This window comes from Microtus pennsylvanicus, chromosome 14, assembly GCF_037038515.1.
Source record: "Microtus pennsylvanicus isolate mMicPen1 chromosome 14, mMicPen1.hap1, whole genome shotgun sequence".
Taxonomy (NCBI): Eukaryota; Metazoa; Chordata; class Mammalia; order Rodentia; family Cricetidae; genus Microtus; species Microtus pennsylvanicus.
Window position 1 is genome coordinate 28,452,283 of NC_134592.1, and position 103,111 is coordinate 28,555,393.

General features: G+C 43.7%; 2 protein-coding genes across 3 annotated transcripts in view; both read left to right on the top strand.

The window, feature by feature from the left end:
• Positions 1 to 11,602: 11,602 nt before the first annotated feature.
• On the top strand, positions 11,603 to 86,519 carry Sptlc2 (serine palmitoyltransferase long chain base subunit 2). Its single transcript, XM_075947244.1, has 12 exons — positions 11,603 to 11,840; positions 30,286 to 30,480; positions 38,546 to 38,700; positions 40,798 to 40,946; positions 46,556 to 46,680; positions 51,672 to 51,765; positions 56,349 to 56,454; positions 57,583 to 57,802; positions 61,892 to 62,018; positions 75,680 to 75,815; positions 76,969 to 77,098; positions 81,664 to 86,519. Exons 1-12 carry the CDS (start codon positions 11,715 to 11,717, stop codon positions 81,781 to 81,783), a joined length of 1,683 nt encoding a protein of 560 aa, XP_075803359.1. The 5' UTR covers positions 11,603 to 11,714; the 3' UTR covers positions 81,784 to 86,519.
• A 6,036-nt stretch (positions 86,520 to 92,555) lies between these two features.
• The window catches only part of Ism2 (isthmin 2), a 17,841-nt gene continuing 7,285 nt past the window's right edge, over positions 92,556 to 103,111 (top strand). Inside the window, exons 1-3 of one of the 2 annotated variants that reach the window (XM_075947562.1) lie at positions 92,556 to 92,727; positions 100,014 to 100,256; positions 101,632 to 101,992. In XM_075947562.1, the coding sequence (XP_075803677.1) occupies positions 92,596 to 92,727; positions 100,014 to 100,256; positions 101,632 to 101,992 (736 nt within the window). In that variant the 5' untranslated portion in view covers positions 92,556 to 92,595. The remainder of the gene's footprint in view (positions 92,728 to 100,013; positions 100,257 to 101,631; positions 101,993 to 103,111) is intronic. The other variant, XM_075947561.1, reaches the window with a different exon arrangement.

The following is a 103,111-nucleotide window of genomic DNA, read 5'->3' on the forward strand; positions in this document are numbered from 1 at the left end:
TCCAATCCCAGCATCCTCTCCACCTATCCTGGTGTTATTTCCTCCTTATTGAAACAGTCCCCATTGGAGACAGGCAGGAGACTTTCTAGAAGGTAGTAAAACTTACAAAGCTAAGAGAATTGAGAAATTTTTACCAGAGTCACAAGGCCCCTCCCAAAAGGTTATACCAGCCGTGGGTTGCTGGTGAGGGAGGACGCTGTCCCATGGTACTGCCTGCCAGGTGTGTGGGGGTAACTTCCCTGAGTTACCCATGCTGGACTGGGCTGGGCTTTCTGTGATTCAGCTGCCTTGAGTCACTTTATGCTTCTGCATGTCACCTCAGTAAACTCACTGTTCGCTAAGTTAGTCTTGACAGTATTTGCTCACTTGGCTGGTGCTTGGTGTCCTGTCTAGGGAATAGGCTCTCATTTACCGCTTTCCTGGAAATATCACACAATAGCTGTCGGACCCACTTCCTGGTGTTGGCTTTCCCAGGTGGTTTTCCTGTGGTAGCCAAATGGCTGCGGTCCATGTGAGCCTCACATTTAACCTGCCACACCTCTCAGAGCGAACAGGTTTCTTTCCCCGAGCCATGAGTGAGTCAACCATACCCCTGCTCTGTACCTGAGCCATCCTCAACTCATCTTTACTTCCTGACTCCCAACCAGAGCAGCAAGAATGAGACATACTAGGGGGAAACCGTACGCGCAGAGTGGTCAGTGTGGGAAAGGTTGGCTGAGAGAAATAAAACGGGTCTTCTTGAACACAATGCTTAAGCTTTAGGAGCTGTTAAGATGTAAGAGTGTACCATACTGGAAATATGAGAAGCTCAAGGGCTTTTAAGAGTATGTGTGTGTGCGCACGCGCGCGCATGTGCCATGGAGTATTTGTAGAGGCCAGAGACAACTTGTGGGAGTCAGTTCTCTCTACCCATGTGCATCCTGGGAACTGAACTCAGAGCTGGCAGTAAATGCCTAACCCTGCTGAACCACCTCATGCTGTGGAATATTAGCTGAAGATGTGTTTCATTTGTTTATGCTGTGCAATATTTGTTTAATGCTGCAAAGATGTCTTGTGTGCTTTTATGTTACTTTTGTTTAACTCTGTGAAGCAGTCTTACTTTGCCTGTCTAAAACACCTGATTGGTCTAATAAAGAGCTGAATGGCCAATAGGTAGGCAGGAGCAAGGATAGGTGGGACTGCCAGGAAGAGAGAATGAATAGAACAGAGAGGAAGGGAGGAGCGAGAAAAGGAGGAGAGAAGGATGCCAGGGGCCAACTACACAGCCACACACCAAGCCAGGAGTAAGAAGAAAAGAAAGGCATATACAGAAAAAGATAAAAGCCCAAAGGTAGAAGGTAGACAGGATAATTTAAGTTTAAAAAAAGTTTGCTAATTGGGCAGTGGTAGCACACACCTTTAATTCCAGCACTAGAGAGGCAGAGGCAGGCAGGTGTCTGGTGTCTGTGAGTTTGAGACCAGCCTGGTCTACAAGCAAGTTCAGGACAGGCTCCAAAGTAACAGAGAAACCCTGTCTTGGAAAGAAAGAAAGAAAGAAAGAAAGAAAGAAAGAAAGAAAGAAAGAAAGAAAGAAAGAAAGAAAGAAGGGAGGGAGGGAGGGAGGGAGGGAGGGAGGGAGGGAGGGAGGGAGGGAGGGAGGGAGGGAGGGAGGGAAAAGCTGGCTATAAGCAAGCCAAGCTAAGGCTGGGCATTCATAAGTAAGAATAAGTCTCTATGTGTTTATTTGGGAGCTGGTTGGTGGGCCCCCAAAGAGTAAAACAAACAAACAAAAAACAACTATAAACTAGCCCATGATCAAGGTCTTGAAACAGATACAAGGAAGTTTCTTTCTTTGTTAGTCCTTTTGAACTCCCCTGTTGCCCCCTCTCTCCCTCATCTAATTCCTGCTGTTTTAGAAAAGCAACTGAGGAAACCATTGCTGAGGGTTTGACGCATCCTAGCAGCATAGAGAGAGAATAACAGTCTTCAGAACAGGTCAGCATGGCTCCTCCAAACACTAGAGGCCAGAAGTGATCGGGTATGGCTACAATACAAGAAGAAGAGGAAAAGGGGGAGTGTTTCGAGGGAGGGAGAAAAATCCCAACAAGATCATTTCAAAGGTAGTTAGATTATCTTGTCCAGATGTGCTGTTACCAAGTGTAAAATTCCACCGGTTCCATCCTGCGCTCTACTCGCTACGTGCTACGGGAACTAGGCTGAAGATTTAAAAACATACACACACACAGAGACGGGGCCACGGGGACATCCTTGAGACAAAAATGTCCTCTTTATTGTGTTCATGGGCAGCTTATATAGGGTTCTGGCCACACCCCTGTTCTTAGGATCTCTCAGCTGCAGACTCATCAGAACACACTCTCCTGCCATCAGGGTCTTGGTCTCATGCTCAGAGCAGCTGCAAGCTGCTCAGAGCAGAGGAAAACAAGTTGTTTACAAGAAATTCAGGGTCTGGTGGTCCGCAGTCCCCAACAACCAAGTAAGCCTAGAGTTTGAGGGAGAGGAGGGGAAATCTTTGAAAGGTTCTATAATACTAAGTGAAAGGGGCTGGGCAGTGGTGGTGCACATCTTTAATCCCAGCACTCAGGAGGCAGAGAGAGGCAAGTTAAGTTTGAGGCCAAGCCTGGTCTATAGAGCGAGTTCCAGAACAGACTCCAAAGCTACAGAGAAACCACATCTTGAAAAAAAATAAGTGAAGAGAAACAGCACCTTGGCCTTTAAACTACTGTTCATGGCCATTTTTATTGCTCTACTTATTCAGTTTTTGAGTCAGAACCTTGTGTTGCTTAGACAGACCCTGAGGATTCCTCAAAGTACTGAGGGATCTGCCTCCACCTCCCTATTCCTGAGATCACAGGCCTGGCTAGCTATGTGTCTCTCACAGGAAAATTCCATCATCCCAGGAAATACACAGAGCACATTACCTAAAAAGAACATTCTTTCCTTGTGACTTTCCTTTTTTTCCAAGGGAGGAAAGATTTGTTTTGTCTCATTGTGAGTATAGTCTATATTGTCAGTGTGGTAGCTCATGGCTCAGGGATGGGGACAGAAGCACAGGAAGTCAGCTCACGTCTCTGTGGACCTGGAAGCAGAGAGAAGCTATGGCTTCTTGTTGCTTTTAATCTTAAAGCAGTTTTTGGGATACCCTATTGACATTTATTTCACATATATAAGATATAAATATATTACAATGTATGTACATTTTAGTTTATTTTTTGAGACAGGGTTTCTCTGTGTTGCTTTGGAGCCAGTCCTGGAACTAGCTCTTGTAGACCAGGCTGGCCTCGAACTCACAGAGATCCGCCTGCCTCTGCCTCCCGAGTGCTGGGATTAAAGGCGTGCACCACCACTGCTTGGCTACATTTTAGTTTAAAAAGTTTTTCTATGATGGCAAATGAATCCAGGGCCTTTTGTATGCTAAATTCCTGAGCTACATGCCCACCTCTCTGGCACTTTAAATTGATGGCATATGATATTCTTAGAACAAGTATGGTTGTATATGAGTCCTCTGTCACTATTAATGCTAATTTAAAAGATGTGTTTATTTTTATAGGTATGCCTGTGTGCATGTATATATGTAGCACAAGCATTGGTTGTTCCCTTGTGGGTCAGAAGAGGGAGGAGAATCCTCTGGGACTGAAGTTGCAGATAGTTGTGAGCTGTCCTGTAGGCACTGGGAACTGAATCCAGGTCCTCTGCAAGAGTAACAAGTTCTCCTAACAGATCCATCTCTTCAGCTCCTATCAGTACCTTTTTCACAGAATGATTTCTCAGTGTATCCTATCGGTATTTCCGTCCCTCATACAGTCACACCCACAGCAGACGTCTACTGATTGCTTTAGGATAGTGATTTGTTAAAGATGATGGTATCAGCTACTTTAGCAAATTAAATAAATGCAGATAGTTACCATACAGCGAACTTAGAGGGTATTTTTAAGATTTGGACAAGAAACAGTCTATAACTAGTGCTGTCTGTAACAGCAATAAAAAATTGCTGAGCATCTCCTAGGCATCCCTAGTGCCTGCCTCTTACTATACGCCTATCTCCAACACGGTCAATATAATGGCTAGCTGTTGTTCGCACCAACACAGCATCCATGGTCAATATAATGGCTACCTGTTGTTCGCACCGATACAGCATCCATGGTCAATATAATGGCTACCTTTTGTTTGCACCGATACAGCATCCATGGTCAATATAATGGCTACCTGTTGTTCGCACCGATACAGCATCCATGGTCAATATAATGACTAGCTGTTGTTTGCACCAACACAACATTCTTTTTTGTGACATTGCCCCTGACTCATCTCTTTCAATTTGGAAACCACTGGCCTCAAATCGTGGTATAGATATAGGCACAAAACTCAGATGGATGCTGAGAACATTCTGTTCCAGAAACATAGGTGGGCATGTTGTGTCTTTCCACAAGGGCAAAATTTATTGAATAATAATAAACTCATAAGCTACAATGGTTTCATTGGCTTCCATCAACCACATGGTCTTAATTTCTCTTGATAGTTGGGTGTTAGCAGACACAAGTTCTTCTATTCCAATCTTTTTAAAAATTCATTTATTTTTGTTTTATGTGCATTGGTGTTTTGCCTGCATGCATGTTAGTGTGACCGTGTGTCACAGATCTTGGAGTTACATACAGTGGTTATGTAGATGCTGGGAATTGAACTCAGGTCCTCTGGAAGAACAGTCTGGAAGAACAATCTACTTGTATGCCTTCAGGCCAGAAGAGGGCACCAGACCTCATTACAGATGGTTGTGAGCCACCATGTGGTTGCTGGGAATTGAACTCAGGACCTCTGGAAGAACAGGCAATGCTCTTAACCACTGAGCCATCTCTCCAGCCCTCTATTCCAATCTTAATTACTAATATTGGTGCTCAGATCAAATATTGAATGGTAACCACACACACATACACAGGCTACAGAATGACTGTAATAGAGTTAAATAGGCCTTGATGGATTTCAAGGAGTTCAAAGAGGTAGAGGGAAAGATGCCAAGAGACTCACTGCAGTGGTCAAAAAAGATGCTGAGGTCTTGGCAGTAAAGCTGTTGGAGGTGCCCAGTGTTGCTGTACCACCATTGGGTTAAGCCTGGACAGGGCTTAGGGAATCAAGGTGCGGGACCAGCTCCAGATACACAGATGGATGAATGACCGCAGGTCAAGTAAGCCTCATCAAGCAGAGGGAAGTGCAGAGAGTAGAGGCCCTGAGGATAGTCAGGAACTCACCAGCGTTCTTCCGAGTGCTGGTGCCCTGCCTGTCCAGGTCCAGTCTTAGCACAGAAAGGAAAGTAGTTTGTTTTGCTTTGCTTCTGATGCTGGGTTGGAACCCAGAGTCTCCACATGCTAGACAAGCGCACTCACACTGAGCTAGAAATGGCAACCCTTGGTAGGTTTCGAGGCGGTTCTAAGGAAAGCCGCCTTTCCAGGGGCCATGCCATTATAAGGCGAAAACCAAACCAAAACAACTGGAAGGGAGCCTGTGTTCATTAATCTTTGCCAACTTCACACAAACTAGAGTCACCTGGGAAGTCAACTGAGGTGCTCCATCAGACATCAGGCATGCCTCGTGGGACATTTTCTCGATAAGGATTGATGAGGAAATGCCAGCCTACTGTGGGGTGTGCCCCTCCAGTGCAAACACTCCGGGGCTATGAGAGAGAGCAAGCCCAGCCAGCCACGGAGAGCAAGTCAGTATGTACTGTTCTTACAGGGCTCGGTTTCAGTTCCTGCCTACAGCGCTTTTCTGCCGTGATTTCCTCTCCTGGCTTCCCTCAGAAATGGACTGTTACCTAAAAGTGTGAAGATGAAATAAACCCTTCCCTCCTCAAGTTGGTTTTGGTCAGTTTTTTTCTTTTTTTTTTTTAACTATAGCAAGAGAAAGTACCTAAATCAGATGCCAAGCCAAGGGTAGGAATGTATTCCCAGGGCCATTCTAAGGGCACCTGGATCCAGTCTGGTGAGATGAGCCAATAATGAATCTCTCCTATGCTTAATCCAATTTGAATCCAGTTTCAAAAGTCAGTACTCTGAATCTCTGGAGCCAGAAGCAAAAGTCCACTTCCTGAAGCTGATCTCAGATGGTTGCAACATTTAGCTGGCTGAGTGCCCACAGGAAGCCCAGGGTGGCAGCAAGCTTGGGGTGTGGTGGTTGGATAGGAAGCTCTGAGGTGCATCAACAGCAAAGAAACACAAGAGCAGAGACCTGCCACTGAGACCAGCTCTGGGTCATTCCCAGATCACATCTCTAACCTCAGAATTCCTACCGTCAATGCACAGACTAAAATCGCTCTCCTGCATGCTCAGTGGGCACCCTCTAGGTGTGTGATCCCTCCTAAAGTCTCATATTTACATGCAGTCATTTCTTTACATAGCCCAGTCCTGATAATGGAGCACATATGGAGACCGGAAGAAGGCCAATGATGCTTGTCCTGCTTCGGGAGATGTAAATGTGGTACTGAGAGTGGAGTCTGAGATCTAGGGAGGACAGTAGTCTCTTTCCTTGGCTTATTATATTAGTGTAGGGATAATGGAAAGGGAAAAGGCCAGCCCATCCCTTCCAAATCAAGTCTGAAGATAGGCACGGTGTTGTATCCCTGTAATCTCAGCAGTTGGGGAGGCAGAAGGGTCAGGAGTTCAAGGTCATCTTTGACTCTAAAGATCTAGGGTTATCAAGTGAATTCAAGGCCTGATTGGGCTGCATAACACAGCATTTAAAACAAATAAATAAATAAATATAAAAGGCTACGGTGATGTCTCAGTCTATTAGCAAGTGTGGCAAACCGAGTTCTTTCTTCAGAATTCTCTCAGCTTTCCAGCACAGTGCTGAGTTCTTGTAATGCCAGCACTGGGAAGCCAGACACAGGAGGACTCACGAGGTTCAGTAGCCAGCCTGCCTAGCCTGATTGATGACCTCCAGTCCCCTGTCTTGCTGTGCACACGCTTTAATTCTACCATTCGGGAGGCAGAGGCAAGCAGATCTCCATGAGTTCGAGGCCAGCCTCATCTACAGAGTTCCAGGACAGTCAGGGCTACAGAGAAAAACCCGGTCTTAAGCAAAGCAAAACAAACAAAAAAAGAAAGACCCTATCTTAAAGGAGAAGGACAGTGTTCCTGAGGATGAGACCCAAAGTTACCCTCTGACCTCCATACACACATACACCAGCGCACACATGAACACATACACACACAAAAACACCCTGAAAGTTTCCTGAGAATAGAGACCTTGCTGTTCCTGCCTATCACTGTGACACCGAACATGATAGCTAACAAAACAGTATTTATTGATGAATGAATGACCAAATGGAGAAATGAATGAACAAAGCATGGAGTGATGGGGGAGAGTCTCCTGTTTTGTGTTAATTTCATTGGTTAAATAAAGAGACTGCCTTGGCCCTTTAATAGGACATAAAATTAGGTAGGCGGAGTAAACAGAACAGAATGCTGGGAGAAAGAAGCTGAGTCAAGGAGTTGCCATGATTCTCCTACCGGATACAGACGCAGATTAAGATCTTCCCTGGTAAGACACCTCGTGGTGTTACAGGGATATTAGAAATGGGTTAGATCAATATGTAGGAGCTAGCCAATAAGAGGCTGGAACTAATGGGCCAGGCAGTGTTTAAAAGAATACAGTTTCCGTGCAATTATTTCGGGGCATAAGCTAGCCATGCGGGTGGCCGGGTGCCGGGGATGCAGCCTCGCCGCTCATACTACAACAATGGAGGACTTGGGAAGGAAGTGCTATATACGCGCTCTTAACGTCAAGATGGCCTCCCAGCTCTGAACTTCCCGTCTTTGTGTTTTTATTTTGTTTTATACAGAAGAGCTGACTTCAAAAAGGCTCCTTTCTGTCCTGTGAGTCTTTTGCGGTCTCACTGATGAGGCAGGATAGAAAGACAGGGAAAACTAAGGGGCATGAGGAAGGGGAAAAAAGATCCTTGCTCTGGAACCTAATTGGTTCTTGTTGATGGACAGTCAAGATAGAATTGCCTGTAGAGATGATGCAGATTTTCCTAAAGCCACCTCAAGGTATTAAAAACAGCAAAGAGCTCTGTTCTGAATCTTCATAACCCCGAATCTGCCTGTATTAGCACTCTCCTTACCCCTAAACTTAGACAGTATACCTCATTAGACCACCAAATAAAATTCTTTTTTAAATTTTATTTTTATCGTGGTGTGCATGTGTGTGTGTGCATGTGTATGCTTGCGGGTGTGCAAGTGTGTTCTCACACTATGCACACGCAGGTGCCTGTGGAAGTAAAAGAAGGCGCTGAATCCCTGGGCCTGGAGTCAGTCCCCAGCTCCGTGAAGTCCGCGTGTTCCACTTCATACACCTAGGAACTGAGTCACCGAGAGTCAGACTGCTAAGTCACAAGGTTTGTGAATGCTGGAGCTGGGTCTTCAGTCCTCCTGGATTTGACAACGGAGTTCTTGTTTGCGATCACGCACTCTCTGAGAATTCCAAAGCCATGTGACGCAGGCCATCTGATCTTATATGGACGATGCGCTTCAAGAAAAGCTTCACAGCTGAAGTGATTCGAGCCATCTTGGAAGACAAGGAGAGCTGAGTTCTGGTACCGAGCATGAGACTTTGCATATAAGTTCTGTGAAATGAGGAGCAGGAGGTAGCTTGTGGATCTGGAAGGTTTTGTGGAGTCCCGGGTGTTTCCCACTGAAGAGTCCTTTTGGGGATTTAGCAATGGCCTATTGAGTAATCACATCCTTTGTGTATTATATCATGTACACACAACAGTCTAGCAAGAGACGAAGTGCAGGAATTAACCTCAGATGGCAAGTGAGGCAATCAGGGCTGTGTGTGACTGCTTTAAGGCCACAAGTGGTGAGTAAGTGGCAGAACAACATAAGAAGCTGGTGGTGTCCTGTCCTCAGGAGGAAGGGACAGGCTCTTCCCAGGATGTAGGCTCTGTTCTGCCCAGCTTGGCACATGTGCTACCGTGGGTCCTTCCCTCCGGAACAAACTCCCCTGTACATTCAGAACCGGTTTTATATCCCACCCACCCTTCAAGGTCCAGCTAATTGCACACCTTTTGTCCAAGCCTTTTCCACATTCTCTCAGCCCCCCTATCTAAGTGTCAATCAAATAGCTTAGCTCTTTTTTCAACCAGATTTCTGCCCTGAATACCTCCACCGTCTGTGGTAGTTTGATTGTTGCTGTCATCCAATGTCCCATTTTGAAATTCCTATTGCCTATTTCTTCTTCTCCTTCTTCAAAAGCTTTTCCTTTTATTTTAATTTCATCTTAAAAATTTTCCTTTATATGGGTATATACTTTGAAAACAAATTTTAAATTTTTGTTTATTTATTTATTTTGAGACAGAGTTGCTCTGTGTAACAGCCCTGGAACTCATTCTATAGACCAGGCTGACTTTGAACTCACAGAGATCTGCCTGTCTCTGCCTCCTGAGTGCTGAGATTAAAGGTGTGCACCACCACCACCACCCAGCAAAGAATTATTTTTTTTTATTTTATATGTCTGAGTGTTTTGCCTGCATGCATGTCTTTGCAGGGCATCAGACCACCTATACAGATGCTTATGATCAGTTAGTGGGTTCAGGCACTCAAATCCACATCTCCTGGAAGAGCAGCCAGTGCTCTTCAGTACCGAGCCATCTCTCCAGCCCCATATCTTGTTTCTCAGTGGCGTGTAAGCTTCACGAGGCAGACACTTCTTTGTGGGTGGGTGTGTGACATGACAGTCAGATGTCAACGTTCGGGTTTCTTCCTCACTCATTCTCCACCTTATTTTCGAGACAGAGTCTTTGACTGAACTTGGAGCTCACCAATTCAGTTAGACTGGCTGCCAGATACCTCTAGGAATCCTCCTGGCTCTGTGTCCTGAGCACTCGGAGTTTAACGAGATGCTCAGAATCCGAGCTTAACTTCTCACGTTTTCCTGGCAGTCTTCCATTGATTGAGTCATCCCCACCCCCTCATATTTAAGGCAGGGACTCATATATCCCAGGCTGACCTGGAACTGGTTTATAGCCAAAGGTTGTCTTGAACTCCTGATACTCCTACCTCCACCTCATGAGTGTTGGCATCATATCCATGCATTTCCACGTTTGACTTAAAGGCATACAGAGCTTTAAAAGAAAAACAAAAAAAAACTTTTAAAAAATGTATTATTCTATGTGTCTGAGTGTTTTGCCTGCACGTATGTATGTGGCCCAAGTTCATGCCTGTTGCCCTCAGAAATCAATGTAAGACTTTGGATCCTCTGACACTCTGAGCCACTATATGGGTGCTGGGAATCAAATCCAGGTTCTCTGTATAAGCATTAAGTGTGCTTAAGTGCTGAGTCCTCTCTCCAGGCCCCATATAGTTCTTTCTGATTACCGTATTCACTTTGGGATCAGAATGCTCGTAACTCAAAAGTAGTTCTGTGCTCTCTCCACTTTCTGTTAGACTGGTCCTCTCCTAATTCGAGCAAAACAAATACCTTGCCAACTCATTTCTAAAAGCTCCAGGGGAGTAGGGGTTGTATGATGTTGGGGTTCACATAGCGCGTTCAGCAATTAATAATAACCAGTACTTAATGAACACTTACTAATTGCTAGGTCCTGCACAAAATACATCACATACATTAACTCATTAGATTCTCTTATGGCAACTATTATTATCCCCCAGAGCAGAGGAAGACACATGGAGGTCACTCAGCTAGTAGGTGAGGCAGCAAGAATTCAAACCAAGACTGAGTCATCCTCTTAATCATGACACTAAAAATTTATGGGTAACTAAAGTTCTCTGTAATGCTGTAATGTAGAACGATTTCCTTTCTTTTACTACTGGTCTGGATTAGGTATTTTGATAGGTGCACAACGCTCTACTAATGTAATTCTTGCAAATGAATCTATGAAGCAGGAAGAATTTTAAAAAGAAGTTGATTCATAAAGTAGTTAACTCTCAAATCTCAGTTTCGGTTATCAGAAGATCTGAAAATAGATCAGGTCTCCTGACTTTCAAGGAAAGTCTTCAGAGGAAACTGTACAGGGCAAACCCGGAGAGAAACAAGCGGTGCGCACTCGAGACGTCTGCGTAGCGCACGGTGAGGAACGGTGAGAGACAGTCAAAAGGGCTATTCTATTAACACCCACAGAGGAATTTGCTAATGAAGTAAGGGAGCTGCCTGTCTTGAGCTTGGATTCAATCCGAGAACCTCTAGGGAGAAAGGGCACAGAGGGCAACCACCACCTGTGCAGGAGAACCGGGAACCGGCTCTGGAGATGGGCTCAGCCCCCTGTCTCTTCCTCCACACGCTAATTGGCTACTTCTTTCCGGGCTCCGCCTCCTCCTCAGTCTGGACCATTAGGCAGCAAAGCTCCACCTACGACCTGTCTAGGGCTCCAATCAAGCGCCCAGCTCTCGAGTTCCTCCGAAGAAGCCCCCTTGACGCTAGCAAGCCGCTTTTCTCTCGCCCTTGATTGGCCAGAAGCAGCATGAGGTCCGCCTTCCTAGCCTTTGGATTGGTCAGACTCCATCAGGCTCCGCCCCGTGGTCCCTCCGGCAGCCCGGCTTCGGCGAGCCAAGTCCTCTCCGCTGGCCCCGCCCTCGCGTGACGGCCGGACCGGGAATTGGCAGCGGCGCTGCAGCCATTTCCGGTTTCGGGGAGGTGGGTGCGGTGTGGAGCGGGAGTTGGCGCCGCAGCCGCCTCCAGAGCCTGCCGTGCTACCGGGTGCTGCCGGGACGATGCGGCCGGAGCCTGGCGGCTGCTGCTGCCGCCGCCCGCCACGGACGAACGGCTGCGTGAAGAACGGGGAGGTGAGGAACGGGTACGTGAAGAGCAGCACCACCACTGCCGCGGCTGCCGGCCAGGTACGACGGGACCGAGAAGCCGGGCGGGGCCGGGGCGATGGGCCGGGACCCCGCGAGCCGAAGCCCGGGCCAGGCCGGGGCGGATGGGCAGCCGCGCGGGCGGCTCTCAGCGGCCGGCTGGGCGCGGCTCAGGTGCGCTGGCGCCCGGGACCCGGCATTGACTGGGCCTCCACCTGAACGCGAGGGAGACTCAAGGGCAGAGCGGGACTCAACCGTGTGGGGCTCCCCAGTTATGCCGCTTCTCCAGTTATTCGAGCCTCCCCGTTTCTACCTGGCTACCCAAGCCCTGCGGGCCTCCGCCTCCCCAGCGATGAGGTGCTTTCAACCATGCAGGACTCCCCAGGTCTACCTGGCTTCTTAGATGTGCGGGGTTCCCGAGTTCTGCCCGACTCTCCAGTCTCGACTGGGCTCCCCAACACGCGGGACTCCCTAAGTCTGCCCTGCTCCTCAGCTGTGTGAAGCTCCCCAGCATTTGCTGTTCTGAAGGGCCCTCCGGGTCCCTGGAAGCAGGGCTTCCTCTCCTAGTCCCGATCCTGCAAGCAGTGCAGGCCTCTCCCACAGGGAAGCAGAGGAACGCCCTCCGGAGCCCGGCTGTACTTTCTCTAGGGTTCCTTCTCAGGTCCCCTCAAGTACATGCTTCCTGTAGAGTCTTGCAGCCCCGACAGGAAGAGTTAGGAAAGTTAGGCAGTACGGTTGTGGAAGTTCACCCAGGCAGCCTCTTCCTACCCCATTCTGAACTTCCTTTACCAGGAAAATCTTGACTGTGGACTTGACAGGGACCCCACCCCCCACCCCCTCCCCGGGTGTCTTGAAAGTTGTCCTGTTGTGCGATTGGTGAGACCCCATCCCACCATCCAGATTAGGTGGCCCCTTTCACCAAGCAACAGAGCTATCGAAGAGGGCATTGCTTAATCCAGTGGTAAGTTGTCATGAGTCCTTGTACTAATTAACAGAAGTTGAATCATCAACCGTATTCATGCAGTTCTAAAATACCTTACAGAGTTCCTGACAGCATTTTGTATGTGTGTGTTTGTTTTGAGATATGGTTTCTCTGTGTAACAGCTATGACTGGCCTGCGTTGTAGACCAGGCTGGCCTCAAACTCACAGAGATTCTCCAGCCTCTGCCTCCCAAGTGCTGGGATTAATGCCGTGTGCCAACAGGCCTGGTTTTCCTGACAGTGTTTTTTTTTTTTTAAACTAGCCTTTCATTTATGTCTGCTAACTCCTCTAGTGAAATCGTTTCTAAGATGAGCTTCTTCAAGAGATTCAAGATGTAACATTGCTGGAAGAGAATGCTGAGATGATTTTGACTTTAACATTTTTAAGTCTTGTGCAAATACCAGGAAGAAGAGTTTTAAACCCCTTAGCTGGAGTGTGACTATTGCAGTTTTGATGGGATGATGACCTTGCTTTGGCATTAACATAGATACTAACCTGTCCCCTGAATCAGAGTCGGTGACAGGCCTGTTAACCCTGTGTCGTGGAAGGGTTTTCTCCAAGTCAAGATGAGTTATTGAGACTGTGGGGAAGAGCGGAGGCTTAGGATGGGAGTACATAGGAAAGACTTGACCTCCCTTGAATGTATAAGGTGTTAAGATTCAAAAGATTGGTTTCCAAAAACTGACTGTGGGAGAGAGGGTGTGATAAAAGTCCCATTTGTGGTCCAGGCTTGGTGTCGCTGGCTTTTCAACCCAACACTCAGGAAGCAGAAGCCGGTGGATCGTTGTGAGTTCAAGCCAAGCCTGGTCTGCATAGTGAGTTTGAGGACAGTTGTGAGCCATGGAAGAATTCTCTGTTTTCACTAGCAGTGTAAGGTGGCTAATGAGACAACACTGTAGTGATATAGATGTATCAGGGAAATTGAACCTTGGAGCTAGAAGATAATGGGTGAACTGGTGAGGAAAAAGGAAGTCCAGACCAAGCCGGCCACGTCTTAGAGATGCTTTCTGTCTGAATGTTCCTTTCAGTCACTAGATATTCTGACTATATAGGAAATCAAGTTCAGACCTCCCGGAATCCCAACAATTTAGCATTTGTAGGCATGGTATTTCTTCAGAGACTGCCAACTATTAAGATGGAGAAATACCAAGTTACTAAAATGAAATATAAAAATCTGTGACTGTAGCTGGGTGTGGTGGCAAACACCTGTAATCCTGGTGCTTGGGAAGGAAGCTGGGGCTGGAAGGAGGAGTGTTCAAAGCCAGTCTGGATTTATATACAGTTAACCTCAGGGTCCCCCCTATCCCCAAAGAAGTTCGTGCTTGTAACATATGGCTGGCTCTTTTTTTGTTTGTTTGTTTTTAATTCATTTTATGTGCATTGGTGTGAAGGTGTCAGATCCCCAGAAATTGGAGTTACACACAGTTGTGAGCTGCCATGTGGGTGCTGGGAATTGAACCGGGGTCCTCTGGAAGAACAGCCAGTGCTCTTAACCACTGAGCCATTTCTCCTGCCCCAATTACTGGCTTTTTTAACCTACTTTATCGAACATTTTCACTCAAGGCACAATGGCATTTGGAAGAATGTTCTAATGGAATGTTCTAAGGGGTGCAATATCCTTTCTAGAAAACTATTTTTCACAAATAATTCTAAAGCTGGTATTTCATTTGTGAGGAATAAGAGCTCTAAGTTTATGAGAAGAGAATGTCCTAAAATAATTTTGAAGTTGGTTGTGTTAAGTTAAATGTATGGGCTCTAACTCCCTACCTATCTTTCCTTGTATCCTGGGAGTGGAAAGGGTATTGGGAAATAGTGCCAATTCTGTCTGAAAAGACACAGTAAGATACTAGGTATATAAGGGTCATGCTTTCACTAAAATACTAAATATCACATGGCTGAAATGTAAATTGTTTCCTTGCCTGTCTTAATGTTGCTTTTTAATGGACTGGAGAGAAATAGAAACTTCTGCAAGTTTGCACAAGGGAAGCGGCTACTTCTGATGTTTGTATACACTCAACCGGGTTTGAAAAGATTCATGCCTGTGTTAACAGTGACTCCTGACTGGGGCTGAGTTTGATAAGTAGATAATGTGGTAAGGAAGTATTACGAAACAGAGGTTACTACTGTTCAGTGATGATGGCAGAGGAGAGTTACAGTTGAACAATAAGCAATTAGTTTCCTCTCTGCCATTAAAGAAGTGGGAGGAGTGTCAGCCTTTATTGAAGGTGTGGAGGGTGGTTTGTGGCCTGAGAACTATCTGGCTGCATTAGAATTGGGAAGAACCTTCAGGATGTCTTTGTAATTTAGTGTTTTCTCTTTGCACGGTTTTCTTAAAACCAGTTTCTGTGTTTTTGGGTTCTTTGTTTGTTTTGAGGTAGCAGTTGATTAATAAGCAAATGATGGTTGTGCATGTCATCACATTTAAAAAAAGACCTGTTCTTTATAAAAGTTTAGATTTGGACTCAGATTTTGGTTTTGTTTTATTTTTCAAGATAGGGCTTCTCTGTGTATCTTTGGAGCCTGTCCTGGAACTCACTCTGTGGACCAGGCCAGCCTCTAACTCATAGAGATCCCCATGCCTCTGCCTCCCTAGTGCTGGGATTAAAGGTGTGCACCACAAGGCCTGTCAGATTCTGTTTTTTTTTTTAACCAATATGAACCAGTATGAAAGAAGAGAAAGGATACTGTCATTGAGACAGCTTTGAATCTAACTTTCTTCCATTTGGGAGTAGTTTTGATGAGAAATTAAGAAGGATAAATGACTTCTAATTGCCAGAATCAGTAAAATTCAACCACAAGGGAGCATTAGAGCCTAAGTTATATTAAATAAAAGTCAAGCATAGTAGAAACAAGTGTGATGTCAGAAAGAGATCCACAGATAACTAAGGAAGAGTGATTTACACCTAGCTTTTGTTTCCACTGAAGGGAAACAGTGATTGGGGATTGGTTATGAGATAGTAGAAGCCAGAATAGTAGTCATAGTAACCATTATACATTCTGGATTTGGCAGGATAGACACCTTAGGCTCTAGGCATTGCAGAAATAATGTGGTAACTGCACATACCTTGAGATAAGTTTTTGTTTCAAATGCTTTTTGCCCCGAGGAAGAACATTTGATTTTTGTTAGCTGGATCCAATCATTTGTGGGACTCATCTTTTTAATAAGAATTTTTAGGCTGGGCTCTGGTAGTTTACACGTTTAATTCCAGAACTGAGGGGCGTGGGGAGGCAGAGACAGGCTATCTCTGTGAGTTTGAGGCCAGCCTGGTCTACACAGTGAGTTCTAGAACAACCAGGACTACACAGAGAAACCCTGTTTTGAAAAACAAAACAAACAACCAAAAAAGAATTCTTTTTTTTTTTTTTTTTGGTTTTTCGAGACAGGGTTTCTCTGTGGCTTTGGAGCCTGTCCTGGAACTAGCTCTGTAGACCAGGCTGGTCTCGAACTCACAGAGATCCGCCTGCCTCTGCCTCCCGAGTGCTGGGATTAAAGGCGTGCGCCACCATCGCCCGGCCCAAAAAAGAATTCTTAAGAAATCATAAACCATTTGGTTCCTAAGATAGTATTTAAAATGGGTGTTGAAGGAGGACAGACTTGCCAATTTGTTAGGTGGGCTCAGGTACACTAGAAGCTTGTCACCCTCTAAGCAAGAGAGCTAAGTTGGCTGATTCAGTTATTGAAAGAAGCAGTGTTTATTGGCAGAATGGGCAGTTGAGAGGGACGGGTAGAGGCAGTGTTTGCATGCAGAATGGTTGTTCCTTACTTGATTGAGTAGATGGTTTGTGCCACAAATCACTTGCCTCCTGAGTAGTTTCTAAGAAGCTTCTAGAATTTGTGATTTGTGAATATTAGGAAAGCCCTTTGCTCTTGATCTGCTTAATCTCAGACATTTTATTTTACATTTCTTATCTTTAATACTATTTTCAATACCCTTAATGAAGTTAAGGCTATTTTTCTTTTTTAAAAAATTCTTACTCTTGGTTGTAGAAATGGTGCACATTCACTGTAGAGCTTAAAGCATTGAAACAATTGTTTTCTGTCCAGGTTCTTAAAAGTCATTTGATAGAAAAATGAAAAAATTGTATCTATGTAATTGGTGTAGGAGGTCCTTCTGTATTTCTGTTGCTTTCATTGGTTAAAGAAGCTGCCTTGGCCTTTTGATAGGGCAAAACTTAGGTAGGCGGGGAGACAGAATTGAATGCTGGGAGGAAGAAAGCAGGGTCAGAGAGAGCCGCCACGGAGCCAGCCGCCAGGTCAGACATGCTAAATCTTTCCCGGTAAGCTGCCTCGTGGTGACATACAGATTATTAGAAATGGGTTGAATCAAGATGTGAGAGTTAGCCAATAGAAGGCTAGAGGTAATGGGCCAGGCAGTGTTTAAATGAATACAGTTTCTGTGTAATTATTTCGGGGGTTAAGCTAGCCGGGTGGCGGGATGCAGCCCGCCACTCCACAAAACAGCATGTAATGTTCTGATAAATATATACATATGTACATTGTGTAGTGTTTAAGCCATGGTTAAACATGCCTATCTCTTGAATCTTTTTTTTGGGGGGGGGGCTTTTTGAGACCGGGTTTCTCTGTAGTTTTGAAGCCTGTCCTGAAACTAGCTCTTGTAGACCAGGCTGGCCTCAAAACTCACAGAGATCCGCCTGCCTCTGCCTCCTGAGTGCTGGGATAAAAGGTGTTTGCCACTACTGCCCAGCTTCCTCCTGTTTCTAAATGCTGGAATCACATATAGCACCATTATACTGGGACTCTAACCTGGGGCTTCATGCATTTTAGTCAAGTACCCTACCAAATGAGCCATGCCCCTAGCCCAAATGTGATGATTTTGAATCAGCTTAAATAAGCCTTCCCTACTCTCCCCCCCCCCAATTTGAAAACCCTAAAGCAAACATTTGAGATTTTACTGTTTATATTATATGCCTGTATGTAGTTAGAATTCAGGAGATGTTATTTGAAGGGATGGGTAGTCTTTGAAGCTATGGCACTGACAAAGTAGATAGAAGATGAGAAGATGTCCTTAAGCTAGAATAGGAGATACCAAGGTTGTTAAACTTAAGAATCATAATGCTTCTTAGAAAAGATGCACACAGGGTTGAAGAGCAGGCCTGCGAAACACAGTTGGGAGGAAGTGGTTCGAGAAAAAACCGGGTGCATGGTGGGTGTTTCATTAAGAAGGGTAAGCAATGTTTTCAGACAGTGAAAAAGTCTGAATACTAGTAGTAGCAGAGAGGACTGGGGTGTGCTGCAGTTATAGAGTGCTCGCTTAGCACGCACAAAGCCCTGGGCTCTATCACTAGAACTGCAGGAGTGGGGGCAAAAGGCCAAAGAAGTTTAAGGTTCATAGTGAGTTTGAGCGTGGACTACATAAGACCCCAACACAAGAAAAAAGAAAACTGCACCATTTACAGAGTACCTACTGGAGGACCAATAGGAGAAATGTGTAATGCTGTCTTTGTGGTGTAGCACTGACCTTACAAACATGATCTCACAGCATCTGCAACAGCCTGCACTGGGCCTGCACAAGCCAGTCATGATGGATAGGGAGGGGTTCAGGGGGCCGTCATCTTTCTATGGAACTCTTGGCTTTTGATGGATTCTGAGGAAGGGATAGCTGTTGCCTTCAACTGTGTGCAAAACACACAGGCTAAACCTGTGACCACACAACTATCCTGGTTAAAATTCAAAGTGTTACAGAAGACATAATGGGAAAAGGACCTGTAGGGAGAAGTGGAAAACAGGTGGGAGGAAAGAGAAGCTGGAAGGTGAGATTAAATAGAGAGAATGTACTATATAAATGTATGAAACTGTCAAAGAATAAACTTGGTTTAGTTAAAAAAAATGAAGAGTCTTTCTAGGTAAATAGTATCCCCATTTTGCAGATAAGAAGACTAAAGTCCAGACATTTAAGTTACTGAGTTTGGAAGAGTCTTGGCTGTATTTAGTTTGTCTGACTCTACCATAGCATTGAATTCAGAATTCATTAGTAGGAGCTAGAAAGATGGCTTAGCTGTGAAAGAGTACTGGCTACCCTTCCAGAGGATCTCGGGTTCAATTCTCAGTACCCACATAACAGTTCAGAATCCATTCATAGTCTTGGGGGCATTAAATTGGATAATTAAGGATGATAATGATTTCATCTCATGAGAATTGGTTAAAAGGGAATAGGTGGTAGTTGAAGCCATGGAGTTGGTCAAGTGTGTACAAGAGGGCATTCAGGTAGAAGAGGAGAGATCAAAGATAACAATTCTAGAGAGCCATAGTGCCTCTCAGATGACACATCCATGCATCACACACGGAGTTTTGAATGTGCAAGAACACAGTTGGGAGGAAGCGGTATGAGCCCATGGAAACGGAGGCTGGCCTTTTCTTGGAATTTGACAGAAGTGCACTAGCCTCTCCTACTGCATGCCAGGCATAGTAGAGAGAATAGTGTGAGCCTTTGTGTGAACACACAGCTGTGCCAAAGCTGGCCATGTTTTTATCAGCAGGAAACATTTGCAAAATTGTGACCATATTTCCCTTTATCAGATAAAATCCCTAATATTTGGCAGTATCTTAACTATCATGTGAAATGGATTGAGATTAGCTTCCAGGGCTTACTGGAAAACATCATTTGACATGATTTTTATTTATTCTACTGTAAACCCACAACAGAAGCCTTCAGCTTTTCATGGATGGAAGGTGTCCATTGAGAGGCATCCTGGGTGAGTCTGCATAGGTTAATGCTGTGACAAGATTCCTGACAGAGCAGTTTTAGGGGCCCAGTCCATGGCGGGTGAAAGCATACAGAGCAGTTCACGCAGGCAGGAGTGCCTGGTACGACCGTGCTGACCTTGTCAGCTCAAGGTCAGGCTCTGCTATAACCTTCAAGGCCTGCTCCCACGAGTGATTGCAGCCAGCTTGGGACCACGAATTCAACCATAGTATGATTTTTTTTTTAAGCTATACATTTTTCTTCACTCCCTTCCCTTCCTCTACTCTTCCCCTCTACTCTCTCCTGTGACCCCCACGCTCCCAATTTACTCAGGAGATCATGTCTTTTTCTCCTTCCTATGTAGATCCATGTATGTCTCAACAGTATGATCTTGTGGGGACTGTCCTGACTTCCTCTGTAGCAGTTTCCGCTTCAGTCAGGCTTGAGCACTACAGGCTCAGGCAGGAGGCTGAACAAAGGCAACCCTGCCACATATATTGCTCTCTATCTCAGCTGTACACATCCCTAACATGTGCTGATCCCGTCATGCCACCCTCTTTGCTCAGCCCTTCCCTTGGCACAGGCTAGTTGACTATAGCTGCATGTGCCCATTTTTCTTGTTTAGAACACTTTTTGATATGTGGGGTGGACTCCTAAGGCCACATCTGTGAGTTGACCATAAGGAATCCAACTACCCTCTCACCGAGTTAGAGTTTCTGATGGGAGTCTGAAAGGTGACTGACTGCTCCTGAGGCCGGGGAGCTTGCTGTGTTCGCCTTTCAGAGTTGTTTATCCTCCTCGTTGTCACCACTATCCTTTCAATAGGTCGCCTTTTCATGTAGTTTAGCTGGAACTGTCTTTGCTCCTCAACTGAAATGTGACAAGTACAATTTCCCTATAAGTTCAATTACAATTTTCTGAACTGTTGTTTGGTATATATTGGAGTAGTGTAACCTTTAATCACTTTAGGGCTTCAAGGTGTATGCGAGCATGTGTGTTAGGTTTAGTTTTTGTCAACTTGACCCAAAACTAGAGTTACCTGGGAGGAGGGAACCTCAGTTGAGAAAACGCCTCCATCAGATTGACCTGTAGGCTTCTAAGTGTGGCATTTTCTTGACTGTTGATGGACGTGGGAGGACCCAGTTCACTGTGGGTGATGCCATTACTGGGCAGGTGGTCCTAGGAGGAATAAGAAAGGTGAGCCTGAAAGCAAGCAAGTAAGCAGGGTTTTTTGTGGTTTCTCTCTCTGCTTCTGTAATTAACACATATAAGTCAAATAAACAGTTTTCTTTCCAGTTTGTTTTTGGTCAGTATTTTACCACAGCAATAGCAAAATAATTAGAATACATACTATATTTGAGGACATCAGACTTTACTCACCTGATATAGCTACCAGTTTGCTGCTTTGTTCATAACGTATGTAAAGATAGATATCCTCAAAACTCCATAAGACCACAAATCAAAATTCTGTAACTGCCTACTGTTTGCCAAATTATGGGGAACAAATTTAAACCCCCCCTAAGCAAGGCTAACTTTTCTATGATAAAGAAAGTCACAAAACAAAAAAGAAGCAATAGATTATTTAATACAGACTTTCAGGAAAATTGACTGTTTGAGGACAAAGAAGTCCAGTTCGGACTTTTCTCGATGCCGTGTTGTGGCAGGACTACTCACTGCTCTACTATGCATTCTCCCTCTTTTCATGTTAGTCATCAGATCGCAGGTTCTCGGTGTCACATGGCAACCCAGACCCGTCCTGCAGTTAGGGGACGCCCACGTGTTAACCTCTGGCCAGCAGGAAGCGGTCAAAGTGAAGTGCACATATCCTCCTTTATCTTCTCTCTGCCACTCTGTGGACAGTTTGCAGGTAATTGCAGAAGAAGACAGCCTGTTAAAAAAGGCATGAGGACAGGTTTTATGGTTGCTGGAATTAGAACTAGACTTTTATGATTGCAAAGCAAACATTTTAAAACCAAGGTACATTGCAGTCCTTTGTGCTTATTTATTTTTTTAACTTTCTCAAAGCTGCAAAAGTCCTTTGTCCCCCACCCCCATCCCTCAGACAGGGTTTCTCTGTGTAGCCTTGGAGCCTGTTCTGGCACTCACCCAATAAACCAGGCTGACCTTGAACTCAGATCCACCTTCTGAGTGCTGGGATTAAAGGCTGCACCACTACTGCCCGGCCCAAGTACTGATATTAAAGGAATACGTCACCCATCTGGGCCTGAGCCTCTGCCCAAGAACATGTCTGGGTCAGTGGACTACCATAGCTACTATAGCTGGGGTCTGTGTTGATGTCTGTGGCTTATGGTACCATCAAAGCCACACAGATGCCCAGGGTCTAGGCCACAACTTGTAGCCATGTTGGTGTCTGGGGCCATGGTGTCATCTGGGCCCTTCTGCTGCCTAGGACTATTTCTCGGTCAGTGTTCCTGTAGCAGCCAGGGTCTGAATCGATGTCTATATCTCCTGTTACCACCGAGGGCTGTGCAGATGCCCAGGATCTAATCTGCCACAGGGCCATGGTGACTTCTGGACCCAAGCTGCCACAGATGGTTATGTCTGGGTTTGTGTTCCTGCTGTAGTTAGGGTCTGTGTTGATGTCATGACCTGTGTTACCATAGGAACTATGTGTGTTCAAATCTGAAGGCTGTGCTGAGCCTGCCTGTCCCTTACTGGCCCTAGGATAGTTGGTTCTGCTGCTCTGTAGCAGGAAAGTTTGCCCTGCCCCTCATGGGAGAGCTGCGGGGTGGGGGGGGGCATGGCCTGGAAGAACTGGTTCTGCCCCTCATCTGAGCACCTGAGGGGGTGGTCCCAATGGCCCAGGCTGACCAGCTGAGTAGCTCAGTTAACACCCAGACCCACATCCTGGGCCTTAGGTTGACCCACCCTAACATCTACTCTATATATGACTTGCTGGAGCTTGTAAAGGGACTGGTCCTGTGGAATCCGGGGCAACGGTAGGATATCCTAGAGGAGTTCCGGAGAGGGTCCAGTGATGATGGTCTGCCAGAGGCCTTTACCAGACCAGTGGCTCATTGCAATGAACATTTTTCGAATGGGGCTGATTGGACAAAGGGTATACTGTATAAGATAAAGAATAACTGAGGAAGACACCTGATATCACCCTCTATCTGCACATCCATGCACATGCCCCAGTGCACATGCATGCACTAGTCACACACACATACATGTGCAGAGAAAATTTTAACCTTTACTTAGTAGCTTGTGCTTTGATTTTAGGGAAATTATTATATACTCCAATATCATAAAATTTTTTTAACATGCTACAATTTAATTTTTGTATTTACATTTGGATAATTAATAATCTAGGATTGATTTTATAGTATGTTATTAGGTAGGTATCTATTTTTTTAATTTAATTAATTTATTTGTTTTGAGACGTAGTCTCTATGTAGTTCTGGCTATCCTGAAACTTACTATGTAGACTAGACTGGACTCAAACACAGAGATCCTCCTGTGTCTGTCTCCTAAGTGGTAGGATAAAAGGTGTGAGCCTCCATTCCTTGACCAGGGGGTCTACTTTTTATTTATTTGCACATACTAAACTATTTCAATTCATAGAAAAGCAATTCATTCTTCAGTAATTTGAAATGCCACCTCTATCACTGATCCAATTTTGTATTCACAGTGCTCTTTTACGGAGTTCTCTGTTCTGTTCTATTTCCCCATTGTTTAATTAAAATCCTATGCTCACATACTGTAGATCTTCAATCACTATTATCTGTCTGACGTGATTCCACCTATTCCTTTATCTTCAAAATCACCTCTGTCTTCTTGGTGATTTGCTTCCTGACATTTTATAGTCAATTTGTTTAGAAAGATTGGGGTTTTCAGTAGAACAGTCATGTCAGATAGTCTGTTTGACAAAAGTTTGGGGAGCACTTTTCAGTCTGTTGCCCTTACTGTTTTGCTGCTGTGAAGAGACACCACAATGAAGGCAACTCAAGCATTTAATTGGAGGGTTTCTTTCAGAGTAGTCCATTGTCATGGTGGGAAGCAGACAGGGATGGTTGCTAAAGCCAGAGTTTTTTATCCTGATATACAGGCAGCAGGCAGAGACAGACACTGAGTCTGGCATGGGCTTCTGAAACCTCAGAGCCCACCTGCAGTGGCACACCTTCTCCAACAAGGCCACACCTTCTAGTCCTTCCAAGCAGTTCATCAGCTGGGGACTAAACATGCAAATAATGTGAACCTGTGGGGTTCATTCTCGTCCAAACCACACACAACACAAAGTCAGACGTTACAGACTTATTCTAATTACAGGAAAATCAAGGGCCTATCTAATTTTCATAATTTCTCTGCCTATCAAAGGGACTGTTGTGGAAACACGCTCAGAGCATGGCATATACCTTGTATGATTTGCATGGAGCTCCTGGCTCCTTCATCTAATACATGTGTTGTGCAGTAGGGAGAGGGTAATCCCAAGGAAAAATCATTTCAGCAGTCCTGATTTTAAAGAACAATAGAAATGTGTGGAATTCCCTTACTGCAGAAGGCATGATAACAACAGTTCTTAGGTTGCTGAAGAGAAATGGGTGGCTCATATTGGACATTAGGTTTATCTATTTTACTTTGTTACATGTGGGAAGGTGTGTGTTTGTGCATGTGATGCAGAGCCAAGAGAATACCAGTTGTTGTTCCTCAGGAACCTTTTGCTTTATTATTTTATGTTATTATTACATGATATTTATTACCAACATCATTATTTGAGACAAGGTCATACTATGTATCCCTGACTAGCCTGCAGTTTACCAGATTAGAGTGGCCTCGAATCACAGAGGTCCTCCGCCTCTGCCTCCTGAGTGCTGGGATTAAAGGCATGCGCCACCACCGCCCGGCTCAATTTAAGTTTTTGAGAGAGGGTCTCCCGCTGGCCTGGAGCTTGCTTGCTAAGTAGGCTGTCCCGTGAACCACAGGGATCCACCTGTCTTCCTCCCTAGCACTGAGATCAGAAGTAATACGGCCCTCCTTGGCTCTTATGTGAGTGCTGGAGCTGGAACTGAAGTTCTCCCCCCAGCAACTGGACATAAAGACTTAAAAATAGTATAAAGCATCCACTAGGTGCTCAGACTCTGACCTCCTAGCATGCAACTGGCATGCATTCATTTGCTTGATGACAGTGTACTTACATGAGCTTGTATTCATAACAGAAATGTATGCCTTGATTTCCCCAATAATTATTTTGCTATTTGAGCAAAATATGGTTAACTCTGCATCCTTTCATGGGATTCTTGAAAACCTACTCAGAGTCATGAGTTTGTCTTTCTAAGTCATTTTACAGTATAATTAAATATTGCTTGTTTCTTCCTGAGACCAAAGACAGAATTCCATACTTCCAGGATTTTTTTTTTGTAAAGGACATCATAAGGATAGTTGGCAGAATTTTGATAATCTTGTAGACTAGATACTAGTACTATATCAATTATCTGATTTGTTATTATATAATACAATGTCCTTTTATTGTTGTTGTTGTTGTTGATTTGTTTTAAACAGGGTCTCTCTGAAGTAACCTTGGCTGTTCTGTATGCCAGACAAGCCTTCAACTCAGAGAGATCCTCTGCCTCCCACGTCCAGGAATTAAACATGTGCAACATCATACCGGCAGTTCTTGTTTTTAATAAATAATGCCCTCGGGGCTAGAGAGATGGTTCAGTGGTTAAGAGTACTGACTGCTCTTCCAGAGGACCCAGGTTCAACTCCCAGCACCCACATGGCAGCTCACAACTGTCTGTAACTCCAGTTGCAGGAAACCTGACACCTATGGCAAAACACCAATGTATATAAAATGAAAATAAATAAATTTAATAAATAAATAATGCTCTCAAATATTAAAAGCTAACAATAACTGTAGCTGATTCAGAGATGGCTCATAAAGAGAATTTTTTGTCTCCTTATCTCTGTTCTCCTCCCCTCCTCTCTCCACCCCTTATATTTCTCAAACGCTCTGCTCCTATGCTATATTCTCCAACTTTCTCTCCCTTTCCCTCCACTATTCTTCCTGTCTTTTTCTTTCCTTAAGGAACACACACGCACATTCACTATTTTTTTTTCTTGAGTCAATGAATCCCTTTACTTCAATTTCACGGCTCTAAGCATCTGAACTCCACAAGACTTGTGAAATACACTACAGCCTTCTCTCCTGACCGTCTTCATCTTCAGAAGCACTGGTTTTCCGTTTTCTCTTTTTGCCACGGTCTCTGGGGTTAATCTCATTTCTAAGTAATGTACTTAATTTACTATGTCTTGACTTTTCAGCAGTGGGCATTACTTGAGGAAGGGTTTCATTCTTGGAAGAGGGTTTTTTTTTTTTAAAAGACTGGCAAGAAGTTTTCTGTGACTGGCACAAAGAACTCAGGAGCTAGGAGGAAGAAATGTCAGCCACACAAGGCTACAGACTTAGTTGGGTGCCATGATGGTGACTTGAGACTTATAAAGACACTGACACTTGAGCAAGGGAGTGTTGTGATTGCATTTGTTTGGGCATGGTTATTGGTCTATCGGGAGAGCCCATGGGATGTGGAGACCAGATAGCAAGAAGGATATTGTAATAGTAAAAAAAAGTTTTGAGGGGTAGAATATGCTAGTCTCTTGTACCAGGCTGTCAAATTTTCACTTCTGTGTGTTTGCATACTGTCCCTGTCAAGGTATGCAACGTTTTCAGCACCCCGCCCCTGCCAAATACTCTGATGCCAACGGCTGTGGTGGCACAGACCTGTGACCCTAGCTAGCACTTGGGATGTGGAGACAGGATCAGGACTTCAAGATAATCTTTGGCTATGTAGTGATTTCCAGACCTTCCTGGGCTGCATGAGACCCTGCACACTTCCTGGTGCCAAACAAGAAGGTCTGGAACCAACAACTCTGGGTGGAAGCCAAAAACTAAGGTGGAGCTAAAGATGACTGCAAACTTGGGAGACAGGGTCGACTGGGTGGTGATGCTGGTGACCAAAAGAGGTAATGTAACAGGGAGGATTGGGTTTGAGGAGGGAGGAGGGGCTGGGTGGGAAGGTACTCTCAGTGTTAGTTTTGTTGATGGAGGCAAATGGAAATGTAGAGTTGTGGGGAGTAAATTGGGATCGCAACGTAGATTTGTTTGCCCCAGCCTCTGAGGCCTATTGAGAACTAATAAGCCTCTTCTCCAGGATAGCAGCTACAAATGAATGTGTCCAACACAAAATGATGATAAACTTGCCTAAAATGTTGATTATTTCTGTTGTTTTGTTATAAGGTTGTTTGTTTTTGAGGCAGGATATCACTCTATATAGCTGGCTGGCCTGGAACTCACAGGGATCTGCCTGCCTTTTGACATATATCACATTCAGAGGTCATGTCGTTTGGTTTTTAAGTGTGACCTTTGTAGATCCAGCATTGTGTTGCAATATCAGTAGGTTGGAGATTCTGATGGCTAGTCAGATGGTCTGAGTTATGGTAGTCATAGGCAGCTTTTTTTTTTTTAAATCTAAATAGTGAGTAGAATCAGAAGCAAAATTCAAGTAAAAGCTCAGTAATAGTATTGACTAGAAAAAGAGACAAGAATCAAACTGGCTGAGTGAGGTGGTACATACCTGTAATCCCAGAGTTTAGGAGGTGGAGCAGGAAGGTTAGGGGTTTCAAGGCCTTCCTCAGTATATAGTGAGTGTGAGTCTAGCTGGGCTAATAAAGCTCTGTACAGACAAACTAACAAGAAACTAACAAGCCTCAGAATGGCTTAGAGGATGCTGTGGGGTTGTCCATTCTCTCTTCTACCTACTTTGTTTCCCTTTAAATTTTTATTTAATGTATATGGGTGTTTTGCCTGCATCTATAGTGTGTTTACCATGGTTTGTGCCTAGTGTCCTCAAAGGCCAGAAGAAAGCGTCAGATCCCCTGGGGCTGAACTGAACAGACAGTTTGAACCTCTGTGTGGGTGCTGGAAATGTGATAAACTCAGGTTTGCTAGAAGAGCTGACCAGTGCTCTTAACCACTGAGATAGTGACCTTACCAGCCTCACCACCCTGATTCCTTATGTCTCTTTCTAGTCAGTTTTAGCATATACATACATGCGTGTGTGCGTGTGTATCTTTTGAGTACATCTTTCCATTATTGCTTTGGTTTAAGGTACCTTTTCTTTTTCATTTTGTCTTTTAATTTTATGTGTATGGGTGTTTTGTCTGCATGTGTATCTGTGCACCTCTTGTTGGTCTGCTGCCTGCAGAGGCCAGAACAGGTCATTGGATCCCCTAGAATTGGAGCTACAGACAGTTGTGAACTGCCATGCGGGTGGTGAGAATCAAATCCACGTCCTCTGGAAGAGCAGCCATTGCTCTTAACACTGAGCCACCTCTCCAGCCTTTTCAGCCGCATCATGAATATGGTTGCTTGACAGCAAAAAGGCTACGGACAAAAGAGTGTGTTTGAATTTTTTTTTCCCCTTTGTCTTGCGGTGTGTTTTATGCTTGTGTGTTTGTAGTGTTGACTGGAGAGGAAAGTCTTCCTTTTTGTTTTGTTTTCTTTTGTATTTCCTTGATCAGTAACAGTCCTGTTGAAGCAAATGCACCTTGGTGTTCATTGGAATTTGGGAATCTTCTCTTGACTAGTACTATCAGCAGCACATTTTTGTGTGCTTATAATTGTGACTGGAGGGCATGAGATGCTAGAATTTCTGTTGTGTATACCTGCAGAGGCCAGGGTTGATGTTAGTGTCTTCCTTACTACTCACTTTTTTTTTATTTGTTTGCTTGTTTATGTGTGGTTTTTTGAGATGCGGTTTCTCTGTGTACCCTAGCTGTCCTGGCACTCTGTAGACCAGGCTGGCCTTGAACTCGGAGATCCACCTGCCTTGCCTCCCAAGTGCTGGGATTAATTCGTGTAAGTTCCTATTTGTTTTTACATTATACCTTTAATCAGGGATGCCTGGCAGAGCAAGAGAGGACCTTTTTGAATCCTTTGATACTTCTCTACTATAGTAATTCATATGACAGGAGTCCTGTACATTGCTTTTTTGATCATGTGCTCTTAGTAGTTTTGATTGATTGCCCTAACTGCAGTCTGATGTCATTAGTTCATTCTTCAGGGCTTTCTTCTGTAAAATATGATTTTTATTAAAATTAACCGAATAGTAAAATGTTTTAATCATTGAAATCAAAAGTATCTTTGTGTTTGTATATTAAAATCCAAGTGCTGCCAGGCATAGTGGCACATATATATATAATCCCAGCACTCAGAAGTTGAGGCAGAAGATTTGTAAGTTTGAAGCTGTCCTAGGTGACAAATTGCAACCCTGTCTCCATAAAAAAAACAACAGACATATCTGAAATGGTAAAATAGGGGTAATCTGTAGAAGTTTGGGAATGTATACTTAGATCAAAATAAAGGGAGCCAGGATCAATTCCTGACAGCTGTTGGTGTTCCTAATAGTTGGTCTTCCTAAATTAAGTATCACCTTCTTTGTTATCATTTACTTCTTCTCCCCTCCCCCCCGAGGGTTTGTTGGGTTTGTGTGTGTGTGTGTGTGTGTGTGTGTGTGTGTGTGTGTGTGTGTTTGTGCTTGCTCACGCACGCGCATGTGTCTGCACAAGCGCAGTCCTGAATGTCCTAGAACTAGCTCTGTATATCAGACTGGCAGTTCTGCCTCCCTAGTACTGGGATTAAAGGTGTATGCTACCACTGCCAGGCTTTATTCTTTAATTAATTAAAAGTGTGTGTGTGTTTAAGGGTCTTCTCTGGGAAGCCTTATCTACCTATCCAGAGTATCCATTGAAATCCCTTAAAAAATTTTTTTAGGATTATTTTACAGAGTTTTTGGTTTCTGCAAGGCTCTTCATAATCTTTAGTTTTGGTTGGTGTTCCTACCCTTTTCTTTCTCCATCCTCTTCTCATACCCTGTTTAAGGAACTCTTCTCTCCTGGCTGTATTACAGGTGTTACTGTGGGCACTGTGCTACATACATACAGCTCATGTGTGGGAGCTCAGCCTGTGGGTCCTAGGGAATGAACCGTTAGCTGCTGAGCTCTCTCCACAGCCTCCTTTTACTTTCATGTGTGTGTTATCACTGAGGAAAGTTAATAGGCACCTGCTGCAGCCTTGTGCCAAAAGTCATTTGATACTACAGCTGTGTGGCTTAAAAAAAAAAAAAAAAGAATGACTGGTATGGCCAGGCGGTGGTTGTACACACCTTTAATTCCAGCACTCGAGAGGCCGAGACGAGTGGATCTCTGAGTTTAAGGCCAGCCTGGTCTACAGAGCTAGTTCCAGCTCAGCCAAGGCTACATAGAAATCCTGTCTTGAAATACAAATCAAAAAACAAACAAACAAAAAGGATAGCTGGTAGTAAAAAATTTACTTTGTTTTGAGACAGGGTTTCTCTGTAGTTTTGGAGCCTGTCCTGGAACTAGCTCTTGTAGACCAGGCTGGCCTCAAACTCACAGCAATCCACCTGCCTCTGCGTCCCAAGTGCTAGGATTAAAGGTGTGTGCCACCACCGCTCGGCTAGCCTGTCTCTTTTTATATATTTTCATTTTCTTTATTAGAACAATGGTCCCTGAGATAATAGTGTTTGGAATCTGGGAAAAATCAATGATAAGATCAGTGTTGATTCTGATTTCCTACCTTTCATTGTTCATAAGTGATTTTTACATCATTTCTCTTGACAATAAGCACGGTCTTAGCATGTTCACTGGCCTGTTACTCAATTCTCAAGGTATATTGTTCTACAAATCTCTCAGGACTTGGATTTTAAGTAGAAATTTTTTTTCTTGCTGTGGTTTCAACAAACAATTTTAATTGCTCTCTTAGATTCATCATGTTACAGAAAATGGAGGACTTTATAAAAGACCGTTTAATGAAGTTTTTGAAGAAACACCCATGCTGGTTGCCGTGCTCACATATGTGGGGTATGGCGTGCTCACTCTCTTTGGATATCTTCGAGATTTCTTGAGGCATTGGAGAATTGAAAAATGCCACCATGCAACAGAAAGAGAAGAACAAAAGGTAATTGTCAGGGAGTCTTTGGTTCTGTTAAATAGAATCTGTTCATGGAAGTGTTGTCATTTTCACGGTTTCCCCTCCCCCAAGTGGAAATCTGTGCACATGGAGTTAAACATTGAGACAGGAGGATTGCTGTGACTTTGAGACCAGCCTAGGGTACAGAGTAAGACTCTGTCTCAAAACAAAGCAGACACCAAATAACAACTGTAAGAAACCTTTGTGAGAATACTCCACAAAGAAAGCTGAAGACAGTGTTGAAAGCCGGAGAGATGACTCGGAAGCTCAGAGCACTTGTTCTTGCAGAGAGCTGAATTCAGCTCCCAGCATCCCCATGGGAGCTCACAGCTGCACCTTCTGATCCACATACAAACATGCAGGCAAAATACTCATGTACATAAAGTAAACATCAAAGACCAAAACAGAGCAAACTATTTAACTTTTTTTTTTCCTTTTTGAGACAGGGTTTTTTTATACCAGGCCGGCCTCTAGAGATCCACCTGCCTGACTTCCTGAGTGCTGGAATTGAAGGCGCTACCACTCCCGTGCAACATTGAACTTTAACTTAACCACATTACTAGAGCTTAATGAAGCTGACAACAGTATCCCTAGTTCATAGGTTAGAAAGCTAACAATCACAAGTAGTGTGTCTAAAAATTGCCTAGTTTTATAGTGTATATGGTGCAGAAGGAATGTTCATCCTTCTTTCTGGATCCTGCATTGTCTTTATAATGTTTATAATGCAGAGACTGGATTCTCTTGGACACATTGGACATAGTTGTCCAGTTCACAGGTCAGTGCCTGTCCCCAAACAAATATGTCCCCAAGCTAATGTGGCAAACGCTCTTGTTTTAGTAAATAGAGGGGTAGACACTGTTTCCAAGAGGAAGATCAGATTCAGTTCAGGCCACTCTTAGAATATTCCTATACCTTCACAGCTTTATGCAGTGCACATGTGTTACCTATTCCTAATAAACACTCAGCATTGAAAGTTTTTTTTAAAAATTATTCTTTGAGAAGTCATCCAATGTGTTCTGATTGTATCCACCATGATCCCCAGATTTTTCCGTTCTAGTCATTCTCCCTGGGTCCCTCCCCACTTTATTTATTTTAAATACTCCACTCCATCCCATTAGTGCTGCGTGTGTGCCTCAGTGTGGGGCATCTGCTGGAGCATGGCAACCCGCTAGATGCTGACTGAGCTCTCCCTGGCCCCTGGCGTTGGCTTCTTATTCTTTACATTGTTCTTTGTGGACTTGGAGGGAGTCAGATACAGGGTGGTGAGATCATCTCTGAATGAGCAGCCAGTAAAGAAAGAGAGTACACTTCGAAAAAGCAGGAAAGAGAGGCATGGTGGCTCATGTCTATAATGCCAGCTCTTGGTAGGCCGAGGCAGGAGCATTGCTGTTGAGTTCAAAGACATCCTTGGCTAAATTGTTTCAGGCCAAACTTCATCTTAAGGTGAGTACTCTCAGTCCCGTCTTTATGCTGATAACTGGCCAATTTCTCTGTGACTGGACTAGGGTCCTCCGGAAGAACAGTGTACTTTCTTAACCGAGCCATCTCTCCAGCCCTGTTTCTGCTATTTGAGGTTCAATCTTAAAGTTATCTTCTCTAGTAGAAAAAATAGTGCCCAAATAAACATTGACAGTACAGAGTTTTTTGTGGTATCCTGTATTTGGAATGCGTTATTTTGTCGATTATTGTCATGTATTTTGAAATCTTTAGAGAACCGAGTACCTGCCAGCATCAAGATATTTATTATTTCATGTGTGGTCTTCAGGGCTAAGTAGATTAGGGTTCAGAAGTACTTCGGTTTTTTCCAAATGGGTAGCTGTTTTAGTACCTTCAGACAAAGTAGATTTTTGTTTGTTTTTGTATTTTAGACGGCTTCCTGTGTAGTCCTGTCCATCCTGGGACTCACTCTGTAGACCATGCTAGCCCCTGTCTCAGAGATGCACCTGCCTCTCTCCCAAGTACTGGTGTTAAAGGCATGTGCCACCACCACCAAACTAGAGAATTACAGTTATAGTTTACAGTTTTAGGATTAATTTTATTTGTATTTCTGTGTATCTCTGTGTATGTATGCTCTGTGTGTGTGTAGTGGCCCGAGACGGACGTAGGTTAAGATCTTTCCTGGTAAGCCACAGCCTCATGGTGCTACACACATTTAATGAAAATGGGTTAATCAAGATGTGAGAGCCAATATGAGGCTAGAAATAATGGGCCAGACAGTGTTTAAATGAATACAGTTTCCGTGTAATTATTTCGGGTGTAAAGCTAGCCGGGGGCTGGGCACGCAGCCCACTGTTCCTCTTACTACATGGCTATAGACCACGCTACCTCAGACTCAGTAATTTGCCTGTCTCTGCATGCTTTCAATAGATTTTTATCTTTTCCATTCTATTTCAAAGATTTAAATAAATATAAAAGCTATTTCATGATTCCAGTGGTTTTATGCATTTTTCTTTTATTTTCTTTACCAAAAGCCAAGGATAAATAAGACTCTAAATTGTCTTGATGTCAACCTGTTTCAGGGCATGTTCTATCAACATCAAAGCAGTGTTATTTTCCTCAAATGTTCATGTTTGAGAGAAATTTTGTTTTTTGATAAATTGAAATTTGTACCCTAGTGTGTCCTTCACTGTGATTAAAAGAACTTTAGACAGACAGCTTCAAAGGAAGAGCAGTTTATGGAGGCTCAGTGATCGAAGAGCTTTGTAGCTCTGTCGCTTATGAACCTTCGGTGAGGCATGATGGGGTGCCCAGGGTGGAGCAAAGGTGCCCACCTAATGGCAGCCAGAAAGCAGAGGAAGAACTGAGGCCAGAGTCTCACCATCCCAAGGGCACATCCCCATTACCCTAATGTCAGGTTCTATGTGCTGACGGTTCAGAACCTCCCAGTCAGGCTGTTATGGGCCTTTCAGAGACCTTTGGTCCAAACCATAATACCTGGACTCTAAAATTAAATGGAAACTGTTGAGTTAAAAGTGTCACTGAAGATTTTTCTTAGCCGGGCGATGGTGGCGCACGCCTTTAATCCCAGCACTCGGGAGGCAGAGGCAGGTGGATCTCTGTGAGTTCGAGACCAGCCTGATCTACAGAGCTAGTTCCAGGACAGGCTCCAAAGCCACGGAGAAACCCTGTCTCTGAAAAACCAAAAAAAAAAAAAAAAAAAAAAATTTCTTGGAGTAAGTGTAGCTTTACTACTAATGGCTGCTAGTTTGGAATGCTGCTAGGGTTTCCAGCTCAGCCCTATTACTTGGTGGGTGGTCAACAGCACATTATTTAAATTTTATTCTTTTTAATCTATAAATACAGACAACTTATTTATTAAATATTTTTAAGTAGTGATTATAGAGAATGTGTTGATATAGTTGAAAGTGCAGTGGAATTAGCCCCCATTACTGTAGGCCACTGAAGTAGAGGGGAACCAGATGTTTATAACATTCCAGAGCACTGGGTTGGGTGTCAGAGCCTCTTCCCCCAGCTAAGAAGCCACGCCAGATTTGGAAACTGCTCTTGCCACAAGTATCAGGCTGTGGAATGTGGAAGCTGACTGGTGTTGCCAGTGTGAGGGTCTGCTGTGGATTTGTGTGCAGGTGACCTGATGTAAAAAGAAAAGCAGTGGCTCAGCCTTACAGATCTTCCTTGTACGGATTGTCATATCACTTCCATAGCCAGGTCCCAGGAGTGTCTGGAATTCAGTGCCTGTGCCTGCCTGCCCACCTGTCTCACAGTGTGGCCTTGGGATCAGGGTCATAGTTTGGAATTAAAAAATCCACATCAGATTCTGGCTATGGCTCAAGCTGGTTCCTTAACAGAAAAAAAAATTCTAACTTTCTGAAGGTTGGAGAAACAACATCTTTTGTAAGAGGGTAAAGAGATACTCAGGTATGTAAAAAAGCATGTATATGTAAAGCAATTGTCAGGTACCCCAGTATATTATAAATAATAGATAGGAATGCTTGCTGCTCTTATGATTGTTTATCTTTCCACTTCATCATCATTTAACAATGTGTAGACCCCTTTGTTGGGACAGAATTGCACATTATGGACATGAATAGTTGGAAAGTGGTTGCGCCCATCTTTACCCCTGTGAGTATAAGGAAGGCCTGCATAGACACTCCACTAGGCGAGATCTCTGTTTTAAACAATGAAGCATGTTTTCTCAAAGACTCGCCTTAAATATACCACTGCAGGATATTTAGTGACTATTTGATAAGGTGACCTCAGATTACTTTTGGTAGTGTTTACGGTGACCCCTAGTTAGCAAGTCCATGAATCTGAGTTTTCCTCTTGAGTAAAGGAATCTCTTAACTGAAGAGCTGCAAGCCTAACATATAGGCAGGTCTCAAGAAGATACTGGTTCTTTCTATTTATTGTACTAGTGAGGAATTGTAGGCAGAACATCCATGAAGAATACATCCTTACAGGGTGCTTGGACTTGTCTATACTGATTAGATACTCTTCCCCATCCGTGGACCGGGATCCTTTCATAGTACGTACTTTGTCGTACCAGGTATCAGCTATGTTTTTGTACCTGTTTGCCGTGCAGAGACGTGCTCCCTTACCTTATCCCTCATGCCCAGTTCGTGCCTGGAAGGAGCTACTCTGTAAATGTTTGTTCAGTGATGGATCATCGTGACTGTAGGTCCACCCTGACTAAAGTCATTCTACAGAGACTGGGCTAAGAGGAGGGAAGGGCAGGGAAATGGTGATATGGGGTAGAAATGATAGGATTTCATTATTTGAAGAGAGATCAACCCACTTTGTTCTTTAATGTATCTTGAAAGTCTGTCAAAGAATTCAGCAACATGGTGAATAAATGAATGAAAAAAATAAGTCCTCATTTAAAATCTTTTAAATTACATCTATGTGTTATGGGGTGGTGTGCTCCGCATGTGTGTGGAGGTCAGAGAAAAACATGCAGGAGTCAGTTCTCCCCTTCCACGTAAGTTCTGAGGTAGTCAGGCTTCGCAACAGGTGCCTGCTAAGCCATCTTGCCGAACCAAGTCCCCTACTTTAACCGTAGTCCTAGAATATCAAAGGTACAAGATTTTTCAGACAATAGACACCCTGATTGTCTGGAATTGAGGTGTTCCATAGCAATTTCTCTTCTGGACCAAGCTTCATGAAATCTAGTTAGCTGCCCTTAGATCTGCTTCCGTATTTAACCGCCACTAAAGCTGCCACCTTAGAACTAGGTAGGGGGTCAAGAAAAACTAAATTTGGCCCAAGTCCCTCTGCTGCCATTGTGCCCACTGCTTTTGGACCTGGCATCGCTTGCTCTATCCATTGAAGCTCTGCCATGCTCTAGCCTGCAGCCCTTTTCCTGTCGTGGCTTTTGGTTACCCTTCTGGTATCTGAACCAGCCTCAGAGGGATTGTTTTGCCTTTTCCATGCTGATGTATTTAAAGCATACCTTTTTGTTTCTAATAAAAATTTGCCTGTGAGAAAACAGTTGCTTAAAATATTTAGAGTTCATCCTTGAACATTAATGTGCGATGTTTAGAAAACAGTTGAAAATAACTGTTTAAAATAGCTGATTAGCCAGGTGGTGGTGGCACACGCCTTTAATCCCAGCACTCAGGAGGCAGAGGCAGGTGGATCTCTGTGAGTTCGAGACCAGCCTGGTCTACAAGAGCTAGTTCCAGGACAGGTTCCAAAACCACAGAGAAACCCTGTCTCGAAAAAAACAAAAATAATAAATAAAATAGCTGATTAGAGTTAGAAAGGATCTTCAGATTTGCAAGACACAGTGCCCTCTTTACATTCAATGTTTTCATCGGACAAAAAAACGTGTAAATACATGTATCTATCAGGGCTGGTGAGATGGCTCAGTGTAGAAGGCACTTGTCTTGCAAGCCTAGTGACCTGAATTGGATCCAGAGAATTCATGTTAAGGTGTTTTGAGAGAACCAACTTCAAGAAGCTGTCTTCTGGCCTCCATACATGCTGTGGCGTGCATATCCACAATACATATATGAGCGCATGCATGTATACACACTAATAGCTAATAAGAGTGAGCCGAGATGATCAGTACTATGGTTTTACTAGCAGAGGCTAGGGACTGGCATGTACATAGCTCAGTTAATAATAGAGGGATTGCCTCCCACCACCACATGGGCATACTGTTATCTCAGCACTTCAGAGGGAGACGGCCAAAGTCATCCTTGGCTACATAATGAGTTTGAGACCTGTTTCCAAAATGACAAAACATGCTGTTAGTCTAGTCAGTGTGAAGATGAAGACTACTGCGTGTGTGTGTGTGTATGTGTGTGCACACACATGCACATGCTCGTATATCCTTGCACATGTACATGCTTTTGGAAATAAATACATGGTAAATAATAGTCAAAATAAAATAATTAGAATTTGAGTATCTCTGTCCCTACTTTTGCTTAGCTGGTATCCTTGATGGAAGGGGGGACTATGAAAGGGAACGGGTTTATTAAATGATTACCTTCCAGTTGTGACAGACACATTATTATTATTATTATATTTTTAAATATGTATGAGTCCTTTTCCTGCAAATGTCTTTGGCCCATGTTCAGAGGGCATTGGAGCTCCTAGAATTGGAGTTACAGACTCCAATTACTGTTAGAGTAACTGCTGGGAACTACCTCAGATCCTTGCAAAATCATCAAATGCTTTAAACTACTGAGCCATCTCTCCAGCCCCAGTATTCTTTATTTTCTTAGAACAGTGATAGAGATAGTAGGATGCGAGGTGGTTTGTTTTGCCCTAAGAAAAAGGTGAATATTAGAAGGAATTATGAGAGAGCTGGTCTGTTCTTTACGTTCAGAGAATTCTCCTGAGCTGCCTGAAGAGATGATATCTACTCAGGGGCTCAGCTAAGTCTTGGGCACTTTAGAGTCCAAGTCGATGAAAGATTATTTTAGAATTTATATAGAATCTTTTTAATGTGAAGCATATGGTTTTAAAAATGTTTTTGATAGGTTTACTTAACAGATTTGACAACAAGCCCAGACCCTATGGCTACAAGCTCAGTGATGAGCTGATTACAGTAAAGCACACTTCCGCTTTCTCTCTGTGTGGCTGACCCTTTAACTCAGTAGGTCTCGTGTGAACTGACACGGGAATAGCACTGTGCATTCATTTTGGCTCTATCGTAACTTAATTTTTTTCTTGTAACTTAACTTTTTACAGACTAACATTCTAGTTTACTCTTAAAGAAAAGGGAGACTAAAATCTGTGGGGTAGGAAGTCCATTTTCAGAATGTACTTGTTTGTGTTCAGATAGGGTCTCGTGTAGCTCTGGTTGTCCTGGAACTTGCTTTGCTCAAACTCAGAATCTACCTGCCACTGCCTCTAGAGGATTATTTGTTTGTTTCGATTTGAATTCTGTGTATATGTGTGCTATGTGTAAGTATATGCATGCCAGTACAGAGGCTTGGATCCCCTGAAGCTGGGGTTACAGGTGGTTGTGAGCTGCCTAATGTGGGTGCTGGAACAAGCCATCTCTCCAGACCAGAATGTACATTCTTAACTCCTGTCTAATAGGGAAAATCCAAGGCCAAAGACTTACTCTACTGAATATGTTAGTGGGTTTTTTTTTAATCTTTTGGTGTGGGTGGGTTTGATTTTGATCCTTGAGCATATGCAGAGGATTAAAAAATCTTAATCTTAGAAGTATTTTTGTGTTTTTCTCCTTTTCAACTGGGATTAAAACGTTTTTCTGGCATCTTCCCTGCTCTATTATGTGCAAAGCACATGGGAGGGCAGTTTTTTCCAGTTTGCTAGGAAGGGAAACTATTCAATGGCAGAATTATATGACTGGGTTTTATTTCTGTGGGTATAACTTGAAAGCAGTTAGTTCTACATTAATGTGCTTTAGTTATTTGAAATCATGAAATAATAGGTCAAACACCAACACTGAGTTTATTTCAAAAAGACTTGAAATAAACGTAGAATCAACGCCTTTCCAAATGTATTTTTGATATGTCAGTTAATTAAATATGTACTCCTGGGAAATGAAAAGAAAAATTGTGAGACTTTTCTTTAAGTAAATCAGTTAAATTTTTACTGTTTCCCTATTTGTTGGCAGGACTTTGTGTCATTGTATCAGGATTTTGAAAACTTCTATACAAGAAACCTCTACATGAGGATAAGAGACAACTGGAACCGACCTATTTGTAGTGTTCCTGGAGCCAGGGTGGACATCATGGAGAGACAGTCCCATGACTACAACTGGTCGTTCAAGTGAGTCGTTTTAGAAATCATTTCTTACCAACAGAGGAATTTGGGTATTCTCTCAAAGCAAAAGCAGCAGCTGAATATGATTAATACAATATGGTTACTTTCCTGGCAATACTGTCCTTGTTCTTGGAATACTTTTTGGAGGGAGTGCAGGGATGCTGGGCAAGTGCTGCACCAGTGAGCTACACACACCACAGCCCTCATTGGACTCAAGTGCTGCACCAGTGAGCTACACACACCACAGCCCTCACTGGACTCAAGTGCTGCACCAGTGAGCTACACACACCACAGCCCTCATTGGACTCAAGGGCTGCACCAGTGAGCTACACACACACAGCCCTCATTGGACTCAAGTGCTGCACCAGTGAGCTACACACACCACAGCCCTCATTGGACTCAAGGGCTGCACCAGTGAGCTACACACACCACAGCCCTCATTGGACTCAAGGGCTGCACCAGTGAGCTACACACACACAGCCCTCATTGGACTCAAGTGCTGCACCAGTGAGCTACACACACCACAGCCCTCATTGGACTCAAGTGCTGCACCAGTGAGCTACACACACCACAGCCCTCATTGGACTCAAGTGCTGCACCAGTGAGCTACACACACCACAGCCCTCATTGGACTCAAGTGCTGCACCAGTGAGCTACACACACCACAGCCCTCATTGGACTCAAGTGCTGCACCAGTGAGCTACACACACCACAGCCCTCACTGGACTCAAGTGCTGCACCAGTGAGCTACACACACCACAGCCCTCACTGGACTCAAGTGCTGCACCAGTGAGCTACACACACCACAGCCCTCACTGGACTCAAGTGCTGCACCAGTGAGCTACCCACACCACAGCCCTCATTGGACTCAAGGGCTGCACCAGTGAGCTACACACACACAGCCCTCATTGGACTCATGGGCTTTTTTCTCTTTCATTCGGTTCTTTTGTTTTTATTTTGTTGTTTGTTCTGTTTTGGTTTTTGTTTTTTTTGAGACAAGGTTTCTCCATATAGCCCTGGCTGTCCTGCAAATAGAATAAGTTGGCCTCAAACTCAGGCATTCATCTGTCCCTGCCTCCTAAGTGCCGCCACCACCACTGTCCAGCATGGTTTATTTTTTGAAACAGGATCTCATTATGTAGCTATGGCTGTCCTGAAACTCACTTTGTAGACCAGGTTGGTGTCAAACTCACTTTTTCTTTTAAGATTTATTTATTATGTATATAGTATTCTGCCTGCATGTAGTCCTGCAACCAGAAGAAGGCACCAGATCTCATTATAGATGTCTGTGAGCCACCATATGGTTGCTGAAAATTGAACTCAGGACCTCTGGAAGAGCAGCCAGTGCTCTTAAGCTCTGAGTCATCTCTCCAGCCCTCAAACTCACTTTTTAATACACAAAAATGGGATCATATGTTTTATATATATATATATTGCTAACATACTGGCAACATCTTGCCTATGTGTGTGTTCACTATAAGTTCATTGTTTGTAGTGGCTAATACCTACATAGCATTCCACAGTGCGGGTGTGCCTCCCTAGCCATCTTATGCTAGTCTGTCCCAGACCCCACTTAAAGGCTCAGCACTTTACTTCTACCGTCAGTCATCTGGACCATGACATGCTTACCGACTGAGCTTCCATCATAGGGGGACCATCACTGGTCCCTGGGCCTATGGGAGGACAATGGCTCCTAAAGGATCCTTGTGTGTGCGTGCTCACGTGTAGAATTGCTGAATCAAACATATATAATTTTCAGTGAATAAGTAGTACCAAATTGCCCTCCAGAAGAAAATATTGAGTGAAGGCTAGTTTTTAAGAATGTTCTAAGCCAACGTTGGCTGTCACACTTTATATATTTTTATCACTGTTAATAGATTAACATTTTTTAAAAATAGTTTTTATTCTTTGATGATTTCATGCTTGAGCTTGTTAGACTTTGTTGTACCTTTCTTCTCCCCTGTTAGTAATGAGTCTGTGCTCCTTTTCTACAGAGTGTCCTCTCTATTTCTCTGTATAGTGCTTTTGTCTTAGCAGTGTATGTCACCCTAAAGTATCAGGCATGCTGTGAGTATCATTAAGTTTTATACTATTGAAACACAGGTACACAGGGAATATAATTAAAGGTGTTATAAACATGGGTTCCTACAACTATCTCGGATTTGCGAGGAACACTGGATCATGTCAGGAAGCAGCTGCTGAAGTTCTCAAGGAGTATGGAGCTGGAGTGTGCAGCACTCGCCAAGAGATTGGTAAGTATGAGCTCAGGGTGAGTTAGGTCACACACACACTTTCTTTTCCTCAAGTGATGGATAATCTTAATATTTGCAACATATTTTGAGATGGATCCCAGTGTGTTGCATATACATAATGTCCATAGCAAAGTTTTGTATTTGTTTCATTTATGACTTTGTTGGATTTTATTGTTTCATAACTCTTAGAAGTGTCGCTTATTGCATAGGAACTCTCAAAACTAATGTGCTTTCATACTGGCAAGCTAGGGCTGATAATCCATAGATATGTTCCGAGAATTAAATAAGCTAATTCATGTAAAGCACTTGGAACAGAATTAGATACTCAGTAAATGTAAACTGTTGTTACAAATCTGTAAAATGTGAAAGATTAACCATCTTTTAAAATTTTTGATTTTTATGTGCATTGGTGTTTGGCCTGCACGTGTGTCTGCATGAGGGTATCAGATCCCTTGGAACTGTAGTTATAGACAGCTGTGAGCTGCCATGTTGGTGCTTGGACTTGAACCCAGGTCCTGGAAGAGTAGCCAGTGCTCTTTTTTGTTTTGTTTTAAGACGGGATTTCTGTAGCTTTGACTACCCTGGAATGTGTTCTATAGGCCACGTTGGCCTTGAACTCAGAGATCTGCCTGCATCTGCCTTCTGACTACAGGGATTAAAGGAGTGTACCGCCACCCCAATGTAATAACCCACTGAGTCTCCAGTGCTGGAGGAGCCTCAGAGTGTAGGGCAATTCTTATTGATATTAATAATAAAAACCCAGAGTCAGATATAAAGGTTAATGCTGAAGATCAGAGAAGCAGAGCGGCCAGCCACTAGAGCATTCTTACCTCTACCATTGCTCAGATGCATCCTCAGGCTTCACTGAGCCCGTCTCCTCCCACCTTATCTTCCTCTCTACCCAGTCATATCACTCCTGTCTCCACCTGACTCCCAAGTACTGGGATCACCTTTGTGTGAGCTCTTTTTCTCTTTGAGACTGGATCAATTTTGTGTAGCCCAGGGTTGCCCTGAACTAACAGAGATCTGGCTGTCCCCAAGTCCTGAGATTAGAGGTGTGTGCCACCGCTGCCTGGCTTCTAGGGGCTTAGCTCTGCACTCTGTTCTTCAGGCAAGCTTTATTTGTTAAAACACAGACAAAATAATCACTGCTGAGATTTGAGAAGCATGTTATTTTTACCGTAGTTCTCTGTGTAATCTGTCTCCTGCTTTAGTCTGAACTGATAGCTCTCAGGACTGTTTTACAATTACGTTCTGGTATTTCTTTTTTTTTTTATTGGATTTTCGAGGCAGGGTTTTTCTGTAGCTTTGGAGCCTGTCCTGGAACTAGCTCTTGTGGCATTCTGGTATTTCTTTATTTGGGGTGAGAGGAGCCATTTTAGAAATTTTGTTCCTATGTCTAATTTGGATTCCTTATTCCCTGTTCCTTCCTCTCAGTAACGGATCCCTCATTGGTAGAGCTCATTGTCTAGTGCCCTCCTGTGTGCAGGGAATTGAAATATGGTATCAGAAACCGTCTTTTATGTGATAATATTGCTCAGCTATTCTGGCACTACCACATGCAAGGTTGAAAATATCTTGTGAGGAGTGGGGCTGGTCAAGTATGATGCTATTATGGTTCATGGCGTTTTGTGTAATTCCTTCTCTCCAGATTTCTACCTAGAAAGACTTCATTGTTTGGAAACCTTTGGGGATAAATAATACATAAACATGGCTAGTAATTCCCAACGTACCCAAAGGCATGCAATGAAAAATCTACATGCTGCATGTGGTTCAGCCATGTAGTTCCCCTTCCTGCAGAAATGGATTCTGCTGTTGTTTTTCTGGGCCTTTGTTTGTCTTGCATATTCTTGGACACCTTAAAAAAATTTAATATTTTTAGTTAACATGCAAAAAAATGGATATCATTCTTATATACATACATGACACATGTACTTTTTACATTGTTCGTGTTTGTACCCCCAATAGCATCCTTGTTTTACCCCAACTCCTTCCATCCCCTCCTTCCCCTAAGCCCCTATTGTGCTTTCATATAATAGTTTGTTTAAATTTAGAGTCTACATATGATAAAATGGTTTTTCTTCCCTTTTTTTGAGATTTTTTTCCCCTAATTTTTAAGACCTCATTTCTTTTGAGTATATCAGGAAATTCCAGTTTTACCTTGTTATGAATCTCCCTCGCAAGCTGTGCTGTCTTGCTACTCTGTGGATCCTTATAAATTGAAGACTCATATTCTTTGATTTCGTGATAATCTCCTGAACATTTTCTTAGTTATTGCTTTTGAAAAATATGTGCAGACTCTTAGTATTTATCTCCTAATTGTTTTGCTTTCCTGTTTTCTGTCCTTTTGCTACTGAGAAATTGGGTGGGCAGATCTGTCTATAAACTTGCCCTTTCTCACCATTTACCTGGCAGTACGTATACTTCAGTATCAGAAGCTCAGAAGTTCTAAATGATGTTCTTTTACTGTGTGGGCGAAAGAAGGCAGAGTTACTGGGTTGTTTGTGCTAGGCTTAGAAGGGACAGTGTGTTACTTTCTATCTCTTGTCTTAAAAGCTTTATTAAGATATAATTTATATTGGCTGGGTGATGGTGGTGCACGCCTTTAATTCCAGCACTCAGAAGGCAGAGGCAGGCAGATCTTTTTGATTTCGAGGCCAGCCTGGTCTACAAGAACTAATTCCAGGACAGGCTGCAAAGCTATAGCAAAACTCTGTTTCAGAAAAAAAAAATACACAATTTATATGATGTATAATTTGTCCATTTGAAGAGTATACTTCTTTTAGGTTTGTTAGCAGAGATGACGGCTGTCGCTACAGTTTAAATTTTAGAATATTTTCATTCCCTCTATAGAGCTGCCTGACCCCCTAGCATTCACTGGCAGCCAGTGGTCTGCAGTCTCTTTTTTTTTTTTTTTTGCCTCCTTTGGACATTTCATATACATGGACTCATGTAACATTGTGGCCTTTCACGTGTGGCTTCTTTCACTTAGCGTACATTCACAAGATTGCCTGTGTGTGATATGCATTAGTACTTCATAGACTGCATCAGCATGCCATTCTACTTTGTGACTAAGTAACAACCCATTGTGTGTGTGTACCAACCACATCGTGTTTATCTCTGCTGGACATTTGGTTTATTTCTTTTTGGCTTTAAGAATATATTTGTGAAATAACATTTTCATTTCTCTTGCGTATATACTTAGGTGTGGTATTGCTAGATCACATGGTAATGATTAGCGTTTTGAGCTGCTTCCCAGAGCAGCGACACTATTGTATAGTCCCATCAGCGGTGGGAGTTCATGGTTTGAGGGGCTTGGTATTAAGAGGAAGAGGGTAAGGTATGCTTAGTTTTGCAGCTATATATCCCAGGCTTATCTTGAATTTGAGATCCTCCTACAAGTCCTGGGATTACAGATGTGTTCTGCCATTCCTGGCTTTGTGTGTTTTATATGTCATGGTTGTAGGCCAGCCTTAACCATTTCCTGCCTTGATTGTTGCTGCCTCTCACTTTAAGCCTCTCTGGAGTTTATGCAGTGAGTGTACTCCTCTCTCATCAACTCATCATCTACTTGGTAAGGACATAGATTTAACCTTGTCTCTCTCAAAGTTCCCAGCTCTGTTGACTTCCTAGGACTACTATAACAAAGAATGAGAAATAGGGAATTGTGGAGGCTAGAAGTATGAGGTCAAGGTGTTGGCAAGGCCAAGCTCACTCTGACAGCACTTTAGTGTTCCCTAGCCTGTGGTCTCATGGCTGTCTTTCTGTGTGTCAGACACTGTCATCTTCTGTGCCTCCTCTGTATATGTCTGTTTGTCAGGACCTTATTTTATCTTGATTATTTTTGTGAAGAATTTCCAAAGTGGCTGTATTCTGAGGGAAAGGAGTTGGAGTTGTCTTGTTTTGGTTCTGGAGTCTGGCTCTGGTCTTTGGACATGCTGTGCATCTGCCCCATCACAGAGCTGCCCCCTCAGCCCCTCAGGATATCTTTAGTGGAACACAGTTTACCCTTTACATTACCCATGCTTGTATTTCTCATGTTTCACTAATTGTGCTAAGGATTACAAGTATTCATAAATGGAGTTTCAGTTCTTGTCCTCCCAGTGTTTTGGGGTGTGTGTGTTAACTTTTCAACAGAAAATATCAATAGAATGTTTTTGTTTTTGTTTTGGTTTTTCAGGGCAGGGTTTCTCTATGTAGCTCTGGCTGTCCTGAAACTCAGTCTGTAAACCAGACTGGCCTCAAACTCAGAGATCTGCCTGCCTATCTTCTAACTGCTGGGATTAGAGGCATGTGCCATCACCACCTCACCAGTTCCACCTTTAAAGTAAGTTTTGTAGCTGAAGCTTGAGAAATCACAGGTCAGTGGTGTGAGCTAGAGAGCTACACACTGATCGGGTACAGTGAGCACTGTGTATCTTTATGGCACTGCGAATTTTGTAAAGTACCAGCATGTTATCTTGATCTTTATAACAACATCTTGAGATTGATAAGGGATTATTATTGGTGGTGCTCAGCCGATGAATACTTGTTAAAGTCTTAATGATACATAGCATTCAAGATCAACAATCTTTTTTCAGTCTTGATTCTTTGTGCAAATCATTCAGTCATTAGGGATTCGAAAGCCACTGTAGTTGCCATATTACAAACTTAACAGTCATTTGAAAGTGAGAATAGGTGTGCTCCTTGTGGTTTCAAGTGAGCCATTATCCCTGAGGATGGGTGGTATCATGGGCACAGCTGGTACCTCAGCTGGCCAGCAGTGCTGCTGATACTTCTGCTGTCTAGCTTCTTATCCTCTACAAATTCTCTCTTTGCAACAGGCCAGTTACACTGTTTTGCATGACTGGTGACTTCAAAAATGTAGACACAAACTTGTTAGATCTTAGACCTGAGACTAGAACATGAAAACATCGAGTTAGTAGTAGTCTTCCTTTTTCTCCAGAGCTGCTAAATCTGAATGTATCGCTGTTGTGTTTTTACAGCTGTTGCTGTTTATAGTGTCAGCCTCTTGATGAACTGATTTGGAAAATGTTACAACACATGGATTGATTTATTTTTATTTTATTTATTTGTTTATAGGTTTGTTTTTTTGTTTGTTTTTTATTGAGACAGGGTCTCTCTGGGTAACAGCTGTAGCTGTCCTGGAACTCACTTTGTAGACCAGGCTGACCTTGAACTTACAGAGATCTGCCTGCCTCTGGCGTGCACCACCATCACCCTGCTAAAAATACTTTGATTTTATTTGTGTGCGTGCATGCGTGTGTGTGGCATATACCTATGTATATATGGTATACATAGGTATACCATATATACCTATGTATATACCATATATACATACCATAGGTATACCATACATAGGTATACCATATATACAACTCTCAGGAGTTGGTTCTCCCATATACCATGTTTGTTCCAGGAATTGAGCTCAGGTGGTCAGGCTTGGTTCTCCCATATACCATGTTTGTTCCAGGAATTGAGCTCAGGTGGTCAGGCTTGGCAGCAAGTGTACACACTGATCCATCTTGCTGGTCCAGTTTTCTCTTAATAAATTAGTAATTTTAAAATTGAGTATGATACTGATTTCATTAATTGACTTCTTCATACAGGAAACCTGGACAAGCATGAAGAACTAGAGAAACTGGTAGCAAGGTTCTTGGGCGTGGAAGCTGCTATGACCTATGGCATGGGATTTGCCACAAATTCAATGAACATTCCTGCTCTTGTTGGCAAAGTAAGACGGCATCATTTGTGGCAGTTCTCTTATACATATGTTCTTTGTTTTGATAAACACATCCTGATCCAGTTGCCCTATTATTAACATTGGGCTAAGCACAGTTTACAATGATAGATACTCCATCACAGATTTTTTTTTGGCAAGTATATCTTGCAGAACCAGTACCAGTTGGAGTTTTCCTCCTAGAACCCGTGGTCCTTCCCTCTTCCTGTACAATTTTGAAAGAATTCCAATGAAAATAAATGCCAAAAGATTAAAATTATGGAAGAAAGGTTTAATTCAGAAACTTAATAGTTTTATCTAAGTATAAAAATAAGAAAATGTACCAGGCAGTGTGGCACATGCCTTTAATCCCAGCATTCAGAGGCAGAGGCAGGTGGATCTCTGTGAGTTCGAGGCCAGTCTGGTCCACAGAGTGAGTTCCAGGACAGGCTCCAAATCTACAGAGAAACCTTATCTTGAAAAAAAAAAAAAAACAGAAAACAAACAGAAAGAAAATGCATTTACCTTGATATATAGGTAAATTTTATATAAACGTAATGTGTGTGTCTGTATCTCTGCATGTCCATTCTGGAGTTGAACTTGTTACAGCTAAAGTAAGGAAAGGTAAAATGCTTTCTAAATGTCGCTACCCAGCACTGTCAGCTCAAAAAGAACCCCTGTTGTTTGTTTTATATCTTAGCATGAATGTTTAGGCATATTGATAGATGCAGTGGGTTGCCTCAGACTATTTTTTTAACCTTTTCTCTCTCAAAGTTCCCAGCTGAGAGGTTTTACTCATCTGTTGATTACACGGTCAAACTTATCCATGACTGTGAATGTGTCACATTGCTTTACTGGTCCTCAAGGTTTTCTTTGTAAACGGTTAGTGTGACTCCAATTCAGCTATAACTGATTCTCTAAGGAACAGGTGGAACAGTAAACAAATTGCAATGCAAGAGATTTAACCCAGTTGTATTGATATCACAATGTAACTGGTTTATTTGTACATTGAAGTAGAAGACAGACCTTCTCAGATGAGATCAAATTACTAAGTTTCCTAATATTCAGTGAACCTATTTGAAATGCAAAGATAGGAGCATTAAAAGTAAGAAGATGAAATGGCACAGTAGCATGTACCTACTGTCCTTCACTTCGGGGACTGAAGCAAGAAGTTCAGGGATTTGAGATCAACATAGAGTTCGGAAGCGGGGGCTGTGTCAGAAATAAATAATGTCAGCTTAGTGGTTGAATGCCTGCTTAGCATTTTTCATGGTCCTGGGTTTGATCTTTCACCTTCAAGGGAAAAAAAAAGATGAAAAAGTTGCACACTAATGAAAAATTTGAAGTTACTGTATTGATAAAAGCAGATTTCAGACCAAGGAATATTGTAAAGATGAAGAATATGCTATAATGCAAGAGAGATGATTAATCAGGATGTGTTAGGAACCTGAAGCAGAAGCTGATGAAACTCACTGGAGGGTAGAGAAATAGAGGTGCATTAGTCATTAGCAATGGGTACCAACAGAGAATGGTATCAACAAGAATCAGCATGGGTACAGAACACTGGCAAAACAGTTTCAGCTTGCTAACCTTCTAGACACCTACCAAACACTTCCCAACAACAGCAGAGTATTTACCAGAATAAGTACATTGTACTTTGGGGTTTAAATAAGTTTTAATGTTTGAAAATACAAAAACTATTAAAGTATGTTCTTTGGCCACAGTACAGTTTAATCAAATCATTCACACAGATTTTGGAAGTTAAATCAAAACTAAAAAATGTTGATGAAATGTAATATCACAAATCAATAAAGCACTATACATGTAGACATGTATAACACTAATGTACTTGGAGTGTATGTGCCTTCCTCCTGAGTTACATACTTAGTTTATTTTACATGCTGTTTCCAGGGAGAAAAAGAAAGAAAGAAAAGCTTTTCTATCTTAAGAAATCATAAAAAGAGGGATAGAGAGGGTTCCGTGGTTAAGAGTACTTGCTGGCTTCTGTTTGATTCCCAGCACTTATATACATGGTTTCCCATATCAACTCCTGACTCCAATTCCAGGGGCCTAATGTATTCAACTGACTGACTCCGCAGGCAGCAGGCATGCCTGTGGTGCATATAAATACATGTAGACCAAATTCTCATACACATAAAATCTAAAATGAAAATTTCAGAATAAGAGCAAATTATGCCCAATTAAGTAAACAGGAAATAGACGATAGCAACATCAGAATACAGATACAGAATCAGCGAATTTCAGGGAAAAGCAGTGAACTGAAGCTGGTTCTCAGAGAAATAAGTAAAATGGCAAATTCTAACTACACCCATCAGGATAAAAAGAGAGGAGGCAGAAATGAAAGAAAGAGCTTCTTTGTACATCCTGTGGACTTAAAGGATAAGAAGAAAGTCTTAGGATACAGCGTGTTCAGCAGCTCATACAGCATGGACAAGTTCTTTGACAGACGCAGTGTGTGTTTCTTTCCATTGGTAACACACACTGCCATCCTGTGTTTTGGCACCATAAACCTGAAATTCTGACCTGGATTGTCTTAGGGTTTTGACACTAGAAGTTTAAGTGACCTCACTTTGCATCTTCCCATATGCTCATGAATGCTAGACTTAGATTTCTTCTATACTAACATGAAAGGGGCTACCTTCCAGATTAGTCTTCCAAATTATAGTTGAAATGGTAGTAACTATTATTTGATCTCTTAAGAATGGTAGTTCTTTGAATTTGATCCTGAATCTCTCTAAGTTGCTTGATTGTTCATCTTAAAGGCTGGTAGGACACATGATCTAAAATGTGGAGCTTTGTATTGAGTCTCTTGTGCCCATGCTTAGATAAGAAAGATTTTCCTTTGTAAATTGAAGGTGATATAATACCTATTTCATGTGTTAAAACAATGCTGTAAAATCCCGTAACAAACTGCCTAAAGCATATGCACTTAGATGTCACCTCCTAATATTTCATATTCATTTTATTTTTGAACCAACTATATAATAGAACCTCACAGTAGACTACAAGAAAAAAAGCCAGATTGATAACCTAAAAATGTTGACTAAAGGGTCTGAAAAACAACCTTGCCAATTTTGCCTGAAAAATAAATTATCTGGAAAGAGAAGGAAGTTGGGAGAATGCTTTTAAAGTACACTAGACTAGAGCTTTGCATGCTAAGTCAGGCTTACAAAAGAGCAGTCCTCCTGCTCTTCTCCCAGTGATTTCAATTTAGATTTGAGAGGAGCTGCAGGGGGCATGGAGTCCCACCATGGCCTTCACCCAGCTTTCGTTTAGTAGCATCTTAGCAGTGCAGCATCTCCCAAAGCCCGGAGGTTAACTGTGACACAGTACACTGACGAATGCAAAGCCTAGTTCATGTCTGCGATTAATCGTTTCCAGTCTACCCTTGGCTTCCATGGAGGCACCATCTTCATTTAACTGTAGCCCCTAGTCTTTTCCAGTGTACTTCCTGACTCCCACATGCTGGCTGTCCCTTATTTTGTATAACGTCTCTCATCTTGAGCGGTCAACTGGTGGCATATGTTATGGAGAAGGACACTACAGAGGTGACACTGACCTCGGGCTGTTGCATAAGATACATGGTGCCAGTATATGTTACTAGCGATATAAATAAATGTGGCTACTTGGTTAAGATAACAAACAAGACTTTCTACTGTATCTTCTTACTATTCCTTTTGTAATTACCAATTACCATGATAGAGAAACTTAGGGACTGTGTAACTGGTATTTTTTATTAAACTCTCAAACACTAATTTTAGTGTGGCTATGCATTGCCAGTGACAGTCAATTGCTTTGGTATTCTTAGAGTGAATTTTCTCATTCCTTTATTTATTCGTGGAGTTTTGTGGAAGAGTTGTTGCTTCTCCTCTATATCAGTATGGACTCCTGAATATCTTATTATTTATTTAGTAATCCAACATTAGAACCTTTTTACGTTTTTACTTTTCTGGGTTTTTTGAGGCAGGATTTTTCTGTTTAGCCTTGACTCTTCTGGATCTTACTATGTAGACCAGGATGGCCTCAAACTCAGAGATAGGTCTGCCTCTGCCTCCTGAGTATTGGAATTAAAGGCATGCAGCATTATTCCCAGCTATGAATATAATTTTGTGGTTTTTTTTTTTTTTTTGGTTTTTTGAGACAGGGTTTCTCTGTGGTTTTGGAGCCTGTCCTGGAACTAGCTCTTGTAGACCAGGCTGGTTTCGAACTCACAAAGATCCGCCTGCCTCTGCCTCCCAAGTGCTGGGATTAAAGGCAGGCACCACCACCGCCCGGCGAATATAATTTTGTATTGCTTAAGTTGTTTTTGTTTGGGCCATTGGGGTATTTTGAGGTGATTTTCATATGGAAATTTGCTTATTTATTTACTCATTCATCTGTTTGTTTGTTATAGTGTCAAGGATCCAACCCAGGGCCTTGTACATGCCAGGCAAATGTTCTCTACCACTGAGCCTTATACTCCCAGCCCCTGTTGAGGCCAATTTTGAAAGACAAAAACTTGGGGTTTTTTTTGTTGTTTTGTTTTTATTTTAGCAGGATTCCATGAGAGATGGAAGGGTAAGAAATAAACCACCAAGAATGTCAGGCTTTTCTCTCTCCTTAACTTATGTGTTAAAGAATGTTTGGGAATTTTAAGAGGCTAAACCACAGCCTTCATACTATGTGATTCTGGGGTTTATAAATGGGTTCTTCCCTGAACTGAGATATGTTAATATTGAAGGGAAAAGAACTATATCTACAGCTGCCATTTCTCACAAAATGATAGATAGATCAAAATGCTCTCAAATCATAGATATCAGGACCCTTTACAGACTGCTAGATTTTAGGTGTATGTAAGAACATGTTGCTATGTATCGGGTATTTAAATTGACAGGATTACGAAACTATTGCATGTAGGCTGGATTCTGCATATGCTTCTAAAGCATCTTTGAAAACTGTTTTCAGCGAAATTAGTGTCTTACCTTCCTGTGCTTGTGACTTTGCAGGGTTGTCTGATTCTGAGTGATGAACTGAACCATGCATCACTGGTTCTAGGAGCCAGGCTGTCGGGAGCAACCATTCGAATCTTCAAACACAACAGTGAGTTATTCTGGGCTTTGCCATTGACTTTACTGTCTGGTGATGACAAAGTTACGGTAGTAGTAGGAAGTACAAGGCAGCTGAAGTAGAAGATTTAAAATGTTCTTCTGGTCCAGTCTTTTCAAAAGACACTTCCTTTTTTTTTTTCCTTTAATGAAATAAAAACAGAATATGGTGGCACGTGATTGTAAACCTAGCACTTGGGAGGAATTTTCATGAGGTCAGCTTGAATATGTGTGTGTATCTCTCTGTCTGTCTGTCCGTCTACGGATGAAGAGAACATGTGGTGATGGGATTCCTTTTTGCAGTTTATACTGCCTTCCCTTGATTTGATTCTTAGGTTTCCACCTCTCCTTTCCTTGTTAGTAAATCTCTGCTCAGATACATTTGTCATGACACTAGGAGTAAGATTAGTGAAGAGATGTGAATAAATACAATACAACGGCTGGGACCAGCAGGTGAGGAGTTAGCTACACAAGCTGTGTGATGTGAGTTCAGTCCTTGGAACCCATCCATGCAAAAGAGAACGGACTCCAAAAGTTGTTTTCTTGCACTACACTTGTGCTGTAGTGTGAGCCTTCCTCACCTCTCATCACACACAGGCACAAGACACACACTTAACAAAGTTTGGGGCTGGAAAGGCAGCTCAGTGGTTAAAGAATGTGCACAGCTTTTACAGAGGATCTGAGTTTGGTTCCCAGTACCCATTTAAGGCTGCACTCATTCTATAAGGTGTCTGCCACATGGGTGTGAAAACCCGAGTTCTGATCCCCAGCACTGATATAAAAAGATGGGCATGGCACCTCATGCCTATGATCTCAGCACTGGGAGATGGAGATAGCAAGATCTTTGGGGCTAGCCAGTCTAGCTCAATTGCTGAGCCAGAAGTTCAGGAGAGACCATGTCTTAAAAAATAAGGTAGAGTATGATTGAGGAAGACACTTGGCATCAACCTCTCGCCTCTGCAAATACCTATATTTGCATGTGTACCTGCACATGTGTGTTTATGCATAAGTTTATACACATATACCACCCACATACATACATACATATAAGACACATGTTCAAGAAAAAAAGAACAGACAAAAACTTGTTCCCTAAATGGAAATACCTTTGTGCAGTTTTTAAAATGCATAAATCATAGTTTTAAAAAATTAAAGTGCACAAATCATAATCTTAAAAATTATTTATATAAAAACTTATAAAAATCATATTTTTATAATTTAAAACACATATAGAGAGAAAGATTATCCAGCTGTATTTAAAATATCATCTCTTGCAAAAATGTATGTGTGCAGATGAAATTGTAGAATAATATATAAATATTAGGTCTGTATCTCTGGAAGGAGGGATTGGATGACAATAACTTATTTCTTTTTTTCTTTTTATCTTAAGTAAAATGTTCTACAGTGAGACTGAAAGTGTTTTGTATGTGATTGAGACCTTTTCATTGTTGCTGTGAAACTTTTAACCATAAATATTGCTACCTCTTTGTCCATGCCTGTGACTCTTCCCTATGCTTAAATGTGACGTGTCCAGATAGACCATAGCTCGTTGTCTCCTCTGTTTGTCCTTAAATCCTTTTTGAACTTTTTTTTTTCTTTTTTTCTTTTGGTTTTTCGAGACAGGGTTTCTCTGTAGCTTTGGAGCCTGTCCTGGAACTCCCTTTGTAGACCAGGCTGGACTTGAACTCACAGAGATCCGCCTGCCTCTGCCTCCTGAGTGCTGGGATTAAAGGCGTGTGCCACCACCGCCCGGCAAGGGTTGCTTTTTTTTTGTTTTTTCAAGAGAGGGTTTCTCTGTGTAGCTGTGGACCCTGTCCTGGAACTCACTCCATAGACCAGACTGGCCTCGAACTCACAGAGATCCACCTGCCTCTGTCTGCCTCCTGAATGCTGGGATTTGGATTAAAGACATGCACCACCACCACCCAGCAGGTATGTTTTTAATACCTTTTCAAATAACAAATGTGACATTGGACACTTGTATGCACTGGCCAACATGGTCTATTATGTATCATTTTAAATCTTTCTGAACCTAATAAGGGCACAGTTTGGGGGTTTTATTTATTTATTTTTTTAGGTATAGAGTGGGTTTTTTTATACAACTATTATATTTGTAGCTATTTCTTGATAATCCGTTTAATCTCAAGCTAATATCTTTTTATTGGTTTTAGGAGCTCTTTGTATTGTCCTTTTATGTCACGCTATTTTTATTTAAATGTCTTGTTATTTTGACTTATCAAAAATTTTTTTGGCTTTTAAGTTGTATTTAATGCTTCTTCAGTAAAGGGGGTCTGTTCTCTCACATTTTCCTTTAGGAGTTTTGTGGCATATTTAAACTTTAATTTACATGGTCTATGATGGAAGAAAGATGGAAATAGCTTCCCTAAGTATGTAATCTGTCCAAGTGTTCTTGCTATAGATAGTTCCCTTTGACTAAAGTTTGTAGAAGACCTTTCCCACTGTTATTGCTTGCTTGCTTTTTGAGACAGGGTCTTATTATGTAGCCCTGGCTAGTCTGGAACTTACCATCTATCCTAGATTGTCTTTGACTTTATAAGGATTCTCCTTTTCAACCTCCAGTTTGCTAGGATTGCAGCCATGCACTGCCACATTCAGTTTCTTTTTCCTGTGATCTTCCTTTTGTCTAAAGTGTTGAACCACTGCTTCCTTTCTGTCTCCTTTCTGTATATAAACATAGGAAACAGCTACAGTGAGCGCACTCACTTGTCTCCTGCTCTGGGCTGTCAAGCAGTACGCTGGTTGCTGTGCTGCAAATATTGAAAGGTGTGGCACAGTCATGACCTTTGCCCATCCTGCTGTGTGTTTTTATCACACTATTTCCTTTTCCTATCAAAGTTCAATTATAAGAAAGACAAAGTCATGCAATTTTGACCCTTTCTTTCAGTGATAAGCAGTAAAGAACACAGAATGAAAGTTTATAGTGTAGGGCCTCTCACTTGCATGACATATTCCTCACATTTAATGTTGCTTAGATTTAGGGTGAATTTTTTTAAAAAATGCCATTCAAAACAAATATTTTAAGTATAAAGTCTATAGAGATGGAGACGTTTGAGAGGAAAACTATGGTCCTTACTAATGATAGCCCCAAATATGCTTGCTGTCTTTCAGCAGCGCAGCTGACAGAGTGAAAGTGGGGCGATCTCAGCTGAGTGCTCTTGTAGGAGGCTGCCTGTTTGTTCCCGGCTGCCAGACCCGAAATAATCACTCAGAAACTATATTATTTAAATCACTGCTTGGTCAATCATTTAAGCATGCTAGCTAGCTCTTACATCTAGAATTAACCCATTTCCATTATTGTATATTTTATTATGAAGTTCGTGGCCTACCGGCAAGGTTCCACCTGGCAACTCAAGCCTTTCCCCTCTGCCTCCTCCTTCTTCCTCCCAGCATTCAGTTTATTTTTCTCTGTCTAGCTCTATTCTGTCCTGTGTAGGCCCAAAACAGCTTCTTTATTCATTAACCAGTAAAAGCAGCACATATAGAGAAGGACCTCCCACACCAGAGTGCCAAGCTGACTTAAGCTTAGACTCAGGCATGTCCCAGACTGGCATATTTTTAACCAGTTGTTTAATAAGCAGCTATTGAATGCATCCTGGGTAAAAGAAAACAGATCATGCACTTTGAAGTTTGTTCTCCATGTTTACTTTTTATTTTTAAAGATATATTTATTTTGTTTTATGTGTGAGTGTTTTGCCTGCATGTACGTGCTTGCTTGGTGCTCACAGAGGTCAGAAGAGGGCATTGGATCCCCTGGAGCTAGACGTATGGGTGGTTATGAATACCCTGTGGATACTAGGACTCAAACCTGGGTCCTCTCCAAGAGCAACAAGTGCTTTAGAACCTTGAGCAGTCTCTCTGGGTCCGTGCATGTTTGCTTTTTAGAAGGAACATATATTTGGGGTGATTTACAACTCTTGTTTTGTCTTTATACATTTATTTCTGAATGAATCACTTTTTAGAAGGAACATGTATTTGAAGTGATTTACAACTCTTGTTTTGTCTTTATACATTTATTTCTGAATGAATCACTTAAAGATGAAGTTTGATTTTAAAAACACAGAAAAGCTAATTCAAAGGCAGAGATTTTCTATCTAACCATCTGTAGACTGCCCTGGCGGGTCAGTTAGTCTAGGGGTTGTAACCCGCCTGGCATGTCAGTTATTCCAGGGTCCAAAGACATAGGCAAGAGAGAGGAACGAGGCCAAGCAAAATTCTCTTGTCAAAGCCTCGTTTATTAGCGTCATGGTTGCAGCTTATATAGCCCCTGAATGAGGAATTTGGGTTGGGATGGGGGCAGGGCAGGAGGTTACGATCGGTCAGGTCACGATTCTTCGGTCAGGAAGTCGAGTTGACATACCTAGTTCTCTACTTTGAACATTTGTCACATTTAGATGTCAGTTAATGAAGCAATGTCTTAACATCTTTTCTGCTCAGCTCTACTTATGCTAATGTCTTTTGCTGTCTGAGACACTTCTAAATAAGAAATGTATATTCTCATTTTTCTGATACTGTTAGGAAAAAAACACTTGGGGACTGAATTCTCTCTTTGTGCCATAGATATGCAAAGCTTGGAGAAGCTTTTGAAAGATGCCATTGTTTATGGTCAGCCTCGGACAAGAAGGCCCTGGAAGAAAATCCTAATCCTGGTGGAAGGCATATATAGGTATTCTTGCTCTACTGCACTTGCCTGTGGCCTCGGCCTGTAAGGTCATGTACACTCTCAGCTGAAGGACTCACTAGACTAGCCCGCTCTGGAGACTAAGGAGACAGTGCTCATGACTTGTTAAAAATACCTGGGAACAGGAGGCACTGAGCCCAAAGGTCTTTAAGTCTGTATGGTACACAGCTTTCAGATCCTTCTTCTATCAAAGTTATTTTTCAACTGTTTATGAAAAGCTTATGCATAAAAGATTCTAACTTATCAAAAACAAATGACAAAGCTAGAAGTGGTGGTACATACCTGTAATTCCAGCACTCAGAGAGCTGAGACAGGAGATCCATCTGGTTGAAGCACACCCAGAGTACATGGCAAGACCTTAACCACAGTGGTTGTGCTCTAGCATACATGAGACCCTGGGTTCAATCTCCAGCACCACAAAACTAACATCAAAATAACTAAAAATATGTTACTTTTTGTTATTTTATGAGATATGGTCTCAGATAGCCCACACTGACCTTAAACTCCTAATTCTGCTTCTGCCTCTGCCTCTTGGGTGCTAGGATTTACAGGCATATGCCCCCATACCAGGATGTATTTTAATTTTAAGATTTTTTTCTTTTGTTAATTTGGACAATCTATCTTAGATTTCTATTGCTGTGATACAGACCATGACCAAAAACAACTTTGATTTTAAAAAAAAGACATATCCTAGGCCACAGTCCACCAAGGCATGTACAATGAATACAAAGTCTAATGTTGCTTGTAATTGCAAGCTTTAGAAGACACATGTGGGGGAGTGTGGCCCAGTGGTAAAATGCTTTCTTAGCATATGCAAGGCCCCAGCTTTAATCCTTAGCCCCACAAAAGCAAACAGAAATAATCTGCTGTAGCTTTAATTCCTTCTGTTTTGAAATAAAATCAGTTACAGTGCGGCACTTATTTTTGAGACGTCAACCTCCTGTTTCCTGCCAAGTCAGTATACTGCATAACTTAGTTTTAAACCAGAGGTGGAATTTTCAGATTTATTTTGAAAAGCAATAACCTCAAAGCATTAAAAATAAAGTGTCCAGTTGCTAATTTTGAGAGTTAAAAAGTCTCAGTGTTTGTGTTTTTTTAACCCTGTTTTGCCAGCATGGAAGGGTCTATTGTTCGCCTTCCTGAAGTGATTGCTCTCAAGAAGAAGTACAAGGCGTACTTGTATCTGGATGAGGCACACAGCATTGGGGCCCTTGGTCCTTCAGGGCGAGGTGTGGTAGACTACTTTGGCCTGGATCCCGAGGATGTAGATGTTATGATGGGAACATTCACAAAGAGCTTCGGTGCTTCTGGAGGATACATTGGAGGCAAGAAGGTAAAGCAGGCCTTTAGATGGCCGATTAGAGATCAAGAAAGGCTGTTGATTTGGAAGCTGTCTAGTTGGTGGGTCCTATGGGGCTCCTGAATGGGCTCATGTTCTAGTGCTGGTGGACTTCCTACTTCAGCCTGGGGAGTGACTCTGATGTTGCTTGCTGGGCTGAAGGCTGGTTCTGTTCATTGTTTGTTGTGTGCTCGTTGGAGCTTCTTTCTAAACTACATTCTGGTCTGAGTTATAGAACACTCTTTTGTAAGAGAGCACACAGTGGTGCTTCCTGTTTGCCACAATCTTCTGTTGGGTTTGAGCTGTGCTCACACTTTCAAAGGGTTGTCACAGGAGCCAACGAAAATGGAAGATCAGAATGCACAAACAAAAAGAGACGGTTTTGTTAGCTGTAATACACTGTAAAGCATCTATTTTTCAACTTTAAAATTATGTATGAGCTCTAAGGCAGTTAAGAATCCGTACAAAATCATGAACACTGTCTGCATTTGAATGTGTTTTACTTTGTAAGACCTAGGGGAAAGCATTTTCGACTTTTTGGTTTCCTTATCAGTAAAAGTAAATGGAGGGGGATTTGTAATGTGATACTGGCTTAAAAAGGACGTGTGCCTATGCTGCCACACAGATGCATTTTGTAGACATGTTAACCGAAGTCAGTCGCCAAAGGCCGTATGATAGGTTGGTTCTCTTTTCTTTTGTATGTGTGTGTGTGTGTTTATCTAGAATAGGTATGGAAACAGAATGTAGATTAGTACATTAGTTAAGGAGATGGGGAAATGGAAAGTAATTGTTGATGGATAGGATGTTGCCTTGTTGGGTTATAAAAATGTTTTAAAATTAGGTAATGATAAGGGCTGCACCCCTCTGACTATGCCAAAATCCATTGAATTGAACACTTTACAGAGGTAACTCTGGTGGAATGTGGCTTATATTCCCATAAAGCTATAACTTAAAAAAGAACTTGGGTCAGGCCTCTAGTTGAGAAGTAAAGAACTGGCCTGGCATGTGTTCTGACCTCAGTTTGACTCTCAGAAAGAAAAGAAAAACTTGTTGTAATATCATTAAGAAATGTATGCCAAGCATCACACTAGTAAGTGCTCATAAATGCTCTGAATGTCTTCTTAAAACTAAACTGGAGCCTTAAAGAACAGTCATTCTCAGTGTATGCAGTGTGGCTATCGTCCTTAACCAGAGCTTGTCCTACCCGAATGGGAAAGCCCAGGGCTACCACCTTGCCTGACAAGAGAGGGAACTATATTTGCCTCTGCTACTAACAGACACATGTTCAGCATTAACTCACAGCAGTAACAAAAGCAAGGACATTTTTTATTAATCTTTTTAAAAAGTTAACATGAAATTGTAGCTAGAGGAACCTGAAGTTTTGTAACAAAACTCCAACAACCCACAGAAGCATCCATAGGAAACCAGATTTAGTTTAATTAAGTTTCTGTGATTGTTGGTTGTTCACTAGACTCATGCTGATAGAAGCTAAATATTTTTTGAAGGGACATGGAGACTCCTGGGGGTTTGGTTCAGACAGCAGTGCAGCATAGACCAGGAATCTGAGAGTCCTTGTGTCACCCCAGGTCATAAGCAAAATGCCTTGGAAGGATATGTAGTGCTAATAGTGGCACAAACCAACAAGCAGGAAGCAAGAAGTCTGTGTATTCATTGAAAATAGCATGTTTATCTGTAAGAAATGCTTTGTTTTGAAGGCATGTGGTATCAGCCAGTTCCCCTCTTGATGATCACGTTAAGTTTCACTCAATTCAGAAAGTTTCATGAAACCTTGTCAGGAGTACCTACATCCAGATTTTCATAGTACAGTTTTCTCAATTGGATTATGGGCTGCATAAGTTCTGGCCACATTTACTTGTACGCTTTGTGTTCGTCAGAGTTAGGCGATCAGAGGAAACACTGGAAATTCTGATGAGTGGGATGGACCCAGAAGTTATGGACCTGTCTGCATGAAAGATGGTGTTATAGGAAGCCACACAGTAGAGAGGAATCTGACCTGACGCCAGGTTCTGTTCTTCCATAGCGTCACGTTGTTCAGTACCTACAGTGGATAGGATGAATAGACAAGTGAGGTCAGCCCAGAAGCAGAACCTGGAACTCACACTGTAGACTTCTCACTTCTCAGAGAGCCGCCTGCATCTGCCTCCTGAGTGCTGGGATTAAAGGCGTGTGCCACTGTCTGGTGTCTGTGCCACTCTTACTGTGAATTGAAGTGTGTGTGTAGAAAAGCCATTTACTGTACGAAACAGTGCATGAGACTTGTGAGCACTTCAGTTGGATTGTGCATGGTGTATTTCTTCAGGCATTATCCATAGGCCTCACAGAATACACTTCTAATCTTACTAGCCATTGGCCTCAGTCTGACCACCTGGAATTGTTCAGGTAAATTCTGGTAGAGTTGTACATACCTCTGTGTTGTGTGACTTTTCCTGGGAAGACTTAAACAAATGTCTCTTCACTCCAGATTGGACACTGGTGACAAAATAACGACACTAATAATTGATTGCCTTTAGAAAGACCCATTTTCAGTTGCTTCTAATCAGGTTTGATAGCTGTCATTATTAATTGTTAATGAGACAAAGTTTACTTTAGAAATTAACTGGTAAATAAATATTGTTATGAATTAAAGGCTAATAAATCATATAGGGTATAATTAAGAATCGACATGACATATTTATGCTTTGAGGTACAATTTTGAGAGTTTTATAAGCAACAAGACTATTTTACTATTTATTTGTTTTTAGTATATATGCTACTGATCACCCCTCTTTACTTAGGACATTGTCTCACTTTGTAGCCCAGACTAGCCTTAGACTTGTAATCCTCCTGCCTCATCGTCCAGAGATTAGGGTGATAGGCATGTGCCATCACACAACAGATTCTTGTGCATATTTTATTTTTAAATATTATTTTAAAATTTATTATTAAATTTTAAATTAAAATAAATTTATTGTTAAAAATAATAAATTAAAAATAAATTAAATTTATTATTAAATATATTATTTATATTTAAATATTATTTTAAACTTTTTATTTTTAAAGATTTAATCTGGGCGGTGGAGGTACATGACTTTAATCCCAGCACTTGGAGGCAGAAGCAGACAGATCTCTTGAGTTTGAGGCCAACCTGTTTTACAGATTGATTTCCAGGACAGTCAGAGCTACACAGAGAAACCGTGTCTTGGAAAAACAAAACAAAATAAAACAAAAGATTTAAATGAGAATCTAGAGAGTGACTTAGCAGCTGAGAGTACCTGTTGTTCCTGGAGAGGATCTGGGTTCAGTTCCCAGCACCCACATAATTGGTTTCCAGCCATCTTTAATTCCAATTCCAGAATGTGTAAGCTTCTCACACATACTTGGTACACATACACATGTGCAGGCAGAAACCTCATATACATAAAATAAGCCTTAATTAAAGGCTTAAATGATAGTAAAAGGTACAGGAACGCAACCGAAACTGATATAAAATCAGTTGTGTGTTTTTTTTAAAATTATCCTGACGAGGATGATTAAAAGATATTTTACTCAGTGATAATATTCTAATGAAAGACATAATGAAGTTCTGCCAATTTATGTATCAATTTGTGAATCTCCTTCCAAAGAATATTGGGAGGGGCGTGATCAAACTGAGGAACCTCACACCTGCCTGGTGTTTTCCACACCACTGAATGATACACTCCCAGCCCAGGAAAATTGTTATTTAGGAATATAAAGATGGACGGTAAATGTATAGGATGAGATACAAATGTCACCTAGAAGTAAATTATTATACCTCAAAAAGCAATTCAGCACTCTTAATTCATAACATTAAATGATATGTTTTTTGAATTTAGAGTGATCCTTTAAAAATGAATTTAAAAACCAAAACCCAAGACTTTGCTGTTTCTGACATCTTTGTTGGCCAGTTGTGAGCTTTGACGGTGTTAGTTGACCTTGAGTCTCTGTTTAGCGTCCTGTTGCAGGCTTTTGAATGAAAGAGAGTCCAGTAGCACCTAGGAGGAAGGTACTTGCATAACTGTGTGCTCAGGACCTGGCTCTAAATATCTGCCTCTGCTTCCACAGGCACTGATAGACTATCTGCGTACACATTCTCACAGTGCTGTGTATGCCACGTCGATGTCACCACCTGTGGTGGAGCAGATCATCACCTCCATGAAGTGTATTATGGGGCAGGATGGCACCAGCCTTGGTACGTCTGACTTAGTAAAAACTTAACAGCCAACTGTGTTCTTTTCGTTGAGATTTTTTTCTAAATAAGGAGTCAGGCTTCCAATGGGTCCACTGTTAGGCTTTGGTTTCCATAGACACTTTCAAGTGTGTTAAAAACACACTCCTTAAGGTCTGAGCACTGGCTCAGTGGCATGGAGCTCCGCCCACGGAGCCCAAGGTCGCCGGTTCGAGTCCCAGGTAAGGTAAGTGAGTTTGTACTGTGTGCTGTGTGTGTCTGTCTGTCTGTCTCTGTGCTTGTACTGTACTGTGTGTGACTGTGACGTGTGCCTGCATAATTAATCAGAAAAAAGAAGTTAAAAAAAAAAGACACACTCCTTGAGAACTCTACTGGCTCTCTCCTGTGGAATTTTTGTTTGTTTGTTTATTTTTAGACAGGGTCTTTCTTTGTAGCTCTGGCTGTCTTGGAAGTCTGTGTAGACCAGGCTGCCTTGAATTCACAGCCTCTGCCTCCCAAGTGCTGGGGTTAGAGGTGTGCACCCCCACTGCCATGCCTGATTTACATGTGATGAGACTTTTTCTTGCTGTCCTACAGTGCTTTTAATTTAGGGCATTTGCCTTCAGGGTCTTTCTTAATCACATCTTTTTATGTGAAAATGTTATCACTACATAGTAATGTGTATATCATCAATAGCATATTTCCACAGTAAATGTCCTTGATTTAAAACCTTTTTAAGGGGGCTGGAGAGATGGCTCAGAGGTTAAGAGCACTGGCTGCTCTTCCAGAGGTTCTGAGTTCAATTCCCAGCAACCACATGGTGGCTCACAACCATCCATAATGAGATCTGGTGCCCTCTTCTGACCTGTAGGCATGTATGCCAACAGCACATTGTATGCATAACAAATAAATTAAAAAAAAAAACCTTTTCAAATGAGATGTGCATTCAGAAGAGCTACAGTTACTTAAATGTATTTGAAATGAACAATAAAAGATGTTGCCTGGTTTATTCATTTGTATCACCAGAGGGCAGTGTTGACCAGTTACTGGTAATTTGATTTTGCTGGTTTTACTTTTAAAGGTCTTTTCAGGGGTGGGACATGTGACACAAGTCTGTAATTCTGGCACTTGGGAGGTGGAGACAAGAAAATTAATCGTCTAAGGTCATCCTCAGCTATATATTTTGAGGCCTAGCTCATAAACAAAAACAAATAAAGTAAAAATGTTTTTCTACTAGCAGATTGACTTAGTTTAACTTGCTCTCTTGCTGTTTCTGAGGCATCGTGGCTCTGGCAGATTTCACATCCTCAGCCGTGGTTTCTCCACTCTAATACATGGTACTATAGATGGGCTACAGCCTGCATTGGAAACAGTTAAGTAGGAGAGCTGGTTTTGACTAAGACTTTTCTAAAGTCAAAACTGATTTTATATTTGTTCCTATCTGTCAGTGATCCTGTTATCTCTATGGAGAGACTTTTGGAAATATTGTTGTCATCTTCAGTTTTATGAATTTGCCTATTCAAGAAAAAAGTTTATTAATTGTGCTCCACAGTATCTGGGACCAGCTTAGAAGGTTCCGGTGCTAGAAAGACCTGAGCTGAATGGGGACAGGGACCATCTGTCAGCCTCTTCACTGACCATTGGAAGGCTTGCCGTGCTTGCTGTGGTAACGAAACTTTTAAGTGAGTTAGTTGACTCTAAGCCTACTGTCCTGAGCCTTCCTTGCACAGCACCAGAGTTGATGTCAGCTGAGCATTAGTCTGAGGAGGAGGAGGAGGAGGAGGAGGAGGAGGAGGAGGAGGAGGAGGAGGAGGAGGAGGAGGAGGCGGCTGTGGAGAGCATATGCGTCATATCTCGGCCCCTCCTCAGAAGACTTGGCACCTGTCCTTCAGCATATCTTGTGGCATGTAGAAATTCCCATGAAGATGCAGGAGCCTCAGTGCAAAAAAGCAGTCTTTACATTCAAAGGAAATGCCACACTAAGGCCTGTTGACCCCAGTGCTTGCACAAGTGGGAAGAGTGTATATTGTAAAAGTGTCATTCGAAAATTCAAGTTGTTACAGGCTGGTGGGTGAAAAAAGTGAGAGCCTAGGAAGTTCCGAAAAGTCCAGACACTTGGAAAGCTAGCTTGTCCTTCATGCTTCACTGACCATATTCTGTGGTGGATTTTAGCTCCAATATCTTTTTATTAAAGTAAAAATCAACTAAGATTTAAATTTTTTTTTTCCAGAACTGCACTTGGGTGTAAAATAATTTAGTGCTTTCTATACAGTACATTGCTTGTGTAGTTGCATGCTACCAGTATGACCATGTTAGAGATAAAGTAAACTCCAAAAGTACATGTAACAGGAAGCTTTTACAGTGATTACAGAAGTCACTTTACATACAGAAAGAAAACACTACTGTCTGCATTTAGTTTCTAAAGAACCTAGATAAATCTCTTATTAGTGTAAAAGAGACTTGAGTAGGTTGAAGTTTAATTAAAATTAGGCTTGACCTGTTTGAATTAATCCAGCAAAAGACTTGCTAGTGAGGTGTTAAATGATCCAGAGAACTGCCAACAACTAATTTAGGAGTAGACACTACCCTGTCTTTGAGAAGATCAGCTTGATCCTGAGGAGAGCTACTCAGAAGGGACAACTTTTGACATTTCCCCAACACTGCCTGCCAAGTCCAGGAGTGTCTGCCTTCTGCTTTTTTCTTTAGTATTGTGCTTTAATGGAGTTTGTTTAGAAACTCAGCCAGATCAGTGGAGAGAGGGAATAATGAGCAGAGTGCGGTGATTAGAAAGAAGGAAAAGGGCAGAGTGCATTTCCTGGTGTGGCCGTCCTTTCCTAGAACTTTTGAGCAGCTTTTCCAGGGCTGAGCTCGAGGCCTGTGACTTAATGTCAAGAAACATCTGTCAGCGAGCGTTACCTGCTCTGTGTTGGAGTTGAACAAGATGTGCTCCAGGTCTTTAAAAACTGTCCTGCAGCTTGGCAGGGTAAGATTCCTGGAGGAACTAGTCCCAGAATTGAAACATGTTCCTTTGTTCACCTTGCTCCTTTCTTAATTCCCTCTGTTCCTCCCTCTAAACAACCTCCTTCCACACCGCATCCCCAGTGAAACCATAAGTTTCCTACAACTCAGTAAAAGTTGAGGCCAATTCAGATCTAACATGCTTAATCAAACTTAATGAGCTTTTTCTTTGTAGAGCCTCTTACAAATTACTATAAACGAAAAAAAAATTTCTTTTATAAATTAGTTGCTCTAATGTCTAACACAAAAGGCCTTTTAACCAATGGCTTAAGCTTTTTAAAATCAGAAAGCATTAAGACCACTTTACAGGTGGGGAGATTTGAGCTCACACGTGGGGCAAGTTCTTTCTGTATCTTGTTTCCAAATAGGACGTGGCTTCCCTCGGTCCATCTGCTTCTGCTTCTGATTGTAGTCAGTGTTTTATTAAAACAAGCTATTTTGTGGCCTCTTACTAATTTTCCACAAAACACCTGAATTTCCTAGTGGATGGTCATGCTGACAGTGACAGCCACTGGGACATTTGACTGCCTGTCTCCACTCTGACTCAGCAAGCTCTTTACCACCCACCGCCATATCCCCCCTCCCACTCAGAAGCAGTTCAGCTCAAGAGCCTTTCAGGGATGTGACCTGTGTGTGCTTCCTTCTCCCACTCTCATCTTTTTTTTCAAAATCCAAATGCAAATAAAAGTTTTTTGCAATAAGAACCTTCTTTTTGTGTCTTGTTGCAGTCAGTTTGAAGCTGGCTATTTAGATGCCCACAAGCATCAGGCTGGAAGCTAGGCCTTGAACAGATGTACACTTGGCCATTAAATGGAACATTGTTCTTAGAATACCTAAGAAAGGCATTTAGGTTCCCCTGGGGTGGGAAAGGAGCCCCAAACCAGAGGCCCTTCATTTGGAGATGTGGTTGCATGTTACGGTGATGCTCAGGTCTTAAATTTTTAGGGATTAAAGTAGATAGATTTCCTTAATTCTATTTTAATTTTTGGGGTTGGTTTATTTTTATAGTCAGATTTATTTTAAAGATTTTTCTCTGCAATTTTTATGTCTGTTTATTTGAGCTGGGACATAGTCTTTATCCTCACCATTCTGGATTTGTGGCCTCTGTGGCTTAGTCTGTGTTGAAGAACATATCTAACTTTGCACACCACAACACGATTGGCATTGCTTTTTTCCCCTGGAATTGTTTCTGAGGTTTTTATCTACAAGAGTTGGTGATAGCAGTCCTTCAACTTTGAGACGGTTGCTGCTCAGCGACTTAGTAATATATTCCAGTAACAAGATAGAGGGGCTAGTTATCCTCTGACAGCTCCCCAATGAGAGATGAGAATATGCCAAAGGATTGGTTTTATCTTTAGTGTTTCCTGTGGACTTTCTAGTTACCTAAATTTGATTTGTATGTTCCTGTCATCTACCTTAACAGTGTAATGAATGTTAAAGAAGAAGGCCTATCCGTGATGCTTTCACCTTAGAAGTTTTTTCATCCAGGACCTTGTACATAGTAAGCCAGCTCTCTGCCTCTGAGCTCCACCTCTTTCTCCATAATGCTTCTTTAATACAGTAGAGCAATTCTGTTCAAGAGGGACTGTACAGGTGCCGAGACTGCAGCTACGGTGAAGTCTTGTCCTAGGAAGAGCAATTAATTGAGGTCAGTTCTGACTTCAACCAGGAAATACAGGGATTTGTTGTCAGTGGAGAGAAAATATCAGGGTATGGGTGCTCCTTACCTTTAGAGTCTTTGCTGAAGGCAAACAGGGCAATAAAATACCATGTTCAGGTGATTTTCTCTAATATGATTTGCAGGATTGTCCATCTCGACCAATCTGGACTCCTCAAAGACAGGGGTATTTATTGTGTGATTTGGTCAGAAAAGTCTTGGGAGAGGTTGACGTTAGTGTGAGAAGAGAGTCTTTATCAGTGTCCGAAGGACCTTCCAAAAGTAAACTCTGAGAACTTCATCAGAGACATCTTAAGGTGGTAGTGCCTGACTGTGTTTATACGCAGCACAGAAGCACCCCCTGTACCGCCAGTGTGAGCCAGGTACATGCCTGTAATCACAGGAGGATTGGAAATTCAAGGCTGGCCTGGGCAAGGTGGGGCCCTGTCTCCCCACTCCCCACAAAAAGGATTCTCCTCAAACCACTGATAATTATTGTCACCAGGCGCCTAGCATTTTGAAAACACCAGAATCAGAAGGCAAACCAGCATTTAAAAGACTTAACTTGTTGTTTATGTATACTTTAAAGCTTGTTTACATCAGAGAGCACCAAAGCTGAATCTACCCACAAGAAAAAGGGAGGCAAGAAGTGTGATGTTTGGTGATAAAGCTAAGCTGCCAGTTTTCATCATTTTCAGAGACCTAACTGCTTAGAACCCTGACCCCTGACCCCCGGGCTAGGAATTAGAAACCAGTTAGGGAGGGAGAATTGAGGCTTTAGACCCGAGGTCAGGATTGGGGGTGTTACTTGGAATTATTTTTTTGTTTTCCCCTCCCCATTTTGACTACTCAGATATTGTTTTTTCCAAGACAAGGTTTCTCTGTAGCTTTGGAGCCTGTCCTGGAACTAGCTCTTGTAGACCAGGCTGGCCTCGAACTCACAGATCCATCTGCCTCTGCCTCCTGAGTGCTGGGATTAAAGGTGTGATCCACCACTGCCCGGCTTCAAAATCCCAAAGTCTTTAGAAATAACATATAGATAGCCTTGGCCAATAAATGTTTTCCTTAATGTTCATTTTTTAGCAGTTTGTAAACTAACTTACTACCTTGTTATCTGACTCAAATTACCAACTTAAAACCAAGCAGACCTTTTCCAGTAATTGCCCTTGTTTGCTACCCTCTGGGTCTGGAGGTGGATGCCTGCCCACACTGTACACAGTAGATTCCTCATTCCTTTGGTTCTGTCTAAAGTAGTTGTGTTACCTATATTCCAGCTCCGTCAGAGGATAGAATAGTCTTTAGACAAACTAAGACTGTCCTGGACTAGGGAAGTAACTGGGTTGTAGAATGCTTGCCTAACATGCTAAAGATTCTGGGTCCAAGGGGAGGGGAGGGGAGAGAGACTCAATCCTGAATGAGTTGGCACCCTTTAAAATTTGGTTCTTTATTTTTTTCAAAGGCTTTTGGCCTCTTTTCTTCCTTTTGTTCGGGGGCCTGTGTTACTGACTGTGCATTAGCAACCCTTGTGCTAAACTCTTGATTATATTGAATCAACAACGCTAAGCCCTTGCCCCTGCTGCTTGTTGCACATCCTGTGGAAGCCCTCAGGAAATCCTATTTTTTGGCATTGAAACGAATTAAAGGATTAAGCCACTACAAGGGAGGGGGTGATAAACTCTGCTTGTTGGAGGAATTTACGGGCCTGTGTTAGCTAAGCTGCTCTCATTCTTATATGGAGCTGGAGAGCCAAGGGGTTGCTTTGATGTCCTTTAGTCTGGCCGTGACTCTAGCAGGGCACTTTGATGCTTGGTCGCCAGTCTAGCAAAATGGGGGCTCAGAGTTGATGAACCTGACTCCCACTCCTTTGCTCCAGCTCGCTCGTTTCCTAGAAGCCTTTTCACCTGTCCTTTACAAGGTGCTTCTCCGAGGCAGACAGCATCTTAGGTTATTAGAAGCCTGGTGAAGATGCATTTGTTTCTTTTCCTTGGGATTCTTAATTGGCTAACAAAGATTTTTTTTTTCCTGATGCCATTTTCAGGAACTTAAGGGGAATATGTTAGTTTATCTTGCATTTTAGCTAACATTTATTTTGGTTTTGTCTTTCATAGAGTTTTGACCTAAGATTTTCCATCTTTCACCGAGTTAGAAAACCAGCAGAACAGATTTCAGTTACCAGTGCAATTTGGTTTTTTAAAGCCTCCTTCATTCTTTTTTCCTTTACATGTTCTATCCTCGCCTACCCCTTCCCAGTCCAGTCACTGCTTTACAATATTTTTAGATGTGATGATCTGGATTTCAGTCTAAGTCTGCATCCTTAAAGGCCTAGTGAATTATATGCTCACTGTCATGTTTTCCCAACCCTTCCTCCCTCCGTAGACACTAAGGAGTCCTTTGCACATCCTGGGGGGGTATTTGTGACAGTTCAGAATCTGCTGATCCAGAAAGTTTGTGAAGTTTTATTCCTCTTCTACACAGTTCATAGCTAAAATATCCAAACATGAAAACTGTCGAGTAGAAGTTCTTAAAGTTTAGTCTTTATGTTTTTCTAGTGGCATGGAAATGAACTTCAGCCTAATAGTGAGATTCATAAGATGTGCAGCAATTATACTAACAAACTCCAAATGTTTGCCATCACTACAGAAAGGATTTTAGTGAGTTTTTGATATTCTTGTTTTTAATGCCCCTTCCCACACACACATGTTCTTGTAAGAATAGAATCAGAGTATGGCCACACTTTTTTGGTTTTTCAAGACAGGGTTTCTCTGTGGGAGAGTCCTGACTGTCCTGGAACTCCCTCTGTAGACGAGGGTGGCCTCAGACTCACAGAGATCCACCTGCCTCTGCCTCCTGCACGTGTTTGTTTTTGTTGTTTTAGATTTTGCCACAGTTTGGGGGGTTATGTTGTTGTTATTGTTGTTTTGGTTTTTGTTTGTTTTTTGTAAGTAATATGTACCCTTCAGTGTTTCCTATCAGGACTCATCAGTGATAGGGTCTCTTCCTTGGATGTCTAAAGAGTTGAGGTGTTTATTTGTTTTGTGGACCCAGGGTCTCTACACGACCCTGTCTGCCCTGGAACTAGTTTATGTAGACCAGACTGGCCCAAAATTCATAAAGATCACTTGCTCCTGCCTCTAGAGTACGAGGTTTAAAGGCATGTGCCACCATGCATGGCTAAAGGAGCCACTCTTTGTTTTGTTGGGGTTGATCAAGGATGAAAGGAGTACTTGGCCATATTTGATATGGACAGAGTATTTTGATTGAGGGGTTTGGGAGGTGATTGTGTTTTGTTTTTGTTTTTAAAGACAGAATCCTGCTATGTATCCCAGGTTCACTTTGAATTTAACTGTGTATGTGTATGCCTCAGCCTCCTGAGTACTAGGATTAGAGGTCTATTCTACATGCCCAGTGGAACAGGGTTTTCTTACTCCTGTAATTAAAACTACTTAGATGAGTCTTAAGATTTAGTGCTGTTTCTGATAAGTGTTTGACTTTCAAATGAGTATGTTGGGGCTTGGGGCCATTTGTTGGGGAAAGCAGAAAGGGGTGATAGAAAACAAGGTGTTTGCCAACAGATGTGATACTGAGTAGATCCATAGGACCACATGGTGGGAAGAAAAGGAACCCTCACTAGCAGCCAGCTCCTTAAAAATTTGTAAAGCGACTAACAAGAAACAATTATGGGTAACCATATCTCTCTACTTATGCAGTATTGAAAATGAACTCAAAGCATACTAAAAAATGGTTTTTAATATTCAAAGGGAATCAACATTGTAACAAACCAACCCTCTACTGGGTAATGTCAGAGGTCCTGTGCACATGCAATGCAGGAACAATACTAAACTCTTCTTTCAGCATGATGACGAGTTTAAATCCTCGTGGGTTTTGCCAGCTTATCTTTATCTGTAGTTTCAAGTTCTATTGCTACATGAATGTGAACATATAAAGAACATTTCAAAATGAGAGCTTAAATCAGAACATAAGAAACCACCTACATATTTGCACAGATGAACACAAATTCCACACCCGTAAGGATTTTATTACTTCATTAGTCTTTTACAGTCGTTAATTAGAAAGTTCCAAATTTTAGTTCATTTTCTGCATCACTAGATTGATCCCAGAGTGTCACAAACTGAAAGATCAAAGAAGTAAAGGAGCAGCTACTAGAGAGACTTCTTACCTCTACTGAATCCTCAGACCTAATAGGGTTGAGCTCCTGTCTTCTCCTGCCTTATATTCCTCTCTCTGCCTAGCCATATCACTTCCTGTCTCTACTTCCCTAGTGCTGGGATCAAAGGTTTGAGCTCTGTTTTTCTTTTAGACTAGTAGCCCAGTGTGGCCTTGAATTCCTGATCTTCCTGCTCCTTCCACCTCCCAAGTGTTAGGATTGAAGAGGTATGCTACCACTGCCTTGCCTCTATGGTTAACTAGTGGCTTAGCTCTGCACTTAATCTCTAGGCAAGCTTTATTTGTCGGAACACAAACAAATATCACTTTTCCCCTTTTTTTGTCTAAAAAAAAAAAGATTGTAACTAATATAAGAAAAATATACAATAAGTACAATAACTATACAATATATACAGGCTATAAAAATATCAACAATGTCTAATTCATTAACAATTGACAAATTTAGAGAAAATCCTTCATTATCTTATTTTGGTAATAATTCACTTTCTATTCTGACTTGCATTACAAAACCTAATTCACTTTCTATTCTGACTTGCATTACAAAACCTATCTTTATGCCTTTCAACCTTTTACACTTTACATTTCTTTAGTGAATTTTTTTTTCTGAATCTGGTAACAAGGAAAACTATAACTATAAAGTCTTCAACTCCATCAGAGACCCAAGAAGGAAATAATATTACCCGAGTAAGCAGGAAGTGCAAGCAGGTGACTCCCAAAAAAAATATAACAAATGATAGTTGACTGCATGGACAGTCACCCAAGGTTCCTCTGCAGCATTGGGGCAGCCGTCTTCTACCTACAGGCCTGCATACCTGGCAGACTTTTCTGTGAAGCAGGATATTCTGAAGGGTTGTTCTACCTTAGTTCGTCAGTCACTTTCTTTTATGTCCTGCATGTCCAATTTGGGCAGCACACTGTCAGCAGTCGAGGCAAGGGCACTTTCTTGCCCAGTGGCTAACTTTTGCCACAAAGAAAGTAAACACCCTGTGGAGGTTTTTTGGTACCCATCATCTTCTCTGAAGTAGATTGATGCTGCCAGGAGCAGACATGTCTCATTGTCATTAAAAAGAGAGAGACAGGGAGAAACCCGTGTTATTAAAACATTTTAAATGCCATATTCTGTAGATCTCTGAAGTGTTTGAAGGCCACCTGTATACCTAAAATATATCTGTTTGACCTTGAAAACATACCTAACATGACTACAAATTCGATTATAATAGATGACTAACTACTAACCTGCATTTCCTTGTTATCCTAAATAGCTGATAATAATAAGGGCTAAAAAAATCTGTATTACATTGTTAAATGAGTTGCATAGGTACAATACATTGAACAAGGTTAGAAATGTATGTACGTATGTTCTAACAAAAATAATCTTAAATTAGTATCAATATACAAAAATCTATATCAATGTAAATTATGTAAAACTAACAGTTGCTTTTTTGGTTTAAAAGTAAATTCAATAATCTACCCTTATCCTACTACACTCTTCCTCTGTGACTGGCCAGGTGACTGGCCCCTAGTGTCCTCTCTCCTTTTTCTCTTCTTGCTCTTTCTGTTTATCCTCTCTGCCTGCCAGCCCCACCAGTCCTTTCTCCTGCCTCACTATTGACTGTTCTGCTCTTTATTAGACCATGGGATTTTAGTCAGGCAAAGAATCATAGCTTCACAGAGTTAAACAAATGCAGCATAAACAAAAGCAACACACCTTAAAATAATATTCTATAACACTTTGCTATGCTCTTTTTTTCTTCCATCTTTGAGCCTACTCTATGCATAGCTCTTGGTGTAATCCTGATCTGAGATTCATCTTCCCCAATTCAGCTTCAAGGAGGTATTTATCCTTGCTGTGGAAGTAAGCCCATGCTGGCAGATTTGGTCTGTTTTATGGGGGAGGGGGGGACTGTTATCTAGAACATTTTCTGGCACACAGTAAGTACTGGAGTATATTGTTGTTTAATAACATTTTATGTGCATTCTTGTATTCTGCTGCACCCAAGTCTTGTCAGTCATGCTGTCCCAGCAGTCTCCTAAAAGGCCCTCAGAACCACGTTTGTATTGAGTTACTAGTTCTTTATGCTAGCCTCCCTTCAACTTCTCTCTTGGCAAAATTTGTAGAAGAAACACATAGTAGTAAATTATCTGGGGAGGCTGTTGTGGGAATGGAAGCAGACAGGCAAACAGATAGAAAATAAATACTTTTATAGAGAGTATCATCTGATCTGTGTATCATTCATAGAATTATTTAGAAAGAGAAAGGGAAAGAAAGGAAGGGCTGGTCTCAGGACAAGGGCTTTAAGTCTCAAGTACTTTTTTCATACAAAATCTTGGACCATCCAATGCCAAAACCCCACTTTCAGGTTTTGTCTTAAGCAACAAAGGCTAAGAGTGCCAAGCCCACCCCTGTAACATTCAGAGGCTTCTGTTTTGTTAAGGTGTGTCTTGTTTGTTTGCAGTTTATAAAAGAATGGTTACTAAAAAAAATAGCTGGCTATGATTAAGATTATGAGCAGAGAGATCAGAGTATTAGCCTCAATTCCAGCTTAAGGTAAATTATCAAGTATTTGGCTGTAATAATTTTATTACAGTGCTGATATTCGTGTAGTAAAGTGCACAGATTTTAGGTTGGCCCTGAGTCAGTATCATGTAATTCCCATCCAGGTCAGTGTGCCGCTTCTTACCCCATTCCTCCTTGCTGTTTTGTTTTTTCTTTCCTGAGACAGGGTTTCTCTGTAGACTAGTCTGGCCATGAATTCAGAGATTTGCCTGCCTCTGCCTCCCAAGTGCTGGGATTAAAGGTTTGTGCCACCACATCCAGCTCAGAAATCTTACTTTTGAAGCTGCAGACTCAAACACATGTTCTTGGTTATGGTATATATTACATTAAAAAACTAAACTAAAAATTTCTGCTGTTGACCCCTGGGTGTGCCTGTTAAAGCAGGATTATAGTTAGGAACCAAGTTACTTTGATAGCTCCCACATACATAGGTCTCTTGGAAAGTTTATAGCTCTCTGTTGTGGGCAGGGTCTGTATAGGAGGGCCTAGAAGTTTTCATGAGTTCTGAAACAGACCTTCCTCATGACTGAAGATGACATGATGAGAGTCCCAAGAAACCAGGAGTACAACTGACAAGACTGGGTCCACCTTCTCTGTGTAGCAGCCTGGAATTTACGTCTAGGTAGCATGGAGCACCTGAAGGTTCACCCTGCTTCCTGTCTCTGAAGCACACTCTTCTGTTGCCCTGTGTCTGAGAGTCATTATGCTCTGGACTTTGTCTAGCGTTCCACTGTTCACAGTAGGAAGATAAATCTTGTCCCGGTATAAGGCAGCACTGGAAGTCTCTAAAAGTGGAGGAAAAGGCTGGGGATGTAGTTCAGCTGGCTGAATGCTTACCTTGAAGTCACAGAGCCCTTGTTTGATCCTTAGCTCTGCATTAAACCAGGCACACAGCTCAAAATCCAGAGGTCGCTTTCTGATCCCTAGAACATACGTGTGGTGTTCTAGGTGAATGAGCCTGGCCCTCAAACACTCATATGTGCATGCTTAGTTCCTGTTTGGTGACCTGTTTGAGAAGGATTAGAATGTGTGACCTTGTTGGAGGAAGTGTGTCACTGGGGGTGGGCTTTACGATTTTAAAGGCTGAAGCCAGGCCTAGTGGCTCTCTCTTCCTGCTGCCCCTGAATCAGGATGTAAAGCTCTCAGCTACTGTTCCGGGAGCATGCCTGCATGGATGCCACCCTCCACACTCCCTGCAGTGGTGATAAAGGACTAACCTGAAACTGTAAGCAAGCCCCCAATTAAATACTTTTTTAGCCAGGTATGCTAACACAGACCTTTAACCTCAGTGCTTGGGAGGCAGAGGCAGGCAGATCTCTCTGAGTTTGAGGCCAATCTGGTCTACATAATGAGTTTCAGGACATCCAGGGCTATATAGAAAGACCCATAGGTATAATTTTCTGTCCTACCAGCCAGCTCCCAAAGAACAACACAGAGACTTGTTGTTAGTTATAAATGTTTTGCCAATAGCTTAGGCTGGTTACTACTAATTCTTACATTTTAAACTAACCCATATTTCCTATCTATATTCTACCTTGGCTTGGTACCTTTCTTCAGCACAGCATGTTTTATCTTTTTTCTCCCTGGGTCTCCTGGAAACTCCACCTTCTTCATCCCAGCATTCTCCCTGTCCACAAGTCCCACCTAACCTCTTCCTGCCTAAATATTGGCCATTTAGCTCTGTATTAAACCAATGAGAACAACACATTTTCACAGTATACAGAAAGATTATTCCTGCCGGGCGGTGGTGGCGCACGCCTTTAATCCCAGCACTCGAGAGGCAGAGGCAGGCGGATCTCTGTGAGTTCGAGACCAGCCTGGTCTACAAGAGCTAGTTCCAGGACAGGCTCCAAAGCCACAGAGAAACCCTGTCTCGAAAAACCAAAAAAAAAAAAAAAAAGAAAGAAAGAAAGATTATTCCACAACAGAGATCCTGTCTCAAAAATAAAAAACAATAGCAACTTTCTTTTGTCAGAGTAACCTTGGTCGTAGTATACTTTCATAGCAGTAAAAACTCTTAAGACTCCAGACGATTGTGGTGCACAACCTTAATCCCAGCACATTTAGGAGGCAAAAGCAGGTGGATTTCTGTGAATTTGAGTCCAGCCTGGTCTACATAGAGAGCTACAGAACAGCCAGAGCTGTTACGCAAAGAAACCCTTTCTCGAAAAACAAAACAAACAAACAAAAGTCCTGGCAGATAAAAAGAAGACAAAGAAAATGGTTATCTTTTTCTTCTATTCCTTAGTATTATTTTGTTTTTTTTAGGCAAAGAATGTGTACAACAGTTGGCTGAGAACACCAGGTATTTCAGGAGACGCCTGAAAGAAATGGGATTCATCATCTATGGCAATGAAGACTCCCCGGTGGTGCCTTTGATGCTCTACATGCCGGCCAAAATTGGGTACTTTTGGGAAAGGCCACAAACTGGTCTGTCATTAGACAGAAAGATATGTTGGGGGGGAAGGGGAAAAGTTGGCATTCTTGTGTTGCTACATGGGCAGGATTTTGTTTTCCTTGCTTGCTTTTTTAAAGACAATCTCACTGTGTAGCCCTAGCTGGCCAGGAAGTCACTATATATAGATCAGACTTCCTCACCGCATTCGCCTGCCTCTGCCTCCAAGGCGCTGAGATTAAAGGTGTACACCACCACACCTGCCATGGGCTGCCTTTTATTCCCAAGTACTGTGAACAAATTAAGGGAAGGTAAAACACAAAGCAAAATTTGGTAAACAAAGCCAAACCATTAGAATTCATTATCTAGTCGGGATTCTGCTGTGGAGGAAGACACAAGACAGCTGTGGTGAACTTGTTGTATAAGAGCTGTGGCGTTTGGGGGACCTGCTGGCCTACAGAGCCTCAGAAGCAGCCTGTCCTGCTTTCCCAAGTAGGGAAAGAAAAAAAAGAGGAATTCCTGACCTAGGAGGCCAATTCCAGTCAGTTACTCCCGCTGTACCTGTCACAAGTCCTCTGTCCTCACAGTCTCAAAACTGTTTTCTAACCCAGGTTTGTTTGCAGTCTTAACCACTGTTCCATTTCGGGGACTTTACCAGAGTTGATCCTTGCAGTTACATTCTTCCACCTTTGTGAAGGAGTGACTCTCAGAGGACTGGGAAAGCAGAGATTTTAGAGTCATCAAACATTGGGCCAGCAGCCAGGTGGTGGTGGTGTGAGCCTTTAATCCCAGCAGGGGAGACAGAGGCAGGTGGGTCTCCATGAGTGGGAGGCCAGCCTGATCAACACAGCAAGCTCTAGGACAGTCAGGGTTGTTACACAGAGAAACCCTGTTTTTTTGGGGGGGAGGGGGAGGCAGGCAGGCAGGCAGGCATCAAGCTAGTAAGACTTTGTGCTTTCTGCTATTTATACTTCTTGGTTTCTTTTGTTGCTGTTTTGTTTTCTGAGGCAGGATTTCTATATTTTGCCCTGGTTAGTTCTCTATGTTGCCATAGAATTAGTTCTGTAGACCAGGCTAGCCTCAAACTCAGATCCACCTACCTCTGCCTATTAAAGTCCTGTGCCACCATGTCTGGCTACATTTCTTGGTTTTCCTTTTGTAGTGCCTTTGGGCGGGAGATGCTGAAGCGGAACATTGGTGTAGTTGTGGTGGGATTTCCTGCTACCCCAATCATTGAGTCCAGAGCCAGATTTTGCCTGTCAGCAGCTCATACCAAAGAAATACTTGATACGGTAAGTACCTTGAAATCAATACGGCACATTCTAAAAGGGGCTGTATATCAGACGGTACCAGTCACTTGATGTTCTGGAGCATCTAGGATTTTTTTTAATTAAGGTTTATTTTATGTGTATTAATATTTTATCTGTATGCTATATATATGTATATATGTGTGTGCCACATGCACGCTTGGTGCCATGGATCTCCAGGAACTGGAGGTACAGGCAGTTGTAAGTTGTCATGTGGGTGCTGGGAATTGAACCCATTTCCTCTAGAGCACCCAGTGCTCCTAACCACTGAGCCATTTCTCCAGCCCGAGCACCTGGTGAGACAGGACAGACAGTGTTATCTTAAATGACTATTTCAAAGCAGTTGCCGAATCTTTCATATAGTCCACAAATCCAGTACCAGAGTTCTGGAGAACCATCTAGCTTCCTCTGTTTTGGTTTGTGACAGGGTCTTGCTGAGTAGCCGAGGTTGCCCCTGAACTAACAGTGTTCACACTAGAGATCCTCCTGTCTCAGCCCCCTGGCTGCTGGGATTACAGGTGTGGGCTACCTTACCCAATCAGCATCCATCCGCTTGTACTGTTGTCTCTCTCACGGTACAGTCTAAAGCAGGACAGGTCTCTTTTCTCCAGCTGTTTCTAAACTTTCTCATTCGATGTTACACTTAAAATACATTCCTTTCCTAAGTTCTTTCCTCCTGTGTGGCTGCTCTGTGTTGATCACAGCTCCACTCAAAAGGAAGCTTGCTGGTTGTTCCCACAGCAGCCTAAGATACCCCGCCCAGCAAATTCTTTATGCTGGTAATGGTTTCTGTCTCCTGAGTAGTGAGATTACAGACATGTGCCATTATACTTGGCTAAGATCTACTAATCTTAAGGAATTTTTTAAATCGTTCTTTTTAAAAATATTATAATAATTTAATTGAAGTTTGGGGGTTGGTTTGTTTTGTCTTGTTTTTGTTTTTTTAAGAGCAGGGTTTCTCTGTGTAACAGCTTGGCTGTCCTGGAACGTGTTCAGTAGACCAGGCTGGCATCAAAACAGAATTTTGCCTGCTTCTGCCTTCTGAGTGCTTAGCTTAAAGGTGTGTACCACCATGCCCAGCTAACGGTTTCTGTTTCTTAGCATATCTAATTATACTTCTTTTTTTTAAAGATTTATTTATTCATTGATTATGCATAGTGTTCTTTCTGCATATATGCCTACTTGCCAGAAGAGGGCATCAGATCTCATTAGGGGTGGTTGTGAGCCACCATGTGGTTGCTGGGAATTGAATTCAGACCTCTGGAAGAACAGCCAGTGCATTTAATCTCTGAGCCATCTCTACAGCCCTATACTTCTATTTCTTACAGCTGAAGACTTTTGACTATTTCCCTCTATATCTACAAAATGAAATTTCTCTCTCTAAAAATATATTCCTGAGCTGGGCATAAAGATGCATTCCTTTAATAACCCTAGCGTTTAGTAGGTTGAAGCAGGAGGGTTGGAAGTTTGAAACCAGCCTGAGATACAAACAAAACTTTCTCAAAAAACAAACAAACAAATAAATAATTTTTTTAGTTAGAGCACCTTATTAATGATTGGTATTCATTCTTTAAGTGATCAATACAATACTCTAGTATTGTGGACTGTGGGTAGGAGTACAATTACATCTTTCCCCTTTCTCTTTTCCAGTTCAGTCTCTCCCATGCACCACTGCCCTTGCTCTCATTCAAATTCGTGGCCTCTTTGTTATGTGTGTGTAAATATATAAATACAACTTGCTCAGTCTGTATAACATTACTTATATGCTTGTTTCAGGGCTGACTGTTTGGTATTAGGTAAAAACTTGGTGTTCTCTTCTCGGGGAAGGCTATTTCTTCCACTCGACATTCCCTGTTTGTCTATAGCTCTTCGTGTAGAGTTGAGATCTTGTAAACATTCCCCTTCCATGTTAACATGTCTGTTAGTATTTAGGACAAGTTTAGGCAGTCGTGTTGGTAAGACTTGGGTCTAGCTTCTGAGATTTCTAAGAGCCGCAGTCTCACAGTAAACTTCCTGCCCCTTCAGCAGTGATCCGTGAACCTTAGAGCAGGAGTTGTGGTACAGATGTTATCAGCTTGGACTGGGCTTCAGAACCCTGCATTTTGCTGTGATTTTCTGTAATGGTCTCTGTCTGTTGCAAAGAGAAGTTTCCTTGCTGAGGGTGAGATCTACACTTAACCATGGGTATAAAGACAAATTTGTTTATATTATTGTTGGGAACTATGCTATCTTAGTAAAGTAGTGGTCGAAGTTCCTCTCCAAGGCTCATGACTTTACTCTGGGAAGTTGGCTAATTTTCCAGTATCAGGCATGATTGTCCTCTTATGTTGAAAATGAAATTTGGAAGACTCGTATTTGTCAATCACAAATCTAACTACACCCTATAGTAGCTAAAGCTGAATACCAGCACAAGGATTGCAGTTAGACTAGAGGCTTGGAACGAGAGCTGAGGAATCAGCCTAAGCGTCTGGTCAGCTGGTTGTTGACAGGGCACCAAGGGTAGGCAGTAAGCAAAAGGTAGTTTCTAAAGCAAGCAGTGCCAGCATGGATACCCAGTGAAGCTGCAACCCTGCAGCGTGGACAGACCTGCAAGCTGTGCTAACTGAAAGAAGCTAGACACAGCTGTGACTTAGGATTCTACTCATAATGAATGCCCATAGTAGGCGACTCTGCCATGTCAGAGAATACATTGGTGGTTGAGAGAGCTCAGAGGGAAAGCAGGGTTGCCGAGCAGTAAACATACTGAGTGTGGGAGTTAATCAGAGACAGAGAAAGCCTGCTCTGCAGAGCCAGTTCCAAGACAGCCAGGCTGCACAGAGAAACCCTGTCTCGAAGAGCCGAGAGAGATAGAGAGACTGAAACTCTCTACGCTTAGTGAAGATGGAAATTGCAAGCACTCGGAGGCAGAGGCAGGCGGATCTCTGTGAGTTCGAGACCAGCCTGGTCTACAGAGCTAGTTCCAGGACAGGCTCCAAAGCCACAGAGAAACCCTGTCTCGATAAACCAAAAAAAAGAAAAAGAAAAAAAAGATGGAAATTGCACCTGCTGGGATTATATAGAAGCACTGAATTATGTCTAGTAAAGAGTTGGGTTTTGTAGAATGTGGGTCATATTTCAGTAAAGTTATTTCTCCACATAATGGGAAGAACAATAGCATCAGCTGTGGGGGGGCAGCGGTGTTAACCTGCTTCCTCACTCGGCCTGTCCTGAATGAGTTCATCCTGTGTCTTGAGCAGGGGTCACTGTAATTATTTGCTAAAAAATGGTACCATATAGTGGTTCTTTACTCCTAACCAAATAACCTCACTAAGGGCCAACAGTTTCTATTAGAAATTTGGTTTTTTAAGTAGATTAAACTTACCTGGGGTTGTGAATGTTGGCATATGCCTATAGTCCTAGGTTCCCAGAAGTCTGAGGCAGGAAGATCACTTGAGCTCAAGACTTTCAGATCAGCTTGGGAAGTTTATTGAGATTCCACATCAAATAACAAAAAACATTCAAAAGCCTTGTGTGAAGCACTTGCTGTGAAAACAGAGCTCTTACCCTCATCCCCTTGGGCACTGTGAGCTTGTTTGCTCACTGACTGTTCCTGACCACTTTCCTTTTTACACTGATAAATATCCTTTCCTTTGCGTTCTGAGTCACATACCTTTCTGTTTCAAATGTATAAATCCTCTGTCAGAGTCAAGGAAATAAATGGGTTCCCCTGTCTGAAGTTCAGAGTCGACTGTCTATGTGGAGTCTTCAGTTTTAAGCCTGGCTTCAGAGGTACTTGTTCTGATAGCACAGTGTAGTCCAGCACTTACTCTTTTTATTTTTCACATCTTGGAATAAAGAACAGGCAAACTCAACTTTATGTTGGTAAACTGTTCTAAAATATACATTTGGGGGGGGGGGGGTTCGAGACAGTGTTTCTCTGTGGCTTTGGAGCCTGTCCTGGAACTAGCTCTGTAGACCAGGCTGGTCTCGAACTCACAGAGATCTGCCTGCCTCCGCCTCCCGAGTGCTGGGATTAAAGGCGTGCGCCACCATCACCTGGCCTAAAATATACATTTTAAAAAACATTTTATTACAATTTTTTATTGTGCTTTTGAGTATGGGTATGGGTTCAAACATGCCATAACTTAAAGATGGAGGTCAAAGGGCAAGTTGCAGGAGTTGGTTCTTTCCACTACGTGGGTCCTAGGGATTGATCTCAGGTTGTGAGGCTATGTGGAAGACGCCTTTACCAGCTGAGCCCCTCACTGACCCAAGGTGTGTGTTTTCATACAGAATTATAGATATGATCCTGGCAGGAAGCCTGTCCCTTTCCTACCGAGCATATTACACTTGGAAGAACTGTGGCCTTTGTAGTGCATGCTTGGGTGCCCGTGCCCATCTGATGGCCAGGCCTGAGCTCTTATCTAGCTTCAGCTGTGTACGGCCTTTCCTGGATGATCGAATTCAGTGTGTCCCACCGAGATAACTGTACCACTGTGGTCATTCCAGGAAAGTGTTGGGCATGCTTGCATCCTGCTTGTCCTGGCTGACCCCTGTCTTGTGTGTTTTAGGCTTTAAAGGAGATAGATGAAGTCGGGGACCTGCTGCAGCTGAAGTACTCACGACGTCGGTTGGTGCCTCTGTTGGACAGGCCCTTTGATGAGACGACCTATGAGGAGACAGAAGACTGAGCCTTTTTGGTGCTCCCTAGAGGGGGAAACTCCCTCCCAGGACAGCGTGTGGCCTTTCTGAGCCAGTTCCAGGAACCACACTTCAGTGACCACCTCATGTGAAAGACATTTCTGAAACTACTGAAGGTGGCCACCTCCACTCCAAATGGCATTTTGTAAATAGTAAAAAACCAAACTGCTTCACATTCTTCCTTTGTTTGCTAAGTCTCACCTTTATATACATATAAATGATTACTTTGCCCATTAAAAATGTTTTATTTTATAACTATTCTACTTGTGAAATCACACTGACCCTTGCCTATGCCTTAGCGCACAGGCATTCCCCACTCCAGCCACCTCATGGACTTGGATCCATCAAGACTTACTCTGGCCCTGGCTCTCCAGCCTTGAGACTCACTGGCCCTCTCCCTAGGGAGCAAGTGCCTTCTGCTGACTTCCGTCCAGGTCTCAGAAGTCGCCCCCCTGGTAACCCTTATTTAACCAGTCAAGTTAATCAACCAAAGCATCTGTCTTTAGTCTTCAATGTTAACAATGCCAAGAAGTTTATTATGTGACCCCCCACCCCCACCCCCACCCACACACAAAGCCTCCCTAATCTGTTCTTACTCTGTTGTGGTGGTGGTGGTCACCAGATAGTCTATTCATTAGTAGATATTTCTTCATATGGTCACAGACTGAAGATGTATCCAGAGTTTGGGTTCTTCCCCAGATCTGACCCTAATGCTTCCCACCTCCGAAGTTACGACAGCCTTTGGCTGGTTCTGGGTCCAGAGTAGGATTTGACATGGAAAAGGAGAGTGTTGGTCAGTCCTTCACCCGTTCAGCCTCATCGTCAGTGGTGTAAGTTTTCCTTGTAGATGCTGACCCACTTGAACAGTGCTCTTCCAAATGCCGGTTCTGCTACTCTTGACGTCCTAAGACGACCCTAACCCAGCATCTAGGGCTGGCTTCTCTTGAGCTTCCGTTGTGTATTTTTTTCTTTAAGGAATTTCTGATCAAATACCTCTTTCCTAAACTGGAACAGCTTCTGTTTTTCTGTCACTACCAGGTCAGGGACTTCATCCAGAGCTTTGTGCTGCTTGACCAAAGAACACATCTGAAGAACACCATTTGGAGTTAGTACTTTTTTCTTTCAACCAAAGCATAGTGGAAGAGAACTTTTGTCTCTATTGTACTGAAGATGAATTTGTCTTTTAGTAGTGATCAAGTCTATCACTTAATTGAGAACAGAATGAAAAGAACTGTATAAAAGTATATTCTATATGTCATTCTTTAAAATTACTGTTTTTGTTGGTAAAGATGCCCCACCCAGATTCTCCTGGGACCTTCTTGTCTGCTGCAGTACATGGAAGAGAAAGCAGAAGCCTTGCTGTTGGTGAAGCTGTGCTCTCATGCCCTCTTGAGATCTGTGAGCTTCCAGCCCAGGAGATAGTCTAAGGTTGTATGAGAGTTTCTTAAAGAATAGATATGGAGCTTGGCGATGGCATCACACGCCTTAGTCCCAGCACTCGGGAGGCAGAGGCTGGTGGATCTCTGTGAGTTCGAGGCCAGCCAGAGCTGTTACACAGAGAAACCCTGTCTCAACCCACCCATCCCCCCAAAAAAGGAATAGAAATGGGTGAATAAGCTGGGCATGGTAGCCTGTGCCTTTAATCTTAGCACTTGCGAGGCAGAAACAAGTGTATCTCTGAGCTTGAGGACAGCCAGGGCTGCATAGTGAAACCTGTCTCAAGAAAAAAAAAAACAAAAACAAAAAGCAAATGGTAAATAAAAGAACCATAGAAAGAGACAACAACTACATTTATAAAAAAGATTTTGTAACGAAGTCTTGTAAAGCTCAAAACATCTTGCTCACATTCCCCCTGTGGAATCCCACCGGAATACCAAGTATAGTGACTTTAATGATGTAGACATAGGGCTTGTAAAAGTAACGAACTTTAAGCGATAAGCCTGTCTTTTAGCAAAGTCACTTCAAATTAAAGTGTTCTTGACAGGCATTTAAATTTTTATGTGTGCATCACTTGGTTAGTGCAAAGTTTATTTTGAAGAGAGAAAACTCATGTGATCTACATTCTAGAGGACAAAGTGGTGTATGCACATTATATGTGACTGGTTATTTATAACTTTGTTATAGAAATCTCCCGTCCAGTCGTGTCATAGATTATTATCTAAATTTGGGGCAATACAGGGGTATATTAGTCCAGCATTTGAGAATCTTGAAGAGATTCAAACACGTAAGTCAGCTGCCACCACCAGACCCAGCTGCTGATTGGTTTGCGTCCTGCCTTTCCTTACCATTGTCCTTACCCATTTCATGTGTGTAAGACCCACTGCAGCCAACCAGAATCATATGTGAGGGAGATGGCCCAAGGGGCAAGGGCAGTGAGCATCTCCCCTCTGCGGTATCCCTGTTTAAGGGATCCAGCCCTCTTCAGTTCTTCATGCTCTTCAACTCTTCTGGTCTAGGCAAAGTTCATAATCAGCTTCTTCCTCGAATTTTCCGGCCTCACTTCCGTCGCACGCTCTCGCTCTCTCTCTCTCTCTCTCTCTCTCTCTCTCTCTCTCTCTCTCTCGTTGGCTGAAGGGTGGAGCATCCTCATAGTGATTGCCTCTGATCCTTCGCTCGCCCTCTGTGTCTTCTGCTTCAGAGAGGACTGACGTGTGCTGCAGGGTGTGGGGAGCTGCAGTGTAGACAGCCTGCCCCTTGCATGCACAACCATGCACTTCAGTGATCCGCAGGGGACTTTTTCTATCTTTATTAGTTGAGGGCATCCACATCTGAGTGTCCATGACCGGCAGGGTGTGGCCGGATTACCTGGTATGTAATACACCCTGCAAAAAGTGGGCAGGATGAACAACTGACTTAGATCTTCCAACTTTTTGGACAAAGTATCTATTACCAACTCCATTTTTTCCAAATTGATGAATCTGCCCAATGGTTTGTAGTATTTTTGACAAAACGCCATAGAAAATAACAGCCAGTCTCCTGTGTAAATGATTGCTATGGGTCAGGTATGGTGCACATCTGTAGTCCCAACACTCGGACAGAAAAGGACCCGGTAAAGCTCTGGGGGTGATGGGTGGATTGATATGACTGAGTGCCCGGACGCTGTTCTAGGTAAAAACTACCTGGGTGTTTGTCATTTTGCTTCAAGGTGGGGTTAGAAGAGTGAGAATGGTGTTCTTTCTTTCTGACAGCCCTGTGCCTGTGATGAGCAGGAACTGTGGAGTACTTCCCACAGGTAAAGTCACCTTAACCTGGGGCTATGAAGAGAGAGGTTCATAAAAAATGAGGATTCTGCTTGGCGGTTTATCAGAGAATCTTTAGCCCCCATCCCACCCACCACCAAGTTCCAGAACCTATGGATGAGCCGTTACCTGTAAGCTCCGTGCCCAGCAGGCATCTTAATCCATTAAGCCAGTCAATCAAAATACCTTCCATGTGAAGAAAAGCATGTCCTTCCTTCCCTCCTTCTTATCCACATGAAATGTGTGCTTGGGCTCGTAGCCAGCTGCTGTGTCCAGCCAGACAGCCAACTCAGAGCTCAGAGAAATGCTAAGGCCTTCCACTGATCCCTTCCTTTGCCTTGCCTGTAAAATGGGAGTTATCGGTGACTTGTGTTTTCCAAACGGCTTTTGCTGTAGAGTGAAGTGTGCTAGGAAGGAAACACGAGCCAATTTAAGCCCTTAATGAATATGGCTTTTTTCATCTTTGCTGAGTCTGGAGGCTCTACGTTCACAGTTCGCCCTTGGGAGCAGCATGGGGGTTGGGGAGACATGGGCAAGATTTCGTTCACTATGATGTGGCCTTGCATTGTCACTGTAGCTGGTGCGCACGGAAGGAGGCGAGGCTCTCACCCTGCGGTCACTGTTTTTAATGAAGCAATACCTAGCGCTCTGTTTTTGGAGCAGTTGAGGAATGGAAGGTGCCTGCAAGAACGGCACCCCCACGTGCTGCTGCTCTCCCCGGGTCAACTCTAAGTCTAACACAGGTCCCAGGTTTCCTGTACAGATCCTGACTGGCGTAGGCCTTTCAAAGGAGTGGCGATTGCACCACCAAGTGAGGCGGAGTAGTGACTTACCTTCCCCCTTATCCTTGTACCTCAGGATTGGTTTAGCCAGTAGCTGGAATTGAGAGCTTCCTTATTGGGTCTTTCTCCACAGGACATAGAAGCCTTTTGTGTGAGCTTAGCCTGCATGCCTATAGTCTTGATGATCCCTCTCTGTACAAAGGCAGCTAGCAGTAAGGGATGGGGGAGAGGAGAACAGGTGTGAGAGCTGAATTAGGGCAGTCCTGTTGATCCATGGTGTGAGAGGTGAATTAGGCTGGTCCTGTTGATCCACGCCTTCCCATGACCAAGTTACTGTGAGCTGAATTAGGCTGGTCCTGTTGATCCATGCTTTCCCACTGACCAAGTTACTGTAAGCTGGAATCTGCAGGTGTCCTGTGACCTAACCCCTTCCATTGCTGCAATGTTCTTACCACCTGGGAATGTGGGGTTCGTTTGAATTTTAGTAACGTCTTACAGATGTCACTCGCCTGTAGCCTTCTGCCTTCTTGCCAGATCATGATTTTTTTTAAAATTTGATTTTGTATCGGATGACTGTGAAGCTATACATAGTAGGTTGTAGAGGGTATCCGTTTTCAGAGTACATGTTAAGAAGTAAAGGGGACCTACTTGAGATGAATCATCCCACAAATATTGTTTTGCCCTAATAAAATATTCAGAAATAGACACCTGCCTTTATTCATTCAGCCAATAAATATTAGGCATTAACCTCAAAGCCAGCAAGTGCAAGTGCACTGGGCATTACCAGCAGTGAAAAGACAGATGTGGACGAGTGTGTGAACACCGTTTTGCAGACTGCTGAGGCTTGCACAGAGCACCCAAAAGGAATAATAGAAGTGGGTAACAGAGAAGACTTGTCTGAGGAAGTGGAAAGTCTGATGGGTTTCAGTAAAAGAAGACCTCAGTCGGGAGGCAGAGGTGGGAAGATCATTGCAAGTTTGGTGGGGGACCACAGGTCAAGGCTAGAGAGGCCAGGACAGCTATGCCTCTTTGCAGGTTGAGGTGGGGTGGTATGGGGTGCGGTGGGGGACCACAGGCCAAGGCTAGAGAGGTCAGGACAGGTATGTCTCTGCAGGTTGGGGTGGGGGACCACAGGCCAAGGCTAGAGAGGTGGGGCAGCTATGCCTCTTTGCAGGTCAGGGGAGATATTCACCCCACCTGTGGAAAAACCAGTTAAAAGTTTTTTTATTTTGTTCTTTCATATTTATTGTGGGGAGAGCATGTGTCTGGGTGAGCCTGCCAGTTCACATGTGGTCAGAGTGCAACTTGTAGAAGCCCATTTCTCTACCATGTGGGGTCACGGGACTGAACTCGGTATATCTTGTTTTGCGGCGAAGTGCCAACTGAACCATGTTACTGGCTAGAAAAATTTGGAGAGTGAAGTCAGGTGGTGGTGGCACATGCCTTTAATCCCAGCACTCAGGAGGCAGAAGCAGGCCTCTCTGAGAGTTGGAGGCCAGCCTGATCTACAAGAGCTAGTTCCAGGACTGGCTTCAAAGCAACACAGAGAAACCCTGTCTCGAAAAACCAAAAATAAAGAAAAAGAAAAGAAAAGAAAATTTGGAGAGTGGAAAAAGATAGCAGGCTTTTTTGTGAACGCTAACAAGTTCATAAAATTTGTATGTAAATACAAAGGACCTAAGAATAGTCCGCAGTTTTGAAAAATGGCTTATACTGCTTAAAACCATTCTTTAACATTGTAGGTAGTGTTCTTGGCTTTAGGGTGTCTGTGGGTCACTAAACTCAGCAGAGTCCAGAAACAGACTCATGTGTAATGTGATCACTTGGTTTTCTCTCTCTTTTTCTTTTCTTTTTTTTATTTTGTTTCGTTTTCGAGACAGGGTTTCTCTGTGTAGCCCTGGGACTTGCTCTGTAGACCAGGCTGGCCTTGAACTCAGAGGTCTACTGCCTCCCTAGTACTGGGATTACAGGCATGCGCCACCACTGCCCAGCTTCAGCAAAAGATCCAAAGTACTTCAGAGAAGCAAATGCAAGTGCTGCAACCAGTGGCAATGGAGTCACTAAATGCCCGTATGGGGCGGGAGGATGATCTTTAGCCTCCGTATACAATAATTAATTAAATTAGGTGATAGATCTAAATATGAAAATGACAGACCTAGGGTGGTAGTTCAGGTGATTTGTCACTAAGCGTGAGTGCCAGCGTTAAGGTCCCCAACACCCACCGTCTTGTCTAGGTAGCTAGATGATCTGTGAGCTTCATGTTCAGAGAAAGACCCCACCTTGGTAAATAAAATTAGAGCAGCCGGCCTCCTCACATACAAATGTGCGCACCACACAGATACACACATGCAAAGAATTTCTCCTCAATAAAGTCAACAAGTTCGCTAAAAGTGGCCTGGGGTGGCTAAGAGCACTAGCTGTTCTCCCTGAGGACTCAGAGCCAACCCCCAGCACCCTCATGGCAGCTCATAACTGTGGCTGCAGTTCCAAGGGACCCAGTGCCCGGCCACTGCGGGCAAGCATGCATGTGACACACAGACACGTATGCAGGCAAAACCATACATATAAGGTTATTTTTTTATTTTTATTTTGGTTTTTCAAGACAAGAGTTTCCTCTACGTAGCCCAGGTTGTTCAGAACTTGCCCTGTAGACCATGATGGTCTCAAACTCATAGATCCACCTGCCTCTGCCTCCATAGTGCTGGGATGAAAGGCGTTCATCACCACTTCCCAGCTTATAACATTAAATGTTTTTAAAATGTAGATAAAATAAAATATTTGATCAAACACTTGTCGAAAAAGTCTGGCAAGGGGTGTGGTGACACATGCCTGTATAATCCCAGCATTTAAACAACAAAATAGATGCTAACCCATTAAAAAATGTTCATCGTTACTATCAAAAAGTTCAAATCAAAACAATAAGATACTGTCCTGCACACAGAATGACTAAAACTGGAAGAATTACAATAGTCAGTGGGCATAGAAATGGAGTAACTGGGGCTGTCTTAGGTTACTGGTGGGCACCATCTGAGAAGCAAGATGGCCGCTTTCGTTTTTGCAGCCTATTAGGTGTTTGTTTATCCATGAAAAAACAAAACATGTCCGATCAGAACTTGACCACTCAGAGCTTCTTCACTAATCGCAGTCCTAAACTGAAAACAACTCGTGAAACATCGTGTTAAGTGGATACACACATTGCAGTGTGCCCAAATAATAGCAATAGGTACAACCTAGCCATCCATGTAAGGGAACAAATCACCGACATCTATAAGGTAGATGTCTCTTAGAAACATGCTGAAGGAAGCCTACGTAAGAGACTATATCACATGATTTTATTGATAAATTCTAGAAAATGGTAGTACAGTAGCATAAGCTGTTGCCAGGAGACAAGATTATGGGGTGGTGATTGTACAATGACATTGTTAAAAGATCATCTTCAAAACAACAACAAAAACATAAAAATCGTGATTTTCTTAGAGAAATAAAAATGAATACAAAAGACGCGTTAATAAGCCGGGCGATGGTGGCGCACGCCTTTAATCCCAGCACTCGGGAGGCAGAGGCAGGCGGATCTCTGTGAGTTCGAGACCAGTCTGATCTACAGAGCTAGTTCCAGGACAGGCTCCAAAGCCACAGAGAAACCCTGTCTCGAAAAACCAAAAACAAAACAAAACAACAACAAAAAAAAAGACGCGTTAATGAAGAAATAAGATACAGAAGAACAGAAATGTACAGATGAGCAGTATTAGAAATAAAAGTACAGATGAAGGCAGAACTGGTTTCTTCTATGCTTCAGGTAGACATCGCCTGAACTTTTATGAGACGGGCTAGAATTGACATTCCGGCAGAAAGAGTCATTTTGCTTTACTGTTGATAACTACAAATGTAGCAATATAGTTCAGAAAAGCATGAGAAAATCATCAGATCATGAGAAGAATGGCAGGGATGCACTGTCCGCAGACAGTACAGGGTTCTCATGACTTTTCATCATCCCCCCCGCCAAGTTCTCATACAATTTTTTATCTTCATACAGCTCTAGAAAGAAATCAGAATCATGGGAAGGTTCTAATCTTAGCTATGGTGGTCACATAAAAGCATATGTTTAAAAAATATAACTGTTAGCCGGGCGGTGGTGGCACACGCCTTTAATCCCAGCACTCTGGAGGCAGAGGCTACCTAGATCTCTCTGAGTTCAAGGCCAGCCTGGTCTACAAGAGCTAGTTCCAGGACAGGCTCCAAAACTACAGAGAAACCCTGTCTCGAAAAACCAAAATATATATATCTGTTTATTGTGGGTGTGGATGCAACACACCTGCATGCATATTTCTTTCTTTCTTTTTTTTTTTTTGATTTTTCGAGACAGGGTTTCTCCGTAGCTTTTGGTTCCTGTCCTGGAACTAGCTCTTGTAGACCAGGCTGGCCTCACCTGCATGCATATTGCACAGGACATGGGTAGATATTAGAGGACAACGTGTGGGGGTTGGTTTTCTCCTTCCACTATCTGGATTCCAAGGATGGAACTCAGGTGGTTGACAGCAGGGGCCTTTATCAGCCGAGCCATCTCACTGGCCCGCATGAATCTATACATTTCTTAAAATTCACTGAGCTGTACAGTTAAGATATATATATATATATGTATATATATATATATATATTTTTAAATTTTATCTGTTTGCCTGCATGTATGTCTGTGCACCGTGTGCATGCCTAGTGCCCACTGGAGACCAGAAGTGGGTGTCAGACCCCCTAAAACTGGACTTCCAGGTGGTGGCTGGATCAGTTACTTTTCCACTGCGATGTGATAAGACATCATGACCAAAGCAACTTCTAGAAGAGTTCATTCAGGGCTTACAGTTCCCGAGGGACAGGAGGCCATCACCGTCTTGACTGGGCGAAGAGCAGAAGACAGGCAGGCCTGGTGGTGGAGCAGCAGCTGAGAGATCACGTCCCAGTCCACAAACAGGAAGCAGAGAGCACGCTGGGAATGCCTTGAGTCTTGAAACCTCAACCCTATCCTAAAGTGACACACCTCCTCCAACAAGCCACACCTCCTAATTCTTCCCAAACAGTTCCACCAACTGAGGGCTAACTATTCAAACACATGAGCTTATGGAGAACATTCAAACCACTGTAGACCCAGGTATAGTGGCCTATACCTTTAATTCCAGCACTAGAGAAACAAAACAGGTAGGTGGGTCTCTGTGAGTTCCAGGACAGCCAAAGCTACATAATGAGATTCTGTTTGGGGGAAAAAAAATCAGTTGTGGGTGCAGGTAAGGTCATCTCTCCAGCCCCTAAACATGGATATATTTTATTTTATGTAAACTGTGTCTCACTTAAATTGATCAAAATCAGAAAAGATAAGTTTCCTGGCAGCCAGGGGTGGAAGCACCGTGGGAACGGGAGTGGTACAGGGAGTGGTACAGCAGGACCCCTTTCAGACAGACCAGTTGGGGAGTGGGGCTTGAGGTGAAGTAGCAGTTACTGACATGGAGACAGCTATGAATGGATGAATGATGAACGAACAAACAAGCTCATTACCTTCCAAGTCACATTTAACCAGGTAGAAAGCATCAAAAGCATGGCTAACAGGCTAAATATTCGGGTAGACGTAAAACCAGTTAAACCAAAATTGTTTTACAGCCTTGCCTTCAGACTAGTAAACAGTTTGATTTAGAAGATGCTCAGAGGCTAGCATCCTGTTGGCTAGCATTTGAGTATTTATCATGTACCAGGCAAGTATCTTCTTAGGTGGATCATGCGAGATCGCCAGGATCCACCCCCTTTGACCCGACCTCAGACCCAGACTGTCACCCATGCGGCACACCTTCCATGACCTGCAGTGTCTGCTGCTGTGAAGAACGAGAGTAACTTCAAAAGCAACCCCCCCCCCAAAAAAAAACAACAAAAAAACCCCAAAAACCAAAAACCTCAAAGCAGCTCTGAGAATTTCACTCTGCCCCAGCCACTCCTGAACGCAGCTGGACATACTGGTCATCTCAGGAATTTGAGTTACTTAGAGGTCGCTCTGTGGCCTGCTGTGAAGACCCAACCCGAGGGTCTGGCAGAAGGGGCTGGGCCATCCCTATGGTCAGCGACACCAGCTTCAGGAAAGATCCCCTGACCCCTACGTTCAAGCCTTCCCCACCCCGCCCGCCGTCCCGGGGCTGTAGCTTGTGTGGTCTCCCGGTTCTGAAAGGGAACTGCGATCAGGGACCGCAGCCCGGCGACTTTCTCGCCCGAGGCATCTTGCCAAGCCTCATCGCAAACCTACCTGGCTGCACGCACACCTCTGCCAAGGTTCCAAAGACTCCCGCCGTTCGCCGCAGCTGCGAGCAAGCCCCGGGCTAGTTCAGGTGGCCGTCGCCGCGCCGTCGGGGAGCGCTACTGTGGCGCCGCAGCCTCCCCGCCCCTCAGCAGCGGTCGCGCGGGGCCGCACAGCGCCGGGCGGCAACTTCCCCGGGACAGGAATTCGCTTGGGGCCGCGACGGCGACAGCGGCGGGGACTGAGGGCGGGGAGGCCGCCAGATCAAAGGAGCCGCCCGCGGGGCCCGGACGAGTCCCCGAGCGCCGAGGGGCCCCTGCAGGAGGGAGGGCGGGGAGACACCAGGGCCACTGACCCCGCTCGCGGACCCGGGATCACCGGCCGCGCGCCCCCGAGCGCGCGCGCGTCCCCGCCGCTCCCGGCTGGGTCCCCGCGCAGCCCGGGCCGGGCCTGCGCCGCTGCGCGAACGCGCTCCCGAAACTGGCGGCTCCCGCAGAGCAGCCGCGAGGAGAGGCGATGCGGCCACCGCCCCTGCGAGCGCGGCTCCCGCGCGCCCTGATGCTGCTGGCTGCTCTGCTGGCCACTGGCCGAGGGCTACCTCTGAGGAAGCGGGGTCCTGGGCCCCACGGCCACTCGAGGATGCTGGAGGTGAGAGATGATTGGGACTGGAGGGAAAGAGAGGGCTGGATGCCTCGGGGAGACAGGGTTTCTCTGTGTAGCCCTGGCTGTCCTGGAACCAGGCTGGTGTCGAACTCAGAGATCCACCAGTGATGGCCAGGTGCACTGAGCCTACAGGAGTTTACACGCCCCACGCGTGCCCGGGAGCCCTGGCGGCGCTCTGACGTCCAGGGTGCGGAAGAGAAAGTTGACTTTGGTTCCTGCTCTGCAGTGGCCCGGCTTCCTGGGTCCTATGGACCCCTTCCTAACCCTGAGCGAACTTCACCCGCAGCCACACCGCCCTGAGAAGTCGTGCAGGGTGGAGAGGGGACCTCCGGAGCGCTGAGCTCAGCTCTGGAGGGATGGCCTGGGGCTGCCGAGGTGGGCCAGGTGATCCCTTGCAGAAGCCTCTTAATTTTTTTTTTAAAATATTGTTAGGTTACCTTGGTTGGCCTCCATTCTCATTCTGTCTGTCTGTCTGTCTGTCTGTCTGTCTCTCTCTCTCTCTCTCTCTCTCTTAAATGATTTATTTATTCGTGTATTTTATGTATATGAGTGCTCTGTGCTCATGAACACCAGAAGAAGGAATCTGATCCCGTTACAGATGGTTGTGGGCCACCATGTACGGGTCCTGGGAATTGAACTCCGGACCTCCGAAAGAGCAGTCAAGTGCTCTTCACCACTGAGGCCTCTCTCCAGTCCCAGCCCCTTAATTCCAATCAGCCAGGGATAGAGTTTTTCACTGAGAGTTGAGGAAGGCTGAGGTAATCAAGGGCCTTTGCACCTTAGTGGGTGTGAGCCATCAGCCCGACATTTCCACAAGGACCGTGGGTTCTAAGATAGAAGAACAAGGTGAAAGAGTGTTTGCTGTGTTAGGAACGCCAGTCGGTCATGCTCTTTCAGCTCTGAGGTCCTGCCGGATGCTCTCTTCTTAAGAGTTTCAGTGGGCATTCTCCATCCCTATTTCCTTGGAGGCTTCGCTGGCTCCTTCTTGCCCTGAGCTGTTCTGGAGGAAGACCCTCATTTCCAAGACCAGAACGGAGGGGCCAAGACCCAGGACCCGTAGGAAATAGGTGATGCTGACCGCAAGACTTGGGCCGGAGTTTGAACCACACTGTGAGAGCCCAGCCTACAGGAGCCCTTTAGAGGCTGAGAACCCTCCCTCAACTTTATGCCCTATGGCCCTGAAGTATCACAAACCATTGTTATCTCTAAGACTTTTTTTCTCCTCAGGTAAATCACAGGGTTGGTAGTAAAGCTGCAGTCTGTCATTCTGGGGCCTGGAATTTGTTGTCCTGGGGATAGCTGTCCTATGCTTTTGCAGGATGTCTACCACTGTTCCTAGGCAGTGGCCACCGCCATAGGGGCCAGATGCTGTCAAATGTTTCCCGGGACACACATCTACCTGGCCATTGTTGAGAAACACCGATGTGGTCAAACGCGGGAATTTCTGAGCTCGATGTACCGTTGAACGCCTGTAATCCTAGCGTTCAGGATCCTGAAGCAGGAGGCTCATATGTTTGAGGCCAATATGTGCTATGTAAAGTCTCTGGCTAGTCTGAGTGAGACATTTGTAAAAAAAAAAAAAAGAAAGAAAGATCAAAACAATGAAATAACTAGAAACAGCAGCCATAGAAACAACAACAAAACAAACAAACAAAAAAACCCCAGAGACTTTTAGTCAGTCTCACTACTAACCTGAGAATCATGATAGTGATCAAATGAAATTGGCTTGGTAGGGCTGGTGACACAGGCTTGTAAACCCAGCCCTGAGGAGGTTTAGGCATGAAAATGAGAAGCTCAAGTTTAATTTAGCCACATACCAAGTTCAAGGCCAGCCTGGCCCATGTGAGACCCTGTCTCAAAATAGAATAAAATTAAAATAAAAACTAAACTGGCCTTATTTCTGTTCTCTTGGTATCAGTAGTTCTTATTTTAACTCATCACTTCATGCTGTATTTATTTTTTGTATGTTTTAGTGTGAGAAGATGGCAGAAATGTATCCTTAGGCCCAGGATAGAACCTGGCAATACTCTGAAAAGCACCTAAATACGGCTGGGCATAGCAGCTCACGCCTGGGGAAACTGAGGCAGGGGGATCATATGAATTGAATATCATTTCTAGCTATGTTGCAAGGTCCAGTCTACAAGAAAAATCAGATCAGAGAGGTGTTAAACACAGATGGGACAAGGCCAGCCATGAGGAGCTGTTCCAGGAAGGTCGGCACATCTTTACATGGCATGTCCCGCGCTGCTTATCTGATGTTGGCCAGATGTTGCAGTGCCAGATGTTGCCGAATTGTCTCCTGAGAGAAACACATCCCACCCCATGCCTGCATCATTTTATCCTGTTTGGTGTGGTTATTTGGGGGCGGGAGGTGGCCTGCTTTTTTGAGACAGGCTCTTACCCTAAAGTCTAGGCCAGCCTGGAACTCACTACGTAGCTCAGGCTGGCCTTGAACTGATGACAGTCCTGCCCCAGCCTCCTGACTGCTGGAACTATAGATGTGTGCCACCTGGCTCCCCTGGCCATTGTTGAGAAATCCCACTTCAGAGGCCTCAAAGCCAGATGTGGTTGAATACCCCTGTAATCCCAACAACAAAAACAATCAGGGACTTTGTAAACCGACTGTGTCACCTTTGAACTCCAGCAGGCCTGACACTGAGCCTCAGCTTACCTCCAAAGTAAAATGGGTTCAAGACTCCATTCTGGGGCCGGGCGATGGTGGCGCACGCCTTTAATCCCAGCACTCGGGAGGCAGAGGCAGGCGGATCTCTGTGAGTTCGAGACCAGCCTGGTCTACAGAGCTAGTTCCAGGACAGGCTCCAAAGCCACAGAGAAACCCTGTCTCGAAAAACCAAAAAAAAAAAAAAAAAAAAAAAAGACTCCATTCTGTGAACTGAAGTGTTGAATAAGAAAACTTTGGACTCAAAGATACACTCATTTGATCGTTCTGAAGGGCAGGGGTCAGTGTGTTGGATGCAAGGCCGGCACAATATGAAGCAGTTTTGCCTCCTGTCCCATTGAGATACAAATGCCACCCAAACACCCACTGAGGCTGGCCTCTCTTGTGTGTTGTTTTATTCTCATGTAGGGGAGGCAGAAACAGATAGTGGGCCCAGTAACCAGCCCAGGCCTCCTAGTGTGTGGAGAGCCAGGATTCAGACTCAACTTTATGCCCCTGGGCACCTCACCCTGGCACTCTAGCAAGGTGTGAGAAGTTAAGAGAGGAACAGGGGACAGGGTGGTTGGAGCTAGAATAAGGCAAAAGAGACGTGGGACAACTCTCCTGGGCTCCGAGGCCTTGAGGTGCCTCCATGACGCAGGTTCCAGAAGTTCGCCCAGCAGCCCGGAGCTTGTCACTGTGGTAGGAAGGGCTAGGCTGGCCGAGAGCTGAGTGCAGAGGAAGGACCTCGTGAGTCCTGACAAACCTGCAGGATCATGAACCTGACAGGCTTCTTGTTCAGCACCCACATTCCTTATGCATCGGGAAAGCAGGCCCGGATGACAGAGAGGGGAGGGGTTTGGAAGAGCTCTGGTGTTGGGTGGGCAACCTGGTGGTGATGCAGGTGTTTTCCTAGTGGTAGATCTTCTGTGCTTGAGGCCTGACTGTCTGTCTAGTCCAGGAGGGAGGTACATGGGGCCATTGGAATACCAGGCCTAGGGCTTGTCTTAGCAGCCTCCTCCTGCAGCTGCCCACATCCCCGGGCCTTGTCCCTCCAGATCTCTCTGTCTCTGTCTCTCTCTCTGTCTCTGTCTCTCTCTCTCTCTCTCACACACACACACACACACACACACACACACAAAGACAAAGAAGAGCTGGTTAAGGGAGAGGAGGCAGCTCGGGGATGGGGGCCTGCATTTGGCTCTTCTTAGGGTAGGCATCTGAGGGACCCCATTAGGACTTCTCTGTCCCTCTCCACCCCCCGACAGTTTCCCAGTAAGAGGCTCAGGAAAGAGTATACCAAGGAGGAAGCACCTGGGTATACTCAAGCCTGAGCACCTGGGACCCAAGGCTGGGGCTTTCTCTGGCTTTAGCTGTCCTCAGGAGCTGGGTGGAGATGGTAAGGAGGGATGAGAAGGAATGTTTGCTTGGCTTTAGGACAGCGGGGTCTGGGTTAGCCTCTCTGCCGCCATTGTTCCCATGCTATATATATATGAAGGTGCAAATTGGTGGTCTCTTCTGGCCCCAGGAATTCTCTCTGCTTAGCTGCATTTCTGGCCTCTAGCCACTAGGTGCCACTAGAAACCCCAGGCCATGAGGACAGTCACTCATCTTTCCAGACTTTGCCGGTGGTTCCCAGATGAAAATCACTTCACCACTGTCCCTCACCACCGCCAACTTGTGACGAGAGCATCCAGAACAGTCACCAAAGCCACCCACGACTGCCCGTCTGTGACGGGGGCAGCAGCACAGTGGAGACTCCGAGCAAAGAGTCAGGACCAGGGGCGCTGGTTAAGAGCATTGCCTGCTCTTCCAAAGGTCCTGAGTTCAATTCCCAGCAACCCACAACCATCTGTAATGGGGTCTGGTGCCCTCTTCTGGCCTGCAGGCATGCACACAGACAGAATATTGTATACATGATAAATAATGAAGGACCATCAGGGCTGTGGAGCTGACCTGAGGTACCAGGGATGCTCAGGTCTCCGGGCACATCAGCAGAGGAGGTCCCACCTCTGCACCATCCACCTGTCCTGTGACTGCTTGGCAGAGGGCTGACCTGAGCAGAGGCATTTGTTGTAGAGACTGGGGTGTTAGTCGGTAAAGCTCTTTATAGGGCCAGGTGTGTGCTGTATGCTTTTAATCCCAGCACTCAGGAGACAGGGGCAGGTAAAATACCCGTACATATAAAATAAAACTAAGAAAGTATTTTTTAAAGGCAGATGGCTTCCGAAGAATGACAGCCAAAGCTGTACTCCAGCCTCCACAGACACGCACACATGTACACACACACACACACACACACACACACACACAATAGTGCCCACTACACAGCAAATGCTGTGGACATGTCTAGTAAGAAGATTCTGACCCTTCTTTCTTTCTTTCTTTCTTTTTTTTTTTTTTTTTTTTTTTTGGTTTTTCGAGACAGGGTTTCTCTGTGGTTTTGGAGCCTGTCCTGGAACTAGCTCTGTAGACCAGGCTGGTCTCGAACTCACAGAGATCCGCCTGCCTCTGCCTCCCGAGTGCTGGGATTAAAGGCGTGCGCCACCACCGCCCGGCTATGACCCTTCTTTCTTATTCTCATTTGGTAGAGCACTTCACTTTGTTGAACACCTTAATAGAAAATGGAACTGGCTGTTGGGTTCATTCTTTTTTTTTTAAGATTTTTTTTTTATTTATTATGTATAGAGGGTTCTTCCTGCATGTATCCTACAGCACAGAAGAGGATACCAGATCTTATTACAGATGGTTGTGAGCCACCATGTAGTTGCTGGGAATTTCCTGCATGTATCCTACAGCACAGAAGAGGATACCAGATCTTATTACAGATGGTTGTGAGCCACCATGTAGTTGCTGGGAATTGAACTCAGGACCTCTGGAAGAGCAGCCAGTGCTCTTTACCTCTGAGCCATCTCTCCAGCCCCCCTGTTGGGTTCATTCTTATCTAATTTTTTAGAAGCAATTGTCCTATACTGCACCAGGGACAGGGTGGAAGGGAATAAGACTGTGGCCTGAACAGGACCCACAAAGGTGTGCCTGGAAGGAGCTCCTCCTGCCTTGCCATGGGTACATGGGGAACAGAAACAGGTAGAGGACATAGACTACCCAATGTTTATCATCTAAGGTGAATTTTACTCAGGGGCTCTTTCCCCTCACCATCTCAGCTGACAAAAGATAGTCCTGTCTTGGACACTATGGTGGCTTGAAAAAGAGTAGCCTTTATAGGCTCACATATTTGCCTGCTTAGTCATCAGGGAGTGGCACTGTCTGAGGATTAGGAGGCGTGGCCTTGTTGGAGCAGGTGTGCTCCTGGAGGAAGCACACCACTGGTGCGGAGCTTAGAGCTTCCAAACGCCCACACTAGGCCCAGTTTCTCTTTCTCTCAGCCTGTGGGTCAGGGTGAAAGCTTCATGCTCCCCTCCATGATGATGATGATGGGCTCAGCCTCTGAACCTGAGAACAAGCCCCAGTGAAATGCTTTCCTTTGTGAAAGTTGCCTCGGTCAAGGTGTCTCTTCGCAGCAGGAGAGCAGTGTCGGAGACAGGCACTCTGGCAGCAGCTGGTGGAGGACACACTGGCCGACAGTCAAAGTGAGCAGACTGAAAAGAGGCGCAAGGCCCAACAGACAAGAGGAGCTGCCAAGGAATTTGCTGAGGGCAGGGGCAGGTGTCTGGGTTATGCTGAGGGGAACGAGCAGGCCTGCTGCCCATGCCTTGGTATGATCAGGCTCTTCCGCGGGAATCTTCCTGCTCTGGGGTGGGGGTGCGGTGCATGTAGAGTAGGTAGAGGCAAGGGTCTGGGTGAAGGACTAGAACAGCACTTTGGGTTTTTTTTTTTTTTGTTTTTTTTTTTTTGTTTTTTCGAGACAGGGTTTCTCTGTGGTTTTGGAGCCTGTCCTGGAACTAGCTCTTGTAGACCAGGCTGGTCTCGAACTCACAGAGATCCGCCTGCCTCTGCCTCCCGAGTGCTGGGATTAAAGGCGTGCGCCACCACCGCCCAGCTAGGACAGCACTTTGGAGCTACCACCGTGGGTAGCTGCTTCTTCTTTCTGGGCCGCTTCATTTGTAAGATGAATAAACGCATTTAGCTGGGTGGTGTCATCCATCCTTGCCTTGAAGCCTCTGCTGTCAGAAGCTTCGTAGGCTGACAAGATGCTCAGTAGGCATTGGGGTCAACCCTGGAGTCCACATGGAAGAAGAGAACCCACTCCTGAAAATGTATTTCTGTTCTTCACATGTGTACTAGAGCACTGTGTGCGCGTGCGTGTGTGTGTGTGTGTGTGTGTGTGTGTGTGTGTGTTTAGGTGTCTTTCCAGGGTCAGTTGTTCAGTCAGCTTTGGTGTAATCACACACACACACACACACACACACACACTCACACACAGAGAGAGAAAAGACCATTTTGTGAACATAGTCTATTTTCTGCTCTTGACTGTACCTCAACCTATCTCCTAGGGCCCTTAAGACTTTCCAAACACATACTCCAGATGCTCTGTGTCACAGGCGACTGTATGATACAGCCAGGCCCAGGTTCCTGGCTCCTTAGCCCAGTCCCTTCCATGTGATACACTCGGATCTTAGTCACCCCCGCTCCTTCCTCTTTCTTTCCCCAGGCCTCTCCTGCCCCAGATCCTGGCTCTCCCCAAGATAAGGAGGTAACACTGGAATTTGCTGGAGACCATCTGCAGGCAGAACCATGTCACCCCGAGTGTCAGACCCTTCCTGAGCCAGCAGCTCTGACTCTGGGTACAGCCACCCCTCCCGGGACCCTAGAACACACACCCCTGCTGTTGGAGCTGAAGAACCTTCCAGGATTGGCCAACACAGACTTGAGTGCCCCAAACCCCAATATCCAGGTGAGCATATAAAAGGTCTAGGGGACCCCTGGAGAGGTACCAGGCTGGCGACTGAGCTTCATCCTCTTTCTTCTGTTAGCTGAGTGAAGACAGTAAACTGCTCATGCAGTGTGGGAAGAGCATCTGCCCCTCTCCTCGTCAAAAAGTCTCTTGGCTCCTGAGCCTTGACCCTGGATGTAGCAGGGGACAAACCCAGCAACCTGGTAGGGCTAGTCTGAGGACTAGGAACATGGACACCAGACACCCTGCTCCTGCTCCTGCCAAGGTCTTGGAATGTGGCGGAGACTTGCTGGAATGGCCTACAGGGGTGATCCCCTCTTGGCCCCCAAACCCTACTGCATGCAAGAGAGGGATTCAGTTCAGAATGGAGGGCAGGGTGCTGAAGCATGGAAAAGCCCTCAGAAGGGTGTTCCAGAAAAGCCAGGAAGAAATCGAGCCCTGTGCTCCACTCCCTATCCTGACTCTTTAAGAATAGTGGGTGTGCCTGTGTGTGTAGCAGAATACTTTGACCAAAACAAAGAGTGTAAAAGTGCAAAACATTCTCTAATTGTCTTAAGTCTATCTGTCTACCTGTATTAAAATAACATGTGCATACGTGCACACATAGATTGCAAGTGTTCCTGCTGGTGATGGATTTGTAGTGTGTATAGCAGATGATTTTTTTTTTAATAATTTTTTTTTCTTTTGGTTTTTCAAGACATAGTCTCAATCCCAGCACTCGGGAGGCAGAGGCAGGCGGATCTCTGAATTCAAGACCAGCCTGGTCTACAAGAGCTAGTTCCAGGACAGGCTCCAAAACCACAGAGAAACCCTGTCTTGAAAAACAAAAACAAACAAACAAAAAAGACATAGTCTCTCTATGTAGCCCTGGCTTTCCTGGGACTCACTCTGTAGACCACTTGGCTGGCCTCGAACTCAAGAGATCTGCCTGCCTCTCTCTGCTTCCTGACTGCTGGGATTAAAGGTGTGCGCCCCCATGGCTCATTTTCTTCTTTGTATTTTTACTTGTTTATTTCTGTGGTTGGTACAGCTGGGGCACTCCGGAGGCTAGCCTGGGGATGTGACACAGGATGTCTCATCTGCAGTCCTGATCTGGACCTTTTTGGCCCCTGAGACCAGGCAGAATTCCAAACAGCCTCTCTTAAACCAGCGGGCCTGGCACCTGCTGGGTTCACCCCAGCTCCTCTACGCCCAGATGATTCTGACGCGCAGGATGTCCAACCCAATGTCCTTTGTTCCCTGAGAGGCCAAGGTCAGGCAGGAAGACAGCAGGCTTGGTGGCAAGGATGGGTCTTGGCATCTGGGTCCAACCGGTCTCCTCTTTGGAGTCCTGTGCTGAGCCTGCCTGTCTGGCATCCGTCTGTCTTTCCCATAGGTGACCATCGAGGTGGTGCAGGACCCCCAGGCTGAGGTAGAGATGGACTTGCCTTCTGAACCTAGAAGTCTCTGGCCCCTGCGCATTTCCAGCTGGCTGCCCACCAGGGAGCTCTTCTGGCCCCTCTTCTGGGGCTATCAGGAAGGTGAAGAAGGAGGCGCCAGCCTCAGAGACACGGCCCCAGGGGAAGTAGGGGAGGAAGAAGAGAAGGGTTATGCTACAGAGTACGGTGATGGTGAGGACCAGGAGAGCAGTGAAGAGGACCAGGAGGAGGAGCCTTGGTCCAGTGGGGACACAGACAACTGGGACTATGGCTGGTTGGGTCCTCAGGACCAGGACTTCAAGGAACCAGACGTTTATGGTGAGTGCTCTGGCTGGGCACCCTCAGCTGCTGCCCTGCTAGGTCCTGAGTGGGAATGAGTTGGAACACGCGCACGTGTGTGCATGGGTGCGTGGGCGTGTGTGTGTGTGAAGTTTCCAGGCCAGTAGAACTGGGTAGCCCAGGAGCCTAGGCCTATGCAGGTACCATTGAAAACCCCAAAGTGACATTGCTAGAATTAAATATTTTTCCCTCCAACATTTGAACAACAGCCCTGAGCTCCTCTAAGTAAATGTTACTTAATAGCATAAATATTCACGCTTCAGTTTCTAAAAAAACTGAAAAAGACACTTAAGTTACACCACTTACAGCGAATCTCATCCTGAGATTGTGGGTTTGACTGCTGGCCTTGCTGCTTAGCCGCTGAGTGTCCCTAGGCCAATTACTTTACCTCTCTGTGTCTCAGCTCTGTCCTCTCCGAAACAGGTGGTCATATGTCTAAATGACACGGGGTTGGTAAGAGTGAATCAACAAGCTTATATCCAGTCAGGTATCATCATATACAACCAGAACCTCAGCACTCAGGAGTCTGAGGCAGGAGACTGAGAATTAGAGGCTAACCTGGGCTATGTAGCAAGTTCCAGGCCTGCCTGAGCTACCTTGAGACCTTGTCTCAAAAAATAAAACAGCTGGGCCATTGAGATCGCTCAAGGGGGAGCACCTGGAATGCAAGCATGAGGACCAGAGTTCAACTCTTTTGTTGTTGTTGTTGTTGTTTTTGTTTGTTTGGTGTTTTTGTTTTTCTGAGACAGGGTTTCTCTGTAGCTTTAACGCCTGTCCTGGAACTAGCTCTTGTAGACCAGGCTGGCCTCGAACTCACAGAGATCCACCTGCCAGAGTTCAACTCTTATGGAAAAAAGCCAGGTAACAGTTGTGTGAGCCTTCCATCCCAGCACTTGGGAAGCAGAGGCAATGAGTTCAAGGCCGTTGGGTTTACAGAGTGAGTTCCAGAACAGTTCCAAAACAGAGAAACTGTGTTTGGGGAAAAAACAAACCAAACAACAACAACAAAAAACAACCAAAAAAACAAGCAAACAAACCAGAAGCCAGCTGAATGGCAGCCCACCTATATTCCCAGATGTCAGAGGCAGACAGGCATCC

Excerpts from the sequence above, each read along its gene's own strand:
- Sptlc2 (XM_075947244.1), top strand. The coding sequence starts at position 11,715 with ATGCGGCCGGAGCCTGGCGGCTGCTGCTGCCGCCGCCCGCCACGGACG. Across the intron at positions 38,701-40,797 it reads GACTACAACTGGTCGTTCAA|GTACACAGGGAATATAATTA; the intron begins GTGAGTCGTTTT and ends ATTGAAACACAG. Across the intron at positions 56,455-57,582 it reads CTGGTGGAAGGCATATATAG|CATGGAAGGGTCTATTGTTC; the intron begins GTATTCTTGCTC and ends CTGTTTTGCCAG.